This window comes from Budorcas taxicolor, chromosome 22 (genome assembly GCF_023091745.1).
Source record: "Budorcas taxicolor isolate Tak-1 chromosome 22, Takin1.1, whole genome shotgun sequence".
Taxonomy (NCBI): domain Eukaryota; kingdom Metazoa; phylum Chordata; class Mammalia; order Artiodactyla; family Bovidae; genus Budorcas; species Budorcas taxicolor.
Window position 1 is genome coordinate 36,168,072 of NC_068931.1, and position 144,179 is coordinate 36,312,250.

The 144,179-nt window shown below is 42.2% G+C and overlaps 4 protein-coding genes across 4 annotated transcripts in view; 2 read left to right on the forward strand and 2 right to left on the reverse strand.

The window, feature by feature from the left end:
* The window catches only part of CLUL1 (clusterin like 1), a 23,622-nt gene extending 6,867 nt beyond the window's left edge, over window positions 1-16,755 (forward strand). The window contains exons 3-7 of the mRNA XM_052660611.1: window positions 420-587; window positions 2,772-3,204; window positions 7,868-8,005; window positions 11,995-12,209; window positions 16,567-16,755. Of these exons, the coding sequence (XP_052516571.1) occupies window positions 420-587; window positions 2,772-3,204; window positions 7,868-8,005; window positions 11,995-12,209; window positions 16,567-16,755 (1,143 nt within the window). The remainder of the gene's footprint in view (window positions 1-419; window positions 588-2,771; window positions 3,205-7,867; window positions 8,006-11,994; window positions 12,210-16,566) is intronic.
* Window positions 16,756-26,217: 9,462 nt separating this feature from the next.
* On the forward strand, window positions 26,218-39,649 carry TYMS (thymidylate synthetase). The gene is made up of 7 exons (XM_052660484.1): window positions 26,218-26,469; window positions 32,096-32,169; window positions 34,203-34,377; window positions 35,746-35,847; window positions 36,563-36,738; window positions 37,061-37,132; window positions 39,082-39,649. The coding sequence occupies exons 1-7, from the start codon at window positions 26,259-26,261 to the stop codon at window positions 39,217-39,219; spliced, it is 948 nt and encodes a 315-aa protein (XP_052516444.1). The 5' UTR covers window positions 26,218-26,258; the 3' UTR covers window positions 39,220-39,649.
* Window positions 39,650-40,388: 739 nt separating this feature from the next.
* Window positions 40,389-62,806, reverse strand: ENOSF1 (enolase superfamily member 1). Its single transcript, XM_052660511.1, has 16 exons — window positions 62,689-62,806; window positions 59,703-59,811; window positions 54,147-54,262; window positions 51,616-51,702; window positions 51,245-51,271; window positions 49,829-49,901; window positions 49,682-49,720; window positions 49,193-49,275; window positions 48,434-48,468; window positions 45,895-45,982; window positions 43,980-44,114; window positions 43,269-43,310; window positions 42,322-42,451; window positions 41,976-42,075; window positions 41,047-41,128; window positions 40,389-40,490 (listed from the first exon to the last, which is right to left on the reverse strand). Exons 1-16 carry the CDS (start codon window positions 62,770-62,772, stop codon window positions 40,389-40,391), a joined length of 1,332 nt encoding a protein of 443 aa, XP_052516471.1. The 5' UTR covers window positions 62,773-62,806.
* Window positions 62,807-71,583: 8,777 nt separating this feature from the next.
* Window positions 71,584-92,401, reverse strand: YES1 (YES proto-oncogene 1, Src family tyrosine kinase). The gene is made up of 11 exons (XM_052660287.1): window positions 92,137-92,401; window positions 88,478-88,577; window positions 85,478-85,576; window positions 82,328-82,431; window positions 82,092-82,241; window positions 80,653-80,808; window positions 80,306-80,485; window positions 75,591-75,667; window positions 73,956-74,109; window positions 72,587-72,718; window positions 71,584-71,792 (listed from the first exon to the last, which is right to left on the reverse strand). The coding sequence occupies exons 1-11, from the start codon at window positions 92,399-92,401 to the stop codon at window positions 71,584-71,586; spliced, it is 1,626 nt and encodes a 541-aa protein (XP_052516247.1).
* Between the last annotated feature and the right edge of the window lie 51,778 nt (window positions 92,402-144,179).

Below are 144,179 nucleotides of genomic sequence, written 5' to 3' on the forward strand. Positions count from 1 at the left end.
AGATAAATATGTTAACTTTGTCAGCCTTAAAATCCCATCTTCACATCCTCCAGGGACTAGAAGTGAAGACAGACAAGTAAGCAGATCAATTGGGCATTCTGCAGAGCAAAGGCTATGTCTTTGTGGCTGGTTCACTCATGAGCAGCAAATGCCCATCCCATAGCAAGCTCTCAATAAACAGCTGTTGAATGTATAAATAAACAGGTGGATAAGAAGTGTTCAGTTTTCAGTACGGATCAAGAGGTGCCCTTCTCTTTACTGAACTGAAAGATTCCGGATAAATCTATGAGCTTCTCATTTGTAGCAGAAATGAGGTTTAGTTCAGAATACACACATTTTGTAAAATGAGAAATCAATTAAGGTATAGCACGCAAAGTCATGAAATGGAAATAGGGTGTGTGTTTCTACTTTTTAATTAGGAGGCCCTGAAGCTTATGAATGAAGTTCAAGAACATCTAGAAGAGGAAGAAAGGCTATGCCAGGTGTCTTTGATGGATTCCTGGGACGAATGCAAATCTTGCCTGGATAGTGACTGCATGAGATTTTATCCAACCTGCCAAAGCAGTTGGTCCTCTATGAAAACCACGGTAAGGGAAAAGCAGAACTCAAGATTGCTAAGTTCTTAAGGTACCTGCTTCAGCTTACTTTTTAAAAGTAATTTATGTTAATATTTAGAATAGAGATGGCTGATCTGATATTGACCTTTTGCAACCTGAAATCTAGCATTCATATTTCTGCATGAATCACTGGTGGGTATGTAATTTATGAGTTAGAACAGCCACCCAGGGTCTGTCCCCCCTCTCATGACACTGTTTGTATCTCTAGAAATACCCTCTTTCTGCCTTTTATTTGTTATTTGTGAACCTATTTATGCTAGATTGTAAGCTCTATGAGGAAAGGAACTGTATCTTCTCTGCCTTCATTTAAGCATTGTAGGTGTTCAATAAATGTTTGCTGAATTACATTCTGAGTAATAGTATTATAGTTTCTGATTTCAACCTGCTTTGATTTTTTTTTCCTCTGGAGGCCAAACCTTTGAAGGCATTCTTTGCCTCCTGAATCTTTTCTTCAATGGGCTTGCCTTCTTGTGGCAGCACACACATGCATGTGCACACACACACATACACGTGCCCACATTCATGACCCCTTTATCTCAATCTGTGTCCTGTAGGACCGGCATGTTTTCTTTTTTTTTGTTCCCTTGGGCCCTCTTCTGGGCAGAGAGAATCACAGAGGGTGGTGACCTGAATAGGATGAGCTCTGACCCATAAAAGGCTCCTCTGCTTTTGGCCCTCCCCCTTGATGAAGTGGGCTGAGTATGAAACACAGTGAAATTCTCCTCCCTGTCAGAGCATGCACTAATTAGAGTCTGTTCTTGGCTTGGCAGTGCCATCCCCAATTACAGAGGGAGAAACCCCTAGGATAATTCATATGCCAAGTTCATTTGCCTCCACTGTTAATTGCATCTGCTCTATTTTTATAGCCAGTCTCAGATACAGCAGTGTATGTTGGATGAGCACTGGGTGGAAGTGAGGAGCTTTGAGGACCATTCCTATCTGTGATAGTTGTGTAACCTTAGGACAGTTACTTGGACATTTAAATTTTTGTTTCTGTGTCTGGATTCAGGTAAGCAGAAGCTGACAAAGAGAGAGGCAGACGATCCACCCAGTTTACTTTCTGAGAAAGGCACAAATCCTCTAAGGATTCCTGGAGAACACTGTGAACAGAACTAGGGTAGGGGGATGGATGGTGGTGTTCCAGCAGTGATGGTCGATGGTTGTTATGTTCTAAAACACACAACATGGTCACATCACTTTCATACAAGGGCAACTCTGGCATGGACTTATGTGTCACAAAGTTGAAGGAGAACATGGTGTGATTCCTGGAAGATCTCCCTCTGAGTTAGAAATTCTGTAATTAGAGCTTCATTCCTTTGACTGCAGCCAAGGAGGGCTTTGATCACTGGTAATATGTAACATCCCTAAGTAACCTATTTAGATGTATTAAGCGTCTATCGCAAAGAGTCAGACACAGCTTAGCAACTGAACAACCACCACCACAAAAAGCATCCATAGTTCAGTGCAAATGTATTGATCTTCTCTTTTCCATGGACTAATTTAAAAACATGAGCCCAAGGAGAGTAGGAGGACACTAATAACATCCCACTTAAGTGGGGAAGAAACCTAAGACACTAAGGCAGAAATGAAAGATGGGAGTCTTCACAGTTTTCAGGCAATCATCATGGTCTAAAACCATGCATGCCAACCACCACCAGTACATAAGGGCTGTGGCTTGCCAACAGTATTGAAAACTTGGCCTTCTTAGGTCTTTCAGTAGGCAAAGAGAAACCAGGAGGAATTTCAGACCCTATTTCCATAATCAAAGTCAAAGCCAGGTGCATGCATGCATGCTAATTTTGCGACCCCATGGACTGTAGCCCCGCAGGCCCTCCTGTCCACAGGATTCTTCAGGCAAGAATACTGGAGTGGGTTGTCATGCCCTCCTCCAGGAGATCTTCCTGACCCGGGGATCAAACCCGCATCTCCTGCGGCTCCTGGATTGAGACGGATTCTTTACCACTGAGCCACTGGGGCAGCCCCAAAGCCAGGTACACGAGCAGTGATCATAAAGTGGATCACCTCTTCCTAGTTTGCCCAGGATTGTTCTTAATTTGGAATGACTTCTGTAAGTTGACTTAAAAGTTTACGATAAAAAATAGTCCTGGAAGAAAATACATTTATTTCATTTCTGTCCCCCACCTCACCCCATAGATTGAATGGGTTTTCCGGAAGATATATCAGTTTCTGTTTCCTTTCCATGAAGATGAAGAAAAAGAGCTCCCTGTTGGTGAGAAGTTCACTGAGGAAGATGTACAGCTGATGCAGATAGAGAATGTGTTCAGCCAGCTGACCGTGGATGTGGGATCTCTCTATAATATGAGCTTTCACGTCTTCAAACAGATGCAACAAGAATTTGACCTGGCTTTTCAGTCATACTTTATGTCAGACACAGACTCCGTAGAGCCTTACTTTTTTCCAGCTTTTTCCAAAGAGCCAGCAAAAAAAGCACATCCTATGCAGAGTTGGGACATTCCCAGCTTCTTCCAGCTGTTTTGTAATTTCAGCCTCTCTGTTTATCAAAGTGTCAGCGCAACAGTTACAGAGATGCTGAAGGCCATTGAGGACTTACCCAAACAAGACAAAGGCAAGTATTAAAAGATCATTTTTACTTAGATATCTACACTAAAGTAAAGTTTTATTTGGCTTTGGAAATGGTAACTGTTTCTAAGTCGTCATACAATGTTTCCAAGAGTGGTGGTTAATGGATAATCAAAGTCTCATAACCTCTTAGAAGAGACTCTGAGGTCTCCCAAACACCAGCCCTCTCCCATCTTTGTCAAGAGCTTTGTAGGGCTGTATTCTCTTTCTAAAGCAAATGTTCAAAGCTGACAAAGAAAATGCTGGTAAAACTTGGGCAGGCACTCAGCTGTATTCTGCTTGAACATCATGAGGTTTCTTTAAAATCAGTCCAGGCTCCTCAGCTCCCAGATAAGGAAGACGCTTTAGTGCCATGTAAAACCAGATCACAGTTAGGACCCTCCACGGCCTCCTCCGCATTGCTACTCCAATTCCTTAAATCACATTTGTGCACAAAACCAGATTCAGTGCTCACAGACAAACCCCAAACTACAGAAATAGAAACTTCTGTAACTTATAAGAATCACCTTCTACCAGTACCACTCATGCCCCCTGATACTCTATATTGGAGAAACAATCCTGCTTTATGTTTTTTAATTTGGCAGCACTGGGTCTTAGTTGCAGCATGTGGGATCTAACTTTGACCAGGGATTGAACCCAGGCCCCCTGCATTAGGAGTGCAGAGTCTTCGCCTCTGGACCACCAAGGAAGTCCTTGCTTTATATTGTAACAGAAGGAGATTCCTTCTCTGGGTTTCTGTGGAGTAGGTGGGACCCAGCATCTCAGAAATGAGAGATGGCGTGTGGGCCACAAGTAGAATCTGTGTTTTCTTGAACTTATCTCTGTGGACCATTAGGCCAAGGACAGGTATATTCTTTGATGAAAAATAAAACAAGCTCCTTCCAGAAGTCCTGCTGTTTGTCCATAGGATTTCCCAGGCAAGAATACTGGAATGGGTTGCCATTTCCTTCTCCAGGGGATCTTTCCAACCCAGGGATGGAACTTCGGTCTCCTGCATTGCAGCCAGGTTCTTTACCATCTGAGCCACCAAGGAAGTCCCTTTCACATCCTAATCCCCAGCTGCTGCTGCTGCTAAGTCGCTTCAGTTGTGTCTGACTCTGTGCAGCCCCATAGACAGCAGCCCACCAGGCTCCCCCGTGCCTGGGATTTCCCAGGCAAGAACACTGGAGTGGGTTGCCATTTCCTTCTCCAATGCATGAAAGTGAAAAGTGAAAGTGAAGTCGCTCAGTCGTGTCCAACTCTTTGAGACCCCATGGACTGCAGCCTACCAGGCTCCTCTGTCCATGGGATTTTCCAGGCAAGAGTACTGGAGTGGGTTGCCATTGCCTTCTCTGCTAATCCCCAGAACCTGTGAAAATATTAAGTTACATGGCCGAGGGAAAGTAAGGCTGCTGATGGAATTGTGGCTGCCAATCAGCCGACCTTAAAATAGGGAGAGTGCAACTTCCCTGGTGCTCCAGTGGCTAAAACTCGTCACTCCCAGTGTAGAGGACCTGAGTCTGGTCCTTGATCAGGGAACTGGATCCTTCATGCCAGCACGAAGATCCTGCACTCAGCAACAAAGATCCTGTGTACCGCAGCTAAGACCTGGTGAAGCTAAATAAATTAAAAAAAATTTAAAAAAAAAAAAAACAAAACCAAAGAGAGTATTTGGGGTTGTCCAGGAGAAGGCAATGGCACCCCACTCCAGTACTCCAGTACTCTTTGCTGGATATGAAACTGGAAGAAGGGAACTAGGAGCCAAGGAAGGTGGTGACTTCCAGAAACTAGACAGACATGGAGACGGATTCTCCCCCAGAGCCTCCAGAAAAATCAGCCCCGCCAACACTCTCATTTAGCCCACTGAGTCCCATTTCAGACTTCTGACCTACAGAACTGTAAAATAATCTATGTTGTTTCAAGCCACTAAATGTGTGGAATTGGTTACAACAGCAATAGCAAACTATTACATGTCTCTCATCAATAATATACTCTCTGAGTGAGCTTCCTTAGTGGCTCAGTGGTAAAGAATCTGCCGGACAAGCAGGAGATGAGGGTTTGATCCCTGAGTCCAGAAGATCCCCTGGAGGAGGAAATAGCAACCCACTCCAGTATCCTTGCCTGGAGAATCCCATGGACAGAGGAGCCTTGCGGGCTGCAGTTCATGGGGTTACAGAAGAGTCAGACACGACTAAGAGACTACACAACAAGATTCGATAAAATAGTGTAGTATAGTAGGTTCACACAGTGCTGGGTGCCAGGTAATCTGGGTTATAATCCTGCCCTGGAGAATGTTGCTGTCTTTAATTTTCCCCTGGAGGAAACAGGCAAGCTGGGAGAACGGATGATTTACTAGAAGTGCTCGAAGGGAAGTAAATGAATCCACGATGCTTGTAAAAGTGAGATTTTGACCTCTGATCAGAAGGCAATCGAAATCCTGAGAAAATAATAATCACTTACCTGCCCATAGGTAATCCTGACATTTTTGGCATTTTGCATGAAATTGGAAACATTCTGACGAGTTCTGGCCAGGTTCTCCACACAGCCAGAGAGTTCCAGAGATATTAGAAATGGCTGTTTCTTAAACTAGATGTACGTATTTACTTTATGACTGTTCTTTTCCTGCATTTCACATATATAATGTTATGAACAGTAGTTCTGTTGAACTATAATGTTCATCAACAGTTCATCACTGTTGAACTATAATGTTATTAACAGTAGTTCAACTACTGTTTTAGATTTAGGAAAACATCTAAAGCAGATCTAAATATCTAAAGAGAACCTTTTTCTGTTCTAGGAGAATTAATCGCCCATATAAATATGATGAAGGGGTTGCCTAGAAGGGGTCCAGAGGCTCTGTGTTGGCATGGCTGAAGGGAGGTGATGGGTCACTGCGATGGGGATAGAATGGGGAATGGCTGTCATACAGACCTAGAATTCGCCACCCCTGAATATAGCAGGTATTAATCTAGATGCTGGAAAAAAGACAAGGGTAGCTTATGATGCAGATGACACAGCTCCCAACTTTTAGGAGTTCAGTTTAGAGAAAGGAGGGCTTCCCTGGTGACTCAGATGGTAAAGACTCCACCTACAATGTGGGAGACCTGGGTTCAATCCCTGGGTTGGGAAGATCCCCTGGAGGAGGGCCTGGCAACCCACTCCAGTATTCTTACCTGGAGAATCCCCATGTACGCAGGAGCCTAGTGGGCTTACAGTCCATGGGGTCACAAAAGAATTGGACACGACTGAGCACTAAGCATCAGAGAAAAGAAAACAGATCAGTGGACAATTACACAACCATATTGTAACTGAAATGACAGAAGAAGGTATAGAAGAATGACAAGATTAGGACGATAAGATCGAATCCCTCCTCTCGAGGGACTCAGAGACTAACAGAGAAGACGAAAATGAACAAGCACATCGTGCAGAGATGTTCTACCACAGAACTCATGGGGGTTCTGTGGGGCCAGAGGAAATGCCACTAAATCTACAGGGAGTGGGGAAAAATGACTAGTATTCTTCAAAGGGAGTGCTGCTTTACCCACCAGAAGATGTAGCAAATGCCTGGTAGGTTTTCAAACTTCACAACTTATCTCAAAATGGAATGTTTCATTGTTTAACATCAAGGATTTAATGTAACAGAATATCATCAGGTTACCAATTAATAATAAATTTGTCCTAGTGTGAAACACTTGGGAACTATCAATTTTCTGTTACATGCACTCTTTTTTTATCATCATTTTTATATGGACGATTAATTCTTCTAGAACAAAAAAAGGTTCTCTTCAGATGTTAGATCTGCTTTAGATGTTTTCCTAAATCTTTGAACTACTGTTCATAACATTATATATGTGAAATGCAAAAAAAGAACAGTCATAAAGTAAATACCTACATCTAGTTTAAGAAACAGATATTTCTAATATCTCTGGAACTCCAATACACATTTGAATTATGGCTCGAAAAAATTAAAACTTGTTGTTGTTCAGTTGCTAAGTCATGTCTGACTCTGCACCCCATGGACTGCAGCACAACAGGCTTCCCTGTCCTCCACTATCTTCCAGAGTTTGCTCAAGTTCATATCCATTGAGTCGGTGATGCCATACAACCATCTTATCCTCTGCCAAGGATAATCACTAGAAAAAATTTTAACAGAAGCCCCAAAAGAAAAGTGGCTTATAATTCCCTAATTAGTTAACACCAGTGACATCAGAAATAATAACAATAAAACTGAGACACACTGAATGTAAGAGAATTCAAATATTCAAAGGAACAAAATAAATGAAAGCTCCCTTCTCCCACCCCTTTAAGTCTCTCTTCCAAAAGATAGTGACTATTAATAATTCCTCAAGATTCCTTCCTGAAAATAAAATGATTTGTATGAACCTCTGTGTGGGAGGTTGGAATTGGGGCAAGTAGTAATAATAGTAATGATGAGTAATAATATTAACATTATATTTTAATAGTAATGAGATTACTGGATTAAAGGATATGTGCACTTTTAATAGATGTCAAATTGTCTTAGCAACTGGTTGCACCAGTATGCCCTCCTGCAATTGAATACAGAACAAAGATTTTGAAAGTGCTGGTTAGACAGAGAAATGCCATTGCACCCACGCCTTTCATGTTCAGACTCTAATGACAGTGATGTGAAACTGCTGTGTTCCTTGCAGATTCTGCCCACGGTGGACCAAGTTCCACGACGTGGCCTGTGCGGGGCAGAGGGCTGTGTGGAGAACCTGGCCAGAACTCATCGGAATGTTTCCAATTTCATGCAAGATGCCAGAAATGTCAGGATTACCTATGGGCAGGTAAGTGATTATTATTTTCTCAAGATTTCGATTGCTTTCTGATCAGAGGTCAAAATCTCACTTTTACAAGCATCGTGGATTCATTTACTTCCCTTCGAGCACTTTTTCGCAAGCTCAGTGACATCTGGGGGTGCTCAGGGCAGGTTTATAGACTCTTATTATTCAAAAGTAGGTCAACTCACTTTTTCTCTTTTTCAAACTTCCTTGTTGTTCCTGTGAAAAACATGTATGGTTAAGGACCAAACAAACATTCAAGTGAGCAAAAGAGATCTCTGGGTAAATTAAGGCAATTATTTTCTTTTTAATGCAAAAAGAAAAAAAAAAAAAACACCCAGGAAGAAGTCTTCACATTATGTAAGCAAATTTTTGGCCAAGTGAGTTTTTTGTTTGTTTAAGTGGCATTACCTTCTTCCACTTGGTGGGTTAATTACTAACTGTATTTAGTGATTTAGTATTGGATTGGCCAAAAATTTCATACATAAGTAGTATCTTATGGAAAGACCCAAATTAAATTTTTGGCCAACTTAATTTTTAAATATAGGTAGCTGGCTTAAAACTCAACATCCAAAAAACTAAGATCATGGCATCTGGTCCCATTGCTTCATGGCAAATAGATGGGGAAACAATGGAAACAGTGACAGACTTTATTTTCTTGGGCTGCAAAACCACTGCAGATGGTGACTGCAGCCATGAAATTAAAAGATGCTTGTTACTTGGAAGAGAAGCTAAGGCAAACCTAGACAACGTATTAAAAAGCAGAGACATTACTTTGCCAACAAAGGTCCATCTAGTCAAAGCTACGGTTTTTCCAGTAGTCATGTATGGATGTGAGAGTTGGACCATAAAGAAATCTGAGCACCAAAGAGTTGATGCCTTTGAACCGTGGTATTGGAGAAGACTCTTGAGAGTCCCTTGGACTGCAAGGAGATCAATCCTAAAGGAAATCAGTCCCGAATATTCATTGCAAGGACTGATGCTGAAGCTGAAGCTCCAGTACTTGGCCCCCTGATGCAAAGAACTGATTCATTAGAAAAGATCCTGATGCTGGGAAAGATTGAAGGTGGGAGAGGGGATGACAGAGGATGAGATGGTTGGATGGCATCACTGACTTGATGGTCATGAATTTGAGCAAGCTCTGGGAGTTGGTGATGGACAGGGAAGCCTGGTGTGCTACAGTCCATGGGATCACCGCAGAGTCCAGCACAACTGAGTGACTGAACTGAACTGAGTGGCTTCTCATAAGCCCCAAGCAGCCTCTCACATCCTAGATCTGACCAATAGCCACCTTTCATTCTTTCCCCAGGAGAACAATTATCTCCACTGGCCCTTCTCACTTTCCTCTGACCCTCAAGTCCCCTCCCCAACTAAAGTCACTTCCCATCTACTAGGGCCTCAACACAAATTTTTTTACTAAAGCCAAGAGGAACTTTTGATTCCTCTGCTTCTGCTTCTTTACCTCAGCAAAACCCTCAAGGGAAGGAAATTCTAAAAAAGTGTGGCTAAGAATTGGAGCAAGAGATCAAATATAACTGGAGCTTTTTATTAGAGCAGATGGGGGTCTTATTTCTTCAAAACTGCTCACTGGGTGACTCTCCACACCTCTGTTTCATCATTGGGAAAATGAAATTAATATAGCTACTACACACAGGTGTTTCAAGAATTAAGTAAGATGTCTCAAGTATTCATGATTCTCATTATTCAAATGTTTGTGCTTCAAGTCAGAGTTACAAGGTTGCCTACAGACACAGAAATTTTTATAACAGAAAAGTATACACTAATGTGAAAATGTTAGTTGGTCAGTCGTGTCCGATTCTTTCCAACCCCAGGGACTGTAGCCCACCAGGCTCCTCCGTCCATGGGATTCTTCAGGCAAGAATGCTGGAGCAGGGTGCCATTCCTTTCTACTGACCTCTTATAAGAATAGTCCAATTCAAACATCCAACCGATGTATCACTAACTTCCTTATATCCAGTGAAACACTTCAAGAATAATCTCTCCCTGACTGTCACAAGATAATAGAGAAGATGTGTGTTGGGGGGGGATGGGATGTTGGGGAGGTGATTAGAGCAAGGTGGTTAAAAGGTACAAAGTTCCAATTACAAGATAAGTAAGTACTGGGATGTAATGTGGAACATGATGACTGTAGCTAACACTGCTGTGTAATATACAGGAAAATTAAGAGAGTCAATCCTAAGAATTCGCATCACAGGAGAATTTTATTTTCTTTTTATTTTATCTATTAACATATGAGATGATGGATTTGAACTAAACCTACAGCAGTCATCAGTTGACAGTATGTGTAAGTACAACCTTCCTGATTTATTACTTTTAATAGTTCCTGAATATTCATTGGAAGGGCTGAAGCTGAAGCTCCAATACTTTGGCAACCTGATGTGAAGAGCTGACTCATTGGAAAAGACCCTGATGCTGGGAAAGATTGAGGGCAAAAGGAGAAGAGGGCAGTAGAGGATGAGATGTTTAGATAGCATCACTGACTTAATGAATAGGAATTAGAGCAAACTCCAGGAGATAGTAGACAGGGAAGCCTGGTGTGCTGCAGTTCTTGGAGTCACAAGGAGTTGGGCACGACTTAGCAACTGAACAACAACAAAATACATTCCTTAAGATTTTTCTGTAGACAAGACTATGTCATCTGTGAATAGAGATAGTTCTACTTTTTTCTTTCTCACATGATTGTGTTTTACACCAAGTTTCACCTTTATTTTAGGGAAATCTTTTCCCACTCTGAAAGAGTAAATGAGAATCCCTTGTAGAATTCTCCTTGCCTAAAATCATGAGGGAAGTCACCACCTTCTTCCTGCATAATTTAAAGAAAATTTACATCACTATTTTAAAAGTTAACAACTCTAAACTTGCAAAAGAAGACATTTTAAAAGAATATCTGGATCTCTTTTCAAATGTATACTATATCCTGTTAACGTTGACTCCCTTTGTTTTCAAAATATTTTCTTGAATTACTTTTCAAACGTATGTGTATGCGTGCGTGCTAAGTTGTTTCAGTCGAGTCTGATACTTTGCGACCCCATGGCCTGCAGCATGCCAGGCTCCTTATCCTCCACTATCTCCTGGGGTTTGCTCAGATTCAAATTCATGCCTATTGAATTGGTGATACCATTTATGATTGTATCTACAGCTTGTGTGAGAGCTCTGTGTCAGGATGGAGCCTCCACCATACGGAGCAAAACTAGTTCCACTGTCAGGGGAGAGAGCATGATGAACCCTAAACCGTTCTTAAAGGCTTTCTCGAACAGTGAGACACATTACTTTGAAGATGGCACGCTCAACGTCCAGGTGGCAGGGAAGTGCAGTCACTCCCATGTGTCCTGACCTGAGTGTCAGGGAGCAGCCCTAATGACCTTCAGAGACGCTAAGGAAAGGAAGACAAGGAAAAGGCACATTTGCTAAATCTTCAGTGTGTGTTGGCCCTGTGATCAGGCACTTTGCCGTGTTATTTCATTCATGCCCTTTGAACCTGGTTGAAAACTCACCAGGTACGAAACGAGTGAAAACTCACTCATGGTCCAAAAGGCTGAAAACAGAAAGCTTAAGGGCTGGGACTTAAAGCCACAATCTTTTTTTTCCTTTTTGCTGCTGAGCATGCATGCATGTAGGTCAGTCGTGTAGGTCTCTTTGGGATCCCATGGACTGTAGCCCACTCGGCTCCTCTGTCCATGGGACTGTCCAGGCAAGAATACTGGAGTGGGTTACCATGCCCTCCTCCAGAGGATCTTCCCAAGACAGGGATCAACCCTGTGTCTCCTGCATTGCAGGCGGGTTCTTTATCACTGAGCCACCAGTTTAGTTCAGTTCAGTAGCTCAGTTGTGTCCAACTCTTTGCGATCCCACGAATCGCAGCACACCAGGTCTCCCTGTCCATCACCAACTCCTGGGAAGCCCCTAAATTTACGCTACCCAACTCCAAAGCCCATGGACCTTTTCCTTTACCCTGTTACTTCCTTCTTTGCTAGACTGTCCTGCTGTTCCCGAACTACACACAAAGGCGGATGAGGCCCTTGAGTTGGTCAACATATCCAATCAGCAGTATGCCCAGGTACTCCAGATGACCCAGCATCACTTGGAGGACACCACGTATCTGATGGAAAAAATGAGAGAGCAGTTTGGTTGGGTAACAGAGCTGGCCAGCCAGACCCCAGGAAGTGAGAACATCTTCAGTTTCATAAAGGTAATGAAGAGCCGAGAACAGATATGGAGATTACATGTGCATACATTGATTTTTCTGTTTCTTATTAATTCCATTTGAATTTGAAAACAAACTTCAGGAGGATATTCAAACATAGTGATTGTACTCAGGCTGACTTGTGCATGGCCTTTAGAAAACAAGACACTCTATAGAGAAAACCAACTTAAAACACAAAATACTTTCTAATCCAGAGATGGCTAATTCTTTGTTTTAATCATACTGCAGTTTATTTATTTATTTTTTTACTGTATTATTTACTTGTTTGGGGCTATGCTGGGGCTTTTACTGTGTGGCCTTTTCTCTAGTTGCAGTGTACAGGCTTTTCATGGCGGTGGCTTCTGTTCTTCAGGAGCACAGGCTCTAGGGCACGTGGCCTCAGTCGTCCTTGTGCACATGCTGAGTTGCCCTGCGGCACGTGGGATCTTCCCAAATCAGGGATCAAAACTGTGTCTCCTGCATTGGCAGGCTGATTCTTTACCACGGAGCCACCAGGGAAGCCCCCAGTGATGGCTAATTCTAACGAGAGCTATCGTGTGATAACTGAAACAGGTAACCTTGAAGAAACCTGGCCAATATTGTTTCTAAGAGAGAAGATTTTCAGGGAAAGAAACTTGAGTTCAAAAGCTGGCTCTGGAACTTACCAGCTGAGTGAGTTTGGGGAAATTCCACGTGGAAAATGGGAACAAAAATAACTACTTAAAAATGGGTGCCTGTAAAGTGATGAGTATAGATTCCTTATCCGAAACAAGAGCTCTGTAAGTTATAGCTCTCACTAGCTTTTGACACAATAAACTGCTGACTTACTTTGAAAATTAAACACACTTTTATATTAATATTCACAAATAATCAGATTGCCATCTTAAGGTGCACTTAAGATATCTCCCACTTCTCATCAATAACTCCTGTTGCATAACATAAAACAGTGATTGAATTTCTTTCCTAATGCTCCCCCACTCCACACACACACACATATGACATTAATACACGGTGCACCAGGCTAGTGGTTCCTGATGAGGCTGGTGTTGGAGGGCTCCTAAAAAGGCCTGGCTACAGGAATCACTGGGCAGAGCTATCGGAGGTGCAGTATTTTGGGCAGCATGTAATGTTAGTGCCCTACCCAGACCGATGCTAACTGCTCACCCCTGCAACCTTCTCCAAAGGGTTGTCCTTGGAGCCACTTATCCCTCAGGATCAGGCTGAGGCTGGAGCTCACCTGAAGCCGCTTCCTGGATTAGCTTCTCCCTCTTCTCTGTCTTGCTTGCCTCATCCCCTTAAAATCTCTACCTGAAAGCACTCTTCATAAATCACTGTGTCAGACGCTGAGGCTCTGCTGCTTGGCAACCTGACCTAAGACATCTTGTATCCTAGTGAATCACTGTCTTTCAAACTATGAGGTCAATGGTTGAGAAATAAGTTTAGAGTCACAACCAGCACATTAAAACAAAACAAAACAAACAAACAGAAAACGGAATAGGACAGACTAGAAGAAAAAATGGAGGAGCCTGGAAGGCTGCAGTCCATGGGGTCGCTAAGAGTCAGACACGACTGAGTGACTTCACTTTCACTTTTCACTTTCATGCATTGGAGAAGGAAGTGGCAACCCACTCCAGTGTTCTTGCCTGGAGAATCCCAGGGACGGGGGAACCTGTGGGCTGCCGTCTATGGGGTCACACAGAGTCGGACATGACTAAAGCGACTTAGCAGCAGCAGCAGAAGAAGAAAAAAACATTAGCGTGCATTGTATATAATAAGTCAGACGTGTATGTCATGAAACTTTCATTTCCATATCTCTGTTTATATGTGTGGATATATCATATGGGGCTTCCCAGGTGGCGCTAGAGATAAAGAACCTGCCTGCCAATGCAGGAGACATAAGAGACGTGGGTTCGATCGCTGGGTCAGGAAGATCTCCTGAAAGAGGGCATGGCAACCCACTTCAGTATTCTTGCCTGGAGAATCCCAAGGACAGAGGAGCCTGGCGGACTACAGTCCATGGGGTTACAAAGAGTCGGATAGGACTGAAGCAACAATACACACACACATACACACACATTATACATAAGACATTTTTCTTTTTTCTTTTTATTGAAGTGTAGTTGATTTACAATATTACATTAGTTTCAGATGTATAGCAAAGTTATTGTCTTATAAATATATTCTTTTCAGATTGTTTTTCATTATAGGTTATTACAAGGTATTGAACATAGTTCCCTGTGCTCTATAGTACCTATTTTATATATAGTAGTTGGCATCTGTAAATTCCAAATTCCTAATTTATCCCTTCCCCTTTTCCCCTTTGGTTATCATAAGTTTGTTTTCTAAGACATGTGTTTTTGAGTCGTGGTAACAAACTTGTTTGTAACCACAGGCCATAGTCAAAAGGTTTTGAAAGCCACTATCAATTCCTGCTGACTCTCTAATCCTGTTACTTCATTAGCTAGATCATTCGTTAGGATCATAAAATAGTTTGACATATTTTGACATATGTGTTCACTCTCACAAATATAAACTTTTAGTTTAAGGATAAAAATTCTTGTAAGGAATGAGGAAAAATAAAATTTTAAGAAAAATTTTAGTAGTGTATTCAATCTTTAGAAGAGTAGAGGCAATATTTAATTCTTTTTATCATCATCAAGATTTCCATTCTAGGCTTCAATTTGCTTCCATTCTAGTGTCTCTGAGTAATGTTAACTGATTTAACTAAAATTTTTGATATTTTTAAATGTATTTATTTTTTAATTGAAGGATAATTGCTTTACAGAATTTTGTTGATATTCATAACAAATGCATTTCCTTACAAAAAACTCCATATAAAGTAAAATCACATCATTTTCGGTGACACATTTTTCTAATAATAATCACCAGTAAAAAACACTTACTATTTGTCAGGCAATGTTCTAAGAACTTTCCCCATGTATTATATAATTGAATACCCTCAGTGTTCCTATAAGGTGAGTATAACTGTTTTACAAAAATTTCAGATAAGGTACAGAGACGCTACACAACTTGTCTGAGATCACACAGCTAGTAAATGGTAGAACTGGGGTTCAAGGCCAAACAGTTTTTCTTCAGGATCCTTGGGCTGAACTGCCTGTAAAAGTTATTTTTCTTAAGACAACTCTTAGTTCATCATGTAATAGAAAGTACAAATCTATAAAACAGCACATACTGAAGAGGAATCTTCTGTAAAAAAAAATACACAAATTCCAGCAGGTGAAAAAAGCTATGTGCTTTAGGTTGCAGTTACATGGGTGTTAGCATTATAATTATTTATTGAGATAGACACAGATGCTTTATGTCTAGTTCAATGTGTTTTATTTAATTACCAAAAGAATAAAAAAAAGGAAAGCTATGGTAGCTTTGTAAACTAGAGTCAAGAAATCACCAATTTTTATTTGACTTCTTAATATTTTACTTTATCTTTTTTATAAGGAGGTATATTTGAAAATATTTTCAATATAATTCTCTTTAGATTACAAGTTGCATGTTATTACAGTTTCATTTAATTAAGTCAAAGTATATACACTTGAGAACTCATTAAGGGAGTAAATGACATGCATTTCGGATGACTGGTTCTTACAAAAGTTACACATAAAACCATAAAGTGTAAATTTGCTACAGAAACTCAGTACAAGACTTGGTGTATCACATTACCATTTGTGGCACATACAGTGTGTGTGTGCTAAGTCACTTCTGTTGTGTCCAACTCTTTGTGATCCTATGTGCTGTAGCCCACCAGCCTCCTCTGTCCATGGGATTCTCCAGGCAAGAATATTGGAGTAGGTTGCCATGCCTTCCTCCAAGGGATCTTCCTGACCCAGGGATCAGACCCAAGTCTCTTGCATCTCTTGCACTGGCAGGCAGATTCCTTACCACTAGCACCTCCTGGGAAGGAACACTCACCAAATATTCCATGCACTCACTCAGACTGTCTAGCTTTTCTCGCAGTTAAGCGATACCATGTGTTAAGATCTGGCCAATGAGATGTGAACAAAAATGAACAGTTGTTTGTAGACTGAGATAGAGAGAAGCCTGCATGTGGTTATGCATTCTCTTTCCCTCTGGAGGGTACCAAGAAAGCCATATGTTGTTACACATGCTACCGCACACTGACGTGATCTTCCTCTCTTAACCAGGGTCTTTGAGCATCTTGGTGGTTCAGAGTCCTTGTGCTGGGACCTAAGCAAGAGATAAATTATGTTGTATGAAGCCACTGGAATGCTGGGCTAATTTGCTAACTCAGGCACAACCTAGCCTATCCTGACTAACGTGGTATTAAATTAATCCTGAATGTGTGCTAAAAGTTAGTAATCTTTTATTGTATGATCCTGCTTCTTAGGTAGTTCCAGGTGATCACGAAGGAAATTTCTCCAAACAAGATGAAAAGATGATAGACATAAGCATTCTGCCTTCCTCTAATTTCACACTCACCATTCCTCTTGAAGAAAGTGCTGAGAATTCTGACTTCATTAGCTACATGCTGGCCAAAGCTGTACAGCATTTTAAGGAACATTTTAAATCTTGGTAAGCAGAATGTTTGATTAGGGACGTTTGCTGATAGGAACAGATGGTTCTTAAAAGGGAAAAATGACAAAACTAGCTTTCAAATACCTTGAAAACATATTCAACCTCATTAATAATCAAAGGCATGGAAACTAAGGCAAATTAGCAGTTTTTACCTATTGAATTTTCAAATTAAAAAAAAATCCTGATAGAATGCAATGAAATGAGAATTCTCATATGTGATTGCAAGAAACATAAACCGGTTTTGCCTTTTTGAAAAGTTATTCAATTATACATATCAAGAGTCATCAAATTTCTTTTTGATATAATAATTCCACTTCTGGAATCAATCCAAAGGAGTAAATCTAAAATTGATTTGAAGTTCCCACCCCAAGATCAATATATTCAAAATTATTTAAAATAGTAAAATATTAAAAACTGAATATCATCTTAATGTCTAAAAACCAGAAAATGGTTAAAAGTTGTGGCTAAATATGCTCCAAATATCTTATAAAACCATTAAAAATATTTATAAAATTTAAATCATGATATGACATCTACTGGAGCAAGAGTTTATTCTAAGCCTATCTATAAGGCAAATATTATTATTACCATCTTCCAGAAAAGAAACTTGAGACTCAGGGTCCAAGTGTTAGTTGCTCAGTCATGTCTGACTCTTTGAGACCCCTTGGACTGTAGCCCACCAGGCTCCTCTGTCCATGGGATTCTTCAGACAAGAACACTGGAGCAGGTTGCTATTTCCTTCTCCAGGAAATCTTCCCAACCCAGGGATGGAACCCAGGTCTCCTGCATTGCAGGTAGATGAGCAACCAGATTAATTACTCAAGTCAGTAGGGGATAGAGGCAAATTTTAACTTAATTTTCTCTGAATCATAATTGCCACATTAAACTGGCTCCTGTTGGGACATTTGGTTGAAAAAAATAAAGTGAAAAATGAGTACAAAACTCTATAAATGTAATGATCAAAACAAAAAAATCTACAATCTGCATTAAAAATAAAAAGGGTTGGCAGCAATTATGATTGGAAACGGATGATTTTTTTAACCTTTTCATCTTTTGATATTTTTACAATTTTCTATAATGAATAAATAATTTTGAGATTTCAAATTAGAAGATATGTTGCTAAAATAGCTAGGTAAATGTAGATTGAACACTGTATCAATGTGTTCTGCATCTTTAAACTTTAGCATAACTGCTTCTATTCCATAGTAATCCTACAGTGAGACAAAATGTAAATCTGTTCGGTCTACAGGAAAAACAACTGAATGCCATTTCAGGCGTACATTCGTCACCATCTCTGTTAGGATAATCTTCTGAATTAATGGCACAATTAGAACTGTACATAGTATTCTCCTTTGGTAAAACAATCAATCTTAAAGAAGCATTAAATGTTAATTCTAAGTTATTACTCATAAGGGATCTTGTTAGTAGGTCCCTATCAATGTATAATTAAGCTGGGTATTACTAGATTCGCTGCTTCTTCCTTTATTTCTGAATTTTGGAGAAGTTGTTGTTACATCAATCAACCAATATCTTTTTAGTATTTACTAAGTGAAGGCACAGGACTTCCCTAGTGGCTCTGACAGTAAAGAATCTGCCATCAATGCAAGAGACCCGGTTTTGATCCCTGGGTCGGGAAGATCCCCTGGAGAAGGGGATGGCTACCCACTCCAGTATTCTTGCCTGGAGATTTCCATGGACAGAGGAGCCTAGTGGGTCCATAGGGTCACAAAGAATTGGACACAACTGAGCAACTAACACCTTCACTTTCCCTTTAAGTGAAGGCACAAGACCCAGGTACTATGGAGAAGAAAACAATGAGTTTGGGAGAGAAAAGATGCACAGAACAGTAATTCGAGGTGGCATTTAGTGAGTGCCCAAAGGGGCCCTCTGGGAGTGGAAAGTGTCTTTTCTTTCCATGGGGGAGAAACGTCTCAGCTGATGTATTTCCTTGTTTTCTCTTCTTTTCCTGTCTGTCTTCTATCTCCCTCATCCTTTTTTTCTTCTTTCCTCTTTCTCTCTCTCCCTCCCCTCCCCCAAATATATGATATATATCATATATATGTTTGATCATATATATATGATCATGTGATCAGAATATAAAGATGAAAGACATTCTGGTGGTCCAATGGTTGAGACACCACTCTTCCAATGCAAGAGGTGCAAGTTTGATCCCTGGTTGGCTGCGGTGTGGTGCAGCCAAAAAATGAAATAAATAAACAAAAAATATACACAAAGGTGAAAATATTCCCCTAAAGATTCCTCAACTAGGGGGAAATGTGAGCAAATGGAGCCAGAAAGACTAGAGTGCCTAGATACTGGGGACGGGGACCCTGAGAAGTCCTATTAAACTGGTCTCCTCCCACGAGGGCTCTTTGCCACCTCCCTCTGTCCAGAAACCTCCCCCTTATGAGTTTGAGTTCTTTCTTCAGTTGTAAGCAACCAAGACCAGCTCAATTACAAGACAGCAAGGATACCGTGTGTCTCATGAAATGAGTGGAGAAGCTGGGCAGCCGTGCCTGGGGCTTCAACTCTGTAGGCCACAGTGAGACTCTGCAAGATTTTGAGGAATGAAACAACGTGTTTGTGCTCAAATGGGACTGACAACTTATTTCTGACTGAATAATAAAAATATTTCCAATAAAATTCTTTCCCTGATTTTGGAATGAAGAGGCTACAATCATAATTGGAAATATGTTGAAAAATCAAGATAGTGGACATATTATTTATTAATAAGGCTCACAGAGTGATCTTTTGCAAAGGCAGTATTATTTTTTAAATAGTTTTTTCATTCTAAAAGTAACAATCACAAATTCCAAACATTTAGAAGACAAAATATATCCACAATCCCCAGTCTTCACAAAACTCCTTGCCTATTTTTTATTCTCATTTTCTACTTATCTTAGACAGATTCCAGGAAACAGAATTATTTGCTTTAAGGTTCACATTTGATTGAGACATATTGCCAAATTTGATAGCAGCAATGTCTAAAGTCCTATTAATACTTTCTCATATCTTAACTAGTGTTTTGATTTAAAAACTTTACTAATAAATGAAATTTTTTACTATTACAAATTTATATTTTTGATTATTTGTGAGAACAGACATCTTAAAATTTGCTTACTAGTTGAATTTCTTTTGTGCATCCTAGTCAGGGCAGCGGGTAGGTTTTTGTCAGTGTTCTGATTAAATCAACACATCAAGGTCTCAAACCTGCCATCAGTTGAAAGAGCAACATACTAAGGAAAGTAACAGTAAAGATGGAGGAAAAGAAACACCCTTGTCATTTCCTTTCAAATCTATGAATACTTGTGAGGTCCTTAGTCTAAGAATGTAGCTCATTAAAACATGAATACCAATTTTATAGGTTAGAACATATATTAAGAACCCTCTACTGGAATTCTCATCTACTCATCTAGTATCCTTAGTGCCTAAGTATATTGATTGGTCTGCGATGTGTTTATCTCCCTATTCCAAACTTTCCCGGCTGCTGTGGCCAGGATCCATAGTTACAGGCTGTAACAGAATGTCTTGCGTGCCCCAAGTACCTAATAAGCGGCTGGGACTTGGTTCTTACCGTAATTATCAGAATGAAAGGCACTCATAGGAAACGCATTGAATAAAGTAGTGTGCCATAAGCAGTAGAAGTTTACTGAACAAATACTATGTGCATGCAGAATGCACTCCAGAAGGAGTGCTTTATCTTCACATCAGAGACAAGGGCCTTTGTAGAGGTTTCATGAGTCAGGGCAACTGAGAAGATCCCTTTGAGTATATTATTAAAAACATCCATACAGATGAGTTTTCTGTTATTTTGCTATGTGTTATTTTTTTCAAAAGCCAAAAGCATTTATTCTGTTACTCATCCTAGACTTTATTTCAAAGGAAAAAATGCCCTCTGTCTGTAAGTAATTTATTAATATTTTGATCACTGATGCTTTTTGTAAAGGTAAAAACTGATACATCCTATACACAGCAAACAGAATTACCTCTTCAGCTGAGACCTGAAAATCTCAAAATACATAAGATAATGAAGTAAATGTAGTTGCAGGAAAATATGTCACTTATGCAGATTCTTTACCATCTGAGCCACCAGGAAAGCCCGTACATATTGTACAGTGCTGTTAATTTTCTTATGTTGAATGGCAGCTTAACAGCTATTCAAACTGAATTAAAAGTGAACATTCCTTTTTCAGAAAATCAGATGTAAATATTACTATTTTATGATATATTCACAGTTTGTATATTAAATATTAAATCACCAGGATGTCTGTGTTCTATCTCTTCTACTACAAATGTGTCACTTTCTAATTAACAGAGAATTTTTCTTTCAATTTGCTTTTGAGTTTATACTATATAATATTTGACTTATTGAAAAAAAATCTGTAATTTATTCCCTTGTTTAGTAAAGATCTATAGCTTCTCTATAGTTTTTTATGGTAAAATATACATAACAAAATTTACTATTTGAATCATTTTTAAGTACACAGTTCAGTGGCATTAAGGAAATTCATATTGCTGTGCAGCCATCACCATCATCCATTTCCTGGACTTTTTTCATCTTCTCAAACTGAAACTCTGTCCCCATTAAACACTAACTCCCATTCCCCAGACCCTGACAACCACCATTCTGTCTCTATGAATCTGACTACTTTAAGTATGATTCCATGAAGTAGAATATTTGTCCCTTTGCAACTAGCTGATTTCACTTAGCGTTAATGTCTCCAAGGTTCAACCTATGTGGTAGCATGTGCTGGAATTTCTTTCCTCTTTAAGGCTGAATACTACTCTGTTGTACATGTGTATCACATTTTGTTTATCCATTTATCTGGAGATGGACTTTTGGGTGGCTTCCATCTCTTGGCCATTGTGAAGAGTGCTGCCATGCATATGGGTGTACTGTTTAGATTCTTTTAAAAATTAACAGAACAGTGCTGACTTTTAACAAGGCCATACATACTGTATGTAAAACACAAGATGTTTTTGGCTGACACTTACTTAACCTCAGAATCTGGACCTTGGTGCAATATGAGAAGAGATTCATTTGTCAGTACGTGTCACCAAGGATTACACTGGGGATATATAAAGTCAGTCACTCTATATATAGACTATGCATAGCCAGTCTTTCAAATTGTAGAGAGCAATGTAAAGAGAGGACTCAAAACCTTTAAAACATTTTTTTTTTTCACCCGGTCTTGAGCTATTTGGTAGGAAGGCTAGTCAGGTAGACTTAAAGTTCAAAGGCAGCCCATTGAACGTAGTCAATTTCAAATGAAGGTAAAGCTCTTATATCTGAAGGCTATAGAAAAAAGTATACTATTGATAGAATTCTGGATAACTTACTGTATAGTAAATCTCAAATAAATAGTCTATTCTGCCATATATTTGACATATTTGTCAAAAAAGGTGCCAAAAAAGCAAGTTACAAAAGGAATCTATTTGATAGCCAATGTTTATCAACAATTTGTAGAGTGAAGAAAGGAAAGGGAAATACTGATTCACTGCAGTAGTCAGAGAAAGCCTTTGCATGCAGGCTCACCTGGATTTTAATCCTGACTGCCAGATTTTCTAGGGGTTTGATTAGGCAAGACCCTTAATCTCTCTAAACCTCAGTGGTTTTATCTATAAAATAAAATAAAATAACCATAAAGCTTTTGCTTTATTGGGTAGTCTGGAGAACTATAGTGAGTCATGATGATAAGCATCAATCGGTGGCAGTGGTGGTAAGTCACTAAACTTTATTGGACTCTTTGCAACCCCATAGACTGTGGACTGTCAGGCTCCTCTCTCCATGGAATTCTCCAGGGAAGAATACTGGAGTGAGTTGCTGTGCCCTTCTCCAGGAGGCCTTCCTGACCTAGGGATCAAACCTGGGTCTCCCGCATTGCAGGCAGATTCTTTACCATCTGAGCCACCAGTAATACTATTATTACTTAATACTTGACTCATAGTTGGCTCTTAAAAATTTTAGTTTCATACTTTCCTTTGTCTAGTTGTGCCAACATTTTTAAGAGTTTACGCTACAAAGAAGAACCAGTATCCAGGTCAATAATATTCAAATGTTCTTGCTCTCATATACCCTAAAAGGAACCTGAAAAATATATATATGGTGTGTCACATAATTTTTCAGTAAAAGTTGAAAGAATAGGAAATTTTATTTTTCCCATGTATTATAAATATTAGCATCTTAAAAATAAAACTCATCCTTCTTTTAAATATGCCCAATGGAATCTATGAATCATGACAATTTAATACTCAGAGTCATCCATTTAAACAAATATACACATTTTTCTTTAACAGTAAGAAATTTTATCTCATTCCATTTTCTCCTTAAACTCTCATTTTCACTGTTTTCTTCCGAGAATTTTATTCTAAAGTAATATGTTTATGCTTAAACAACTTTATTGATCAATATAAATATTTTTAAAATTTGAAAATATTTAAAAATTTCCTGAGACACAAAAATCTAGGTATCAAATATTCATTCTGGATTGAGTTATTGTACATATAATTTATAATGTACATAATTGATCAAAATAAACATTACATATTTCTACGACTATTAAACACAGTGAAATTTTTAACAGAAATAGATCTCTTAATGAGAAGAAAGAGCTTTTTTCTCCCAGTAAGTTAATGGATCTATTAACAATGATTATTTCTTCCAATTCATGGGGTTGCAAAGAGTCGGACACGACTAAGCGACTGAACTGATACTGATTCTTCCAAGAATGAGATAGGATTCAGCATCCCTATCATCCTTGTTTTGTGCTTTTATAGATGCAAGTGCTGAGTAAAGCTGAGGGTATAATGCATTCAAAGTTGGACGGTTCTCTCCCCAGATCTTCCCTTGCTGGTTTTGTTTCTCTTTTCAGGTTTCAGCTCAAATGTGACCCTCCTCAAGGAGACTTCTCCTAATGGTGGGATCAAAAGTAGTCCTTCTGAACCTGGTTATACAATCATCATTGCACCCGTCATTCTTTGCAGGTGTCTTGTTCAGGGATTTCCCATTGCTCCTCTGGGCTAGAGTGTCAGTTCTTGTGCCAGGAACCTTGTCTGTCTTGGTGATGCCTGGGAGGCACTGTGCTATAAATGCTGTTGGATGAATGAATGATGTGCTTATATGAAAGGATCACTCATTTACGGAGCAGTCACCAGTAAAGAAACCAGGCTCTCTCAATTATCATCAAACCAAGATCCTCCAAGCAAACACAATGGAAGAGGAACCTCCTTGCGGGCCGGGGAGTCTAAGCTTGTATCCTGAGATTCACCCTGTGGTATAAGTGATATTCTAGTCTAGCAACTAAAGTGTTAGTTCCTCAGTTGTATCTAACTCTTTGCGACCCCATACCATGCTCCTCTGTCCATGGGATTCTTCAGGCAAGAATACTGGAGTGGGTTGTCATTCCCTTCTCCAGGGAGCAACTAAATAGCTCAAAATAACAAAAAGGGAAGTAAACACATAAGAGTAACTGCAACCAGACAATCTGGGAGATTTCCTGTCTGGGATCCTACACATGGTTGGAAATGTGTGGAGACATTTTGGGTCAGTGTGGGGTGGAAAGAATGCCTACATTTAGTTGGCCCCCCGCCGGTATCAACAGTCCTGCAGTAATTGACATGAAGCACCATCCCTTGCTGGAAAACTACGCCTTTGCACCTCATCTTAGCTTCTAACACCCAGGGGCGCTTTCAAGCTAAGGCAGACAACATGAGTCCCCATCCCTGTCTGAAGCCTGTTTTCTGAGATCAAGTTTTCAACAGAGCCTTCTCTTCCCAAATGACCATCAGAAAGAAGGCCCACTGCATCTGGAGACAGCACAACCACATCCACCCCATCCAAACAGCACAACCCAGACCATCAGCCCCAAAGCACTTACAGGTGACTTGAACACTATGGTTACACTGGTATGGGCGTGGCAGGGTGGGATGGGGAAGGTGCTGGGGAGAGGGGAAGAATGAATCTGGTTGATGGAGGGAAAGTCAACCTAGCAGGTGATGGATTAAATAGATTTAATAGATTAAATTATTTAAAACAGCTGCTCCCTGTGCATTACAGTTTACCCTTTGTGAGCAAAGTGAAAGTGCAGTCTCTTAGTCGTGTCCGACTCTTTGCGACCCCATGGACTGTAGCATACCAGGCTTCTCCGTCCATGGGTTTTTCCAGGCAAGAGCACTGGAGTGGGTTGCCATTTCCCTCTCCATTTGTGAGCAAACATACAACCAAACAAGCAAGAACATTCCAACTCTGAGGCTCCCAAAATGCTCCCTGAAACACTCCCTTAGTCTAGTCTAAGTGCTTGTTTTTCCTTCTGATTAACCCAAATGGCCAGCTATTTTGTAAACTGTCTTCAGGATTGGATTTATTTTATATAGGTTTTGTGCCCTGTAAAGACACAAATGCTGGGAGTCCCCTAGGGGCCTAGTGGGTTAGGATTCCAGGCTTTTACTGCTGTGGCAGCTTCCTACCCTGGTTGAGGAACTGAGATCTCAAGCCAGAGGCACAGATCAAAGGAAAAAAAAAGTGCAACATTGTTTTCGCTGAGCAGATTAAGCAGACCTGAGGGTATTAGTCTTCCCAGAATGTTTTCCTGTTAAAAAAATTTAACCTTGAGTTTGAGAAGTGCCCTATAGCAGAAAGATTCAAGAATCTTGCTTGTCTATCTTTAATGTCTATCAATAAAATTGAGATGAGAGGAGGAAGAAGAAAGAAAAACCATCGACTTTACTGAACGGAAATAAATCGTATGTTTCATACAGAGCCCACATCTCATTCTTCCTAACCCCAGATGCAGCAACGAGAAATTTATTGAGCATTTACTATACCCTCAAGACATAGTTGACTCAAGACTGCTGTTGCATGTACATGTATTAGTACCTTTTAAACGCATTATCAAATATTTCACACCCATCAGTTTATATCATAAACATTTCACTAATATTGAAAAATTTGGTATGCAAAACTGAAAAGGGCTGGCTGTCATTAACTTAAAAAGCTGCCTTAATCCATTTGCTCCAGCTGCTAGCCTTGAGTGAGGATGCGGGAAAATAGAAATGCAAATCACTTGCAGGAGTCCCCCTCAGTTGCAGGAAACATCTCAAAGAAAGGGTTTTGTTTTTCGATTTCATGAACACGTGGAAATTATTTCAGGCTTCCTTTGATCACGGAAAGGCGCGGTCGACCCCGAGTCTTTCCAACGAGAGTGGCTTTTCTCAGGCAACACACCAAGACACAGCTTTAGAATTTCTCTCTAGGCCAAGGGTTCTTCAGTTTTAAAATGGAATATAAGGCATTGGGGAAGGTGACACCGTTCTTAGCCCAAGGCCCCGCGAGCTCTCCGGACGCAACGAGCCGTTTCTCGCGGGATCGGTTGGGGCCTGCGTCACTGAAGCGCCACCGGAAGGGGCGGAGTCTCGCGCTGTGGCGGGAAAGGTGATTTCTGGGAAGCGCTGGGAGGCCGTTCCCGCCGCCGTCCGGCCCTCGCCGCCGCGCCCGCAACCAGCACTATGCCTGCCGCCGGCTCCGAGCCGTCACGCCCACTGTCGCCGCCTGCCGTGCAGGAGCAGAGCGCCGAGCCGCGGCCGCCGCCGCCGCACGGGGAGCTGCAGTACCTGGGGCAGATAGAACACATCCTCCGCTGCGGCTTCCGGAAGGATGACCGCACCGGCACTGGCACCCTGTCGGTGTTCGGGATGCAGGCGCGGTACAACCTGAGAGGTGAGGCAGCCGCGTCACGGGGGCGGGCGGGCCCGGTGCGCGCGGGGCTGCGGTGGGGAGAGCGCTGCGGACAGGCCGGGCCAAGCGACGGGCGTTTAGCCCTAACCTCTGCAGCGTGAGTAAGGGGAATGGCTTTGGCCCCACTTTACAGACGCCGAAACTGGCTCGGACTCTAGACGTGAACTTGGATAAGGTCACACGGACTGGACGGACAGAGCTGGGAGGTAAAAGCAGGCCCTCTGGCTCTTAATCACCCCGGTATGCTGTCTCCCCTAAGCGGGCTTGGCTCTGCAGCGCTATCCCCAGACTAGAGTGCGCGAGAGGATCTGCCCGGGCTTGACCGAGGCCTTGACTGCAGGGCCCCCTTTTCGCCACTCCTCTTCCCTCCGCGTTGACTGTTTCCGCTTTGTTTTTAAAAATTGGAGCCCAGATGACGTGGGCGGGGCCTCGGTGGGAGGAGACCGCTGGGAAGCAGGGGCGGAAACTTGGGGCTCCTGACAGTTCTCCCATCTGGTCCAGCGAGCCAGCTTTTCTCCCTAATCTTGAAACAGAAACGCGATAATCCGAGAAGTTCTTATTAATTTTTCTTTTTTTTTGGGTGGGGGCGACCGTGCCACAAGGCTTGCGAGTTCTTAGAACCTGGGCCACAGCAGCCAAAGTGGGGAGTCCTAACCACTGGATCTCCAGGGAATTCCCTTATTTGCTTCGCTGGTGGCTCAGCTGGTGAAGAATCCGCCTGCAATGCGGGAGCCCTGGGTTGGAAAGATCCCCTGGAGAAAGGAACGGTTACCCAGTCCGGTATTCTGACCTGCAGAATTCCATGGACCGTATATATTAGTCCATGGGGTCGCAAAGAGTCGGACACGACTGAAGGACTTTCACTTTCCTGGGGAGAAATGTGTCTTGGAAGTTGTTAGTGCCAGACTGTCAGGGGACAAAGAGGTGGGATGGGGGTCGGCCTCAGACAAACGTCCGTGAAATAGGTGTGGAGGGTGGTTGTGAGTGGGGAGACCAGCTGTTGAAGGAGGTGCACCCAGGTCAGGGCAGAAACCCTCTGCCACACACCCATTGCCGAGACTGGAAAATCCGGAGCTGCTGTGACCAGATTGGCTTGGACAGCTTGGGGAGTTTTGTCTCGAGTCGAGGGATTCGCCTTCCTGTAGCTCCTGCATGGTAGCCTCCCATGAGCCGCAGATATCATTTTCACTCCAGCCATTATGCTTAGACTTGGGTGCTATCGTTCATCTTCGCCTATCTTCAGCTTCCTCATGTGCTCAAAATGGAGGAAATGATCCCCCAAATGGAGGGAATGTAGGTGCTTGAAGACTGCCCTTGTTACATGAGTATCACCTGTACAGTCGGCTGAATAGTTACTGAATTTAGAGATAAGCTTTTACTTTTTCTCAGCTGTTTGATGCAGACTTACCACCTCCTGGTGCCTGTAAAATGGAGATCATAATGGAGAGATAACTCCAGAAAGAATGAAGGGATGGAGCCAAAGCAAAAACAATACCCAGTTGTGGATGTGACTGGTGATAGAAGCAAGGTATGGTGCTGTAAAGAGCAATATTACATAGGAACCTGGAATGTCAGGTCCATGAATCAAGGCAAATTGGAAGTGGTCAAACAGGAGATGGTAAGAGTGAACCTTGACATTCTAGGAATCAGTGAACTAAAATGGACTGGAATGGGTGAATTTAACTCAGATGACCATTATATCTACTACTGCAGGCAGGAATCCCTCAGAAGAAATGAAGTAGCCATCATGGTCAACAAAAGAGTCCAAGATGCAGTACTTAGATGCAGTCTCAAAAACGACAGAATGATCTCTGTTCATCTCCAAGGCAAACCATTCAATATGACAGTTATCCAAGTCTATGCCCCAACCAGTAACACTGAAGAAGCTGAAGTTGAATGGTTCTATGAAGACCTACAAGACCTTTTAGAACTAACACCCAAAATAGATGTCCTTTTCATTATAGGGGACTGGAATGCAAAAGTAGGAAGTCAAGAAACACCTGGAGTAACAGGCAAATTTGGCCTTGGAATATGGAATGAAGCAGGGCAAAGACTAATAGAGTTTTGTGAAGAAAATGCATTGGTCATAGCAAACACCCTCTTCCAACAACACAAGAGAAGACTCTACACATGGACATCACCAGATGGTCAACACCAAAATCAGATTGATTATATTCTTTGCAGCCAAAGATGGAGAAGCTCTATACAGTCAACAAAAACAAGACCAGGAGCTGACTGTGGCTCAGATCATGACCTCCTTATTGCCAAATTCAGACATAAATTGAGGAAAGTAAGGAAAACCGCTAGACCATTCAGGTATGACCTAAATCAAATCCCTTATGATTATACAGTGGAAGTGAGAAATAGATTTAAGGGACTAGATCTGATAGAGTGCCTGAGGAACTATGGAATGAGGTTTGTGACATTGTACAGGAGACAGGGATCAAGACCATCCCCATGGAAAAGAAATGCAAACAAGCAAAATGGCTGTCTGGGGAGGCCTTACAAATAGCTGTGAAAAGAAGAGAAACGAAAAGCACAGGAGAAAAGGAAAGCTATAAGCATCTGAATGCAGAGTTCCAAAGAATAGCAAGAAGAGATAAGAAAGCCTTCTTCAGCGATCAATGCAGAGAAACAGAGGAAAACAACAGAATGGGAAAGACTAGAGATCTCTTCAAGAAAATTAGAGATACCAAGGGAACATTTCATGCAAAGATGGGCTCAATAAAGGACAGAAATGGTATGGACCTAACAGAAGCAGAAGATATTAAGAAGAGGTGGCAAGAATACACGGAAGAGCTGTACAAAACAGATCTTCACAACCCAGATAATCACGATGGTGTGATCAGTCACCTAGAGCCAGACATCCTGGAATGTGAAGTCAAGTGGGCCTTAGAAAGCATCACTATGAACAAAGCTAGTGGAGGTGATGGCATTCCAGTTGAGCTGTTTCAAATCCTGGAAGATGATGCTGTGAAAGTGCTGCACTCAATATGCCAGCAAATTTGGAAAACTCAGCAGTGGCCACAGGACTGGAAAAGGTCAGTTTTCATTCCAATCCCAAAGAAAGGCAATGCCAAAGAATGCTCAAACTACCGCACAATTGCGCTCATCTCACACGCTAGTAAAGTAATGCTCAAAATTCTCCAAGCCAGGCTTCAGTAATACATGAACCGTGAACTTCCAGATGTTCAAGCTGGTTTTAGAAAAGGCAGAGGAACCAGAGATCAAATTGCCAACATCTGCTGGATCATGGAAAAAGCAAGAGAGTTCCAGAAAAACATCTATTTCTGCTTTATTGACTATGCCAAAGCCTTTGACTGTGTGGATCACAAGAAACTGTGGAAAATTCTGAAAGAGATGGGAATACCAGACCACCTAACCTGCCTCTTGAGAAATCTGTATGCAGGTCAGGAAGCAACAGTTAGAACTGGACATGGAACAACAGACTGGTTCCAAATAGGAAAAGGAGTACGTCACGGCTGTATATTGTCACCCTGCTTATTTAACTTCTATGCATAGTACATCATGAGAAACGCTGGGCTGGAAGAAGCACAAGCTGGAATCAAGATTGCCGGGAGAAATATCAATAACCTCAGATATGCAGATGACACCACCCTTATGGCAGAAAGTGAAGTGGAACTAAAAAGCCTCTTGATGAAAGTAAAAGTGGAGAGTGAAAAAGTTGGCTTAAAGCTCAACATTCAGAAAACGAAGACCATGGCATCTGGTCCCATCACTTCATGGGAAATAGGTGGGGAAACAGTGGAAACAGTGTCAGACTTTATTTTTTTGGGCTCCAAAATCACTGCAGATGGTGACTGCAGCCATGAAATTAAACGATGCTTACTCCTTGGAAGAAAAGTTATGACCAACCTAGATAGCATATTCAAAAGCAGAGACATTACTTTGCCAACAAAGTTCCGTCTAGGCAAGGCTATGGTTTTTCCAGTGATCACGTCTGGATGTGAGAGTTGAACTGTGACGAAAGCTGAGCACTGAGGAATTGATGCTTTTGAACTGTGGTGTTGGAGAAGACTCTTGAGAGTCTCTTGGACTGCAAGGAGATCCAACCAGTCCATTCTGAAGGAGATCAGCCCTGGGATTTCTTTGGAAGGAATGATGCTAAAGCTGAAACTCCAGTACTTTGGCCACCTCATGCGAAGAGTTAACTTATTAGAAAGGACTCTGATGCTGGGAGGGATTAGGGGCAGGAGGAGAAGGGGACGACAGAGGATAAGATGGCTGGATGGCATCACTGACTCGATGGATGTGAGTCTGAGTGAACTCCAAGAGTTGGTAATGGACAGGGAGGCCTGGCGTGCTGCGATTCATTTGGTCGCTAAGAGTCGGACATGTCTGAGTGACTGGACTGACTGACTGACTAATGGAGCCTCAAGCAGGATTGTATTGAGGATCAGATAGGATTGTGCATATCAGGTATTTAAACAGATAACTATTTTTAGTTCAGTTAAAAGATAAAGGTTGGGGGCTTCCCTGGGCCTCCCTGTTTAAGACACCGTACACTACAGGGGGCATGGCGTTCATGCTGTTATAGGGGGAACTAGGATTCCCACATACAAAATGGATAACCAACAAGGATCTGTTATGTAACACATGGAACTATGCTCAGTGTTAGGGAGCAGCCTGGATGGGAGCAGAGGTTGAGGAGAATGGATACATTTATGCCTGAATCTCTTTGCTGTTCATCTGAAACTATCATAACATTGTTCATTGGCTATACCCCAATACAAAATAAGTTCAAAAAGAAAAAAGGAAACAAAAGTTTTAAAAATATTTAAATAAAGGTGAAGTTTCTTTGCAAATATTTAAGAACTAAGAGTCCCTTGGACTGCAAGGAGATCAGTCCTGGGTGTTTATTGGAAGGACTGATGTTAAAGCTGAAACTCCCAATACTTTGGCCACCTCATGTGAAGAGCTGACTCATTGGAAAAGACCCAGATGCTGGGAAAGATTGAGGGCAGGAGAAGGGGATGACAGGATGACTTGGTTGGATGGCATCACTGACTCGATGGACATGGGTTTGGGTGGACTCTGGGAGTTGGTAATGGACCGGGAGGCTTGGCATGCTGCGGTTCATGGGGTTGCAAAGAGTCGGTCACAACTGAGCGACTGAACGGATTCACTTTTAGCCAGGGCGGTATCTGCTATTCCTGGTTGTGAGCCCGTTCTCCCTGGCAGGATAATCATGCAGTAGGGGCCTTCAGGCTGTGTCCTAGGGCACATTCTGTGTGTTGTCTTCAAATCTCTGGGAAGGGTTCGCACTGACTGGGTAGTGGCTGCTGGCTCCTTCCCTGTCCACATGGGCCTCCCCGCCCCATCTCTCTGTGTGAAATTCCTGTGCCTGGTGGTCAAGGGGTGTAGGTGGGTGATCTCACCTGAAGTGTGTCACTGACTTGGGGCTGCAGCCTTGGGAACCCCACTCTGATCCGGGAGTGCCTGCGTGGCAGAAGTCACAGGTTTCCAACTCCTCTGCAGTCAGTTCCCAGGCCTTCTGTCCTGGGGCATGTCCTCTCTTTTTACAGAAAAAGTTGGATGGCATGTTTTGTCTTCTCATCTTGAAATTACATGGCAAACTGTTTTCCAGATGAATTTCCTCTGCTGACAACCAAACGTGTTTTCTGGAAAGGTGTTTTGGAGGAGTTGCTGTGGTTTATCAAGGTAAAGAAGTTGCTGCTACTGGAAGTCAATAATCTGTTGTCAGCACAGCACCAGCGAAATCCTTTTAAGCGCGCATCATGTCACTCCTTGGCCTAAAGTCCTTAGTGGCTCCTGTTTTATTCAAGGTCCTTACAGTCCTGTCTGCTCTGGCCTTAGCCAGAGTCACGCTCGCTCTGCTCCTCTCACCCTGGCCTCCTTGCTGATCTTTGAGCACACCAGGACGTCCCCATTTGGGGCTGGTACTCACCACTCCTGCTCCGTGGAATCCCCACCCCCATGTAGCACCCTCACCTTCAACTCTCTACTCAGTGAGTTTTCCCTGCCTCCGATCTAAAACCGTGATTACCCCCACCCCTCCTTTGTTTTTCTTGAGAGAAGCCCCATCTTATATATAAGATCTTCCCCATTTACCCCCTTCAAGGGAGAAGGCAGACAAATGAATAAAATACTATCATTAAAAAATTTTTTATTTAAAATAAGATTTTTTGACCTTTAGAAAAGCACTATAAGCTCCATGAGGGCAGAGAATTTCTCTTGTCTGCTGTTGTGTCCCCTGGAACACGGCGTGCCACACAGATTGCTGACTGAATATAGATCCCCGCTGTGCTCTCCTGGGGGGTAAGTTAGAAGGCTCTTGAGTAATAAGCTGAGCATGGTGATGGTGCCACACCTGTGTCTCCCTTTCATCTCATCTTCATCTCCCCTTTATCTCACTGTTCTGAGACTCTGGCCAAAACTGCTCACAGGGTGCCTAAAGAGATGGGCTCTCTTTTGGGCTGGGCTCGAGGTTGGGCTTCCTTCTGTGGCTTGTATCGTCTTGGGCCAAAGCAGGCCTGAGACCGCAACGCATTTTAGAAAAGGTTTAGGTTTGGATACAGATCTCAGAAAGAGGATGTTTGCAGACAAGCTAGAGCCTAGGCTGAATGGATGGGGAGGGAGACTTTTGAGGCAACATGAGCGAACAAGAAATGAGTCACTGGAAGTGAAAATAATTAGTACAAACTCAACGACAGAAAGGGAGGAACTGAGATGCTCAGAAATAGAGGTCATGCGCTTGTTTGATCATAAAGCTGGAGTGCAGGATTCTAGTGAGTCCTCACCAGGAAGACAGCAGACCCGCCTCATAGTCACTCCATGGGTGACTCAAGATAGAGGAGTTGGCATACCTACACTTCAGCTGGGGTCTTTGGGCGAGATGGGGAGATGCAGTCTGTGCCTTGGTTCATATCTGTTGAGTGCCAAGCGTTTGCTGGTATTATCTGCTCCTCGCAGTAATGTGGGTGGTGATTGCTACTACTGTGCTCTTTCTTGCGTGCAGATGCTGAGGCTGGAGGGATCAGGGAGCTGGTCAGAGGAGAAGTGAGGAGACGGCAGGCCTAGCGCCCGTGTGTGTGGCCTCACTGCCTGCTTGTAACCATTACAGCACATCCTACCCAGAGGCCAAATGGGGTCTTGACCTGGATGCACCATCAGGATACATGGGCCAACTCTAATGAGATGAAATACATAAGAGGAACATAAAGCTTATACTTGCCACCAAAAAAAAAACCCAAAACCCGCTAAGAACCCACACCTTAACTTTGCAAGTACATGTTGTTGATAAACATAACTTGACAGTGGTACTTGTAAAGATACGTGACTGACATATTTGACAGAAAAGCTAATACTGATCAGGCCTCTCAGTGGAAACATCCTATATAACAGGTCTAAGATACACCAGACACGTTGCGAGTGTGGAGTAAATTCATTCTGGGGAGTTACACTTAGTCACAAGACACATTTAGTTAAGAAGCAGAACTGTTAGATGGGAGCAATGAAAGGACTTGGAGATGTTTAGAAGTCTTGGTTGAGTAGAATAGGAAAAAAGATTTGAGGGAGTAATTGCAAAGAAGGATCAGACTGTCCCGGGGGTCTTTGGGAAGTCTGGGCTGGGACCAGCCTGCCTAGTGATGGAGCGTGTCAGGTGTTGCCCCCATCTGTCAGCACAGGCCCACTTGTGGCTTGGAATTCACGGGATGCCGTGTCTCTTACAGGGATCCACCAACGCTAAGGAACTGTCTTCCAAGGGAGTGAAAATTTGGGATGCCAATGGGTCCCGAGACTTCTTGGATGGCTTGGGCTTCTCCAACAGAGCTGAAGGGGATTTGGGCCCGGTTTATGGCTTCCAGTGGAGGCATTTTGGGGCTGAATACAAAGATATGGATTCAGGTGAGGAGCTGGAGGGGGCCCTTGGATTTCCTGAGTGTCTCTCACAGCCTGGGTTTGTTCTGTGGCTGCAAGTGAAGCCTGGGGGATAGGAAGCTGATGATGGGGAAATGGATATATAACTTGGACCTTGTGAGGGGCTGCTTCGGATTCTGGGGGAGGGTCGGGTCGGGTCACACACCAGGTGGTCAGCACCTGTGGGTCTGGGCATCTTCTCTACCTTGTTCATCAGCAGACAGTGACCTGGTGGGTGGTCGGTTGCTGTGTTGGAGGCAGGTTGGAAGTTTTAATCTGGGGATGAGTCCCAGGGACTGACTGTCCTGTGGTCACCTTGATCTTCCTTTTCAAGACTGAACCACCCAGCACGCTGCCGGTGGTGCTGATGTGACAGCACCCGTCTTGATTGCTCTCTCCTCCCCACCCTGCTGGGGTGGAGATGAAACATCTCCCTCCTGGACGCCTACCCCGCTCTGTCACTTGGCACCACCTCTCACACAAATTAGCGTTGGTAAAACCCACAGCACTTAACAGATTTCTTCAGCTTTGCAAATTTGTGTGCAGTTTCAGCCCATGGAGATTTATGTAGCCATCAGCACAATCAAGATACAAAACTGTTCCATTACAGGTCATCTTTTTAAAATCTTCTCTGGAACTGTGATAGTGACAGGGCTTTCTTTCCTCAAATTAAGAACTCCTGGACTCGAGCATAGTCAGCCTCCAGCAAACAGACATTCAACCATAGAGATGGGAGGCTTCGCATATCTCAGCTTCCAGTTCACTCCAGGAGGCGGCAAGTTCAGAGAACAGACATGGGAGAAAAGTACAGGGTGGTATATAATAGAGAGGTTTCCTGATGTTTACAGGTCAGCAGCTGTTTAGCTGTTTAATTTTTGGTGGGAGTGTTGGAAGGCTAGTATCTAGATGACAAAAAAGAATCCTCATCACCGGTTGTTGGACCATGTAGGGTAGGAAACATTCTATCTACTGCAGATCCAGCCCTGCCTGGCAGTGAAGTGGGACAAGAATTGTTGATGGTACAGACACAGTGTCCCATGGGGACCGCTGGAAGAAACTGATTGTTGAGGATGAAGGAGGTTTAGCGATAGGAGAAGGGGGAAGAGGGACACCCTGGCCAAGTATTTTAAAAGTCTCCTAAGTAGTGGGAAAATAGACTTATGGCTCCAGAGGACAGACCTAGGAGCCCAGACTCAACCCAGCAAAGAAGGAGACATCAGTACTGTTAACTGGATATTGTGTGACTGGGCCGGCGGGGCCTTGCGGGGAGGACCGTGTGCTCAGTGACCTGGGGCCCTCTCCCGGGGTACCAAGGTTCACATGTGTGGTGGTCTCTTGTTTTTGCCAATTCTGCAGATTATTCAGGTCAAGGAGTAGATCAACTGCAAAAAGTGATCGACACAATCAAAACCAACCCTAACGACAGAAGAATCATCCTGTGTGCTTGGAATCCAAAAGGTTGATGGCGCCCCAGTCATCCTCCCATGTCCTAACTGAGCCTTGAGCAGAGGCACCGGGTCGGAGGTGGTCCTGGGAACTGTCCCTGGCTGCCCAGCTGCTCGTGTGACCCTGGCTATGTCCCAAGTGGCCGTGTTTTTACCTTCAGAGAGCGAGCTTGGGCCCAGATGAAATTAATTTGTGTTTATGGGCTTTAATTATAAAAAGACCCATGAAAACTTAACATTTTAAATTGGGACAGTTGGAATTTCAGATTGCCTCCACCTCACTATTATGAACCTTTTAAACAATTGTAAAGTTAAGCTCTCCCGAGGTGCAGTAAATAGCCTGAGTGGAATTTTTGCATTAATGATAGCAATTTGAGTACAGGAGGGTGTGCCTGAGTCACCAGTCTCACGGTCCCTGCAAATGAATTCATTCCCCCTGTACTTGTGGCTTGGTGCCACGGAGGTGGCCCAAGTGATTCATTTCAGCTCGGATGAGAGCGGGTGGCCTCAGCAGTCCTTGTACTCCTACAGAGGTCTCACGGTGATGGGCAGGTCTCCATCAGCCTTATGCCATCCCTGGGGTGGGAATGGTTCGTGGGGGTCACTGGCCCAGTGGCTCTTCTCACCATCTCTGCTGTAAGAGCTGGCTTCTGCTGCTTTTTGCTTTGCTTACAGTTGTGTTCCTTAAAAACCACCTCCTCTCCTGACTCTGCTTGTTGGCCCCTCAGATCTCCCTCTCATGGCCCTCCCCCCATGCCACGCCCTCTGCCAGTTCTACGTGGTGAATGGGGAGCTGTCCTGCCAGTTGTACCAACGGTCGGGAGACATGGGCCTGGGTGTGCCCTTCAATATTGCCAGCTACGCCCTGCTCACCTACATGATCGCACACATCACGGACCTGAAGGTGGGCTGCTCTCGGTGGGGTGGAGGTGGGGACCAGCCTAGAACATGGGGCTGTGAGGTCCTGTCACGTGGGAGAACGGATGGCCGAGAATTCCAGCTCTTTGTAGTCTTTAGATGCGATCTGTGTAAATGAAGGAACTGCTCACTGACTTGCCTGGAGCATTTAATATGACTTTGGATCAACTTTTCTCAAAAGCAATACTGGTTAAATTTCTTTGTGAAGAGCTTTGGGATGTCTGCATGCTCACGTTTTTTTACATGAGGTGTTATAAAGGAACTCGAACTAACGCCTTGACAGTTTCGCTTTCTTCTGTGGGGTTTAGCCAGGTGACTTCGTACACACTCTGGGAGATGCACACATTTACCTGAATCACATCGAGCCGCTGAAGACTCAGGTAAGAAATGTACCCGTCACTCTTTGGGGTCTGGTACCTTCTCTTGAGACCTTGTCCACATGGGCGGGGTCCCTCCTGTAATAGATGTTCTCCTCCAGGCTCTGATGGAACTAAGAGGACAGGCTTCCAGGTTTGTGGATGGTGGTGGACAGGCAGGGACCAGGCGGATGGGCCTCTGTGGCCACAGACACCAAACGTGACGGGTGTTGTGAGGTGCTGCACATGTATGTATTCTTTCCCATTATGGTTTGCCCTAGGATATTGAATGTAGCTCCTGTGTTGTACAGTAGGTTCTTGTTTACCCATTTTGTGTGTACCAGTTTGTACCTGCCAGTCCCAGCCCTCCACTCCCTTCCCCTTTGGAAACCACCAGCCTCTTCTCTGTCCATGATACTGTTTCTGTTTCAGGGATGGGTTCATTTGTATCGTGTTAGATCCCACACTGAAGTGACGTCACGTGGTATTTGTCCTTCTGACTTTGCGTAGTATGATTTCTGGGTCCATCCATGTAGCTGCTAATGGCATTTCACTCTTTTTTATGGCTGAGTAGTATTCCATTCTGTGTGTACGTGTGTGTGTGTATATATGTGTGCAGATATATACACATACACACACCTGATCTTTATCCACTTGTCGATGGATATTTAGGTTGTGTTCTTGTCTTGGCTGTTGTGAATAATGCTGCTGTGAACACAGGGGTGCATGTATCCTTGAATTATAGTTTTGTCTAGATACATGCCCAGGAGTGGAATTGCTGGGTCATATGGTAATTCTGTTTTTGGTTTCCTGAGGAACTTTTCATACTGTTTTCACCAGTGGCTGCATCTGTTTACATTCCCACCACTAGTATAGAAAGATTCCCTTTTCTCCACACCCTCTCCAGCATTTGTTATACTTTTTAATGATGGCCATTTTGACTGGTGTGAGGTGGTACCTAATTGTGGCTTTGATTTGCATTTCTCTAATTAGTGATGTTGAATATTGTTTCATGTGCCTTTGGGCCATTTGTGTATCTTCTTTGGAGAACTGTCTCTTTAGGTCACCTGCCCATTTTGAAACTGGGTTTTTCTTGTTGTTGAGTGTATTACAGAGCTGTTTGTATATTTTGGAAATTAAGCCGTTGTCAGTTCCATTGTTTACAAATATTTTCTGTAGATTCTTTTAGTTCTATGGTTTCCTTTTGCACATCTTACAAGCTGTGCAAAAGCTTGTAAGTTAGATTTTATTTCTATTGCTTTGGGAGACTGACCTAAGAAAACGTTGGTATGATTTATATCAGAATATTTTACCTGTGTTCTCTTCTTAAGCCTTTAAGCCAGTTTATTTTCAACAAAGGATGATTGAAGTGGCAATTTTAAAAAAGGAGTGTTTGTGCTTAATGAACTCCGAAGGAAAAAGCTTGAACCAGAAACGTTTAGCCCCTTCTGGTTAGATCTGGGAGAGGGTGACCCCAGGGTTCATCCAGATACTCCAGTCGTGCTGACAGAGGAGGAGGGCATGCCCTGTGTCCTCGTCCTCCTTGCTGCTGTCTGTCCAGCCCAGGAGTCCTGGCTTTATGCCTGTTAGTTGTCAACATGTGTCCTCTTTCCCTGTCCTTTCTGCCAGGGACAGTTGGGCTAGGCATCATGGGACTCAAGTAGACATCCTGTAACTACTTCTTTAAGTAAAAAACCGTGCCCTGTTTTTAACAAATTTAAGAACTTAAAGCCAGCGAACCACCAAGGCTACTGACACCATGTGATCCACTAATCACCCTTCACTCTCCACGGGGTGAGAGAATGGGTCAGCAGCATTGAGTAACGAGGGACGAGGTATTTTCGGTATTCCACCCCTGCAAAATAATACTTTCCTGGTAAAATACTGTGATTTGTTTCATGAGGGACATAGGGAGCAAAAATTAAAGCAGGGCGTACGGATCTGGGAAAATAATGGTCTTATGTTGTTTTTAGCTTCAGCGAGAACCAAGGCCTTTCCCCAAGCTCAAAATCCTTCGAAAAGTTGAGACAATCGATGACTTCAAGGCTGAAGACTTTCACATTGAAGGCTACAATCCTCACCCGACTATTAAAATGGAAATGGCTGTCTAGAGTGCTTTTAAAGGCGTTGTTTGAAGGATATTTACACCCAGGTAAAAGTTCACTTGGCTGTAAAGGCGAAGGATCTAGGTCAAAACCTGTTAGTGATCTGTTGGTTATTATCCATTAACTTTTAAGAATGTTGCCACTGGCAAATAAGAGCTGTGTTGTTCTCTTAGTAGTAAAAGGCCTTAGGTTTGGGTGACTTGCTGAGGGTGTCTGTACATGTAGTGATTTTGAATAAAGACAGGAAAGAGAATTTATATTAATTCAAATTTCATAGTGTTTTTAGGAAAATGGTCAGTGCATTTCAAGAATTATATAGAACGATTTCCCCATATCTGAGCAAGCTGGGTAACACCCATCAGTCATGTTAATGCCTAGTGTGGTTATGAATGTTTAAAGTTTTATATCTTGCCACAATAAATGTTCTGCATTCATGTTTTTTAAAACTGTGTAGTTCCTGCCTAAAGTAGATTAACTGAACCCTCCTAAATAAACACACATGTGCTGTGTTCTGGTTTGGATGTGGCTTAGACAGGGTACATTTTAGAAATGCTGAGTAAGCTAGTTCGCCCTATTTTTTCTGTTTCATTTAATTCTGGCTTTATCATTAAAAACAATGATTATCTAGAATAAAGGCTTTAAGGGTTATAAAAATAGTCTGATACCATTTTACCGTCATTAGCTTCAGCACAGTGTGAATTCTCTAATAGGCTCACACTGAGCAAGAGAAAGATGCTAAACCACCTCAGGGCTATCTGATTTTTTTTAACTTTTGTTGCAGAGCAGATACTGCACAGTGCTGCAGCACTGTTTGTATTACACTAATTTATGACAAGTGTGTTTTTTAAAAAGATTAAGGAAGTATTTCAGCATGCTGCTTGTTTTCAAAGTACAGTTCAATGTCTAGGTATCAGTGTGTGATGGAAAATTTAAGAACATCTTCCTGTACTTTGAATTAATTGGAACTATTTTTGTTTAAATACTACACAGAATTTTTTCTGCTAAAAGAATCAAGTAATAATGATGACTAAGCTGATCCCTGAGGTTACTATGACTTTTAGCTGAACTTGTCTTGATTGGTAGGATGATTTTTTTTTTCCTTCTATTTTTGTAAAACCAGACCCAAGAAATCTTAAACCTTTTCACTTAAAGCAAAAGGTGTCAGAGCTGAGCACTTAATTCTGTTGAGCAGTTAGGAGCTTCTTCCAGACTTCACCATCTGGATAGCGGTGTCTCTTTACCGAGTCCTCCTTCATTTCTGTTGAATAACCAGCATCCTATCAAAGACAAAAAATGGAATTGTTAATAACCTCCCAGAACAAAAGTCATTTATTTTACTTATTTCTGCTGCTCCAAGAAATGCTTTTAAGTCTCAGCCAGAGGCAACTGAATTAACATTTTTAAAAGTTAAGTTTGCAGGTTGTTTGAAATGGGGGAGAGGTACCCTGCTACTTCTCAGGGTTAGTTAACTAATCATACTTTGTTAGTTCCACCTCTGCTGGTGAAAATTAGCCCCGATCTTTTAAACAGGAGGGTCAATGAAGCAGATTTTTTTTTTTAAAGGTACAGTCAAAACCTTTTGCTAACTTGCTAGATGGTTCCTGGTTTTTAGTTCTGTTGCACGGGGTGGGGGGCAAGGAGTGCATGTTTTCAGGTCCAGCTAGTGGGGAAAGGCTGCCGGGAGAGAAGCCTTGTCAGGGGCCATTTCACCCCAAACCCTGACCTTTGCGCCTGGGGACTTAAGACTAAAGAACCGTTTGTTTCTAGATAATGAAAACAGATTAGAGGAGACCAAGCTTTGTGCCTGGGGGTGGGGGGGCACAGCAGGCTCACCTTTGGAGGCATGTAGGAAGCCTCCCTGATTAGCACAGGATACTTGAAATGCTCATGCAGGTGGTCGACGTATTCACACATCCTGGGAGGAAGGAATCAGGTTGGAGTAACAATGCTTTCAGTTAGATGGGCTGCTGGGCAGAGGGCTGAACACCGCTGAGAGAGATGGACTCAGTTGAGGGGTGGCTGATGCCCCATGGTTCTAGGCAAATCCTTCACCCGTTTTCTCATCCCTCAAAGCCTGCAGGACCTTTCAAGGTTGGTAGAAACCCACCCCTCTCCTTGTTCCTGGTTTGTGGAACTGAAATGGGAGAGGCAGAAAACCCTAGGAGTGGTGGTTTTTAGAGTTTAAAATCTCTCAGGTGTATTAGAATTCAGCTGAAGAACCAAACATTGCTTTATAGAAGAAGTCCCTGTAGACCCTCCCAGGTCCCATTTCTCAGTCTTGAACTTGATGTTCACCTTTGCCAGGCATGTCTTCATGCTCTCACTACATACTCCTAGTGATCTGTCTGAAGTACAATATTTAATTCCAGGAAGAAACAAAAGCATAGTACAACCGTATGTGTGCAGGTGACTGGAAGGAGACTGTCCTAATTTAAAGCTCATCTGGAGCATGTTGAGAAATGAGATGGAACTAAAAGATGCAGCCAGATGATGATGAGCCTAGACAGAGGCAGAGAGTATGTGATGAAAGCGAGGCTTTAGAAAGTCAGAAACAGGAACTGGGTTTCGGGTTTGCATTTGGTTGCAACTCCCCTCCTCTCCCCCCAACTTATGTACCTAGAAAACAGCTACCAGGAAACCACCCTCTAAAAGAAACAAGACTATTTAGTGGTGGATCTCTAAACTGAGTTCTAGATGTGCCAAGTGGCCAGGGTTCTCTCTGGACTGAGAGGCAGTACTGATGGTAACGCCACATCACTGACCTGTCTTGGAGGCTTGCAGAGACAGATATGAAGTCAAATATGATCAGATGCTGCACCAGTTCACAGAGGCCGACTCCCCCGGCATGCGGGCACACAGGAACTAGAAGTGTAGACAGGTTGCTGCTGAGTGCCAAGGAGGGTAGAGGGGGAGGTGTGAAGGGGGAATCTGTGGCTTTTCTTAGTGTCTGCAGGTGATTATGTCATTAATATTTAGGACCGAAAATCATCAAAGATTCTCTGATTAAGCTTGAGTTAGAAAAAAGTCAGCATGGCAACTCCAGAGGGAAGCAGGGTATGTGATGTGTGGGGAGATGATGCCTGGTCCGCAGCCCCATGGCACCCTTACTTTCAAACTTCTTGGCCATCAGCAACACCGAGAGGTTCTCGTTGACACTTCCCAGCCTGCAGCTGTCGATCTGCAGAAACTTCAGGGCTTTCGCCTGTAGGAGTTGCTTAAATATCACTCTATTGTGGCACTGGAAAGAGAATTAAAACACACCAACAGGAGAGTCAGCCCTCGCCTTCAGGGTCTATGATCCTGGCACCGCACCCACTCCAAGTCACTCAACAGTGGCCTCCTGGGAGCCTGGACTGTATGCATTCTTCATCCTCAGTGGGTGTGAGGCGAGCCCTGACAGGCAGGAGGGGACCTCCTGCTTGCTTCATTACAAGTCTGCTGGCAGAAAGAAGTAAGTATGTGTGTGTGTCTCATGTAAAAGACCGTAAGACTGTGTGTCTGTCTCGTGTGTGTTGCATAAAAGACCATCTATCAGGGCGTGACCACCGAAGGCAGTGGGGAGTGGGAGAAGCCGCATCGGGATGAGATACGGGGACCGCGGTGAGCAGGTTACCCGGGCGACGAACAGACACAGGGCGGAAGGGCGCTGCTCCCTTGGCGAGGAGAGGAGAGCCGAGAACCCGCTCCTCACACAGCGCCGCTCGTGGGCAGTCTGCCGCGGGTTTTGGCAGGCGCTTGTGTTTGTTGACTAGCACAGAGGTAACGCGGTGTGTTTAAGTAGTTTCGAGGCTGATTTTCTTAAATGGTGCCTATTACACCCCTTGCAGCTTTAAATTGCTGCCTTGTAAATTCCAATGAGATGCTTTGAAAAAGATCAGTGACTTGAGTCACAGGAATTGTAGAAGAATCTACAAACTCTTGACCATGTCTTGCTGTAAAGTAACCCCATTTCTTAGATGAAAAAACCTCCCATCACAGAACACAGGTGGTGTAGCCTCGTGGGCAGTGTCCACAGGCAGTGCCAGTGTGTGCCACCCCAAGGAGATGTCTCCTACCTGTTCTCCTGTGGCCACGCCGATGCCCAAGGGGGCCAGTGCCTGTGAATACAAGGCAACCTGATGTCACTTTACTGCTTTTGAACTGACTCCTAATGTTTGAAAATATTTTTTGGCAGTTCAGCTATTTAGAGTTGTAAAAAGGAAAGAGCCCTGCTTTGGAGCTGTGTGAAGTTTCAGGTGCCGCAAAAGGGGGGCACTGGACCTCCTGGGTCTGATGGCATCACAAGTTCACATCCCACAGCTTGTTCTTCCCCCCGACTCCTTTATAAGTGACCCCCTCTGGCTTCATAGTCAGTGCTGTGAACCTAGCTAATGGGAGACTCCCTGAGACACAGGATGTTTCTCACATTCTCATGCACTGAGTTCTGACACCTGAAGGGGAGAGAAGCCAAGAGGGCCCCCAGTTTTGGTGGATCTGCCCTGGTTCAAGGACTCTAGGGGAAACTGAGAGGCAGCCTTCTAGGGGTCCACCTGACCTTGACCTTAGCAAACCTGCACTTTGTTTCAGTCTGGGTGAGTCAAAGATCTGAACATCAGTCATTTCTGTGTTTACAAAGTACAGGAATCAGGTCTGGTGACCTCTGGGTTGCTGGTAGCCTTTCAACTTTTAGTGATTGCTCTCTCTAGGATAAACAGCAGTGCGAGAGGGAACAAGCCCAGGAATCCTAGGGTCTGAGACCACCGCTCTGGCAGCAGCAGTTTCTCTACCTTGGAAATGGCAGCGTGTCCCAGAATGTCATCCGGGGAGGTGGGCTCCTCGATCCACAGTGGCTTGAACTCGGCCAGCTTTGTCATCCACTCCACGGCCTCAGGCACATCCCAGCGCTGGTTGGCGTCCATCATCTGAAAGGGGAGAGAGACCCTTCAAGGGGAGGCTTGCCCACTACTGACCCTGCTGCAGGGCTGTGCCTCCAGGGAGGAAGTGCTATCTGTTGCTCACGGTCACTCAGCGCCACGACTGTGGGGCTCAGCATGTAACCGAACAAAGGGGGCCGCTGAGATGAGCCTGACAGGGAGCTGCTGTGAGATCCAGAAGTGCCCTGGGCTGGGCCCAGAAGTGCTGGCTGGCTCTGAAGCTCCAGCCTGATCTGCATTTGTGCATGTATGCTCAGTCGTGTCTGACTCTGTGACCCCATGTAGCCGACCAGGCTCCTCTGTCCATGGGATTTCCCAGGCAAGAATACAGGAGTGCGTTGCCATTTCCTCCAGGGGATCTTCCTGAGCCAAGGACTGAACCCGTGTGTCCTGCATTGGCAGGCATTTTCTTTACCACTTTGCCACCTGGGAAGCCCAGCCTACATTTAGAACCCACCAAAATACATTTGTCTTGCAAGGTTCATAGTTTGTAGGAACTGTTTCATCACATTCTGAATCACTCACAGTTAATGCTGTTTGTTCTCAATGGTCTCTTATTGGCTATTGTCTACTCTGGTTGGCACGATAATAAATAACCCCAACTGTATCATTAATTAAGCACCTACTGTACCAGGCGTTTTACGGATCCTGTCCCATTTAACGTCATAACTCTTATGGAGCAGTTCATATTAACCCATCCTACAGACAGGAAAGCTGACATGCAAAGGAGTAACTTGCAATAAGTCAAGTAAATGATGATTTCAAGTCTGGGCCTCTGGAAGGCAGGTGCTGAGTGTGCAGAGGTAAGAAAGGGCCTCTCCGTCCCTGACGACATCACGCTTGGCCAAGTCAGACCCAGAGACGGATTTCTCTGGTAGAACATGCTGAGTGGTACACCCAGAATCGTAAATTATTTAGATGAGGATGACCTCAGAAGACAAAAGTGGTGTTAATTCATATACAAATAATGGGGCTTTTGATCCTAGGTCAAGGACTCAAACTTTTATTTTAATATATGAAACATGCTTCCAAAACAATTTAAAACTATTGTATTGTGACATTTTTTAAGGAAAATATTTTAGATGTAATAAGAAACATAAAAATACACAGGAGTGGCTGATCCTTACATTTATCGCACCAAAAGTTCCAGATTCTTGAGCAGTGGCTCCTAGAAACCCACCTACCCAAAGGCAGCTGGGCGGATTTGTTAAGAAGGGGGATTAAATGATTGACACACTGGGGCACCAATGGGAGAGGTGTTTGTTCAGGCACAGCCACACTAGCACAAAGGAACAATCTCTAAATTTATCTTATTGAATGGTTCTGCAGAATAAAACAGTTTAAAACTATCCACCCTCTCACTTGTGTTTGTTCGTTTTCAGCTTTTTTTAAGATTTGTCTACTCTGAGACCGTAAAGCTGTACCTCTGACATACAGTGTTAAAAATTCCCAATGTTCTTTAATCCTTGCTTGAAGCAGCTTGTGTTTTGGCCCTAGCCAGAGGCTTCCCAGGTGGCGCTAGTGGTAAAGAAACCACCTGCCAATGCAGGAAACCTAAGAGATATGGGTTCGACCCCTGGGTTGGGAAGGTCCCCTGGAGAAGGAAATGGCAACCCACTCCCGTAATCTTGCCTAGAGAATCCCATGGACGGAGGAGCCTGGTGGGCTACAATCCATGGGGTTGCAAAGAGCTGGACATGACAGAAGCGACACAGCAGAGGCCTCATAAGAGGCTGCTTACTTCTCAGCGGCCGGGAAGGGTACTTACCAGTGTCTTCTCAGGCCCAATCATGTTCCTGATGAGTCGGCATCTACGGATGTCATCCTGGAGATCGGCACCAACTTTTACCTTAAACCTGTAACATAAATTTCATCTCATAATTTAGATCTGTTCACTGACTCAGTGAAGACATTTGGATTTTTTGCAGAAGTGACTGTTTCAGTAATTTACAGGTCCTGTCTTCCAGTAAACTCTTGCCCTTTCCCAGTCAGTGTTCAGACAAGCCACTCAAAAACAACCCTGTAAGCATCTCTCTTTACTCAGTATCAGGACAGTAACTCTAAATGACCTGCTGACCTCAAGTCCAGGAGTGGACAGAGCACTAGAACTTGAATAACATGCTGGGTTTTGCTGTGCCACGGAAGGGAATTAAGAACAAAAGAGGTGTGGTCAGACCTGGCAGGTGAGCCATATTCCTCGCCCCTCGCTCACTAGTTTCTGTCCTGCAGGCAGGCATCAGCCTGCTGCTCTGGAGCCTGGATGGCCTGAGGTTCCCTACATTCCATTACACCCACCCTGTGTGCTGACAAAAAGCCCCTCTTACATCCTCTGCACTCAGCCCCAAACACTGAAGACGATGTTTCCATCCTGGGTGGAAGCCTCAGGAGGACTCTGAGCTCAGAGGCCTAGGAGATCTCTCCTGGGCCTTCTCTGACCCCCAGTGGTCACTGTGTCAGCCTCTCCCAGCTACTCAGAGGGAGGAAAGGTGCCAGCACTTACGAGCACCTGCTGCCAACCCCAGCCATGCTGGTCCTTTTCAGAAACAGCAACTTTGAGGAGAACCATGACATCTACTATTCCCGGTTTAGAGTGAAAACAAGGTTCAGAGAGGATGAGCAATTTCCCCATGATCACACAGCAGGTACTCACAGGGAATGGGGAAAAGGCACAATGTTGATTCCAAATCCACCACATCCCAAGTGTCTTTCCAGTGCTCCATGTTGCCTCCATCAAGTTCTCACTTCCCTAGCCCTTTACTTAGCTGAGGAGTCAACAGGAATTCAGTGCCTCTCAATGTTTCCTGAGCATGCAAATCACCCAGGGATCTTGTCAAAATGCAGATTTTTGGTACATGCATACAATGGAGTATTACCCAGCCACTAAAAAGAATGAAAAATTACCATTTGAAGCCACAGGGATGCACCTAGAGATTGTTATACTGAGTGAAGTCAGACAAAAAATATATCACTTATAAAGTGAAAGTGAAGTTGCTCAGTCGTGTCCGACTCTTTGCGACCCCATGGACTGTAGCCTATCGGGCTCCTCCGTCCATGGGATTTTCCAGGCAAGAGTGCTAAGTGGAATCTAAAAAAGTTACAAATGAACTTATTTATACAACAGAAGTCGAGTCATGGATGTAGGAAAAACACGGTTACCAGGGGGTGGGGGAAGGATAAACGGAGATAGGGACTGACAGATACACACTACTATTTATAAAACAGATAACTAATAAGGGCCTCCTGTATAGCACAGGGAACTCTACTCAATATTCTGTAATGGTCTATATAGGAAAAGAACCCCCCCAAAAAGTGGATGCATGTGTAACTGATTCATTTTGCTGTACACCTGAAACTAACAATTTTGTAAACCAGCTATACTCCAATGAAAACTTTTTTTTTTTAAGTCACAAAAAATACAGATTTTGATGTAGCAGGTTTGGGTAAGGCTCAAGATTCTGCATTTTAAGTTAATTGGAGACTTTTTTTAGTCCTTATCATTCATCAAGCAACCTACACAAATAATTTTCTTAATCTACCACAGCTGCAGCAGGGCTGGCTGGCACTCCTGCTCCACAGACCACTCTTGGAGGAGCAGGAGGCAGGTGGCCAGGCTCATGCAGAAATCCAAGTGACAGGCACACCGTGCACCATGAGCCGGATGTATGGACTCGCAGTAGCCATGGACAGCCACAGCTAACCCAGAGGAAACCCCAGGATGCCCAGGGGTCCGTAACCACACAGCAGGACAGACGAGAAGTGCAGAGGGGTAGGCTGGAGAGGAGGTGGCCTGGGGAAGAGGAGGAGCTTGGCTCTTGGGAGAATTCCCAGGAGAATCATTGGGACGAGTGGCTGGAAGGTATAGGGGAGTCCAGGGTTCATTACATCAAAGCTCTTCTAACACTCAGAGCCCTTCAATTATACACAGACTCCCTACAAGCTCCGTGCGTCTGGATGTTTTCACACAGAAGCTGAATCAACGCTTGGTACTGCAGTAAAGAGTGGCTTTCTATTCTGGATGGATGCTTGAAATCAATGATCTCATTTCACTCTGATACGCCAGGATTCTAACTAGACTTGTCTTTGGATAAAGCTGGAAATCAATGATCTTTTTTGACTGATGTTCCAGGATTCTAACTAGGCTCATATCTTATCTTTGGACAAAGGGCCTCAGATGAAACTTCTGGGTCCCAACATGCCAGGCTGCTTCTGGCGAATCCTGACCTCCCTGGTTCCCTTGGCTCCTGGCTCCTCTCCTGGCCTCACTTGCCAACTGCAGAGTCAAGTTCACAATCACTCAAATGAGTTACCTGGTCCAGCCGTCCTTGAGTGCCTTGCTGCAGAGCTGTGGGAAAAGGAGCAGAGCCATCACCACACACCCTCCCTGGTCTCAGCAGCACCTCAGTCATCTCTGACTCGGCTTCACAAACGCTACGGCCGCACCGTGAACCAGAACAACCGTGTGTTGTTGAAATTCAGAGCACAAACAGCTTAGCCAACAGAGCAAGGCTGTTTGGTGACTTTCCTGCCTCATCTCTATGGGAACCACTTCATTCATTGTCACAACATCCCTGGTGGCGGGAGTGGAGCGTCTCTGTCCCTCTTTTTAAAGCTGCGATAGTCTGCAGCAGCATCCACAGACCGAGCTGGTGAAAGAGTAACAGCCAGAAGCTAGTCGCCCTTCTCTGTCAGCTGCCGGTGAGCACAGGGCGATGAGAAAGGGGAGTGATGCAGCCACAGGCCACCTCTGGTCTGTGAGCATCACACAGGGCAGCGTTCATCAGAATCCTCAAAACTACCCCTGGGACAGCTATCATTTCCCACCTCGTAGTGAGGAAACCAAGGCAGAGCATGGTCAGGGGTCATGTTATACAAGGTCACACCATTGCCTCCAGAGCCGAGGCGGGCTTGCCGGGCTACAGAGCCCTGCATCCACAAAGGAAACAGCTCCCCTTTTATGTGGAGTGTGTCCACGTATCCAGGATGAAGCCTGGAACCCACAATGCTTCAGGAAGGCCAAGAGGAAAATGTCACATCTGCTGTCTACAGAAGCTGGTTCCACAGCCCACCTGCTTCAGCGTGGCATCAGGGTAGCCCAGCCAGGCGCACGACGTGGTGTAGGCGGGGTAGCCGTGTGCCAGCATTTGCTCCTCTGCAGAAACAAAACCATCTTCAACAGTTTGCACCCGTGGGACCTCCAGCTTTAGAATCATCTGTGGCTGAAGTGCTCCCGTGGAGAATCCAGCTATTCTGCCTGCCCTGCTCATCCTCATCCCCCAGCCCCAAGGATGACACATTGGGGCCCGGTTACCCTCTGGGAGGCCCCGCTGGCCAAGCCTTCCCCTGCCGTGTGGTGTGACTCTAAAGCCAGCCCTGCTCCTGGCAGTGGCCGAGGTGAACCCTGGCCTAAGAGGTCACCCCTGGAGGCTGCTGCATCCGTACCCAACCACCTGTGTGCAGGGGATGGAGGGGGGCACGTGATGTGAGCCCCCAAGGACAGGGACCTGCAGAGGTGCACAACCAGAGAAACATAACGAGGGAATTTCCTCACAACCCACCTCGCTCTTTTTTCCCGACCTGACTTTGCCGCAGAATTTCTGGAAAAAATAAAAAGTGTCATTCTCTTTTAGACAACAAGGCTCTGGGCCTGGCGGCTGCCAGGTCAGAATGAACCAGGAAGCTCCCGGTGTGTGGGGACGACTCACCGCAGGCCTCCTCCTCTGTCAGGACGTCAGTGATGTACCTGAAATCGATGCAGGACACCAGCGTCTGGGGGTCCTGGTGGCGAGATGGCAGGATGGAAAGGCCCACATCAGTCCACAAGTGGATCTCGGTTCTAAGAATCTGCTTACGCTGGGCCTGGGCTCATTCTGTCCAGGAAAGGACCTTTGGGCCCCCTCCTCCTACCCTGCCCTTGGGGCTCTGCCCTCTCTGGAGAGGCCCACACTCTCAACTGGGCCTCTGGCTGAGACCTCCCCCGACCAATCTAAGTCAGTCTGTTGGGAAGCAGCTTGTACCATGACCAACAGTACCTACGCCACTGTGACCCTTCAGTGTCATCAAAGCCCTTTGAACGTGGAGATTCTGCTTCTTTTAAGACCACTGGCTTTGAAATAGGGAACAGGATCCAAAAGAATGAAAACTCCACAGCGGGGCAATCTCAGTTACCTCCTAGGGGTCGTCAGATCATTCAATTCTGGGGGCCACCTCTGGCACCTCCCTGGAGAGGCCAGCCTAGAGCCTGCAGGTGGCCCACGAGGTCCATGCCCTTTCCTTCCGGTGATGCCCCCATGCCACCTGCAACCATGTCAGAAATGATGTGACAGCCTTTCGTTTCCACTTCCCTCAACAATCTTCAAGGCCACGGTTCTTTGCTTCTCCTTAATTATCAGGCCAAATAATAACCAGGGCCTTTGTTAACCACCAGATTTTCAGTGACCATCCAAGACATTGCCCCCAGGTGGCTGAAGCTCAGAGAGGTTAAGTGGCATGCTGAAGGTCACACAGCCAGCAAGTGGTGGAGCCCGGATTGAAAGCCAGGTCTGCCTGGGTCTGATGTTCACTCCCTTTAACCTGCCCAGTTTCCTCCTCCTGGGCAGTGAGATGCTTGTCCCTGGTATCAACATGTCAGGGAGAAAGGAAAGGGCAGAGGCCTATCCTTAGAATTCACCCTGGGCTCCTTCCTCAAGGGTCTGATCTGCCATTTGCTTTTGATGTCAAAGCGACCAGGTAATATCTTAGTAATAACACTTTGGTCTTCAGAGTTTAAAGCACTTTTCTCAACTAGTCTTTGAACCAATTCTGTGGAGTTTCTGGAGAAGTTAGGATTATTCCCTTTGCATAGTCATGAAACAGAAGCCTGAGAATTTGTATCACACATGGAAGGAAGCACCAGAGTGGGGGAGGTGGGACCCAGCAGACACCCCTGCCCGTGTGAGCACAGCTCTCTGCCACCTCAAACACCAGAGAAGCAATACTGGACCCGACTGCATACTGCCTGATCAGCAGCACAGTGACTAATCCAGAGACGATGCTGAATGTATCCACTGATAATCGAAAGGCGTGGAATCCATGAGATCCATTTCATTTACGGAAAACAGAGTATTAAAGAATTTACTTACCATGTCAACAAGTAACTTCCACAGAGGCTTGAAGAAAAGAAAAGATTTGTAAAACGTGTGAGGCACCCACGTGCTTTCTGACAATAAATGCGCTAGTGGCAAATTCCCCCATCAGACCAATGCCTGCCGGCGCCCCAACCCGCTGGCTCCAGCTGGCCCTCACCTCTGCGGCCTGCTTTCTCAACCCTTTCTAACCTACTCCGATGATGTCCCAACCGCTGCCAATATCCCTCTGGGCAGACAAACAACTGAACAGTTCTCCTTACATCCCCTGGAAGCCTGCTGTACATGCCTTTGCTCGCAGAGGGAGTTGTGTTCCTCTGTCGTGTGCTCTATGTTCCATGGGGTCAGAGATGCTGCTGGAGGATTACCTTCCCCTCCTGCTTGGCCCACAGGTCCCACACAGCGTTGAGCACGGCCGCCGTGGCCAGATGCACCACACCCTTCTCAGGACCGATCTGGTCAGGAAACAAAAAACACCAGCACTTCTTAGGAGAGAAAAGGATCTTTAGGTCTCCTAGCCAGGGACACGCTTCATGAATTAAAAGGCAGCAATGGAAGCTCTGCCCTAATGCTGGGAAAGATTGAAGGAGGGAGAAGAAGGGGACGACAGAGGATGAGATGGCTGGATGGCATCACCAACTCAATGGACATGAGTTTGAGTGAACTCTGGGAGTTGGTGATGGACAGGGAGGCCTGGCGTGCTGCGTTCATGGGGTCGCAAAGAGTTGGACACGGCTGAGCGACTGAACTGAGCTGAACGGAAACTCACTTGGAGGTTAAGTTCTTCTCCAGTAGTTTCTTACCTATAGAAGATCTGCAAGAATAGTACAAAAAACTCCTGTATATTTCCTCTCTCTTTGTATTTACATATATATACATGCACAAACACACATATATATACACAGGTAAATAAAATATAATACATAAGGAAAATTTATTTTACTGAGTCACTTGAGAGTAAGTTATAGATCCCATGCCCCCTTAATCCTAAATACTTCAGAGTATAGTTCCTAAAAGCAAGGACATTCTCTCACATAGCCACAGTGCAATGATCAAATTCAGGGAATATAATATTGATAGAACACTATTATCTATGAAGACAGTCCATAATCAAATTGCACCAACGGTCTCAATAGTGTACTTTCTGTTATTCACAAATGGCATTTAGCTGACATGTCACTTTAGTCTCTTTTTATCTGGAGCAAATTTTCTTTTCTAAAAAAATAATGATCAGTATTTTCAAGGAGGAACAGTGTTCCTCCAGCTGGGCTGTCTGCAGCCCCATCATGATTGGACTGCGATGCTGCCACTGCACTCTGGTTGCTGTTATCAGGGCTGTTATTGTTTAGGCCTTCACTAGTGGCCCAGATGATACAGAAACTACCTGTCAATGCAGGAGATACAGGTTCCACCCCTGGGTCAGGAAGACCCCCTGGAGGAGGAAATGGCAACCCACTCCAGTATCCTTGACTGGGAAATCCCGTGGACAGGGGAGCCTGGTGGGCTACAGTCCACGGGGACTCAGTCGGCTAGGACTGAGCACGCACATATTATCTTTTAGTGCTAGGGCAACTTAGTATCCTTTAGGCTTCTCCACTGTGTGGTCACCATTTCCCTTTCGAAGTAAGGAGATTAACGCTGCCCCTAAGTTTTAGCATCCACTGACTGTTCCTGCCTCAAGCAGTTACCGCCATGGTGCTTGCAACATGGTGGTTTTTTCACGTTGCCATTCCTGTTATATCAGTTTGTATTCTGTGGTAACGACAAGCTTTCCTTTGCTGTGTTTGCTATCTGAATGGACTCAGGGACTCTTAGGTTATTCAATGATTTATCAGCCATGACTACCGCATTGTTTTTTTCTTAAAGCAAAGGATATAGTAAGAGTCTCTATTCCAAGCACCAAAATTCAGAAATAAGGAAAACAAGTAAAATGCCAACAGTTAAATATTTATGACACAGTTAAATACCACCTTTATTGAATTGCCTCAGATTCAGCCAACGGGAACTCCTTCCAGGGGATGCTTTTAAAGCAAGTTTCACTCGGTTTGCAGAAGTTAAGAATGAAATCTGAGGCAATGTGGACAAGGTGCCTTTCTCTGTGCTCAGGAGACTGAACAGTTAGAAGAAGACAGAGCTGATGTCAGGAGACACAGGCAAGGTGTCAGCTACTGGACTGACCTTGAAAAAGTGAAAGTGTTAGTTGCTCAGTCATATCTGATTCTTAGTGACCCCATGGACTGTAGCCTGCCAGGCTCCTCTGTCCATGGGATTCTCCAGGCAAGAATATAGGAGTGGGCTGTCATTCCTTTCTCCAAGGGATATTCCTGAGCTGGGATTGAACCCAGGTCTCTTGCATTGCAGGCAGATTCTTTACTACTGAGCCAGCAGGAAAGCCCTGATCTAACTGTGATAAAATTCTCTCTCTAGAATCTCACTTTTTTCATGCTTTGAACTTAAGGTTCAAATACAGTCCTACACACATAAAGGCGCTCTGGTGTCTCTCTCCTTAACTTTTGCTCTTCTCTTAACGTTTCTGTCCTTAATAACTGCCTCCCACAACTTCACTTCTCATGTTATTTCTCTCTAAAAGGTTCCCATTTGGCACTTTCTCTTCTAGGGAGTCTAGACCACTTCTTTCCATTCAGGGAGCAGAGATGAGGTCTGGAAGGGCAGTGATAGCTCTTGGGATCCAAGTATATCCAGAGTCTAAGTCTCACAGAAAGGACTAGATTACCTTAAAATACTGACCGTCCACCTGGTTCAAGCCCTAATTCGTCTGGCTAAGATGTTTACCTTAATATCTTAAACCTGTCTCTATTTTCACAGTTGTTACAATCCAAGGACTTGAGACTTCAGGAATGTTATTTACAGAATAGTTTCGCAAAGCAAGACACCTTACCCATCTGAGCTGCCCATCACTCGTGAGCTGCCTGTAGAAACCTCTGAAATCCCCAACAATGTCACCAAGGTCCTTGTTCAGCACGTGGGGGGCCAGAGCATTCACAGCACAGACAACTGTGAAAAAGGATACAATTCTTCTTTAGCGTTGGTGTGAATAAATTAAGACACGCAAGTACTGCAAACTAAAGTGGGCATTTTATGAAGATGATTTTAAATATAAAAGATACATGCCTTTAAAAATTGCCTCAAATATGTCATCTGTGGTTGTTATAACTAATAAACAGAATAGTTGTTCACCTATATTCAGAGCTTAATTTCTGAATAGAGCAAATCCATTTTGATTGGTTGCCACATGAAAAGAACCATAGACCTGAAAGTTTAAAGCATGTTCCCAAATCATTTTCCTGTTCACTTTGTCTATATGTTAGCTGCAAAACAAAATCTTGCTATTAAATTGTTCCCAAGGAATAAGAAGACTGACTTATAGAATTTTTAGAAATGTCTTTTCATCATTGTCAAGTATGGAAGATATCTTGAATTCACAATGTAACTATATTAAAGATGAAGTGAATTTGCAATTAGTTTAATGTTTACATGTAAAATGTTAAAGTACATGAAAAAACTTCATGAACATTAAACTTATTTGAAGGTTAACCTTCATTTGGGTCAGCATTACCATCAATTACTTATTTTTGGTATTCTACTTAAATAAGAATTTGTAGTGTTATTTCAGATGAAGAATCAGTAAAAAAAAAAACAAAAACCTCTGCAAAGACCCTTCTATCATTTGCTCAATCTATAAAACACTCTCAGTCTATGTTTAAATGGCCAGAATAATCAACTTAGCCTCAAAGCAATGAATTTATTATAAAAAATGTTGACTGACTTGTTGTTTAGCATAGCCATTGCTTCAATATTAAAATTCTCACATCACTTCACAGGGTAGTCTCAGAGACACAGTTTTACTTTAGACAGACCTTAGGAGAAAGACATTTTGTGCCGGGAGCCAGCGTGAGGAACTCCGCCCATGGCAAAGGTCATGAGGAAGGAGGCTTGGCATACGCAAAGGCGTGATCAAGCCTCAGGAAACCCCCTGTTCCCGAGCATCTAACCCCCAAACCAGAGTCTGTTTTATGCTCTCACCTACACCTCTGACTTTACGGGGGGCTCTCCCCCATAACCATTTCTCTCAGAGAAGAAGTAAACGTGCAGCTCCAAGGCAATAAAAATTCTTGGGCGTGACAAGAGTGTTTCAGCTTACGGACTCCTCTGAAGGTTATCTAGCCCGCCTGTATAGGTTCGTCTGGCCACATGTGATTGTTTACAGCTTCCCAATCTGAGAGGCACGAGATGTTTTAGACTTACTAAAGGCAAATTCCTTTGGGGAGTTAGAAATTATTAGTATAGTGTGTTGGTTAGGAATTATATTGGTGAAGGGTTTTTCATTTGTTGTGTCAATAATTGCTGCTAATTCCCTGCTCTGGGTGGGACAAGGATGTCTCAGGTCAAACCTCTCTGCTGACAGACTAGCTTGTGTGACAGGATTATCCATACTCCTGCCACTACCACATGATTGTTTACTACCTCTTAACCATAAACAGCACAGAGAGTTTTGGAGTATTTTGAGAGTCTTAATTAGCATAGGGCTTTTTCTTCTTGTTGAGTCAATGATTGCCGCCAGGCCTCCATATCCTTAGGCACCTGGGAATATATTAATCAATGTATTTGGAATATAGCAAAGGAAATATAGTAGTTTTTGATGTTAGCAATACTAGACTTTTTGAGTTAATGGATTTTCTCTTTTGTAATAGATCACTGTACTTTGTTATAAATCACTGTGTCCTTGCTATGTAAAAATGTAACTTTATCATATCTTAAGACTAAATAGATCTTAAGGGGAGCATTGATGAAAGGATTTTTATTTGTTGGGCTGATGTTTGCTGCTAAATCTCCATGTTCCCTACCCTTATAATGAATATAACTAACATATAGGAGAAATAAGTATTAACCTTTAAGACTAATCATGTTAACCTTGGGTTAAATAAATTCCTTTCTTGATTGTAACTCACTACACCCTCACCCTATAGGAATGTAACTTTATTTGGAGGGTGGTGCCTGGTTTAAGAAAAAACACCCTTGGAAGAAATAAGTTTTTTGGTTATCAGAAAGAAAGGATCATAAAATGTCAGCAGGTCTCACTCATGGCCAGAAGATGATGTACCTTTTTTATACATTTATGTGAAGCACCTGATTTTGATAAAGGTCAGGACTGCTGACTCCCGCGTGACTCTATATTCACCCCTATGTGTAACAAAAAGTATATAAGCAAACCCAAAAATAAAGAAATCGGATCAGTTTCAGGAAAGACTGATTCCCCCATGTCGCTTCTTTCTTGCTCCCGTTTTTCTGGCTGAATTCCCATCTGGAGCATGGATGCTATTTCACGTAATCCAAGTTATTCAGCCTTTTTCTCCACTAATCTTCCTACTACACTATCCATTTCTAATCTCTCTATATCTGTGATTAAATATGTATTTTTCCAAAGACGCCAACTCCATCCCCACCTTCGAATCACCCTGGATCCACCAGTGCTGGACCCCAGCAATTTTGAAAGTATCTAAACATGTTCACGGGATACGTTTGGCTCCTGTGTGACACAGCCCTCAGGTGGTGCTCATACTGAGTATTTAGGGCTGATCCCCACACCTTCCATGTTCTCTAGGCCTCTTGTTACTAGGATGCGGAATGATTCCAGTTCAGACATTTACCCGCTGGAGCTCTGGGAAGACAGAGCGCCCCTCACCCCTTGGTGATTGGTGCTCTTGGATTAGAGATGTGAAGAGTAAGCTGGCGGCTCAGAGAGACCTGTATCAATACCTACATCAAACCTCCGTCTCACTAAGGAGAGGGTTACACAACAGACTGGTTTGTGTCACAGAGCAAATGCATTTAATGAACCTTGAGGATGAGCCCATCTTTTTTGGCTCCAACAGAAGCACAAACAACACTAATACATTCATCGAGAGGATGTGGATTCTCTTCCCTCAGACTGAGTCCACTGAAAGAAGTTTACTAAAATTTGGTGGCTTCCATAGAAACTGGGTTGTGGTGATCTGACTCCAGGCTTCCCTGGTGGCTCAGATGGTAAAGAAACCACCTGCAATGCAGAAGACACAGGTTCAACTGCTGGGTCCAGAAGATCCCCTGGAGGAGGAAATGGCAACCCAATCCAGTATTCTTGCCTGGAAAACCCCACAGACAGAGGAGCCTGGCGGGCTACAGTCCATGGGGTAGCAGAGTCAGCCTGATTCCGGTGTACGAAAAGATGAGTGGGAAATCCGCCTGGAGAAACTTGGGCCTTGAAGGCAGGGCTCTCTCCTGTGACTACATCTGCCTAAAACTCTCTGTGATCCTCCTGCCCAGGAGGGACAAGTCAGAAAGGCTACAGAGAACGTGGGTCTGAGCTCTCATGCTGCCAGGAACCCTTATGGCTATTTAGTCTCTTTAAAAATTCTGCTTTTTTCATCTCTTTTTCTTTTCCTATATAAAAACTATATTGGTCTCATCTATACTTAAAAAAAAAAAAATCAAGCATAACCTCTCCCTCTCTCACACATTAAGGCCCTCTCCTCATGGTAATGCAAGCACTGTTCTCTTAAATTATAAAAGAATGATTAGTTAAGTAAGCTGATAAAGGCTGCAGAAGAACCATGATGAGCTAATGGAATTTTTTTCAACTTTAATTCAAACACCATGTAATGGTTCAGTGAGATGGCAGTGAGTCACCTGAAAAAGGCAGCAAGGTCACAGTTAAAATGGTTCTGTCATGCTGTGGTCTGAAACAGGCGGAAGCCAACTCCGTCACCACAAAAGAGCCATTTGTTCCAGGCAGAGAGATGGGAATTGATTTCTCCTGCCGGAGGTGTCCATAGGGACAGTGGGGGTGGGGAGGAGTACGGGAGGCCCCCACCCCATGAACTCAGCAGCACACCTGTACCAGGAAACACAGGCCCTTCACGGCGGGCCCGAGTGAGCACCGTTCGAAGTCCTGGCTGTTAACAGTGGTTCCGAAGGCTTGTTCCAGAACGCATCTTGTAAGCTTGCTGAGTTTGGCACAAACTTTGGGGGCCGCCCTGCATGGTTAGAGCTTCATAAAGGTCTCAACCTGTACCAGAGAATTCAAATTGCAGGAGAAGCTGAAACGTAGCTCTCCAGCCTGCGGGGGTCAGTGGTCACTGCCCGGAGAAACATCGACAGTAAATGGCTGACTTAGGGGGTGGGAGTCTGGGAATCCGTGCCCAGGTGCCTCCATCTGCCCGGCCAATTCCTGGTTACCCTTCAAGGCTCATCACAACACCTCACCGTTGCTCTGAAGCTGTCCTGACCCTCCCGGACAGTTTCCGTGTAGTTCATACTCACTTTAAAACAAATGGTCCTTCTCATACTGCACTATCGTTTCTTGTACGCCTGTCTCCCTGACAAGTTCATGCATTCCTGTTCCTTGTACATGGGACTCTGTCCCCTTTCTCTCTCTCCTTGTAAAGTCATTCCTGCGGTGCCTGGCAGAACATGTAACACACGGGGGCACACAGGAGGAATCCATGCAAGGCCTGGTTGATGGATGACTGGACAGCAACCCTGGGAGGGGTGGGGACGGCCTAATGACATCCACAGAATGTTCAAGAAAGGTTCCCTTGTCCCACACACACACACCTCTTTTATCTGCTTGATGATATTAAAATCATTCAATGGGTCAAGACTGTTCTACAACTAGGAGAGGGCTGACAGTGCAAATATCCACGAGAGAGGGTCAAGTCACCAAAGTCAGAGAATCTATTTCCTTGTTTCAGCCCCTAAGGACTCAGTGAAATTGATCTGGCAGAGAGGTCTTCTTTTGGTACGTATTGAATTTTGTTCTTTGTGCGTGCATAAAGCAAATTATGCTTAAAAAAAAAAAAAGCAAATAATTTGTACTTAAATGTTCTGCAGGACTAGCTGAACAGCTGTCTGGGTCTGTTTCCTTGTCTCCAAAAATGTGGAGGCTCAAGACCATGGCTGAGCCCTCATCCAGCTGTGAGAAAAGACAGACCGACTTGTGGCTCAACAAGCAGCCTTCATTGTCTGCTTTTCCCGAATGAGAGCTCTGAAACCGGGCAGGACCTACGGCCTTTGCTGCAAAGAAGGGCAGTAAACTTGAAACCAACTCCGTGTGGAAGATTCACAAAAGCAAGTAGACTCTCTGTGTGCACAACAATAAGCCTTGTTCATGAACACATGTCTCCCCTCTCAAGCCCCTCAGCTGCTCACCCAGTTCAGGTTCTCCTAGCTCGGCAGAGAGAGAGATGGGCTGCGCTTCAAAGATGTGCCTGCAGTTCTATGGATAACCACAAGGAGAGAAGCCAAATTCTGCTATTTAAAAAATTTATCCCAGTGAAATAAGCAAACCATCAAACCTTGTTTTTACTCACGGCAAACATATGGAGGCAAATGAGGTCAGAACTGGAATGTTAGTGAAATGAAGGCATCCTAGGGCCTCAAGAGAGGCCCAACTCACCAACTTCAGTGCCTCTTCCCAGAGTGAAGGTAATTCCATAGCCCTTGAGTCCATCTTCCGCATCCGTCTCCAAGACAACATAGGCTGCTGAGTAGTCAGGGTCTGTGTGCTGCAGAGGAAATGACCCCCCAAACCCGCAAACGTGAGAAATCCCCAAATAAACCCAGTAATGATGTCACATAAGAGCAGATGCAGTAAGAGCTCCCATTGGAGGAAACCGTTCTTGTTCCCCAAAGCAAACACAGGAGCTCTGAATGGACAAAAGGAATGTCTTCCTGGAGGATGGCAGAGGGACCTGCATTGAGAGGGAAGACTCAGGAATGAGATCTCTGTATAGCAGAGGGAATTATGTTTAGTATTATGTAATAAACTACAATGGAAAAGAAAAAAGTCATCGCTGGGAGGTGGTAGGCTCGGCTGGATCTGGGCTCTCTGAAACCTTAGTGAGTGCCTGGAACATCGAAGGCCTGAGTGGTCCACATTTCTTAAAAGGCTGGTAAGAAACAGTTCCAAGGACAGAGGAGCCTGGTGGGCTAAGTCCATGGGGTCGCAAAGAGTTGGACACAAGTGAGTGCCTAATACACACAAACACACACAAACACACACACACACAAAATCACTGGAACCCTTTGCTAGAACAAGTATGGGGAACAGTTTCAGGGCTCCTTCATGAAAATATCCTACTTGTGACCAGGAAGGCTTGCTGTGCTGCCAAGTGCTGAGGGAGCTGAATTGCTGAATCCAGCATGTGGTGAGGGCTGGGTGGTGGGGCTGGGTGGGATGGGGGCAATCCTGAAAGTCATGGCCGTACTGCTGAGAACTGCCATGCAGACTTCCTAGTAAGAAGGCACTTGGGGGGACTTCCCTGGTGGTCCAGTGGTTAAGACTCTGCACTTCCACTGCAGGGGGCATGAGTTTGAATCCTGGTCAGGGAACTAAGATCCCTATGCCATGGGGCGGCTCCCAAAATAAATAAAATGAAAATGGAGGCACCTGGGAATGAGCACACAAGACACACCACACCTCTAGGAGCTAATATACATAAGTATTTATGAGCTTGCAATGCAGGTGTCAGATATAATCTCTCCTGACCCAGATGTCCTAAACCACTCAGGCCAGAGACAAATTCCATTTCTTATTCTACAGTAAGCCAGCAACCTTAACCCTTTACAAATTCAAAGAGGAAAGTCAAGGTTTCAGTTCATTGGAAAGCAGTAATTACAGCCACACCTACTGACAGCCTTCTCTGTGTCAGACTGTCTACACACATCTCATTTACATGGATAAAGCAGATCCTGCTATACTCATTTTACAGATTAGAAAAACTAGGCCTGGAGAGATTGTGTGGTTTCCCCACAGCCGTTATCCCACAGAGAGGCAGAGGCGGTTGCCCTAAATCAGGTATTTTAATTTTACATGTCAGCATAACTTCAAACGAATGTTTGGAGATTTCACAAAGGACAGCCCAATGGGTGGTTTTGGTCATTTATCATAACATCATATGGGCTTCCCTGGTAGCTCAACTGGTAGAGAATCCACCTGCAATGCAGGAGACCCTGGTTCAATTTCTGGGTTCAAAGATCTGCTGGAGAAGGGATAGGCTACCCACTCCAGTATTCTTGGCCTTCCCTGGTGGCTTGGCTGATAAAGAATCCGCCTGCAATGTAGGAGACCTAGGTTCAATCCCTGGGTTGGGAAGATGCCCTGGAGGAGGGAAAGGGATAGGCTACCCACTCCAGTATTCTGGCCTGGAGAATTCCATGGATAGTAGTACAGCCCATGGGGTCGCAGAGTCAGACACTAGTGAGCGACTTTCACTTCATAACATTTTATGAGAAAGGACACAAGGGTTTTGAAAATCAGGAATAACCTAATCTCAGAACAAAGGACATTCTTTTAAATCACTTGAGCACTTTTAAACAAGAGGCTGTTTCAGGTGCACACAGAGGACGTGGAATGTGCCCTCCACCTTCAAGAGGCAAACGTTACAGTGTGAATCGAAGTCCTCGGGTACCAATCCCCCTCAACTCCCCACCAGTAACAGGTAACCACTGCCCTGACAGGGAGGCTTCCCACATTCATTACATACAGGGCAACTCTGTTTTTCCAGTGTGGCCAGTGGTGAGTGGGCGTGGGGTTGCGGGGAGGAGCAATGAGGATCCAAGGCGGCAGGACTCACGTTTGGGAGCCACCGCAGGAGATGTGGGCGTGGAGCGCCCTGCTGACATGCTCAGGGACACAAACATCTTTCAGGGCTCACTTGACTGCATCTCCGAAGGCTGACATCCACCTAACTCTTCACGGTGACACAGCCTCTGTACTAATGTTTTCCGGGAACTTCATGGCATCATGGACTCAATGGACATGACTTTGAGCAAACTTCAGGAGATCTTGAAGGACAGGGATGTCTGGAATGCTGCAGTCCATAGAGTCGCAAAGAGTTGGACACGACTGAACAATGAACAACATGAGAGCCCCTTTCACATGACCCAACTGCTGTGAGTTTGTTCATCTGGTTTTCCAGCCAGACTGACTCCTTCCTTTCACAGATGGGCCCAAGAGGTCCAGAGAGTCAGGGCTTTCTCCTGGCCACACAGCAAGTTGTAGGGGGAGGCAGGGATCACCACCTGAAACACCCTGTGTGGGGGTTTCCTGGGCTCCATCACGGTGGAGGAACTCCTGCTGTGTTTTAGTGCTTCTCTGGGGGCGCCCCAACAACATCGTTTTGCAAATACGATTCGCATTTCCAACAGAATGTGAATCATAAACTTAAAAACAGGAAATACTAAATGCCAGCAAAGAAAGGAACAATAAGAAAAAGAAAAAAACCTAGGAGGATGGGGAGTCTCTAGATACCTTCACTCCACTTACAAAAGCAACGGTTCCAAAGGTGGGAAACCTTCCAAAGGGCCCCCTCTGGGTGCCCCGCGCCTAAGGGGCCCTAGCGTCGGCGGGGCAGGAGGGCACCGGGACAGACTGTGCTTACCATGGCGTCTGAGCCGTGGCCCCCGAGTGACGTGGGGAAGCGCACGTCGTGGACCGAGAGCCGGGAGACCCTGCCGTGCACCATGCCCACGCGCTGGGGCGCCACCAAGTTTGCTGGATCGGACGTGGGGCACACGGACAGGGAGGGGCGCGGAGCCGGCGCGGATTGGCCGCGCAGCCAGGGGGCGTGGCCGCGCTCGAGAACTCAGGCAAATTGTCAAACTTGCTGGGACTGGAGGGGCCGGCCCGGCTAAGGGTCCCCTGACTCACGTTTTCCGCTCCAAGTTTCCGCCCCGCAACGGGGGCACTGTTCCACAAGGCGGACTCTCTCGGGGTCTCCACCCACCCCCGCCCCATCCCCTCTCCCGTCCCTCCTCCCCTCAGGACTCTGCTCCGCCCAGACTGGAAACTGTCATGTGATCTTACCCGGAGCGGCGCCCCGAGACGAAGAAACCCGGTAGGTTCAGAGTGCGATCGCCTCGCAGTAGATTTGGACCAGCTCCAAATCTGAAGTCAGTCAAGGCTGGCGCAGCAAGGATAGCCTTGGGCCAGAAAATCTTGAAATGACCTCAGTCTGTTTGCCATCTGATAAACTAAGAGGCGGGTCACCATTTATTACATCCTTGCTGATGCAGAAAACTTTAAATAGAGGACCGCTTATCTACCCAGCCCTGCAAGGTAGGCAGGTATTGTCCATTTTACTGAAGAAATGGGATTCAGAGAGACTAAGTAATTTAAGAGACTTGCCCGAGGCCACACAGCTAGATAAATGGCTAAGAGTACTAGCTGCAAGGAAATGGCAACCCACTCCAGTGTTCTTGCCTGGAGAATCCCAGGGACGGAGGAGCCTGGCGGGCTGTCTGTGGGGTCGCACAGAGTCGGACACGACTGAAGCGACTAAGCAGTAGCAACTAGCTGCAAACCCAAGGCTGTCCTCTGGGTGGCAGGAATTGTGGGGTTCAGAGCTATAGGATCCCTCTGACAACATGGTGAGGGCTATGGACAGCCCCCACCCCCCACCCCCCGCAACCAACATACACACCGCAGTGCACGCACACGTTGTTTTTATACCATTTTAGGGATGGTCCACTTAACCGCTTGTTTTGCCTACAGCACGCCACCTTTCAGTTCCTACTTCTAGGGACTGTTTTGATGACTGTTTGGGAAGCAGTGCTATACAGATATATTTTTCCATTAATAAATGTTCCTGTGGGTATGGCAGGGATGTTTTCAGGGACCTCCAGGTCACCTCTGCTGCTCAAGGATGCATACACATAGAACCCTGTCGGATGAATTCCTCTGGCTAAAGACTAAGATGGTTAACTCAAATGCTACAGAGGCTGGGTGGGCACCAGGAAGCAAAGAGGGGTGAGGTGAGCAGCAGTGACTGCAGCTAAAGGGACAGCCAGGCAGCGCCAGTTGATTGCAGCCCTGTAGGAATTAAGAGCGCAGACCCGCATCTTCCTGGTTTCCAAGAGAAGTCTGAAATTTGAATGTTAATAGGAAATAGCCCTTCTTTCCCCCTGGCCTGTCCTACCCACTCTGCAGTTTAGACAGTTAACTTTACATATGGATCAATGTTTATCAACATTTAATTGTACTATTTTGTTCAGCCCTATTTTTTGCTGTCTTGATTTTTAGGGTGGGGTTGTCTGGCTGGAATATATGCTCGTTTTCTTTCAGAATGGTTCTTTGGGCTGAGTGATATAATCCGAGTACTTTGTGTTCTGAACATGTCTTTTTCTTTCAAGATTTGAAGGATTTTACTGTTTAGAATTATTAGTTCAAATTAACACTTTTTAAAGTAATGTTAAATCTCATTCTTTAAGAATTTTTTCTTCCCCATTCTCTGGAAAATGTTTGGATTTTCTCTTTATGGTTTTAAAATAATTACTAACATACATTTAAGATTCACTTAGATACTAATTTTACTCCATAGTTGATGGACTCTTTCAAACCAGAAGCAGCATACTGCTCTGGAAATTTTCTCTACTTGGTTCTTCCTCTTAATCATTATTTTTTCATCTGGAATTTATGTTGGTTTGATATTAAACTTACTCTGAATCTATCACCCATGCTTTAATTTAAAAAAAAAATTCCTTTTTGATTGAGTTCTGGGCATATCCTTTGGTTAACTATTCCAGCTCACTGACTGGGTCAGATTATACAGGTTCAGTTCTGCCTAGACAGCTATTGCAAATGCTGACACCCCCCTCCCCACACCCCTGTAACTAACAGTCCCATTATGTTTTAGGAAAAATAAAGTAAAATGGACAGGATTTATATTCTTATCGCAGCAATGAAGACCCAGCACAGCCATAAAGAAATAAATAAAATTATATACATACTGTGTGCAAAGTAAGAAATTAGTGAATATGAAGACAGAGTAAAAGTATCCAAAATGAAGCAAAAAGGATTAAACAGAAAAAAGAACGGAATATTACTGACCTGTGAGGCAATATTAAATGCCCCAAAATATATATATAGTTAAGAGTCCCAGAGTGAACAGGGAAAAACTGAAAAATAATCTCCCAGATTTTCCAACTTTGATGAGAACTAGGTGGCTCAGATGGTAAAGCGTCTGTCTACAATGCGGGAGACCTGGGTTCGAGCCCTGGGTTGGGAAGATCCCTTGGAGAAGGAAATGGCAATCCACTCAGGTACTATTGCCTAGAAAATCCCATGGATAGAGGAGCCTGGTAGGCCCCAGTCTACAGGGTCGCAAAGAGTCGGACACGACTGAGCGACTTCACTTCACATACTCCACTGAATCAAGCCTCTCAAACTCTAAACAGAATAATCTTTAAGAAAGTCATGTGAAGAAGGCACATCATAAATAAATTGCTGAAAACCAGGAATAAAAGACTTCTTTTCAGAATGTTTTAAAAATACTTTTATGGACTTCCCTGGTGGCCAAGTAGTTGAGAGTCTGTCAATGCAGGGGACATGGGCTCGATGCCCGGTCCAGGAAGACCCCACAGATCGAGGAGCAACTAAACTTGGCGCCACAACTACCACGCCTGAGCTCTGGAGCCTGAGCTCTGCAACAAGAGCAGCCACCACAAGGAGAAGCCCAAGGGCTGCAGCGAAGAGGAAGCCCCTCACCTGTACTAGAGAGAGCCCTCAGGCAGCAGTGAAGACCCAGCACATCCATAAATGAACGCTTTTCTGTATTAATATCATCTTTCTAATTTTCTAGGAGTGATATGGATTACAGAAACACAAGCTAGAAAGCCAGATCTCTGATCCTTTCGGAGGGTTTGGGATCAGATGTAAACCAGGCAGAGTTTGCTAATTCCATGGTATATTCTCTGTGTTTTAGGAGACCAAGGCATTCCCAGAAAATAGCAATTATGTAAGTGAGTAAAAGGACTCTGATACAGCCTTTAAGGAACACACCACTTTACATAATTCAGTTTTTCTGTTAGGATCACTGTCACTCCTTCCGGCCAATTGTTAGAAGTTTTTATTTCTCTCATCTCTATTACCACTTAGACTGCAGGCAGTTTTTTACTTCAGACTCTGAGTCTTCCAGCTTACTCATGCTAATTTGACCTTAAGATGTGAGTGCAGCTGGACTGAACTGTTTCCCTGTGTATGTGGGAAACCTAGTGTCTGTGCCTCCCAGTCTCTGAAGCACTTAGGGGACTTTTTCCTCACTACATTTAAACTCCTTTGTGTGAAACCCACCCCTCCCCTCTGTTGTCAACCTTTTTGGACATTCTCCTAATCCCTTTACTACTCTCAATGCCACCCACCCAGGTCGTAAAGCAGAGTTGGAGTCTGGTAACGGGAGAACTTATCAAGCATCTTAGACATCTTGTTTCTTTAAGGTCTGCGGGCCTTTCCTGGGGTTCTCACACTATTTAACTTGGGTTTCACTAATTTTCTGGGTGCTTCCTCTTTCTTCCATTTCCTCTTTTTCTTAGTTCAGCCCTCCTACTCCCTCATTCCGATTCATCATTCATTCTACTCATGAATAAATGATGACTAACACTCCTTGGAGTGTTATACCTAACTGGTTGGTTCAGTGGCATTTTACCACATTTAGTTTGCCAATTTTTTGAAAAATAGTTAATTGAAAAGTCCTTAAGGTTCAGTTTAGAAATCAGAGTTCTGAATATGCTCAACATTTCGTATGTTCTCTCCATTTATGGTAACTAGGGCTTCCCTAGTGGCTCAGATGGTAAAGAATCTGCCTGCAATGCAGGAGATCTGGGTTTGACCCCTGGGTCAGAAGAGCTCTTCGAGAAGGGAAAGGCAACCCACTCCAGTATTCTTGCCTGAAGAATTCCACGGACAGAGGAGCCTGGCAGTCTACAGTCCATGGGGTCACAGAGTCAGACACAACTAAGCAACCAGCACTTTCACTTTTATACTTTTTCACTTTCACTTTTATGGTTACATTTAACAGAATGACATATATTGCTACTGTACCAAAAATGGTACTTTTGTATGAACTCTCACTTTGATGTAATAAAGTAAGATACAGCTAGTGGTAGAATGCTGAGTATCAGTCAGGGTCCCAAATGGGAATAGATGTCATACTCCAGATAATTCTAGGATATTTACAAAGAGGGGGGCAGGAAAAGGGGACCACAAGAATCAACATAGCAACCAGTCAGTAGAAGCAGCCCTAAGGCAGAAAAGACAGGGGACAGCAGGTGCTAACAGTCCCCCAAAGGAGAGAGGTCACACTGAAAGGAACCTGCAAGTGCAGAGGACACAGCCAGCCCAACTCCCAAGGAGGGAAGCAGGGGAATAAATACCTTGACCTCTCAGGTTTCCTCCGGTCTTCTGCCTGAGCTCCTCGCTGGCTTAGCTCAAGAGGAATCCAGAGAGAGGGAACCCACTGATGAGGACAGGCGAGCCTTCCGGCGGAGTGTGGCTGTGAAAGGACAAATGGATGATACCGGGCACACACGGCTTGTTTTACTCAGAACTATTCCTTTCTGTGTGTCAACAGCTTGTATGTGAATTAATCAGGACTCTGATTGGTGTGAAGGAAACTCAACTTGATGTCAAAAAATGAAAAGGAAGGAAGGAAGGAAATGGAAGGCAGAGGAGGATCTGATTTTACAGAAATAAATGCTGCTGGGGCCCATGCTCTCTCCCTCCCCTCTGCATGGCGGTTTGTTTGGTATCTAAGTGGGGACCTGGACTCCAGCAGCATCCGGGTAGCATCTTTAGAACAGTATAATCAGACTAGAGATGAGACTCATCTTCCAGTTCCACGGAGAAAAGTCTTAGAGACTTTACTAAAAGATGTAAATCAAGATTTTGCATAAATGGGATCAGAAGACTGACTAGAAAAGATGGTAAGATATTATTTCTTACCAAACTAATTTATATAAACATAATATAATCCTAACCAAAATCTCCCCTGAATTTTTCTGGAGTATAAAAAATAAAGTCTAAAATGTTTATCAAGAATTTGCCAGAACATCAACATTGGGGAAAAAAAAAGGCTACTTGCTTAATTATTAAACTGTATTATCAAGTGATTAGTCACTGAAAGTATTATACTCATGTCAGAATGTCAAGTGGATTGGACAAAACCAATGGGGTGGGAGATGCATTAACCAGTAATTGCTGCTGGGAAAATTAATGATATGGGGGGGGGGGGAAATCAAGCTAGACTCTTAAGTCACATTTTACACCCTCAAAACTTCCAAGTGAATTAAAGAGTGATGTAAAACACAAAAAGCATCAAATAGAACAGATGAGATGAATATTTAATCTTGGGATGCAAAAGACGTTTTAGGAATAAAAAAGATTTGACAACATACAAATGTACAACTTAAATGTCAAAAAAAATACATGTAAAATTAAAAGGCAAACAGCAAACTAGGAAAACATTGAGAACTTATTTCTCTATTGTATAAAAATATTTAATTAATGTTTATTAAATGATGTATTTGTTCATTAAATGTTACTTTTCTGGAGTCATTAGGGAAAAACAAAGCTAGTAATTTTAGATAAAATAACAGTAGAAAGCAATTCATACTATTACCTTATTGGAAATAACAAATGATTTTGATTGCCCATTCATAATTTAGCATAATCTTATTTTCTTTATACCTATAATAGAAGTGTAAAACACACATAGAAATAAGGCTTGCATATTTCTCATTTTTAGGAAATTAAATCCCTTATCATCTAAAGTGGTTATTCTATTTTATACCCTTCACATAGAATCTTCTTCTATGAATAACTTCACTTAAATCTCTTAGGTTTGTCAGTACATTAAAACTGTACTTGCTGATACTAAAAAGAAAAAACAAAAACTAAAAACCTTGTAGAAACAATGTCACTCACCTGACATGGAAAATTAATCACACAGAATAAGTTTAATAATGTTCTGAATTTAAAAAGAATTGATTTAACTCTGCTCAAGAGTCATAACTCAATACCTTTCCCCCCCCAATGGAAGAAGAAACTCAGAATATACTTTGCTTTAAATGCCATTTTTTAAAAAACTGATAAAACATATGAATAGTGGCTAAAAAGATAAATGGGTACATTCAATGAGAATTTTTATTTCAATTATCCACAAAACAATATAATAATACTTTATAAAAATATTAAGTTTTAGGCCACCATTATTCATTAAAAAAAGTGTTTGTGCTAGAAGGCTGTTTTTACCAACTTCCTTTTTCGGTAAGGAAAACAAATTAAGAGGCTGAAGAAAAGCTGTTGGAAAAAATCTTCAAATGTACAAACTTGTTTATTTTTCTCAGCAATTTAAAAATACATAAACCATTTAAACTGAATACACGTTAAGTTAGTGTTTTATTTCCTAACTATACAATTGATATTATAAGGAACTGCTCCATTCAATTAAAACCTAATGAATGCCATCAACTTTTTCTGGCTTATTTTTCAGAAGGGAATTATTAGTACATAAACATAATTTTATCCTTTTTAAAATGCTTAGAAAAATTGAAATATCATAGTTCACACAAAGCCCTTTAAAAATCTGAAGTCACAGGTTGAAGATGTAAAAGGTAAATGATGACAGCAGTCTTCTTGGGAAAATACTCATGGAAGGATTCAATACTATGCAAGTTACGTAAACATAAGAAACCACTGCAAGTTTTAGTACCAGAACTACTGCCAACCTGCATGAAGTTCATCTGTCACATTTTAAAATGATTTGGATCTCAACACAAGAAACCACAGCACAGAACTGTTTATTTAATGACCAAATCAGGTAAGTGATGATAGTCAGTAATGCTATTCCTAAAATGCTGGGACCAGATGTGTTGCTATATTTAAAATATAACTACAAAAGAGAGTGTTTTAAAACCTAACTACCAGACTTTTGTCAGACTCAGTTCCTTTGCTAGACACTTACACCCGTGACGCTGCCATTCAAATTCATATTTTGGGATTTAAATTTTCTTTTTGAGTTAGTCATCAAAATCAGTATTATTCTGTATGTTTCACTGGCGTACTTTAAATATGCAACAACTGTCCCCCTCTTTTCACCAATTATACTGAGTACGTTCTCCTCAAATCAACTAAATTCTAAAAGGGGAAAAATGATCATCATTAAGTATACTTAAAAAGGGAATGCAGATTTCAACACGGACTTGAAAACTGGAGTTCTAAAAACATTCTGCATAGACGCTGTATCACTGGAATTAGTGGGAAGCCTTAACTTAGCTATTTGAGGCTACAGCACTCATTTAGTGTTTGTGTTAAGAAAGATTAGTTTTATAGTCCTACCTATAACTCTTAAAATCTCAGAAAATAGATTAAGTGAGGAGCTTTGAGTGCCAGCAAAGCCATTTTGTCACTCCATAACATCAACGTTAAACACAACATCCCATCTCTCTATCTGTAAAACTTTCACAGTTTCTTTTCTCATATTTCTTTTAAATACATTTTCCTCTCTGTTAGTCTATAGTCAGTATGAGCAAAAGTGCATTCAAGTCCCTGATCTAGTGATATTTTCCATTTGTGGCACCCACCGTTAAGTACATATTAGCAATCTCACAGTACCAGTCTACTTTTCAAAAATGACTGTTAAAAAACGCTGAGTTTATTTTTTTCATGCTATCTAAAGATTAAAAGATTTCCCCTTGGATTGTACGATTTCAATTATATATTGCCTTTAAAAAAAAATCAATGCAACCTTACAAAAGATTAGCTCACTTTCTAATTACCTTCATTATTTTAAACTGAGCTATTAAGAAATGATTAAAATGAAAAATGTCTTCTACTTTCCAGTTTCATGAGTATATTGAGAATTAACACAGTGCATTACACTTTCAAATTCCACTGCTGTCATCTAACAGTTAATCAAGTTTTAGATGCCGTTTCCTTTCTGCTTCTAAAAACCTGGCCCACTTCCATACAAACAGAGGCATATATAAAGGTTGCATATTAACTGTTCAACTTAGAAAAAACTTCTAAGAATAAATGCAAGATATTTTTAAAAACTGGAATGGAATTGTTTGGTCCCGTGAAAATTCCATAATTCTAGATTTTATTATGGTATAACTGATTTTAATCTCCCAAGTTTTGCCTATACTGATTGATAAATTTCTCTTAATTGTGAGTTTGGGGAATAAAAGGGAGTGATTCATAAGCAGTAGCCTTGCTGCTCTTCATTGTCATGCCATCATTCACATGGTCATCCAAATCTTAACTATACTTTCTTTGGACCCTGAAATCAGCTGGAAAAATTCATCATTGGTACTTTAGAGTTTAACACTTGGAAAAAAAAAAAAGTGGTTTTGTGCAACCATGTCTGAAATTCCAGTTTACCATCAAAAACATGCAGGGTGAAGAAGATTTTCTTCTTTTGATTCCTGTACGTAAGTGAGGAAGTCTACACAAGTTCTTTACAATTTTGGCAGATCGGTGCGTATAAAATAGGCTTCTTGGATTATAAATTTTCTCCTGGCTGGTACTGTGGCTCTGTAGCAGTGAAATAGTCTTCCAGGAAGGACTGGATATACTCAAATGTTGGTCTCTCATCAGGGTCCTTCTTCCAACACAGATTCATCAATTCATGGAGGGACTCTGGACAGCCCTGCGGGCATGGCATCCTGTACCCTCGCTCCACCTGCTCCAGCACCTCGCGGTTCACCATACCTGACACACGAGCGTCAAACAGCGAGAAACAGTGAGAAACGGTGCCCCTACACACGACGAGCCAAACAGAACCAACCCCCCAACCACTAATTCGAGATATATTCAAGTGAGTTTCATTACTGAAACGATCCTGACAGAAAAATGAATGTTAAATGTCAAAGGACATCAACAAAAGCTTAGAAAAATGCTAATCTGTTTCAACATATCTAACTTTCTTCATTCCACCAAAAATCTGGTTTTTATTACTCATGCTTTTCAAAGCCAACCCCAAACTTGGGCTAATGAGGAACAGAGGCAAGACAGTGTCTGAAAGGAATTCAGAAGAATGAGTTCTAGTTCTGGTTTTGCCAAATATACTGATTATGTTACTTTATATCAAGTCACTTCCTTGAAACAATTTCCTTATCTAATGTCACCTGTTTGACTTTGCTCAAATTTATTACACAGGTCCTTTCTTGTATTCCTACGTAATCCCCAACTATTTCATCAGCAGCTCACCCTGTGTTATCACAGGCTAAGCATACCCTCAGTTACTTGTGGAAGGAAGGGAAGGAGATGACTGAGATATATTTATGCTCATCATCTGAGAGAACAGTAGAGCAAAAAGACCCTTTTAGAAAAGGGAGAAAGCTATGCACACAGAGCCCCATCTCAAGGACTGCGGCTCTCACAGACTGCTCACCAAATGCCAAAAAGAGAGAGGGAGGGAGGGAGGGAAGAAAGAAGACAGACAGATAAAGAGGAAAAAAAGGCCTCTCCCCCATAAACTCCAGTTACATGAAATGCAAGCTCACCTGGATATGGCACTCTGCCCTTTGTTACCAATTCTGTCTGTAGAATTCCAAATGACCACACATCAGACTTGATTGTAAATCGACCATACAATGCAGCCTCAGGAGCTGTCCACTTGATTGGAAATTTTGCACCTAAAACAGTATTGACAAGCTTGCTTCAGTAACTGGTTTCTTTCTGTGCACTTATGGCAAAAGCAGGGCTCATTTTCTGTCAGTATCCCTACTGCACCTGTCATCAGTGTCAAATTCTTCAAAAGTACAAGATCTTCTTTAATACTATTTAAAATTCCCGTTAGTAGAAAACACATTTCTTCCCGATAAGATACTCAATGACATAAGAAAGAGCATGGCTGGTGGGGACAGACAACCAACCATTCAAGAAGGAACAGAGGTAAAAACGCTAGTAAGAAGCAACCAAAAACATGGATTATAGGATCTATAACTTTTTAAGTCAGTCCAGCTGCCTGCGTGCTGCAGTCCATGGGGTCACAAAGAGTCAGACACGACTGAGCAACTGAACTGAACTGAGCTCCTAGTAGTTACAACTGCTGGCTGCCAAGAGTATATTCTGTTGGTTCTAATGTCTACTGGTTTTCGACCATAATCTCCTTTCTATATTATGATCTCTCTCTAGAAAATTTTACTGTACTATCATTTTGAAAAGCCTGTCTTAGCACTTTTTATGCATATTATGCTAATTGTTAGCAGAGACACAAAAACACAGCCTTTGTGATGTTTATATACTTATAGTGAAAACAAGATTATAGGTGTCTTAAATACTTAAAGTTACTTATGTAGATATATAATGTTGTAAAATATAGTTCTTTAGATGTTCTGACAAACAGAAGATCAATTTTCATTAGCACAATCATAAAAGGTTTCATTTAAACAGTGGTAGCGAAGTTTAGCCTTCAAGAGTGGTTAGAATTTTCATAAATGAAGACTGAAGAAGAACAGGAAGATATTCTAGCTGGAGGGGACAGCACACAGGTATGGAGATGGAAAACAAAGCACTGAGCTTCTAGTGCTTAATGTAGTAAAACCTGGATGGTTCTGAGGTTTGTTAGAAACGTTATTTTAAAATGTTTCTTATTTGTTGGCATGGCAAGGGAAGTGTGAAGAGGAGAATATTCATAATGCAAACACCACCCACAGTCAGGTTCTTCTCTGGGGGAAAGAGCCATCAGAAAGCCATAGTATTATGCACTATGTATAATTTTATGATCAAAAATCAATGTTTCTATGACTCTTTTGAGCAGGCCTAGAGCTGTTTGCTTAATTCTATACAACCCTGTGTGTTCAAAAGAACGGTAAGAAAACCCATTCATTGAAAATGAGGTTACCAGCATTTATTAAACAGTCATTTTACCTTGTCTTGCCGTATATTCATTGTCTTCAATTAACCTTGCTAAGCCAAAATCTGCTATTTTGCACACAAGGTTTTCTCCTACAAGAATATTAGCAGCCCGAAGATCTCGATGAATATAGTTCATTCTTTCAATATAGGCCATACCATCAGCAATCTTGGGAAGAAAAACAAACATATATGGTATGAAGGAAAGGATGGAGAGGGCAATTCTGGTTAATGTTAAACCAGATCACTGAAGACACGCCTCTGGAAAAGAGATGATGGTAATGCGGCAGTCTAGTAGATGATAGGAAAAACAGAAAACCTTTTAATGGAGCAGGGAGAGAAGGATGAGGAGAAGTGAGGGGTCGAGAGAAGGAGAGGGGAGAAGTGGGGGAAGGGGAGAAAAGAGATGGCATGTGGCCCACAAAGCCTGAAGCATTCAGCTGGCCCTTCACAGATGAACAGTCTGCCCATAAAGGGGCTCAGAGCCTGGAGCTCAGGCGTATGGACGAGGCTTGACATATGCTAAGGTCGCACAGGCACGGTTTTCTTGGTATAAAGTTTCTCTGAATTGCCAGATGCTGTGGACATCTGGACACTCATTGTGAGAGGAGCCTTAGATTCAGTGTGTCAACCAAAGCAATAATAGGCCCCTTGAATACCTACCACACATCTGAATAATACTCTTAATAGTTCTCAATTATATTTAAAAACAAAAACTCAGAAGAGTAAAACTACCGCATCTTAAACTGTACACCCGCCATCTAAATTCTTGTTTGGGGCTATATTAAAAAAGAAATTCAGCATATACTTTATTTTTCTTTATTTAAAGACCAATATGATTAATTACTTAAGGTATACTGGGCCTTCCCTGGTGGCTCAGAAGGTAATGAATCTGCCTGCAATGTAGAAGACCTGAGTTTGATCCCTGGGTTGGAAAGATCCCTTGGAGAAGGGAATGGCTACCCACTTTAGTGTCTTGCCTGGAAAATTCCACGGACAGAGGAGCCTGGAGGGCTACATTCTATGGGGTCCCAAAGAGTTGGACATGACTGAGAGACTAACCCTTTCACTCAGGTAATATTACCTTTCCACCTTCTATCCTGGTAGGATCAGTGTGACTCTGTGTTGCTTAGTATCTGCTGATCTACCACACCCCACTCCCAGCTTTGTTCAGGTCTTCTGCAGCATATACTTCAGATTTCTAATATTTTCTTTGGAACAGCAATCATTCACTGTCTTAACATGTATCTGCTGAAGTATATATACATACAGATTTTGTATTTGTGGATGCATATGTTTCTGAAAGGCCACATGATACAGGGCAGCATAGTACTGGGATCACTGACTCTAATACTTATAAGTTGTACAAATCTTAAGACACCTGGCTCCTCAGATACTACAGTATCTGTAATATACAGAGATTAGACTGGATTATCCGTAATGTTCCTCCCAGCTCTAAAACTCCATGATCTCACCATATAAACAATAGTATTCTGAGGAGCCTGATGGGCTGTGGTCCACAGGGTCACAAAGAGTTGGATAAGACTGAAGAGACTTAGCATATGCGCGCACACACACACACAAAGATTAGTTTACATTTTTAATGTGCACTCGCAGTTCAAATGGACACACGGATGAACACACAAGTACCTGAGCAGCCATGTCAACCAGCTGTGGGAGCTTCAGATACTTTCCATCTCCCTCCTTCAGGAAATCTAATAAGCTCCCTGTAACAGACAGCAGGACATTCATGAACAATAAACACATTTAACAAGAGTAAAATGAACTAATTAGGATTTAAAGATGTAATACTGTCTGTTCTTTAAAAAAAAAAATCTTGACTGTGAAGGAAAGCAAGAGCCAGAAAGAAGTTGGCGAAAAGTGGATGCTGGGACCACAGGAGGGTTTTCTGTTTAAATGAAAGGATGAAGAACATAGTTTAAGAACTGTCCTTAAATAGAGGAAGTGACACTTCTTTTTAGCCTGCAGGACAGACTGATGTTACATAAATACTCTGCATGACAATGTGGAAATACTGAAAGAAGCAAAAGCTACAGTTCTTTGTTTCTGGGCTCAGAATCTAGATAAAGTGCCACAATCAATCCACTAAGCAGAACATCATTCGGTGTAATGATAATTGCTAAAACAGTACAAAAGCTGCCCAGAAAGCAGAGCCCAGAAACAGCAAGAATAGGGGATTGGAATGTGTCATTTAGACAACTGTTTTTCTTTGCTCTTTAACCAATTACAACAAATCCTCCCTCCCTTAAGTGTTCCTTGTATCCATCCATTGGAGCATTCTAGATGTACCAGTGGGCCTTTAACTTTTTTTTGGTCATGTGTTATTTTGAGAATCTGATGAAAACTACTGACTCTTTGTCTAGAAAAATACACTTGAGTATGAAAAAACTGATGGAAAATTTCAGAGAAGTTTTCTGGACCCTCTGAAGCTCATTCATGGCAGAGAGCAGGTACTTGATAAGTTAACTGTAAGACCAATTCAGAGCAGTCCTTCAGTCTGCCCCATACACGTCTCTAGCCTTATTTCCAACCAGCTACCTTCTGCACTTTCCACTAACCATGATTTCGCTCCCCATTTCTTTACAGCTCTGCAGAAATACAAGTAACCCTTCTGTTACCCATCCACATCCCTCATCATCTTAAAGGATGGTACAAGACTTGTCTTTTCTACTGATTTTTCTCATTTTTATTCCAACCTAGGTAATCTCTTCCTTCATTTCTATGAATGTGTCAAACACCTAGAAATTCATTATGCTTTCACTTGAACTTATTTGTTCATAGCAAGCTGTTATTTAGTTTTATAATGAAAATTAACTCATTAGGTTAGGTCTTCTTTCCAAATTCAATGTAAGTTAATCAGATGGCTTTATTTCTTTGATGCCTTATAATACTAGCAGGCTGTCTACATATTAGAAGCATTCAATACATTTCAGTTATTAATAATTTCTAGAGTATCCTGCTTCCCTGGTGGCTCAGATGGTAAAGCATCTGCCTGCAATGCAGGAGACCCGGGTTCAATCCCTGGATTTGGAAGATCCCCTGGAGAAGGAAATGGCAACCACTCCAGTACTCTTGTCTGGGAAATCCCATGGTTGGAGGAGCCTGGTAGGCTACAGTCCATGGGGTCGCAAGGAGTCAGATACGACTAAGCGACTTCAGTTCCAGTTTCCGAGTATCCTGATGATCAAGAGAACACAAGAAGTAATGAGTTCAGTTGGGTTACAGAGGGCCCAATTCTAAGTGCGTGAAGGACAAAATGGGGAACCACCAAGTTTAAAAATGGAGGGGGCATTTTGTGATCCTGCATTCTAAATATCCCATCTAGACATAATCCTAATCTGGCAATCTGACAACACAGACCTCTACCACATTCCCCAACTGAATACTTCTTGAAATCAATACACAAGCTAAATGGCCCATTAGCTTTATCTCCACAACACTCTCATACTCTCGATATCCTGATTTAAACTTCCTCCTGGTCCCTTTCCTCACTTTTAGTTCACCCTAATATACTCTGATGTAGGATACCTGGCAGTTTTTCTGGGCAGAGATTCCTTGTTAAAAATGCCATGTGCTCTGATTCATGCTGAGGTTTAACAGAAAAAACAAAATTCTGTAAAGCAATTATCCTTCAATTAAAAAATAAACAAAACACTTAAAAATGCAAAAAAAAAAAAAAAAGTCATGTGCTTTGGGAGCTTTAGGTAATGTTTTAGCCACCAATTAGTTCTGTTGCTCAGTCATGTCTGACTCTTTGCAACACCATGGACTGCAGCATGCCAGGCTTCCCTGTCCATCACCAACTCCCAGCGTTTATTCAAACTTATGTCCATCGAGTCGGTGATGCCTTCCAACCATCTCATTCTCTGTCGCCCCCTTCTCCTTTTGCCTTTTCAATCTTTCCCAGCATCAGGGTCTTTTGAAATGAGCCAGTTCTTCACATCAGGGGGCCAAAGTATTGGAATTTCAGCTTTAGCATCAGTCATTCCAATGAATATTCAGGACTGATTTCCTTTAGGATGGACTGATTGGATCTCCTTGCTGTCCAAGGGACTCTCAATAGTCTTCTCCAACACCACAGTTCAAAAGCATCAGTTCTTCAGCGTTCAGCTTTCTTTATAGTCCAACTCTCACATCTGTACATGACTACTGGAAAAACCAAAGCTTTGACTAGATGGACCTTTGTTGGCAAAGTAATGTCTCTGCTTTTTAATATGCTATCTAGGTTGGTCATAATTTTTTTTCCAAGGAGCAAGCGTCTTTTAATTTCACGGCTGCAGTCACCATCTGCAGTGATTTTGGAGCCCACGAAAATAAAGTCTTCTCACTGTTTCCATTGTTTCCCCATCTATTTGCCATGAAGTGATGGGACCGGATGCCATGATCTTAGTTTTCTGAATGCTGAGCTTTAAGCCAACTTTTTCATTCTCCTCTTTCACTTTCATCAACAGGCTCTTTAGTTCTTCTTCACTTTCTGCCATAGGGTGATTTCATTTGCATATCTGAGGTTATTGATATTTCTTCCAGCAATCTTGATTCCAGCTTGTGCTTCATCCAACCTGGCATTTCACATGATGTACTCTGCATATAAGTTAAATAAGCAGGGTGACAATATACAGCCTTGACATACTCCTTTCCCTATTTGGAACCAGTCTGTTGTTCCATGTCCAGTTCTAACTGCTGCTTCTTGACCTGCATACAGATTTCTCAGAAGGCAGGTCAGGTGGTCTGGTATCCCCATTTCTTGAAGAATTTCCCATTTTGTTACGATCCACATGGTCAAAGGCTTTGGCATAGTCAATAAAGCAGACGTAGATGTTTTTCTGGAACTCTCATTTTTTTTGATGATCCAACAGATGTTAGCAATTTGATCTCTGGTTTCTGTGCCTTTTCTAAAACTAGCTTGAACATCTGGAAGTTCACAGTTCACATACTGCTGAAGCCTCGCTTGGAGAATTTTGAGTATTACTTTGCTAGCATGTGAGATGAGTACAATTGTATGGTAGTCTGAACATTCTCTGGCATTGCCTTTCTTTGGGACTGGAATGAAAACTGACCTTTTCCAGTCCTGAGGCCATTGTTGAATTTTCCAAATTTGCTGGCATATTGAGTGCAGCACTTTTACAGCATCATCTTTTAGGATTTGAAATAGCTCAACTGGAATTCCATCACCTCCACTAGCTTTGTTCGTAGTGATGCTTCCTAAAGTCCACTTGACTTTGCATTCCAGGATGTCTGGCTCTAGGTGATTACACCACTGTGGTTATCTGGGTCATGAAGATCTTTTTCGTATAGTTGTTCTGTGTATTCTTGCCACCTCTTCTTAATATCTTCTGCTTCTGTTATGTCCGTACCATTTCTGTCCTTTATTGTGCCCATCTTTGCATGAAATATTCCCTTGGTATCTCTAATTTTCTCGAAGAGATCTCTAAAGTCTTTCCCATTCTATTATTTTCCTCTATTTCTTTGCAGTGATCACTGAGGAAGGCTTTCTTCTCTCTCCTGCTGCTCTTTGGAACTCTCCTAAGAATGTCAGTTCTTAACCTCTAGCGTCTGTTTCTTTTGTGGGAAATATTTCCCCGTCAATGTGCCGCTTGTAGTTGGTGCTGTCACCACTAGGTGGAGGTGCCTCACTGACCAAGATGGACATCTGGAGCGCAATGACGCCATCAGAGGCTTTCACTATGGATTAGTGACTCATTAATACTGAAAAGAGGAGATAAAATTCAAGAGGGTAAAAAGCACGCCTGTCAGCAAGCATACTTGGTGACTTACTGGTCCCTCTTCCAATGCATCATCAGCAAAGGAGAAAGAGGGAAGAGTGACAACCTTTCTTTCTCCTCTCCCTGCCCTAATCCTGTTACTGAAGATCCCACACCATGGGGTCTTGAGTTTGGAGAAAGACACCCTTCAGTTGGCAGTAGTGTAAAAAAGAAGTTTCTAGGAGTACTCAGAGCATACTAAAACTCGATAAAACTAATTTCCTTAACTTTACCTGATTTTTTCATTTAGCACTGAAGACACAAATATTGTTCTGATTGCATTGTTTTAAATCAACTAGTGCAAATACTTTTTTTCCTATTCTACTGCCTCTGGTCAAACGGAATCAAGGACTTTGCTTTCAAAATAAATTCAGTGCCTTATTTTCCTTTTCAACTCTGTACTATCCTTCAGAATAACTGGGACTAATTACTAAGTATTCTGTTAACATATCAGATTTTCTCTTTTCATATGTCTACATAAAAATCTCCAATTAGAAAACACAATAAAAATCTGTATGCATAAAGAGAGAAATGACAAAATTTATTAACACGCATATCCCAGAGATACTGATGTACACATACCTTTTGACATAAATTCAGTAACAATGTAAATCGGCTCTTCAGAAACAACAGCATATAGTGGAACAAGTTTATCATGTCTTAGTTTTTTCATTATTTGAGCCTCTTGAAGAAAAGCTTCTGGCATCATTGTACCTGGCTTCAGTGTTTTGATTGCTACTTTTGTGGTTCCATTCCACGTTCCTAGAGAAACAACCCACATTTCACTATTTTAACCTATATATATTTTAAGAGATTTACAACAAACTTCAATGAGCAGCAGTAAGCTTACATATTTCAACATATCATAAATGATGGCCTTTTAATCTATGGCCAGACAATGAAAGAAAACAAAAGTTCAGGCTCCTTACCCATCCATACTTCACCAAAACATCCTTGTCCTAGTTTAACCTCTAGTCGCAAAGATTCTCGTGGGATTTCCCAAGCATCTTTTGCTAGACCTTGAGTCTGGGGTTTCACAGTTGGACACACAGTTGTTAACTTATGGCATAAACCATCAGCATGTTCTAGATAAATGAATAAACTATACTGTAAATGAATCATTTACAAAAACTGAGGTGTATATATACTTGTACCAGTGTTTTAAAAGTTTATATCATAGGAAATAAAAACATGATGTTCTATCAGTTTTATTACAAAAGCACAAACACAAAAATGAAACTGCATAAAAGAAAACATACAAGGGAAACATTTTATTAAATACATTTTAAAGTTATTATTATTGAATACTTATGTCCCAGCTATCGTGCCAATTCAGCACTTCACAAATTCATATAAATAAAGGAATCTTAGAAAACTTAAGGAACTTTCTCAAGGCCACCCAATAAACATGTGATGGAGATGGGTTTTAAACCCTAGACCAGACTGCCTCCAAAGTTCTGTTTTTGATCACTGTACTTTATTTCTTCCCCAAAGAGAATGCTACCATTAACAGCTATTTCTAGAATCCACAAGTGTTAAGAAGCACAATAAAATCAAGTAAAAACTTCTTTAAAGGACTGATTTTCAAATAAAGGGAGACATAAAAACAGGAAACTCCAAATTGACAATGGTTTGACTTGTGAATCCTGTTTACACACATTCCGTTCCACTCTCAACAAGTAACCGCACACATCCACATTCTAACAAGTGCAATTACAACTGATGCTACTGCTGGTAATGTGCTGAGTCAATGTCAAAACCGATGATTGACTTGATAGACTCAATCTGCAGCTAGCTGTCACTGAAGAAGAAACTGTCATGGAAACTTCCCCTCCCCTAGTATTAATCATTTAAAGACTTGTAGATGCATTTATGTATCAATTTGGAGATTAAGCATTTTGAGACAGAAGACTCTAATACTGACTACTGTTCAAAGATCAGTGAAGGAATGATAAATATCTATACTTGCTACAGCTTAATTTTCTATGAAAACAAAATGCACCTTCAGATCACATTTCATTAGAATCACACTTCACCAAGTCTTACGTAGTCCCGCCTATGCTGAGGAAGGCAACCCAACAGGACACATGATAACAGCTTTTTACTAACGTGTTTAGTTTTGCCTACTTAGTAAACATCCCAAAATAAAATTCTGCTTTTTCGTTTATTGTCACATCTATTTGGCATGTTACACAGGAGCCCAACTCGGGTGGTAAGTATTTCTGCTCTTCATTTTAAAACTAAAATACACTGGGCACATTCTGCGTGAGAAGTAGCACACTAAACCGTAAGAGGCATGAAGACATGGATCTGTCCTCATAAAATTAAACACAAGGAAGCAACTTTCACCTGTGAAGTATGCACATACCTGTGTAGTGTTTTACCAGTTTCTGCAGAGTATCAAACTGTGCTCTGGTTGTGATGTAGTATCCACCGTTGTCAAGTTTCCTAATTTTGTAGTGCTTCACATTGTCACCCCTCACCTCATCCCAGTCCCGAATAGAGAGGGAATAAGCACCTAGAGGGGAAATGGACACTCTTACTGTATCTTCCTTAAAATACTGCCTGAGGAAAATTTGATACTTGTATTAACAATATTCATACCTTTAGTAGTTTCACTCTCTCTTACTAAGAAAATACCTCGCTGATTCCCAGGATTCAGAAGTAATCTTTCAGCATCTTTTCTCCCCATTTTGCCAAAATACCATCTGGGGGAAAGAAAGAGTAGTGTTCTGCGTTAGAAGAGTGTAAGCATCAGAAAAATGAAACACAGATATTAGTAAGAATGGAATGGCGTAGGGAGGGCGACAAAGAATAAAACCCAGCTTTAAAATATAGCAGAACAAAATGGAACACCTTTCTTTAATAAGAATATTACAAGTATTACTGTCAGAATATATTGTCATAGCTTTTCCATGTACTAACTACTCAACAGGTTTCTTGAACTCCATGTGGTAGTCAGAAGAACAGTAAATACAGAAGGAAAGGCAAGAGTGACAGGCTGCCTTTCAGACAATGACAGATGGAAATATTAACACTACAATAGGGAGTGAAAGGGCTTCCCTGGTGTCTCAGATGGTAGAGACTCTGACTGCCAATGCAGGAGACCCAGATATGATCCCTGGAGATTTGATACGATCCCCCAGATTCGATTCCTGGGTTGGGAAAACCCCGTGAAGGGAATGGCAACCCACTCCAGTATTCTTTCCTACAGAATCCCATGAACAGAAAAGACTGGCGGGCTAGGTGTTGCAAAAAGTCAGACACGATTGAGCAATTAACACACATACAGAAAGAGTAAAAGTGGTTCTCTGGCAGCAGCGATCATTTGTATTCAGTTTTGTTGTTCAATCGCTCAGTCGTGTCCAACTCTTTGCAACCCCATGGACTGCAGCACGCCAGGCTTCCCTGTCCTTCACTACCTCCCAGAGCTTGCTCAAATTCATGTCCATTCAGTCTGTGATGCCATCCAGCCACCTCATCCTCTGTCGTCTCCTTCTCCTCCTGAATTCAATCTTTCCCAGTATCAGGGCATTTTCTAATGAGTCGGCTCTTCACATCAGGTGGCCAAAGTATTGGAGCTTCAGCATTAGTCCTTCCAATGAATATCCAGGATTGATATACTCTAGGATTGACTGGTTTGATCTTGCTGTCCAAGGGACTCTCAAGAGTCTTTTCCAACACCACAGTTCAAAAGCATCAATCCTTCGGCACTCAGCCTTCTTTATGCTCCTACTCTCACATCCGTACATGACCACTGAAAAAACTGTAGCTTTGACTAAATGAACCTTTGTTGGCAAAGTAATGTCTCTGCTTTTTAATATGCTGTCTAGGTTGGTCATAGCTTTTCTTAAAAGGAGAAAGTGTCTTTTAATTTCATGGCTGTAGTCACCATCTGCAGTGATTTCGCTCCCAAGAAAATAAAGTCTGTCAAGGTTTCCATTGTTTCCCCATCTATTTGCCATGAAGTGATGGGAGTGGACGCCATGATCTTAGTTTTTTGAATGTTGAGTTTTAAGCCAACCTTTTCACTCTCTTCTTTCACTTTCATCAAGAGGCTCTTTAGTTCTTCTTCACTTTCTGCCATAAGGGTGGTGTCATCTGCATATCTGAGGTTATTGATATTTCTCCTGGCAATCTTGATTCCAGCTTGTACTCAGTAAGATGCAAGTGAATCATACCCAAATTATTAGAGATCCTAGTGTGGGTTTGATTTTGTGAATAAAAATGCAATTTTTGCTGTGGAGGAGCCATAGAATAGTGGGGAAGACAAAAGGAAAAAATCGAAAGTAACAAGTGCCAAAGCATAACAGAGAGTTATGGACACACTACACATCACAAATATAAGCAGACACTGACTGAGCACCTACTATGTGCAGGGGGCTGTGTTAACTGCTGTGATACCAAGTATTACTTATGGATCCCAGGCAAACCTGCTTTGACATAAAGGTACAGGCATGTCTCATCTTAACTGCGTTTTGCAGACGCTGTCTTTTTAAAAACTGAAAGTCTGTAGCAACCCTGCTTTGAGCAACTCTATCAAAGTCATTTTTCCAAAAGCATCTGCTAACTTTGTGTCACTGTGTCACACATTTTGCTGACTTGCAATATTCCAAACATTTTTTTTCACTTAAGACAGTGAATTTAATTGACAAATGTTGTGGGTGATCTGACCGCTCTATTAACTATCTCCTCTCTGCATGCCCCCGACTCTCTGAGACACACAATACTGAAATCAGGCTTACAATGGTCTCGAAGTGTTCCTTTCTCTGAGTGAAAGAACAGTTGATCAATGCAGCAAATTTCATTGTTCTTTTAAGAAACTGCCACAGCCACCCCAACCTTCAGCAACTATCACCCAGACCCGTCAGCAGCCATCAACATGGAGGCAGGACCCTCCATAAGCAAAGCTACTATGGTTTGCTGAAAGCTTAGATGATGGTGAGCATATTTCAGCAATAAAGTATTTTTAAAGAAGGTATGTACTGTTTTCTTTAGACACAAGCTATTGCACACTTAATAGACCACAGAACAGTGTAACTATAACTTTTATATGCAGTGGGAAACCAACTCACTTTACTGTAATATTTACTTTATTGTAGTTGTCTAGAACCAAATCCACAATATTTCCAAATATGCTTGTAATGTCACTGAAGGTGAACTTCAACGTTTTAAAAGTTGTAAGAATGGTACGTAGAACTCCCATTTACCCTCCACCCAGGTTTCCTGTTAACACTGCTTTGTCATATTCTCTCTTTCCCTGTGTACGTGTGTGTGTGTGGCTGTGTGTGTTTTCTTCTGAACTGAATGACAGTCGCAAACATGCTGAACCACTGCCCCTGAACACCCCAGCGTGCACCTCCTAAGAGACAAAGACTCTCCCACACCGCTGTGGAGGAAGCACCTGAGTCCAGGAGTGAACACAGTAACACCAGCTGAGGATAAGTTTCTGAAGTAAAAGAGTCTGTGGAATATTAAAAGGGGCTAATGCGATGTTTTTAAAGTGAAAAAAAAAAAGAATAGGGACTAGGCATAATGCAGTATTATAAATGCAACTTCATTTATGTTCCTGCTGTAAGCAAACACTATGACATTAATTATTAATTCTCAAGCATCATCTCCTATTAATACGATACATTAGCTGTATTAAGACTGGCATGTAATTGTGTGTGTGTAAAATTGTGGCTAAGCAAAATGTGCATTAAGACATTTTAAAAATCAACATAATTAATAAAATATGAAGTGGAGCCGTACTCTTCAGCCTGAATGGAATCCGCCGGGGCTACGTAATTGCTTGGGATGTAGCCATTCTTTCCTGTAGCGATTGATCTCGCCTCCCACCAGTCTCCTTCCCTGCAACACACAGAACAACAGTCACCACAAGGCAGACCGCAGCCCAGGACACAGTCTGCCGCAGTGCCATCTTGTATCTGTAATGGACAAGAGAGGTTACTTCCAGTTTTAATTTATGCATTCGTTTGATCAAGAATTAAACTCAAAGAAAATAGTATTTAAAAAAAGGTTACATGAATTAAGGAAATAAGGCTAGCAAAACCACAAATGCGTATTTCTGCTCTGAATCAAAAAACAAAACAAAAACCCTGAAAAACAAAACCCCTTGCCCTAAAAAACCAAAACCCACTTTAATTTTACTTACAAGATCTCTTTTTTACATAACTCTTTCAACCTAACACAATAAACTATACTGAATAAAACAATTTGGGAAGTATATCTTTCACATTACTCAGTTTCGAGTAAATGTTTTCTCCTTTAAAAGCTTTACTGAGATATAATTTGTATACCATAAGATTCCCCTAAGATTTTTTGAGTTTTGCAACCATCACCACTATCAATTTCAGAACATTTTCATTGCCCACCAAAAGAAACTGTGTACGCATTAAGAGCCACACCCCATCCGGACCCTTCCCCATCATTTCTAACCACTAATGAGCTTTCTGTATCTATGGACATGCCCATTGTGGGGGCATTTCATGTAAATGGAACCATACAATATGTGGTCTTTTAGACTGGCTTCGTTTACTAAGCATAATTTTTTCAGCATTTATGAGGGTTTTTTTTTAATTGCTGAATGATCTTCTTTTTAATAGTGCAAAACAGTAGTGTTCCTTTTTAGTCATATTGGAGGGGGGGGAGTTCAGATGCCCTAGAACTCTTGTAGCCAAAATATTTAGCAATGAGCGATAATAAAAAATTTAATTCCTGGAACAGTACACATTTATAAGAATGTTATCCATGAATATCCAAATAAGACTAAAATTAATTCAGAACATGAGATGTACATGTAATTTTTAACATGTAAGCCCTGAACTTTCCCTGAATTAATGCAAAGGAGTGTATATTATCAATATTATCAATGAGGAAGATACATGGATTCTGTTGCTAAAGATTAAATGCATGTTTGGCTTCACCAGAGGAAAAGTACTGAAAACACTGTCTACACTGAAATTTTATAAATGCCTGAGGTGAATTTGCTCTCCAAAAAATGAAATGGAAAATCCTTTGGATTTTCAAATGTTTACAAACTCAAGCACTTGCCTTGTAGCTTCCTGGTATATATTAAGTACATTCAGACACACAAACTGAAAACTCTGACCCTGATAACCGTTCAATGATTCATTCAGACTTTCACTGACTATCTTTTTAAGTGACAGACCTTAGAATAGGGTGTACCAGGAACCGGGGAAAAGTCCTTAACTTCAGGTAACTCTGTGGAGGGCAGCATCTGTCAACCTCAGCATTACTGATGCTTTGGCTGGCTAACTCTCTGTTGTGTGGGACTGTCCTGTGCACTGTCAGATGTTGAGTAACAGCCCCAGCCTCTATCTACCAGACGACAGTTGCAGCACCCTGGCTGTAACAACCAAAAATGCCTCCAGACATTACCAATTGGCCCCTGGGTGATTCAGCCTCTGGCTGAGAACCACTGGTGTAAAAGAATGACAGTGAAGTGAAGTCACTCAGTCGTGTCCGACTCTTTGCAGCTCCATTGACTGTAGCCTATCAGGCTCCTCCGTCCATGGGATTTTCCAGGCAAGAGTGCTGGAGTGGGTTGCCATTTCCTTCTCCAAGGGATCTTACCGACCCAGGGATTAAACCCAGGTCTCCCGCATTGTAGGCAGAAGCTTTTACTGTCTGAGCCACCAGGGAAGAGCCAAAAGAATGACAGGCAAGTGATAAACTACAATTCAAACTGTGGTGGCAGCTGTAACTGAGCTTAGCACAGGCTACTATGTGAACATTTAAGAGAGACACCCAATCCAGCAGGAGGTGGGGACTGGGCCAAGCAGGGAAGGTAGAAAGAAAATCAAGGAAGGTTTCCTTGAGAAAGGACACAGGAAAATACACTTTGAACGATAGATAGGGTTGGCTAGATAAAGGAAGAAAAATGGAGAGACAAGAAGTCACATTTCAGAAAGAAGAAATCACATGTGTAAAGGCACAGAGAAGGGGAGAACCCTGGTATATCCAGAGCCACAAGTAACTGAGTCTGGGAGGGCAGTGGAGTGGGGAAGGGGAAGAAGCTTGATGAACGATGCCTGCTCTTATTGCTGTTTCATCTTCACAGCAGTGAGCAGTTACTGAAGGACTTTAAAGAAGAAAGACAGGATTGTATTTCATGTTCTCGAACAATAACTGGTAGCAAGTGGGAATAAGGATGGAAGGAAACATGCCTGGATGCAAAGAGACCATAAATATCTATTTTGAGAAGTTACAAAGTGGCTGCTGTGCCTGCTAATGAAATTATGGGATCTGTTTTTCATAACAAGCATTGAACTTTCTAAGGTGGATCACTAAATGACAGAAAGTCTGAGAGTCACATAGGCAAGAGACAGTTTGGGACTGCAGGGGCTCCTCAGCCTTTTTCTTGTTTTTTTGAGAAAGAGATAACATCTTTAAACCACTTGGTACTTAGAGAAAAGGGATCATAGAAATCTCTTTATAAAGGTTTTTTTTTCAAGTAATGTACCTACTTTCATATATTCCCTCAGTTCTCATTCTTAAAACTGTTTATTGCAGAACCACAGCAACACAGTTTGTAGAAGTTGTAACTTTTGGCCTGAACAGTAGTCTTCTGCCATGTGTCTAAAAGAACCAACGTATCATCCAACCCAGTGGGCAGAGACCCATGCCCCACCATTCTTGTCTCTGAATCATCAACTAAGTCAGTGGTTTCAGTGTAAAGTAGGCTGCCACTGGTATTTCTCCCTTGTAAAAAAAACTTGTAACACTTACGTGTTGTTAATTATTTGAAATCGTTCACCTTTCTTAAATGAAAGGTCTTCTGTAGTTCTAGCTTCATAATCATATAAGGCCACAAATATAGTAACACCACCTATTGGGGGAAAGAAAGACCAAGGTAAATTATACAGACAAATAAACAACACAGAAATTTGTTAGTAAAAACACTGCCAATGACGATAAAGAAAGCTTAAGCATAGTTCTCTGCCTAGTCTCCAGAATCAATTTTTAAAAGTTGGAGATTTGGGCCACTGAAGTTTTCAAGTTAATAAGATGATGTCTTAAGGTCTTCCATGAGACTACTATACTGTACGAATTCTAAAATTCTATAGAGCCAGAGAAACCTTTTCAATCTTGATTCATACTTGCAACATCTCTAGCTTGAGAAGTGATGTGGTGATTGATGATTTAGTCACTAAGTCGACTCTTGCAACCCCATAGACTGTAGCTGCCCACCAGGCTCCTCTGTCCAGGGGTTTCCCAGGGAAGAATACTGGAGTGGGTTGCCATTTCCTTCTCAAGGGGATCTTCCCTACCCAGGGACTGAACTCGAGGTTCCTGCATTGCAGGCAGAAATTTACTGCTGAGCCACCAGGGAAGCCCAAATTCAAATCAATTTTTGGGGGCAGAAAAAGCATTAACAAGTATTATAAACTACTGGCATGGATCATCTCAAATTCTTAAAAACAACAGGTGAACATTTCCATCCTTAATACTTACTGTGTAGCACATCATTTACTGTATAGCACAAGGAACTCTACTAACTATGTGGGAATAGAAAGTAAAAAGAGCATATATAACTGATTCACCTTGCTGTACAGCAGAAACTAACACAACCTTGTAAATCAACTATACTCCAATAAAAATTAATTTAAAAAGACTAATGATTAACAGTAATAACTAGGTTTTTAATTAATATTATTTATTATATTTAATGCAGAGATAAAAAACAGTATGTTTTTCTTAGAAAGTAAATGGTATGCCTGGTAAGGATTATAAATTAAAAAAATAATCATGTCATATAAATCACTGTATGTGGATGCTTAAGAGATTAGCAATTTAAATAATAAAATTATTATCTGCAAGGGGAAGAACAGAATCTCATTTATCTGGCTTTGCTCCTGAGGCCCAGCCATGTATTAACTACCTATCTGACATCTCAATGTCTATCAAGCATTTACAACTTATGAGGTACAAAATGAAGGTGTTGATTTTTCTCCTCTAACCTGTATTGCTGAAGTCTTCACTATTTCAGCAAACACTACCAGCCAATCAGGTACTAAAGCCAATCCCATTAACAGTATTGCCAGTTCTACCCCTTAAGTACCTCATCCACTTCCTTGTCTATTTCAGTGCTTCCATCCTAATCCAAGGATGTTATTTCTGTTATTTCTCACTGGGAGTGTAGTAGCCCAACTCACTCTCTGCTTCCCTATATCCTTTCTCCACACAGCTAGCCAGAGGGAGTGTGGGGAATTCAGAGTTACAGGGAATTCAATCGTGCAAATCCTGTACTGATCTCTTCAATAGCTTCCTTCTGACTTTGAATAGAACCCAAACTTCATACTATGGTCTCTGTGTGTGTGTGTCACTCAGTCATGTCCAACTCCTTGGGCTCCCATGGACTGTAGGCCATCTGGCTTCTCTGTCCATGGAATCTCCAGGCAAGAATACTGGAGTGGGGAGCCATTCTCTTCTCCAGGGGATCTTCCTGACCCAGGGATCAAACCCGAGTTTCCTGCCTTGCAGGCAGATCTATGAGGTCCTGAGAAATCCTGACTCTCCAATCCCTCATCATGTCATTCCACCCTCTGCCTGTACTAGTCCTCATGACTGCCAAGGCCACCTCCTGAACTGCATTTGCTGCTCTCTCTCCCCAGAAAGCTTGTTTCCTAGTTCTGCACACATTTAGGTCATTTTCATCAGCTAGACCTCAGCTCAAACAATTTCATCTCAAGATGGTTTTTCCTTGATCTTTTGAAGAGCCTTCACCAATCTTTCTGGTTAGCTCCTTCACAGTATTTATGAACTGTTACATCATCCTGTTTAGTTGTATTTATAATTATTATCCAACCCTCCTTATAATGTAAACTCCATTAGAGCAGAAACCTTGCTTCTCTTGCTTACAACTCTCTATACTGGACTCAACACACAGATACTCATTAGTAAATGAATATCCATGAATGGACTATTTCACATAAACACACTGCTTTAGGTAACATTTAATCATTTTGGATTACTATCGCTCCAGAACATGTAATACTGAAAATAAACTTATTCTGGTGATGGAGAAATAACCATCATAACCATCTATTACTATGTTATTATACTGTTAAGTATTTAGAGTCAAGGGGCCGAAGTTGGGACTCTAACTGGCTCTCTGATGTCCACAACTCCTCAAGTGAACAGTCTATAGATGAGTGTCTGATATTCTCTGGTCACTATTTTTGTCTTGGAGGTGAGCAGAGGTAAGGGACACATTTACAGACCAAGCTTGTAGAAGAGATTCTTCTTTCCTCCCCAAAAGTTGCTCAGTTTGATGCTGGCAGCTGTTTCCCCAAGTCTAAGGATAAAGAGCATACTCCAAGGGCCGCAAGAGGGAGAGACCAAAGAAACTCGAGTCCTGATGACATGAAAAAACTACTGGTTCAAGGAATCCTAGAACCTCCCCTACCTTTACCAGTCAGTTGCACTTTTATTTGTTACTCAAGGGAAAAGCAACCTGGTAGGGGACCCTTCACAGAAGGACTACTTCTCTTTTTAAAGTTTCTGACTACCTTTTTTCAGAGCATTTCTGGCTCCATGAAAGGCTGTCAGCCATCACTTCTGACTGTTCTCTGAAGACACTGCAGTGTAATAAACAAAGTTTTAGAATAGGGCATTAAATATGTGTCCTCCTGCTTATCATCTGTGACTGGGAAAAAAAAAAAATCACTTAAGCTGTGAGCCTCAGGATTTTTCTTTTTTCAATCAGCAGTACCTAACAGAACTGTACTATGATCACGAAATTGCCTTTACCTAACACATTAAATAACTACTATAATACTTTAATAATGGCCAGCACTTTATAATCCTCAGAAGTTGGTAGCATTCTAGAGGGAGGGGGATACATTTTTAATCTTTATATTCCCAATGCCTGCCACACAGTCAGCACCCAGTAATTATTTGAAAAATGAATTAGTGAAGTGATTAATGGTAACAGTGTGTGTGCCAGTCACTCAGTCATATCCGAATCTGCGATCTCATGGACTGTCGCCTGCCAGGCTCCTCTGTCCATGGAATTCTCCAGGCAAGAATACTGGAGTGGGTTGCCATGACCTTCTCCAAGGGATCTTCCTGACCAAGGGATCGAACCTGGGTCTCCCACATTGTAGGTAGATTCATTACCATCTGAGCCACCAGGGAAGCCCAATTAATGGTATAAACCAGTACATAATCACCATCAGATTACTGCCAAATTTCTGAGAATAATATCCATGTAGAGTTTACTTTGTATGTTGGAGATTTTTAATTTTCACATGAACTTATTTTAAACACCCCACCCCTACCCCCCCACCCCCTCGTAACTTACTTCTCTTACAGAACACCAACTTGATGTCTCTATTGCCCAAGGTCACATTCTCAAACAAACAGACTGTCCATCTAAAGCTCACCTGTTAAACCAGCAGGATATGAACCTGGTGCCACTGAAAATGAGGAAGATGCTCCCCCAAATGGTGTCACCGCCGAGGGCCCTCCGAATGGTGTCAGGGAGAGGCTGCTGAAGCTGGCAGACGTGCTCTTTGCGGAGGATGTTGGTGCCACCACAGCGTGCTCTGCTCCGTGGTGGCCGACTCCTGTACCGACGGGCTCTGGTGTGCTTTCTGGTCTATATTTAATGGATGGACTTTTGTTCTCTTTACTTTTAATGCAGCCCATTATCAAGCCTACCAACGTGATAAGGCAAAGTGTGAGAAGCAGGTATCATAAAGGATGCTTCAGAAGAGGTATACTTTAGCAGCTGCCTTTAAACCAGGCATTTCTCTCCTGCAAAAAAGAAACAACAACAAGTAAACCAAAAAACCCTAGGCAGCTAAAAATAAAGTCTCTCCTCATTTATTTTTATTACAGTTCTGCTAACATTATCATTCTAATCATGTCATTCTCCAGCTCAATCACCTTTAATGGCTCAATGACAACATGCCACAGGGTACTGGGAAAACCGTGGGCTCTGAAGTCAGAAGCCAAAGTCTGAATCCTGGCTTCCTACTTTCTAGTGGAGTGATTTTAGGTATGTTGTTTAACTTCGCTGCAGCCTCAGTTCCTTGAAAAAAGAAAACAATATCACCTACTTCATAAGGTTTTCCATGAGAAGTAAGTTTATTTATCACAACTTCTAGACTCTCTCTGGTACACAGCAGGCACTAGCAAATTCTGGCATTTTTCCTTCTACCTATACCAGCTCTGTGTAACAGAAACAGAATCTGAGCCATAATTTTATTTATTTTTTCATATCTATAATTTTAGATTTTCCAGTAAACACATTTAAAAAATAAAAACAGGTCAAATTAATTCTAGTAATATATATTTCAACATGTCATCAGTATGAACAATGTTAATGAGATTTTTATACTCTTCTTTTGTACTAAATTGTAGAAATCTGATGCGTATTTTAAACTCACAGTACACCTCAATTTGGACCAAGCATATCTCAAGTGCTCAACAGCTGTATGTGGCTAGTGGCTACTCCACTGGACAAGGCAGTGCTGTATCTTTTCCCTAGTGATGGACACTCCCTCAGTGCTTGCCAAATCTGATTCCAGTCTATCTTTCCCACTTTACCTCCTATCATTTCCTCACTTATCTTATGCATAAAACAGAAACAGTCTCAGATCTCAGAGCTGGAATGTCTTTAGATCACTATCTTAAAACCGGTATATTCAGAAGACGTGACAATAAAGCGCAGTATAGGAACGTGACTGGGACTGGAAGCTTAAGTATCTGCTGAAAACGCCATGAGACAATGACAAGCTAAATATATGAAAGGCAGTTGCGTCTGAAAGCGTCAGAAGGAATGTAAGGTAGGTTGGTTCATAATGCGGTAGTTGGAAAAGAAAAGCCTTTATAGCATAATGTGAAAGTTTCTAGAAACCCTGAAGGAAAAGACGAAGAGATATATGATTAACTTGGGGGTGGGGGGCAGGTATGGGCATAGAAACTTTTAAGCGAAACTAAAGACATGAGAAGTAGGGAAAATGTCTCTGTACTTGCTCATGCTCTTACTTCTCAACACATGAATGTACCAAATAAGAATTAGTTGAGGTTCTTAATGTAGACAAGGGCTTCCCTTGTGGCTCAACTGGAAAAGAATCCGCCTGCAATGCGGGAGACCTGGGTTTGATCCCTGGGTTGGGAAAATCTCCTGGAGAAGGGAACGGCTACCCACTCCAATATTCTGGCCTGGAGAATTCCATGGACTATATATATAGTCAGTCCAGGGGTTGCAAAGAATCGGACACGACTGAGCAACTTTCACACATTCACACAATACAGACAACTCTTACACATGAGAAAATACACATAGCCCCTTAGAAAAATCTGAATGCCTATCAAGAGGCAATTCACAAATGAAACATGAAAGGCCAATTAGCATATGAAGACATGTCCAATCACCCCAATCTTCAAATAAATGCAAATCTCTAAAGGTATCCTTTTTGCTTATCAGACTGGCAAATTTTGACTCAATACTCAAGGCTGAGGCATGAATTTTAATCATCAATATATACCCACAAAATACATTAAGTTACAAAAAATATTTTAACATCTGTACAGAGGATTTTCACTATTACCAATATCTGAAGTCTAAATATTAAGAAAATATTTTAATAATGACATAGACTTTGAAAAAACAGCAGTTGTATGATGGAGAAAAAATTATGAAAGCCACAATGGGTGCTAACTTACTTTAAATTGGATAACAAACCAATTGAAATATATCACTTCATAACCAAAGTTACTGTACCCCTGACCCACCCTCATTTCCATTTCCAGCTTTCTTAGTTTCTCATTTTCACCTTCTTCACTCAGGATTCCTGTTACGGTCTTTTCTCCCCATAAGACATCACTCCTAACTTAACTCTTCCTCTGTAAGTTCTATCTCCCCCTCCGCCCCCACCCTTCCAGTTTTCCATTACTTCGCTTAACCTGTCCTCCAGTTTCTTTTTCTTAATCCAGAATCTTTGGTCCAACTAGTCACAAATATACAGGAGCCATCACTGCTGGCTCCTGTAGAAAAATAATTATAAATGTGGAATGTGACTTCTATTTTTAAGTAATCTTCAGGTGTAAAATGTATTTAAAAGATTTTAATGGATTCTCTTAGAAACATAACATGATTTAAAATACTTATAAGTGAAAGCCTCTTTCAGGTTCCAAGCTGCTAGCTTACAGATATATTATTTATTAATAACATATTTATTAGACACTCTAAAGGGAGCCAAAGATGCCAAAAAATGGTTCTTTTTCCTTAAAAAGGTCACAAGTAAGTATAAGAAAAATCATAGTATTGTACAACGTGAAAACCCTGGAGGAGGGCATGGTAATCCATTCCAGGATTCTTGCCTGGAAAAGCCCATGGACAGAGGAGCCTGGCAGGCTCTAGTCCACAGGGTTCCAAAGAGCTGGACACGCCTGAAGTGAATTAGCATGCATGTATGCACGCACAATGGGAAAACTTCCAGAGTGAAAACAAAAAATGCCAGAGCAGAGGTATATACGAACATGCTGGGAATACCACCGAAGTTATCAGCTCTGTTGGGAGCTTGGGAAAGAAAATTCTGCAGACAGTGGCACTGAGCTGGGTTTTGAAGGGCTGGAGATTTAGGAAATAATATTCTAGAAGGAAAGAAGTGTGAAGAATGGCTCCAACGTTTGGAAAAGCAACGTGTATCAGGGAACAGAAAACTCTGTGGCAGAAATATAAGGGCGTGTTTTTGAGAATGGTGGGACAGGCAGCTAGTTAGAGGAGAATTTACACACAGAGGGTTATTTGCTAAGAAGTAACTTTTAGATTTATCCAGGGAGCACTGGAAAGTTGAGATCCTTAAAAAACTGAAGAGCAGAAAATATGTGTTTGAGAATTACTATGGTGGAAGCACGAGTTATAGACTGGAAAGAAATAATGATGACAGTCAAGTCATAAAACTATTGCAAAGATCCATGTGAGGAAGTACAAAAGCAGGAATACTGTGGGGCCAAAGGTGAGGGGGAGATGAGAGGTAAACACTAAACACAATAATCAAGTTTAGATGAGTGGCTCGTTATGGGTGGATGTGAAGAAAAAGGAGTCATTTAATGGCAACCCACTCCAGTACTCTTGCCTGGAAAAATCCCATGGGTGGAGGAGCCTGGTGGGCTGCAGTCCATGGGGTCGTGAAGAGTCGGACACGACTGAGCGACTTCACTTTCATTTTTCACTTTCATGCATTGGAGAAGGCCATGGCAACCCACTCCAGTGTTCTTGCCTGGAGAATCCCAGGGACAGGGGAGCCTAGTGGGCTGCCGTATGGGGTCGCACAGAGTCAGACACGACTGAAGCGACTTAGCAGCAGCAGCAGCATGCACTCCCTACAATTTATTGGACACTTTGAAAGTATTGACTAATTGTGTGCTAAAGGGCTGGATGACTCCAAAGTTTCTAGTTTGAACTGAACGGAAAGCAACACCATAACAGAGGTTGAGAAAAGAGAAACAGGTTTTTCTGGACCAACATGTTCAGTTTCAGAAGTTAGTTTTAGGGGCCTGCCGGGAATGATGTTGCAAAATCGAGTGGGGAACTGATAATAAAATCTAAAACTCACAATGAGGCAGAAACCAGAGAAAAAGTAAATGAAAATATTTTCACAGTGTTATTACACCTTTTGGAGATAATAAAACTCACCCAAGGTACAGATTTGGAGGGGTGTGAAAAATTAATACAGTGCTCCAGGACACCTACAGATAAGGGATAGTCAGGCAAGGAAATTAGGAAGCAGCAATTAAGAGTCAGGAGTGCTTTCATATGTATCAAAACACAACCGGAAAGGATTATCATTGATTTCAAGATGGGGCAGAGGGAAATGGCAACCCACTCCAGTGTTCTTGCCTAAAGAATCCCAGGGATTCTGGTGAATCACCAGGGGAGCCTGGTGGGCTGCCATCTCTGGGGTCGCACAGAGTCAGACACAACTGAAGCGACTTAGCAGCAGCAGCAGTTTCAACTGTCTCTGTAGCACTTTTCTTTTTTCCTTAAAAGAAACATGGTAATGAGCTAAGTGTGGGTAACATGTAATTCTTTTTATTAGTTTGAAGTATTTAATACATTTTTAACAAGTAGAATAGTAAAGTGAGAACAGCGAGATAAGACTTTCAAGAAGAAAATGGCTAATAATGGTAAAGACCAACATGAAATCAAGTGGCATTTAAACTGATTTTAAAAGGCCAGCTGATTAATAATCAGGAGCTTACTGATGACTTTCACAAGAGCATTTCTTAGCATCATGAAGAGAACAGACTGCAGTAAAGTGAATAATAACTAGCCCATGGAAATATGGTAAATTCTGGAATGCAACATCTTAGTAAGTTGAGAATGTACACTTTTTAAAAATTTTGATTGATGATTGCTTTACAATATTTATTTATGTCATACATCAACATAAATTAACTATAGGTATGCATATGTCCCCTCCCTCTTGAATTTCTCTCCTAACTCCCACCCCGCTCCAGATTACTACAGAGCCCCAGTCTGAGTTCCTTGAGTCATACAGCGAATTTCCACTGGCTGTCTATTTACATGTTACGCATGTGCTTCCCTGCTGCTCTCTCCATCCATCTCACCCTCTCCTGCCTCTCCCCACCCGTGTCCACAGTCTGTTCTGTCTGCATCTCGACTGCTGCTCTGTGAATAGCTTCATCAGTACCATCTTTCTAGATTCCACAGATGTGCGTTAATATCCGGTATTTTTCTTTCTGACTTCACTCTGTGTAAGAGGCTCTAGGTTCATCCACTTCATTAGAACTGACTCAAATGAGAGAACGTACACTTTTTATCAAAATGTTTCCTATGATTCCTTTGTCTAGTTCACAGATCCTTTCCTTCACAGTCTCAGCATAATCTACTTCAACAGACACTGAGTTACCCAACAGCCATTCTCCTCCTGCTTTGATGAAAGAACCCTGATTTTGTTCACTTTCCTCCCACTAGACAAGTCCTTCATTTGTCCAGCCTCAGGAAGTAAATAATGACTGATTTAAGCCACTCATATAGTCGTATCCCTTTGCCAATTAACCATGCCACGAACATGGGCTTCCAGGAAGTTTTTCTCACCTGTAAAAAGGAATACAAGACAGAAATATTCCATTTCCATTCCCTAGATGTTTTTACTGTTCTTGCCTAAATCTGAGACTACAACACACCCATGTGAGAGGAGGACATAAACATACTGAGAAAGGGAGGTCAGGATGAGAAAAGGAACGTGAGTCCTTGACACTGCTGCTCAGGTACTGAACTGTGTAACCCTGTAATTCAATGAAATAACCCAAAGAAATGCTCCAAAAATCTTTTTATGTGAGATAAAGCATCTATTGTAAAAGTCAGTTTTCTTGTTTGGTTTTCAGTTGCAGTGGAAAGGATCTTAAATAATAAACTACTCAAATCATATGACAATGGTTAATGCATTAAATCCCTTTTCAACATATCCAGGTACAACAGCTTCGAAAAAACTGATCTCCTCTCAAAGTATTTACAGAAAGTCTGAGCTATCCTCAAAGTATTTACATAAATCTGTAAAATTTATAGTCTATAAAGGTAAACTTATATTTTGGGGGGACTTCTCTGGTGGCCAGTAGCTAAGATCTCATGTTCCCAAGGGAAGGGACTTGGGTTTGATCCCTGGTCAGAGAGCTGGATCCCACATGTTGCAACTAAGAGTTTGAATGCCACAACTAAAAATCCAGCAAGTGCAACTAAGATCTGGTGCAGCAGCCAAATAAATGAAATACAATTAAAAAAACTCTTTTAAGCAAACAATTTCATACAGATATTTGCTTGAGCATAAGGTGCACAAATATTTGCTGAAAAAGGCGCCTTTACCTCAATTTGAATGTTACTTTAAGATTTTCTGATAAATATGAATTTAAAATTTAGATTATGGAAATTTCTTCCCTTAGATCCTATCAGATAGTCTTTCTTGAAAAAAAATTTTTTTAAATCAACTTTGAGGTATAATTTACATACAATAAAATGTACCCATTGAAAGTGTATACTTTAGTTGAGTTTTGGCAAATGTCTATTATAACTGTGTGGTCAATACTATAATTACAATATAGAATATTCCAATCACCCCCAAAAGATTCTGTTGTACCCTTTTCCCAATTAACCTAATTGGGAACCCCAGCCCTAAGCAACCACTGATTTGTTTTCTCTAACTATAGATTATCTTCTCTAGAGTTCCATATAAATAGAATAATTCTATATATAGTCGTCTTTGTGTCTGGCATGTTAACTAGCCATTGTGGAGGCAGCTATGCTCACCACTATATCACCAACGCTTTACTAGGCACTGTGTAGCTGAGATACTTCCACATTGTTGCCTATATAGGTAGTTCATTAATTTTTACTGCTAAGTAGAATCCCACCATATACCGTAACTATTTATCCATTCACTTGCTGATGGCTATTTGGGTTGTTCCAGTTTGGGGCTGTTATAAATGAAGTGGCTGTAAACAGTCCCGCACAAGTCTTTGGGAGGGTAGATATGTGTCCTCTCCCTCATCTCCTCCCTCGTCGTCTCCATCAATTCCTAGGAATGGAATTGTCTGATCATATAAAGTTAAGTATGACGATAAGAAGCTACTAAACCGGTTTCCATGGTGACTGTACCATTTTGCATCCCCATCAGCAATGAAGGTGAATTATCTACAACATGGAATTCCTGCAACTGCCGAGATGGTTGCCCTGTTCCTGCCGTCGCATCCCCTCACAGGCTCTTCTCAAATTATCAGACCTAGCCTTTTCTTTCTAAGTATTTTATTAACTTATTTTTGGCTGCACTGGGTCTTTGCTGCTGTGCATGGGTTTTCTCGAGTTGTGACTAATGGGCTCAGTAGTTGTGGTACACGGGCTTAGTTGCCCTGAGGCATGTGGAATCTTCCTGGACCACGGATCAAACCTGGGTCCCCTGAACTGGCAGGCAGACTCTCACTCACTGGACTACCAAGGAAGCCCAAGCTAGCCTTTTCGATTATAAATCATTTCACATCACTCTATGCCACAATCAGTCCAAGACCTTGCGTTGCACTCAGAATAAAAGCCAACGTTCTCACGATGGCTTTCAAGCTCCCACTATGGAGCTCCCAACACTTCTCCTACCTCATCTCCCACAGCTCTGCCCTTACTTGCCCCACGGCCTTGCTGTCTTCAGATGGGCCAAGCAACCACCATCTTGAGCCACTGCACCTTCTCTCTGCCTGGAAAGCTCTTCAGGGGCATAACTGCCTGGCTTGCCCCTCAGCCTCATCAGGTCTCCGCACTGCGATCACCTTTCTCAAGAACGTCTCTGACCATCCTACATAAAGCAGCAATGCAACACTCCCCAGAGCACTGCCTACTCCCCTTTCAACCTGCTTTATTTTTTGATAGCACTGACACTATACAAAACATAAGGGCTGAGAGCACAGACTGTTCCATTATTTGTTTACTGGATGTACAGCACAGTGCTTAGGAACAGACTTTAGAAACAGAATGTTTGAGTTCAAAGTTTGAGTACACTGCTCAGCAGCTGTGGGAGTTTTGGCAAGATACTCAACATTTCTATGCCTCAGTTTCCTCATCTGTAAAATGTGAATAATAAAAGCAAGGCTCAAGGGTTACTGTGAGGATTAAATGAGTTAATATATGTAATGTGCCTACAACAGTGCTGGCGTATAATAACCACTAATGTTTGCTATGATGGTAATGACTAAGGATAATGCTGGCTTTCCCCTCCAGTATATAAGATTGGGCTTTTTTTTTTTTTTTTTTTTTACTGAGGTATAACACATATGCAGAAAAGTAAATATAACCAACGTACAGCTCAATGAATGAGCACAAACTAAACACCAATATACTTATCACCCAGACCACCAACCATCCTACTGGAAATATACCTGAGAGAAGACTGCTGGGTCACAGTGTTCCCAGAGTGCTGTAGCAATTTATAATCCCATCAGCAGATTGGGAGAGTTGTCAGCGCTTCCTGTTTTCACCAAAACTTGGGTATTTTCAATCTTTTAAGATGTATCTGTTCTGGTGTGTAACAAGTGGTCTCTCACTGTGTTTTAAAATTTCATGTTCATAATTATTAATGAAGTGAGCACCTTTTCGTATACTGGCTACTTCTCTTTTGTGAAATGTCTATTCAAAACACTTATTCACTTCTGTACAGGAGTGTCTCTTTTTCTTATTGATCTATAAGGCATTTTCTGTAGTATTCCCAGAACCTAGAAAATAGTGAAAGTGTTAGTCACTCAGTGCTGTCGGACTCTTTGTGACCCCATGGGCTGTAGCCCACCAAGCTCTTCTGTCCATGGAATTTCAAAGGCAAGAATACTGGAATGCATTGCCATTCTCTTCTCCAGGGATCTTCTTCACCCAGGGATTGAACCCGAGTCTCCTGCATTGCAGGCAGACTACCGTCTGAGCCATCAAGGAAGCCCATTAATAGCTGCAATGCAAGAGACTGGGGTTCAACCCCTGGGTCGGGAAGATCCCCTGGAGAAGTGAATGGCTACCTACTGCAGTATTCTTGCCTGGGAAACCCCATGGACAGAGGAGCCTGGCAGACTACAGCCCATGGGGCCACAAAGGGTCCAATATCCAACCCAAGGAGGTTCTAATGTGAATAATTTTTATAAAGGAAACCTCTGTCTAGAACCTTGTCGAGGACAAGTCTTTCAATGGCCTCCTACTACCTAGAGAATAAGAATCAACTCCTTAACTTCCCCAATTTACTTTCCCAACCACCTGCTAATCTTCCAAAATATAGATCTGGGGTTGGGGGACACAAAAAAGCCAATCAGAGTTTACTATTCGAATCAGAGAGCAGAGACTGTCCTTTAGGCAGAGTAACAGGATATGCAAAAGCTCACAGATGGGGGAGAACAAAGTGGGCTTTTGAAATCCTAGTTTGGTGCTGAAGAACAACCTGGAAAAGTACGAAGGGAAAGACAGGCCAGAAGAGTCAGCAACAGGGAGGAGAGGCTATACTACAAGGATCTTCTACTTCCTTCTACTTAACACAAGCTGCTTTAGACGCATGAGTATTCATTTAACTTTTGTTTGAAGAATAAATCACTGAATCGTAACTTGATTCTGACATACTCTTTTCAACAACGTGCCTAACATTTGTTTCTCTCCAAAGGGCCAAGCATAGCAAGCATTCTAGAAATACTTGTAGGTTTTTCCATTTCCTTATCAATTCCATAAGTCACAAGTTTTTCAAATTTGTATCAGGCACTTATATATCAGAGTTACCTACAGGGTATCAGAACATGCTTTGTAACAGTATCGTAAAGCTGGAGCAAATTTGAGACGGTCTGTGAAACACATCCAGCTCAGTCATTAGCAAGCAGTGCTTCACTTTGTACTCTATGCTAGGGTATTTTGTTTAGATGATATTTTACACTTTGACAGTGTTTAGTGTTTCAAGAATATTTTTTATTATTCAATTTGATCCCATAATAATCCTAATGTTATGAGGGGGAAAAGTAGGTATAATCTCCACATCTTTTATTTGAAGAACCTGAAGTCTGGGTGAGTGAAGTCACCTGCCCAAGGAGATGAAGCTAGAAGTTAGCACAGCTAGGGAACTGGGTCTAAATGTTAGGCTGTCCTCTTTCCCCCACTCATACAGCCTCTAGGGGTGCTTGAGCATAACATTTTCTCTTCTTTGACAAGTTATTAAATATCTAGCTGTCAGAAAATGCTACAAACATGATAACATTATTGGCAGTCAGCTTCACTGCTCCACCCACAACACAAATCTACTAACTCTGAAACTGCAACCCACCCCTCTCCACCATAGCAATGTTGTTTTATTACTAGTGATAGTGACTCAACATTCTCAATGACTTCTATTTTTGAACTAAAAAAATTTTTTTAATGTATATTATTCCCATAAACTAACTCTTGCAAGTTAACCAATTGTGATATTATATGCTGTATTTAGCAAGGGGGTAAAAAGGTCTCATTTGTCCCTGTGCTCTACAGATTAAAAACACATTCAGTGATCTTTTCTCTAAGTTTCATTTTTAAATCCCCTCCCTTTAGCAGAAGTACAGAAGATAAGCAGGACACAAAAGAATAGAAAACAGACGGAGAAGAGGAAACATCACCCCGCTGAAGGGCGTGTACTCTGTCTAGTAAAGCAAACAAAGAACTTAATTTTCCAAGAGTCAAAGGAGAATAGAAAGTGTGAGCAATGGAAAACCGAGCTTGCAGTCACACTGACAGCAATCTTCTACCATCTTTTTTTTTTTTTTTCCCTTTTTTTGTACTTTAGATACCCAAACAAGTGACCTTAAAGAAAAAGCCAACTCATTCTAAATTCTGGGTTACTCCCCATGGTTTCTTTAATGAAGTCTGGCATAGGATCAACCATAAGGACCTGATGTGAAGAACACTTAAAATGTACTGTGTTAGGAAATATAGTAACAAATTACAAATTAATTTATTATTTGTATTTAGAAGCATCCTTCTCTAAACAAATTCAGTCAACTCTTAAAAAAAAATTTTTTTTTTAATCTTCTCAGGTTTTCATCCTTTACCTATTGTTCTTTGTCAAGATTTTTGACCTAGAAACTACAGCAAACAATAAAATACCACTTTCAGGTCCTTATGGAATTTAAATACTCCTCAGACATTGTATGAATTCTCTTTGCATTGTAGTTTTAAACCTTAAAAATATATCATGCGACTGTTCCTACAATAATGTATATACCCCTTCTGTTTATCTTTTTAAGACTCAAGAAAAGAAATTATATACACTCACATTTTTAGAAACATCATCTTATAAAATGGACTTAGAACTCTTTTGCTTTCTCCAAATTCCTGTAATCATTTTTTTCCACTATGCTTCTGCTGTGACAATATTTTGAATTTCAATGCCTGTTTTAGTCAATAGATTTAAAACTGCAAAGTTTAATTGGTAAATAAAATACACAACTGTAAAGATGAAATGAACACAGATCTGAAGAGAGGGAGCTTTTGGCAACAGAAGTAACAGCAAGGAATAGTCAGGTGTGTTTTCAAAAATTAATATAAGTCACAAGGGGAGGAACGTGGGAAGAGTTCAAGGAAGCAAGGCGGGAAGTGAGTCAGTTTAACCTGTTTCCACCCTTAAGAGACCTGGAACCTTTCTGATCTTTGACACCCTTTGGTGCACGTCTTGTGCCCTGTAAAATCATAGTCTTTTATCAGCAATAAGCAGAAGCTGTGTCCTTGCCTCTCAAACTCAGGCTAGCATTTCTAGTAGAAAGAGAGACGTTTTAAAAAATACATTCTATTGGTATCCAAGAATTTAGCTGTAGCATGGGAGGGATTGGGGGCAGGAGGAGAAGGGGACGACCGAGGATGAGATGGCTGGATGGCATCATGAACTCGATGGACGTGAGTCTGAGTGAACTCTGGGAGATGGTGATGAACAGGGAGGCCTGGTGTGCTGCAATTCATGGGGTCGCAAAGAGTCGGACATGACTGAGCAACTGAACTGAACTGTGCATATTACACAGGTTTAAAACCACTGTTTATTTAAAACAACTGCTTATTCTGAAACAATATGAGAGGTATGGAATAATTATAACCTTCTTTTAAAACCCTGTCCTTTTTAGCTTATTTTGCTACCTAACATCCCTTCTCAAACAAGATGTTATATTACTCCTTGAAACAAAGTTTACTTTGCTTTAAAATGCTTGTTTCAAATGCTGAATTGTCAAATGTTAAAAAGATATTAAAAAAAATTTTAACTTCCACGAAGAAAATTCTGTCTTGTCAGCAATAATTTTTTTTTTAACTACCCTTTTGTCATATAATATGTACTTAACAAATGTTTATTTTTCTCTTTCTTGGCATTGATTTTGAAGCAAGCAAAAGCTAATACAAATCTCTAGATATCTACTAGGTAAAAGGATATGTTACGTACCAATTGTGCCTTTAAATAGGTCTGTTTTTTCTTCTAAAAATAGAAGTCTACAGAATAGTGGTAATCACACAGTAGAATGGCAAAGACAAGCAATGACTTTCTAGTGATTTGCTGAAAGTGAACATGACATTATTATTATGTTTTAATATTAATGGAAAAGTCTTTCAGATTTTCTAAAGTATCAAAGTTCACTAGATTCCTACAGGCATTCCCCTCCAGAAACATGAAGGGTGAAGATGAAAGACTAGTTTTATAGTCTTTATATCCACTAGTCAAAATATCCACTGTCTGCGGGAGGCTTTGTTAACTGGGACAGCTGTCTTCCAGGGATCTCAAATTCATCACGTTCAAAATGGAACTTGCCATCTTTCCCACCAAAATCCACTCTTCCCTTCTGTCACCAGGTCAGTGAATGGTGAGTACACTGTTCTAGTACCCTGCTGCCTCAGTCAGACATCCGAGAGTCATTCTTAACTCACACCCCTCCCAGGCCCCACATATCCATTCAGTCACTACTAACTGACCATATACCCTGTAATCGCCAACATTCTTCCACCTTCCCCTCAACTAATTACTACTTCCCTTGGCTATTAATCATTTACTGTCTGGATTATTGCAAAAGCTTCCTTCGCTGACCTTCACTGCCTCCAGTGTAAAGAGTTTCTCCAGTCTTTTCTGGGTGTAATGCAAAGGATGTTTGTGTTTTCTGAAGAGAAAATCTATTAGGAGCCTTCAATGTCCCTCTCCAATACTCTGTCCCTCTCCAATACTCTTTCCAATATAAAGTCTAAATTCCTTCATGTGAAAGAGAAGCCCTTGCAGGATTTGCTTTATTCACCTCTCCTGGCTCACCTCTTTCCAACCATGTCCTTGCTCTCCACATATGAATTTTTTCTTAAGATCTTGAAATGTACCATTTTCTTTTCATAAATGCTTACTACAACCTACCTCTCTCCTTATGGTCAGCTCAGTGACTACTCAGCCTTTGGCTCTTAAAGGTTTAAGGCATCTTCCCTGACCTCTCATGTGCTCTTATAATACATTTCATTCCTTCCCCAAAGCATGTACTAAATTGCCACTGCCTGCGGGTCTCTGCTGTAGCTTGGCCTAGTGTCTAGCCCACAAATGATGGCCAATAAATATCTTCAGTGAGTGAGTAAGAATTGACTTTGGGATTAGACATACATTTCAAATCTGGTTCTATTTCTTTGTAGCTACTGGGATCCTTGATCAAATTATTTCATCTCTCCTAAAGCCCAGTTTGCTCATTTTTCTAGAGGAATGATACCTATCTTGCAAGGCTGTAAGAATTAGCTGATATTATATGTAGAGCAGCTACCAGTACCCTAACAAAAGCAAACATTCACTTTTGTTAAGACTATTCTGGCTACAAGGACAGAAATTCTGGCTACAAGGACAGCACTAACTAGAGATTAAGCAAATTGGGGGTTTTAAATAAAGGTTACAGCAGTGTCTCATGAAATCCAACCCAAGGTCATAAGAAAAAAAGCTAGAATCAGGAGCCCAAGTCATAAACAATTACTTTGTTCCTTTTCTCTCTTCCTCTTGGGTCCTCCTCTCTCCACTCACTTCCTCCCAATATCCCTCTTCTTTCCTCACCTCCTCCTCTCCTCCCTGCCTATTTATTCCCTCTCTGTTCCATCCCCTTCCTGTATTTGTCCTAGTTTCTCTCTTTCACCTATCTGTCTCATCCTTTTCTCCTGTGGCACAATGGCTTTTGGGCTCTTCACATGCTGGAACATGGATGTCAACAGTTCCACTGTTACAATCTTCATTTTAGAGCCAGAGGGTTCTCAGTATCAATTTCAAAATTTTAAAGGGCTCCGGCCCCTACTGGGTCAGCTACCTGCCTCTGGGTTCGTCTCTATAGCCAAGAGGTGGGATCACCACCTGAACTAGCAGTTCCCTCTTAACCATGAAATGGTGGAGAAGGTCCTAGAAAATGAGAGTCTTGGCAATCAAAATGCTTGGGGCTTATTCCATCATGTGAAAGCTATTAACATTTAGAGAGCATTATTTTACTCAAATGAATTATCTCCAATAAGAGTATATTAGTAATTAGTCAAATTTTAAGTTACACTTCTTTGATTTTAAATTTTATATGAATAAAAATTGTGACATCAACATATATAAAAAGAATTAACTCTTTATTTCTAACTTCCTGAACTTCTGATCTCAATAACTAATGATGCAGAACAGACTACAAAGGTTTATTTTTTATTTCTTATTGCCACACTGGCAATAAAACATTTACTATAAAAATGTCATCATTAATAAATCCTCATTATCATGGATTCCACATGTGCAAAATAACCTGCCTGTTAAGATTTATTGCCAACTCCCAAACTAAGGATAACTTCTGGTGCTTTGGTAGATTTTTGCAGATATGAGCAGAGCTGTGAAAAATGAGTTGCCAGATCCATATCTCCCCAACTCAGGGCAAACAAGGCTCTCATACTGTAAACAAGTATGCTTTCCACAGCTTATCTAGTGCCACTTTTCTTTTCTTTGCATTTTTGTGTTTTTTGTTGGTGATGTCACGCTCTATTTCTGAGGCCATCCTGTCCAGCATGGGGTATCGTAGTTCCCTAGCCAGGGACTGAACCTGCCCCCCTGCACTGGGAGCCTGGAGTTTCAACCACTGGACCACCGGGCAAGTCCCATCACTGTTTGGAACAGGATCCCAGGTGCTACTGCTGGAGTGCTGTCTACTGTTTCTAAGCACAAGCAGGGTGTGCCTTTGGAGAAAATGTGCTGGATAAGCTTCATTTAGAACCAAGTTATAGTGTTATTTGTAAGTTCAAGGTTACTGAATCAATAATATACATTAAATAAGGTGTGTCTTTAAACAGAAGCACACATAAAACAGATTATACATGGAGCAGCTGACAAAACGTCATAACCAGGGGCTTACAGGAACCTAACCTTCTATTTATTTCCTCTAGGAGCAATGGCTCAGTATTCACTAAACAAGTGTTCAAGGTGACTTTCTAGAATATAACTACTGCAAATAATGAGAAATGACTGTACATAATTATTTTTGATAGAAAAGATTTTCATAAGTGAGTCAAAAGTTAAACTTTTTGAAAACTGCTTACATACTGCTAAATTTCCCTCTAAGAATATACTTTTAAATAATGTAATCTAAAATGTTTTAAAGTATTAAAGCATTTTAGATTGTATTAAATACATTAAAAATGTATAGCTTATTTTTCTATTTTAAAATTATATCTTTAAATGTATTAAAACCCTCCAATAATTTCTATACCACTTTTGCATTTTTGAATGAACTAAAACTCATTTGAGATGTTACATTGTATTGTTTTGCCCCAAATAGAAAAGTATTGAATTTGCTAGCTATGTGTTTAATTATCAATTACTAAAACAAAAATCAGTAACGTAGCAAATCAAGAATAGGTAGTTGAGACATTCAAATCTTTTGCATATCTAATACTACACACATTTACTACATTTCATATTTTTTAATAAATGAGTAAAATAAGTAATATACATAAGGTAATACACTGAAACAGCTGCCTGATTAAGCATATAGGTAAAATAATGAATTTAATCATAATCAAGTAAAAATATGTTTCTCCTGATTAGATGACAATGATAATTTCAAAAAGAGCTAACATTCACTGAACAGTATGTTATAGCTACTGTGCTTATACTTAAAATGGATTATCTCATCTAATTTTCAAAACACTCTTAAAAAAACAATTACTGTTACTTTCCTTTACAGATGCAAAACCTGATACACAGAGGGTTAAGTGACTTGTCCAAGATCACACAGCAAGTAAGGCAGTAAGACTCTAGAGCTCCATGGTTTACCACGAACATCTTTAAAGTTTCAAGTTGTATAAATGTGTCTCTATTTTCTATATGCCTAATCAGGCAGCTGTTTCAGTGTTTCATTATTATAATGGAAAAACTGTATAATACAACATGTATATTACATTATTACATGGAATTATTATTTCATTATTATAATGGAAAAACTTACAATGCGAGTTACAAATAAAAATCAATGAAATAGATAAACCACTAAATTTCATCTTAATCCAGACATGAAAAGGGAGAGTACAGGTTTAGGTGTGAGAATACTAGAGCAAGAGAGGATCTGAAAAACTATAAGCAGGAACTTTGTACAACTCTCTTCTAATAAAGCTTGAACAACTAGATGAAAGAGGTGACTAGGCAAATGGAAATCAATAAAAGTAATTCAGCTAAAAAGACAAAAAAAAAGAAACAAAAAAAGTTAGTAACTCGGTTAAAAGACAGGAGACCTAAATAAATCAATAAACATGAAAACTCCCTCAAAAATTCTATGAAAAAAATTGTTAAATATGTCATGGGTAAATCACTTGACACTTGTCAAGAAGAAATTAGTTCTATGCTCTTTTGGGCTTCCCTGGTGGCTTAGATGGTAAAGAATCCACCTGTAATGAGGGAGACCTGGCTTCAACCCCTGGGTTTGGGAAGATCCACTGCAGGAGGAAGTGGCAACCCACTCCAGTATTCTTGCCTGGAGAATCCCATGGACAGAGGAGCCTGGCAGGCTACAGTCCATGGGGTCACAAAGAGTCAGACACGACTGACTGGCTATGCTCTTTAATCTCTGGATGCTTTGAGAAATTCCCTTCTTACTTTTTACTGACATTCAGTACCTGACACTGGTTTGGGGTTGCTATGGAACAAGCTGGGGAAACAGGGAAATATCTAGTGAAGAGTTTCTGACTTAGGCCAATCTTCCCACTCTCAAGAATCTTCTCTTGGGAGTGAAGTGAGTGAAGCCGCTCAGTCGTGTCCAACTCTTTGCGACCCCGTGGACTGTAGCCTACCAGGTTCCTCTGTCCATGGGATCTTCCAGGCAATAGTACTGGAGTGGATTGCCATTTCCTTCTCCAGGAGATCTTCCCAACCCAGGGATTGAACCCAGGTGTCCCGCATTGTAGACAGATGCTTTACCGTCTGAGCCACCAGGGAACAAATATCAGTCGCTAGCAAATTAAGGGTTTTTCTCAGGACACCTGCACTGAAAAGCCCTTAAAATACCAGCCATTAACAACCAGTAGCAGCATTCTCTCCTTGCCCATCACCAGATGTGACCACTGACTGCAGTTTGGTTTTTTTTCAGACTTAGAATTTTTATTGAGAGTCTAGACCAGCCCAGCAAATGCAGTGCAAATAATAAAAACGTATATTTTCTACTTTTTAATCTCAAAATATATCTAATTTATCTTTTGATTTTTCTGATATTTCTGGTATAGAGATTTTCTAAGAGAGTGAGGCCATTTGTCTTTTTAGGGATGCAATTTTCTTAGTTCTAAATGTCTTTTCAACAAACACTGGGTAATCAAAAGAGACCTCCTTCCAGATCATCACCTAGGTTACTCAGAAATTCTCCATATTCATTCTTGAATTCAAAAAACACTACGGAGAGCCTAAAAGTGGAGTCACAGCAGTGAACAAAACCAAGCCCCAGTGCTCAGGCAGCTTGCACTCTTACTGGGAACAGTGGCAGACAGCACTGGGCATTAACTGTATGCCAGCACTAAGTACTCTGGCACACGATAACCCACTTCATCTTTAAAACAACCCCGTGAGGTAAACCCTACTTTTTCTTTTCCTTTAAGGATGAGAAAACTGAGGCATAGAGATTATGTAACTTGCCCCAAATCAAAGATAGCCCCAGGCAGCTGGCTCCAGAGCAATGATGTGAGTCACATACATAACTTTAAATCTTCTAGCAGCCACATTTAAAAAGGCGAAAAAATAGGGGAATTCCCTGGTGGTCTAGTGGTCAGGACTCTGAGCTTTCATGGCCGAAGGCCTGGGGTTCTATCCCTCATTAGGGAAAGGGCAGCGAAAAACAAGCAGATGAGATTAACTGTAATAACTTCAGTTCAGTTCCCTAGTGACTCAGAGGGTAAAGCGTCTGCCTGCAATGCAGGAAACCTGGGTTCGATCTCTGGGTCAGGAAGATCCCCTGGAGAAGGAAATAGCAACCCACTCCAGTACTCTTGCCTGGAAAATCCCACGGACAGAGAAGCCTGGTAGACTACAGTCCATGGGATCGCAGAGTCGGACACGACTGAGCGACTTCACTTTCAGTTCAGTCGCTCAGTCTTGCCCCACTCTGTAGCACGCCAGGCCTCCCTGTCTATCACCAACTCCCGGAGTTTACTCAAACTCACGTCCATGATCTTAGTTTTTTGAATGTTGAGCTTTAAGCCAACTTTTTCACTCTCCTCTTTCACTTTCATCAAGAGGCTTTTCAGTTCCTCTTCACTTTCTGCCATAAGGGTGGTGTCACCTGCATATCTGAGGTTACTGATATTTCTCCGGGCAATCTTGATTCCAGCTTGTGCTTCTTCCAGCCCAGCGTTTCTCATGATGTACTCTGCATATAAGTTAAATAAGCAGGGTGACAGTATACAGCCTTGACGTACTCCTTTCCCTATTGGGAACCAGTCTGTTGTTTCATGTCCAGGTCTAACTGTTGCTTCCTGACCTGCATATAGGTTTCTCAAGAGGCAGGTCAGGTGGTCTGATATTCCCATCTCTTTCAGAATTTTCTACAGTTTATTGTGATCCACACAGTCAAAGGCTTTGGCATAGTCAATAAAGCAGAAATAGATGTTTTTCTGGAACTCTTTTTTGCTTTTTCGATGATCCAGTGGATGTTGCTTAACATACCCCAAATATTACCATTTCAACATGTATCAACAAAAACAGCTAAATTATTTACATTCTTTCTATCATATCAAGTCTTTACAGTCTGGGTGTATTTCACATCTCAATGTGGACCAGCCACATTTCAGCCGTTGAACTTCCCATGTGGCCAGGAGCTACCTGACACATGGTAATTAACACTAAGGAACATGTATTTGCTTTTCCTCCCTATTCCTGGGCGCTTCCCTTATAGCTCAGCTGGTAAAGAATCTGCCTGCAATGCAGGAGACCTGGGTTCGATTCCTGGGTTGGGAAGATTCCCTGGAGAAGGGAAAGGCTACCCACTCCAGTATTCTGGCCTGGAGAATTCCATGGATAGTAATATAGCCCATGGGGTCACAAAGAGTCGGACAAAACAGAGCCACTTTCACTTCACTTCCCTATTCCTAGCCCAGAGCTCCTAAAACCCTAGGAATCTCCTGATAAGAGCAATAAAAAGTGAAGGAACACCTTCTGTTACTTACAACAATTCCCTGAGTTTCTCTCAGTGGTAACCCCTCAGTTCAGTTCAGTTCAGTCGCTCAGTCATGTCCGGCTCTTTGCGACCCCATGAATCGCAGCACACCAGGCCTCCCTGTCCATCACCAACTCCCGGAGTTCACTCAAACTCACATCCATCTAGTTGGTGATGCCAGCCAGCCATCTCATCCTCTGTCATCCCCTTCTTCTCCTGCCCCCAATCCCTCCCAGCAGCAGAGTCTTTTCCAATGAGTCAACTCTTCTCATGAGGTGGCCAAAGTACTGGAGTTTCAGCTTCACCATCATTCCCTCCAAAGAAATCCCAGGGCTGATCTTCAGAATGGACTGGTTGGATCTCCTTGCAGTCCAAGGGACTCTCAAGAGTCTTCTCCAACACCACAGTTCAAAAGCATCAATTCTTCGGCACTCAGCTTTCTTCACAGTCCAACTCTCACATCCATACATGACCACCAGAAAAACCATAGCCTTGACTAGACGGTAACCCCTAGAAAGCCCTTAATGGTGGGGGGAGGCTGGATGCCAGAGGAATCAACCAGGTCAGTGAAGTGGTGGAACTCTCAGACCCACCAAACACTCCCACCTTGCGGGAGGGAACAGAAGCTGGAGGTTGAACTAGCCACCAAAGGTCAATGATTTCATCAGTGAGTGAGTCCTTCAGTCATGTCCAACTCTTTGCAACCCCATGGACTGTAGTCGGCCAGGCTCCTCTGTCCATGGGATTCTCCAGGCAAGAATACGGGAGTGGGTTGCCATTCCCTTCTCCAGGGGATCTTCTCAATTCAGGGATTGAACATGGAGCTCCTGCATTGCAAGAAGTGAGGCTCTGTAAAGAAGCCTCCAGAAAAATCCTAACTGAAGGGGTTCAGAGATCTTCCAGGCACTGAAGCGACCTGGGGGTTCTGGGAAGGTGGCTCACCTGGAAGCCCCAAACCCTTCCCCACGCCCCTTGCCCCTCTTCCATCACCCGTTTCCAAGCTATATCCTTTTATAATAAACCAGGAGCCACGTAAATGAACTTTTCCTGGGTTGTTAGCCATCCCAGCAAATAACCAAACCCAAAGAGGTGGACTTGATAATATGAATGGAAGGTAATGAAATAGAGATAAATGAGGTGAGAATTTTCAGGTGAACTCTTCAGGTATAATTATGCTTTGCTACCATGTAGTTCCCAGGTAGGTAGGAAAGAATCTGCCTGCAATGCAGGAGACCCCGGTTCAATCCCTGGGTCAGGAAGTTCCCTTGGAGAAGGGCTTGGCAGCCCACTCCAGTATTCTTGCCTGGAGAATCCCCATGAACAGAGAGCCCGGGGGGTCTCAGAGTCGGACACGACTGACTGACTAAGCACAGTGCATGTCTATTTAAAAACAGTTTCTCCAGATTTTTGGTACTTGAAAGTTTATAGAGTTCCGCTAAATTAGGTTAGGGGCTTCCCAAGAAGCTCAGTGGTAAAGAATCCACCTGCCAATGCAGGAGATGTGGGTTTGATCCCTGGGTCCGGAAGATCCACTGAAGAAGGAAATGGCAACCCACTCCAGTATTCTTGCCTGGAGAAACATATGGACGGAGGAACCTGGCAGGCTACAGTCCATGGGGTCGCAAAGGGTTGGATACCACTGAGTGAGCGCACGCAGATGCACGCGCACACACACACAAATTAGGTTAAATGATAGGAATTCACTGAATACCCAGATCCTTTCAAATAAGATAAAATATTGAAACATTACCTGCAAAACTAGTGTAAGTTTCCCTACTTCTGCCTTCTTATGAGAGAAAAACTAAAGATACTCAGGTTCATTAGAAATATCCAACTAACATAATATTGTAAATCAACACTTCAATTAAAAAAAAAAGGACTTCCCTAATGGTCCAGTAGTTAAGACTGTGCTCTCAATGCAGCAGGGCTAGGTTCAATCCCTGTCTAGGGAACTAAGATTCCGCATGCCAGGCAGTGCATCACGTGGCCAAAAAGAAAAGCAAATTATGTTATAAGGAAATGAATGTTTCTGGAGGTTATAGAATACATTCGTCAGTTTGCCCATGAGAAAATGGTGGTACCATAGAGTCCATAATTGATTACTTCTTAGTTTTCATCAGAAATTCAGGTTTTTAAGAGTTGAGAATTTTAATTAATATATGAAATTAAAACTAAAAATTAATAAGGAAAACATCTTTGTATGCAAGTAAAAAAAGTATAAGGAATGGAAATGCATTTTGTTAAGGGAAAGAAAGTAGGGGACAAATTAATATGGATACAGAAAGTTGTAGATTTGCAAGAGAAAACTAAAGAATCTTTAGAAAGGACTTCTATGTGTGGTCAGGACTAAGACTAGAATGAATTTCACTTCAGTTAATGAATTTTAATATTAAAGGCAATATGGTACAAAACTTGAATGTTTTCTTTGTTAAGAGAACAACATTTTTTGGGGAGGAAATACTGAGCTGCTAAGTTTCCTTTTAAGTAATTTGTTAGAATCTTCTTTATTTCCTGTTGAAATCTTTTATTGTCATTTTATTAAATGAAAAGTGCAAGTATTATTTCTCAGCGACCTGTGATCCTATTTGAAGCTTGGCATGCAACATTTCCATCCCCCAAACTGGGGTAGAACTACACCCTGTTTCAGCAAGAAGTAGCCAGAGCAGCTGTCACTCCAACCCCTCAAAGATTTGGGGAAAGTTAAAACAGTAGCGGGGATTGAAACTAAGTCCTCCCAAAACCAAGTTCCATTACCACGTTTAGAATTAATCTCTTTATCCAAAACTTTATCCTTTTTTCGTCCCCTCTGACCGCAATCCTGTGCTAACTGAACACTAACCAACCGGAATCAGATACCTACAATTGCTATTGTAGATATTATCAGTAACATACAAGATTGGGTCATTTCTTTAGGGCAAGACAGCTAACTGACTCCTGAGCCATGGACCACCTGGGCAGAGAATCATAAACCAGAAACATCCTGACTCCCAAAACTATGATCCAGAAATGTCACAAGACCATGGTTAATCCCAACCTCTCTGTTCTTCCCCTTCAAGAATATCCCCAACTCCGAGGCCCACTCCGGTGTTCTTGCCTGGGAATCCCATGGACAGAGAAGCCTGGCGGGCTACAGACCACTGGTGTCACAAAGAGTGGGACACGACCCAGCAACTGAACAGCAAACTCAAGACCAAGTTGCAGTGGCCCTGAGGCCTGTCTCCCACTGCCTTGCGCAGTGCCCCTCATCAAATCCTGTTTTTGCTAACAACTCCCGCTGTCAGAGTTTGCCTTTCTGCACTGCAGACACACCAGCTCTCTGCTTGGTTTCAGAGCCTGGGACATCCTATACGAAAAAATAAATAAGTAGTAATCAAAACAAGATGTGGATATATCATAGTATACAGGAAGCATCCTGAAGAGGCTCTTGCTTGCCAAACGTAGGATGAAATTGAGCTACAAAAGGAATAGCGACACTAATGGATTATAACCTGATGGCTAAAAAGAAAATCCAAAAATCACTCCGATAACACAGGAGAGTGAAAGGAAGATTTTCTTAGAGAACCCCAACTAATAAATGTAGAAGGAATTACAGGGTTAAGAAAAGCATTATTCTGCAGTCATCATTTCAATAACCAATTCAGGAAAGACTCACATTCATGGAAACTAAAACTATTATTCCATGTATCAACTATTGATGGAGAAGGAAAAAAAGCTAACTTTACAGTGGAGAAGCCCGACAGATATCACATTACCAAAGCAGACTTAATACTGCCAATAACAGGACAGACTAACAAGGGGTGCCTTGTTCCTGACGGGCTCTACATGGCAGGGCACAGCACCTCGATGCAGCATTCCTGCCCGTAATCTGCATCTGATCATGAGGAAGCACAGAGAAATCTCAATGAGGTACACTGTGCAAAGCAAGCATTCTGACTTTTCAAAAATATCAACATTACGAAAGATAAAGGCTGGAGAGCTATCCAGATTGAAGGAGACTAAAGAGACATACCTAAATGCAATGCGCTGGATTCTGGATTTTTGCTATAAAGGACATTATTGGGATAATCAGAAAAATGTGGATTATGGACTGCTGCATTAGCGTTTTAGGGCTGCTAGAAAAGGAAGGAAGGAATAAAAGAAAAGAAAAAGGCTTAAAACAACAGAAAGTATTCTCTCACAGTAAGGGAGACTAGCAGTTCAAAATCAAGGTGTTGGCAGGACCATGCTCCCTCCAAAACTCTGGAGAGAACCTCTCCTGCCTCTCCTAACTTCTGGTTGTGGGGGGTAGCCCGTGGGGCTCCTTGGTTTGCAGCCACATCACTCCACCTCTGTCCCTCTGGTCACATGACACTTTCCTCTTAACAGGACACCAGTCATAATGCACTGGGGCCACTCTAATTCAGTATGACTACATCTCACCTAGATTACATCTGCAGACACCCTGCTTCCCAATCAGGCTGCATTCACAGGTGCTGGGGCCTAGAACTTCCAGCAGAACGAAATGCAACCTACGATAATGGTCTATTAGATGACTGCATTATGGGGATGTTAAAAGCCCCGAATTCGATTTGACGGTACTGTGGGTGTATAAGAAAATGTCTCTGCTTTAAGGAATACACACTATAGTACTTAAGGGTAACGAGAATGACATTTGCAAGTAACTGGGGAGGATACCCACCTCCAGGGGAATATTCCTGACCCAGGGATTGAACCCCGGTCTCCTGCATTGCAGGCAGATTCTTTACTGACTGAGGCAAAATGTTAGCAACATATCTGGGTGAGGGAGCTCGAGGAATTCTTTGCACTATTTTTGCAACTCTTCCGTAACTTTGAAATTATTTCCAAATAACAAGTTTTTCTAAAACCACACAAGAAATAATACCTATGAATAAGCTTAACAAAAAAATGTTCAGAGTCTATATTAAAAAAATAAAACTGTGGGATATAAAGAACCTTAATAAATGGAACCATGCCACTTATTTTTAGGTAGTAAGATCCATTATTATGATGTCCATTCTTCCCTAAATAAATCTAAATAATTAACAGTATCCACATCAAAATCACGATGTTCACATGAAGAAGGAGATGCATAGAACAGCTGAGAAATTTCTGAAAAGAGAAAAAAATGAGGAAATGTGTCCCACTAGTAACCACAACCTCGTGGTTCAGAGAATAAACTCCGCAGTTGGAAAGCTGGTGGCAGTCCTATATTGTAACTTGAATAAACATAACTTCTCAAAGCCTATTTCTTCACCTGCAAAAATAAAGACATTGAGAATACTTAACTCAGTTGCTTGCTCTGGCAGCACATCCGCTAAGATGTGAACCAGACAGAGAAGACGGACATAGCCCCCATGCAAGGAAAAGCACGTTTGTGAGGGGCTTAGGGCTTCAGAGATTTAAAGGGAAGAAAAAATAGGGAAAATCCTTTCATTAAACAAAACGGCGACATGTCAGAACATTTAAGCCAGATTTTCAAAAGAAAAAAAGAATGCCTAACTCAGGGTGTTGTAAGAAACAATCAGGTAAAATAAGTTAAAAGTATTTGCTGTTGTGATGGACACACATGTAAATAATAATTAGCTGCTGCTCCTGCTGCTGTTATCAAGGTCACAATTACCCTCATCTAGCTATGTGGTACTGGCCAAGGACTAAACACTAAATATCAGAAAATAAAGAGTGCCCTCAAAACAAGCCTGAGAGTAGGAATCTGTAAATGCTAGAGGTGGCATTCTACATCAGTGCGAAAAAGGAAGAGATTTAATAAACACCTGGTGTGCTCCATCACAATTTGATAAATTTCAGAATAAAAAGCTAGACTATTTGCAATATAAACCAAAACAAAAACCCATAAATAGAATTTTTAAAATGACTGTCAGTTGTGGCAAGTATTCTTAGAATACAAAATCCAGAAGTTACAAAAGGAAAATAATTTCAATAACTTTTTAAGATTAAAGAAAAATATTAGACAAAATAAAGACAAGCAGAGATATGAGGGAAATGCTTGCCACATGAAAGATTAGTATCCATTGTATATGGACAGTCTGTAAAACTCTATCAGAAAAAGATATCCCAAGAATAAAATTGGCAAAGGTTACAAGCAAGCAGTTTACCACCTGGAAAAATGCACAGTAGCCTTCAACTGAAAAAGCAAATAAAAATTGTTCACATATATGACTAACAAAAACAAAACAATGTTCACAGACATTATGGGACAAACACCCATGCTCATATACTCCAATTTATTTTTTCTTTAAAAAACAAAACCCAGAAATACATAAAAAGAGCTCTAAGCATGTTAATATCCCTGACTCTGAATATCATCAAAAAGATAAAGCAAAGTTTATAGGGACATTAGATTTAATTGCAGAAAGGGGAAAATAAAACAGACAGAGAAAGAAAAAAAACGTGGAAAAGGAATCAATGGCCCTTGCCTTTAGAAGGAAATGAAGCTTTATCAGGCCGGACCACTCACCAACACAGGAAAAGTACCATTGACAGATGACCCAGACTGAGTATTCCTGCAAACTCCAAAAGGTGGGTAAAGGATTCCATAAAGCGCTGCTGGACAACTAACTGTTAAAGGTTACTTCTCTGTATTAATAACATTCCAATTGTTTATAAATGGAAACTGTTTAATAAACTGATAGAATTCTGTCCAGATTCAAAGGCAACTTTCAGTGTCTGCATTTATTAAAATTCACCTTTTAAGACGTCATTTAATTCGTTCTTTTTTTGAGATGTCTGTCTCCATGATTTCTATTACTGGTGGGGTCCTGGGAGTATCAGAAATGTCTTTCAGAACCTTCCAATGAATTCTTTGAGACCTAAAAGCCTGACATCAGTTAAAGCTAGATACCCTCTTACTATCTCCTAACTAGTTTCTTACACTTTTTTTACTAGCTTTTCCACGAAAGAATATCCTCTTGTTACAGAACTTACGAGATTAAAAACAAGACATGTCAGCTCTTTTTTACTACCTATTATTTCGACTTTCTGAACTGTAGATCTGTGGTTTCTTTCTTCTGGCTGTGGATTTATCTCTAAGAGTTGTCTATGCTGTCAGATTTTCCATCTTGTAAGCATCAATCATCCTAAAAGTCCTACTCATCCTCTGATAATATCCTAAGAGGTTCTTGACCCTCTCTTCCACTTGACCTTTATTACAAGCTCCTCCTTCTGACTTAAGTTCTATTCATTAAAAAAAAAAAAAAATTCAAAATCAAAAATTAAGCCCCAGGAGAAGTGGCTTAAGGGAGCAGGGTGGGGGTGGGGGGTGGGAGGGAAAGTGCACCTTGAGATTGGGGAAAAGGGAGGTTTTAGCTCCAATGTAATTTCTACCTACCACTACCCCAATCAAATTCTTTGATACAGCTAATTACTTTTCTCAATTACTAAAAATGCTATAGAAATGTAGATAGAAGTCCCATTCTATTCTGACTCCCTCCCCTCCCAGAGTGTTTCCTAAACTTTTCATATAAAAAAGTCTAGGGCATTTTTAGAGTTTTCATTACTTTAGGTGGTAAGTTGCCCATTAGAGTCTTAAACCATCATTATTAGTTTGCTTCTGGACTCAAATAAAGTGCTGCACTAAATATGCCAGCAAATATGGAAAACTCAGCAGTGGCCACAGGACTGGAAAAGGTCAGTTTTCATTCCAACCCCAAAGAAAGGCAATGCCAAAGAATGCTTAAACTACCGCACCATTGCACTCATCTCACATTCTAGTAAAGTAATGCTCAAAATTCTCCAAGCCAGGCTTCAGCAATACGTGAATCGTGAACTTCCAGATGTTCAAGCTGGTTTTAGAAAAGGCAGAGGAACCAGAGATCAAATTGCCAACATCCGCTGGATCATGGAAAAAGCGAGAGAGTTCCAGAAAAATATCTATTTCTGCTTCATTGACTATGCCAAAGCCCTTGACTCTGTGGATCACAATACACTGTGGAAAATTCTGAAAGACATGGGAATACCAGACCACCTGACCTGCCTCTTGAGAAACCTGTATGCAGGTCAGGAAGCAACAGTTAGAACTGGACATGGAACAACAGACTGGTTTCAAATAGCAAAAGGAGTACGTCAAGGCTGTATATTGTCACCCTGCTTATTTAACTTCTATGCAGAGTACATCATGAGAAACGCTGGCCTGGAAGAAGCACAAGCTGGAATCAAGATTGCCGGGAGAAATCTCAATAACCTCAGATATGCAGATAATGCCACCCTTATGGCAGAAAGTGAAGAGGAACTATTGACAAAAGTAAAAGAGGAGAGTGAAAAAGTTGGCTTAAAGCTCAACATTCAGAAAACAAAGATCATGGTGTCCAGTCCCATCACTTCATGGGAAATAGATGGGGAAACGGTGGATACAGCGGCTGACTTTATTTTTCTGGGCTCCAAAATCACTGCAGATGGTGATTGCAGCCATGAAACTAAAAGACGTTTACTCCTTGGAAGGAAAGTTATGACCAACCTAGACAGCATATTGAAAACCAGAGACATCAGTTTGTCAACAAAGGTCTGTCTAGTGAAGGCTATGGTTTTTCCTGTGGTCGTGTATGGATGTGAGAGTTGGACTGTGAAGAAAGCTGAGCGCTGAAGAATTGATGCTTTTGAACTGTGGTGTTGGAGAAGACTCTTGAGAGTCCCTTGGACTGCAAGGAGATCCAACCAGTCCATCCTAAAGGAGATCAGTCCTGGGTGTTCATTGGAAGGACTGATGCTGAAGCTCAAACTCCAATACTCTGGCCACCTGATGCGAAGAGCTGACTCACTGGAAAAGACCTTGATGCTGGAAAAGATTGAAGGTGGGAGGAGAAGGGGACAACAGAGGATGAGATGGCTGAATGGCATCACCGACTTGATGGACATGGGTTTGGGTGGACTCTGGGAGTTGGTGATGGACAGGGAGGCCTGGTGTGCTGCGGTTCATGGCGTCGCAAAGAGTCGGACACGACTGAGCAACTGAACTGAACTCAAATATTGTTGCCTGAATTAAGAAGATACCATCTATGTCCATATCTTTCAAATAAATATTCTAACCATGTTTACACAACTAAATTGTACAGTTTCAGGCAACTACTAGGTTACTTCCTGTCCCCTACCAAGGCAGGGCCTGCAACTTTTCCACTAAAAAGCCCATCTCCCCTTCTATGGTGCGACACTGTCACTGGAAGGTAACTGCCCTGCCAAGGACTATTCGTCTCAGTTCTACTTTCAACCAAACATCCGCATATGATACCATCAATGTAAACTGACAAGTGCCAGACTTCTTAAGAGCATGGCTGCCAGAGACACAGCTAGGGACTTCCCTGGGGGCTCAGACAGTAAAGCATCTGCCTGCAATGCAGGAGACCCAGGTTCAATCCCTGGGTTGGGAAGATCCCCGGGAGAAGGGAATGGCTACCCACTCCAGTATTCTTGGCTGGAGAATCCCACGGACAGAGGAGCCTGGCGGGCTACAGACCATGGACTCGCAAAGAGTCAGATACAACTGAAAAATTAAAAAAAAAAAAAGAAAGAAAAAGAAAAGCTAGGGACTATGATATAAAGAAAAACCCACTTACTGAAAGTACTTTTCTCACCTCTCCTTACATGTCTCACCTGTGCTTACATTTACACGTCACTGCTAAATCAAATCTCAGTTTCTCCATCAGACTCGAGTAGAATGTTTATTTGAATTCATCCTGAGCATCAACGCCGTTGTTTAGCACTGGGCCTGCCACTGCAAGGAGTCCTGAGGTTACCACATGAGTTTTCAGCAAGGAGCTAGCTGCTAACATTTCTTTCTCCCATGCCCACGCTAGACAAACACTGTCAGCAAACTGTTGCACTCTCCCACGTTAAAAAATATATATATTTTAAACATGTGTCTACTATGTGTTATTGATCTAGATACATGGGATAACTTTAGTAAACAAAAGCAAGATCCCTGCCCTCGTGGAGCTTACATTCTAGTGGCAGCCATTCCAAGCATTTAGAGTTGGCACAGCTTTTTGCTGTTTGGCTGCGCTGCCTGGCATGCAGGGAGGCCAGCTCCCAACCAGGGACAGAACCTGTGCCCCCTGCAGTGGGAGCACAGACATGTAACCACTGCATCATCAAGAATGTCCCTGGCACAACACGGTAAAACCTATCTGCCAACCCTCATGGAGACTCAATACGCACAGGCAGTAATGGAAAACTGCTGGTGGTGATATACTGTAGGTATTCTATGTGGGATAATAATGCTACAACATCAACCCGTATTCCCAAAGAAAACAGTGCTCCAGCTTATTAATGAAGATAAAGGGTACATTCTTAGATGAGAAAATGAAAGAAATAAAAGGAAGCCAAGGTGGTGAAGGAAATCACTGCCAATGTAACTGGACACAGTGGCCGAAGAGTAGCAAACAAAATTTCCATTCAGAGCTTGAGATCAGATTCTTCATCCAGAGAGCAAGAATTCATGGAACAATAAGATTTAAAGGAACAAGCCAGTATGGAAGAATCCTACTGGATTTCCTTTAGAAGGAAGTGCAGCTTTGAAGGCTGGTGGGTCTGCACCAAGGTTCAGGAAATCACTGTCCTCCCCACGGAGCAAACCAGAAAGTTTATCTCCTTCTGCAGCATGAGCCCGAAACGTGATGAGGACAATGTAGATAAGACAGAGCTTTCAGCCATTTCTCCCAACTCATCTAGGAATAAATCATGTTCTCAGCAGAAAAGAAGGCACTACTGTACAGCTTGGTCCAGCTTTGGAGTTGGAAAACTGATACAAGCATAAACTACAGACATGTATATGGGGGAGGGGTGCTGACTTTATAGATACAGACTATATACACACTTTACAAACCCAAACTTACAAAAGAACAGCATTTCCTACAGTTGAGTTAGAGTAGTAACCCATTTCTGCATGCTTTTTTCTTTTGATTAATAAATTTGAAAAAAAATTATTTAATTGAAAAAAATTTTAATGTAATTATTTTCTTTAGCCACACTGTATGGCTTGTGAGAAGCTTATGAGATCTTAGTTCCCTAACCAGGAATTGATTCCGGGCCCTTGGTTCTAACCACTGGACCGCCAGGGAATCCTTGATGAATTAAATTTAGATAGGGAAGAAAAACTTGATTGGAAAAACATGTGAACACTGTCTCTTTGCAATTGGGCTGTACATCTTGTTTCATAAAAAAGATAAAGAATGCTTTGGAATTAGTACATTAATTTTCCATTACAAACCCAAACTTGTAAAAGGGAAGCATTTGCTACAGTCTACTGTAATAAGCCATCTTTTTCAACACATATAATATCTGACCTTGACACCTATTATGAAATATGCACCACAAAGCTACTTCCATTAAAAAGAAAGTCTAGGTGTTGAAAATTCTCAGCCCCAATACAAACGCACACTTTAAAGAAGGAGAAAGATAAGAAATCCGCCTTTCCATCGCTGCTCCTTAACCCTAAGGAAGGCGTCTCATAAGAAACACGCTCGCTGTCAGTCATTCAGGCACATCAACTAGTCACGTGACCTCAGCAAATTTCATATCCTTGTTGATCCTCAATTTTCCTTTGTGTGTAATGAAAGCCTATTTTACACATGATTCTTCTGTGTTTTTGAAAAAGCATTTCAAAGATTTAAGTTAAACATGATAATGTATAGCAAAGCATATGTCATAAAACAGGTTTTATTCCTTCCTTACCCAATGCCTAAGAGGAGGAGTGAATGGGTGAGACACATAAAAGGATGTGAAAAAGAAAATCATAGACTCCGCTTTATGTCCACTGCCCAGTTTTCCCTTCTGCCTTCCTCATTTTCGTTTCTCATTCCCAATCTTTTGACCTGCTTCCATTTTTCACACTGTCCTACAGGGTCAGAGCAGGAGGCAAGCTTCAGTACAAGCAGGTGGGAGAAACTAGGGAAGCTCCTGTCCTTAGATCAAGCTTAGAGTCCTCACATCCTAATATGGAGCTCATAGCAGTGATTTTTAAATAGTGAAAAGCAAGGAAGGTGGGGAGAGAGGGTGGCTGGCAGAAATACAGGTTCACCTACTGTATAATCAGAGCATTTGGTAGGCCAGGTATTTCCTGTGTTCACGGAGCCTGGTGAATTAAAAAAACCAAACCAAACCTGAAATCAATCAGAACATATTTACCACTGAAACACTGTTATATCTGTATATTAGGCTTTTACAGGTAAACTCTAACGGGCTTCCAAAAATCTAACCAAAAAGACAAACCCTACAGAAAATAACTTTTTCCAGAAAAAGTATTTTTACTTTCAACCTTACAACTGTAGCTTCCTTTCTTTTCCTCCTTCTCTTTCTTTCCCTTCCTTCTCTTTCTATTCAATACTCTGCAAACCTTAAAAAGCTAACCATTTTCAAATGCCCATGGCTTGTTCTAAATATTAATTACACATATTAAAGAAAAATATTCAGAACAATTAGTCTGCCCTTTTGTCAATTAAAAAGGTAAATTTGTTTTAACACTAATGGCTCTTTTCCTGACACAATGGGACAAAGCTGTCAAGTCATGACTGTTAACTGACATCACAACTATGAGCTTCAATGAATCAGTAAGTCCTCACTTTCCTAATTTTACCGCAAAATAAATCTGAAAAAAAATTTAAAAGCCTTGCTTTCAAATGTGTTTTTTACTAGTAAAACTTCTAGACAGGTGTTGGGGAGCCTGTGTATGTGAGTCACTAATACCTGTAAAGAACTAACATCTAGAAAAACATCAACTCAAGCCTTCCTGCCTAGAGAATTCAGTTTACTAGAATCTAAATCTATGCAGTGCAAAGAAAAGTTTCAGATGTATCACACCCTAATACCATCAAAAATCAGAGAAGTACTCTAACGGATTATCACACTAAGATCAATCCAAAAAATTCATAACAGCCTCCTAATTATAGCCAGCTCCACCCAGCTGTGAATTCCTAGAAGGCAGTAGTCATGCTGCCACCATCTTCATAACTTCAAAACTGGCACTGTATTTGCTGCATCATAGGTTTCATAAGGGCCCACTTATTGCATGGAATACACTGCATTTGCTTGAGGAAGTCCAGTGTTAAGTCCATGGGTCAATTTTCAACCCTAACTTTTACTTATATGATATCTAATTGGATCTCAAATTTTAGACTCCAAAGCATTTCCTTAACATTTCTATCAACATAAAACCCTTCAACTGTAGTAGAGTCACATAAGGCGTTAGAAAACATGTGGCCAAACTATACCCCCATTTCAAATGGTGAGACTGAGGCCTATGGAGTCCACTGAATTGACCAAGACTACATAGCTTAGCGGCTAAGAATCCACTTGCCAAAGCAGGAGACGCGGGTTCGATCCCTAGGTTGGAAAGATCCCCTGGACCAGAAAATAACAACACACTCCAGTGTTCTTGCCTGGAGAATCCCATGAACAGAGGAGCCTGGCAGGCTGCAGCCCATGGGGTTGCAAGAGAGTCAGACATGACCAAGTGACTAAACACCGACACAGCTCTTTCCTGTCAGAAGTGGAGTTAAAATCCAGGTGGCCTTCCACCTTTTAGTCCTGTCCTTGTCACATTATGTTACCTTCTCTGCTTTTTTCCAAATGCTTGACTGCTGTTATTTTAAAAGTATCCGTAAGGTGGAAAATATCAATACTAATTGCATTAGAGTAAATGTTAAGAAATCCATTGGAGAAGGGAATGGCAACCCACTCCAGTATTCTTGCCTGGAGAATTCCATGGACAGAGAAACCTGGCAGACTACAGTCTGCGGGGTCCCAAAGAGAAGGACACGACTGAGCAACTAACACACACAAGAAATCAATAAACTTGCCATGGAACAGTTTTAAGTATTCACTCATGCAGCAAAAGCCACTGATTTTCTCCACTTCATCCAAATTTCTACTTAATGCTAAGAAACTGAAACATACATTAAAAAAATTGAAGAAGTGACTATCTCCTGTAATCAATTTAGATCAACGCATTGTTAGGAACAGAGGCTGAAACCAGACAATCTTTAAATTTCAGTGGTCAGTCTTTTCCTCCCAGTACTTCCTGTGTCCACCCCACCAATAATTCAGCAGACATACGCTATGACCTATGCATTCTTTCATATGTTATATCAAGAAGATGAAGATTTCTTCATCGTTTTGTCCTTGAATATATGAATATTATTAAGTCATAATTATAATACTGTCACTGATACCAAATGTATTTTCTTAGAATCTAAGATCTTGGGTTTTCAACATTCATTAAAATAGTAAAAAAAAAAAAATTAACATAAACTTTACTAGAAACTAGTATAACTTCAACAACAAAGTTTCCAGTTTATGTCAGAAATATAAAAATGATCTTTAAGTTCACATTTAAAGTTGAAACTTTTTAAACAGTTTTATAAAAGTGATTTTCTAGGCCAAATTGTTTTAACATTAGCTTCTGAAAAAGCATTAAGCTACTTTTGCAAAATTTTAGTACCGGTATGTTCTTGCCTGGAGAATCCCAGGGACGGGGGAGCATGGTGGGCTGCCGTCTATGGGATCGCACAGAGTCGGACACGACTGAAGCGCCTTAGCAGCAGCATACCTTAAAAACATGTGTGGACAGTCTGTGTATATAAACTCATATAAATATACACTGAACCACATCCCTGTATACAATTCAAGATTTATTAAGGATTTATTCTCCTAGGGACTGATCTCAAAGATTCATGTCAAACAACTGCTTACCACAGGTCAAGTATATCACGGTCATGAGAAGAAATAATTAGGAAGGAAGAACTATGCTTCGATAACCAGGGTTCTGTGGGAGCACAGAGAGTGGGGGTCAACACACCAGTGTCTTGTAGAGTATGTGCCACAATAACAATGTCAAGTGTGTAGTCTTCGGCACGTCTTTCCTCCTTTTGGCTATGTAAGTTTGAGAGCTACTTCTCCCAACACTCTCTATCCCCTACCCCAAACTGACCAAATCTTGAACCACTAAAATTCGAAAACCTGAACTAGCAAGGGGAACTACCTAGATCTTCCAATGGTATGGTAAAAAGAGGGGCTTCCTTGGAGGCCGGAGACAAGGGTTTGATCCTTGGGTGGAGCAGATCCTCTGGAAAAGGAAATGGCAACCCACTCCAGTATTTCTGCCTGGGAAATCCCATGGACAGAAGAGCCTGGCGGGCTACAGTCCATGAGGTCGCAAAGAGTCGGACATGACTGAAGAACAACAACGGTAAAAGAGAGGACAAGATGTCGCTGCTCTCTGCTTGGCGTAATCATAAACTGAGAAATATTTCAGAACCTGCAACAATTTGCCCGCAGCATCTTCCAGGCTGGGGCTTGCCATATACAGCTGATGCTGTGTATGTGTTTGCTGATGTCCATGTTCTCATACCCCAGGAACAAAGGAAGAACAGGAAAAATAATCTGGGGTTCCCACTTGAAAACTCAAGCAGTCACAGGGGAGATGCTCTGTACAGCTAGCTCTAGAAATAATCCCTCTTGAAGGTCTTCCACTTCCTGGAAGAAAAGCTGAGAGTCCAAAGAACCTGTGTATCAGCTCTGCCACCCACCAAACAACAGAAACAGCAGCAGCACTTCCAAGAGACTTACAGCTTACAGCAGCAGAGTATATGGCTCACATAAGCTTCAGAGAATCTGAAATCCCATCTATACTCAAATAAGGGGCACTGCAGGGCACTGCTATGGTGGGAGGGGAAGCACGGCTCAGTCCATCAGTAACCTCATTATACGTTACCCTGTACTCTCAACTTATAGCATTCCCTCTCTGCCCTGGAGGGAAGTTCAAGATCTTAAAGAATAACACCAGGTAAACCCAAGCCAGAGCAGGAGGTGTTGCTATCAAGTCTGCTAGTTCCAAGACAACAGTGGTGCTGCTGCAGCCAACGATTCCTTGGCACACAGACGTGTTAAAATGATACTGGCAGCGGCACCGGCTCTTCTCTTTCACCCTCTGCTGTTACTATAGCTCCTTTTGCTAAATCTGCCTCTGAGTTTAGACAGGAGCTGGATGGTTCATAATCACCCAGCAGCTGCAGCTGAGCAATAGGCAGCCTAATTGTGGCGCTGGAGCAGCTGAGAGGAAGAAAAGAGAGACGACATACCCCACCGCAGCCACACACAAGACGGACACACACACCACCAACCAGATACCAAGATACTTTAAGAGGAACAGATGACTTCCTTTAAAGAAAAGCAGCTGTACCGCGCTAGAGGAACTTGTATTTGTGTTATAGACCTGTTTAAACGTGAACTCAAGGTGACCTAAGCCATGCAGCATTCTGAACAATGGAAGATCTTAACTAAAACTTCCTGTAAATATTTCACACAACAAAGCCAGCGCCACAAACATCACCATTATAACATAACTGAAAGTTCCTGTGATGTAAGAACGTGGCACAGACATGATCTCTTCAACTCTGCTTTTTACAGCAAGGCAAAGAAAGATCACGGCAACTATAGCAACCCATTCCATACAGCAAGTAAAGCACAAGGCAACGATTCACAGCATTTCAGAAACTCCAGTATCATGGTGTCACCTGAAACAAAACACTATCTCTTCAGGTGCTGTTCGGCACATCTTCATGAAGTCTGAGTAAACTAAAACTTATTTTAAGCTGATAATTTTAAGATATCCTTAAGAATATCAGAACGCAGGCTGAAATGACTGATCTGAAGGATTACTGTTACAGAAAACTGAAAATGGATGAAAAGACCTACTGCTTTTATGCCACAGTTAAAATTTTGAGTCTTAATTACCACAACTTGCTGAAAAATAGGGTATATTTTATATCCGATGACAGAACAGTGTCCACTAGTTTAAAAACATACTCTGATTACCTACTATTTGCCATGTACAACATGCAAAAGTGAAGAGGATTTAAAGCTAAATCTGGTGTCTTGTCTCAAAATATTAATGTAATTAATGTTATTTACATGCAGAAGTAGTTACATACACCTGCTGGTTATCTGCCAGTTACCATTTAATAGGTCTAACCTGTTTGCAAATGGTCAACCCAAGCAGTGTTCTAAAGTCATCAAATATTAAGCTCTTCCATGAAGTCCTTTATAAAGCACATTACACATAGGCTTCTTTAAAAAGGAAAAAAAAAAAGTTTCACATGGACTAAAACACAGATTCAGAAAAGCAATCATGGCTTAATGAACTACACACTTGCGTCGCCCTTGTAGTCACCACCAGGTGAAAGAACATCACTCCAGGAGCCAGGTCCCAATCACAGTTTCCTCCCTCTCTAATCTTGGTACTTCTCTAGAAATCACTTCCTTGCAGGTTTTTAAAAAAATACATCATTTTATCACCTAAGTTTGCATTCCAAGTCAACCAGACCTTGTACTGCTCTTTAAACATTTTTGATATTAGGCTGCCTTTTTTTTTTTTTTTAGCTATAGTGCTAATAGGAACTAATAAGCCCTGTCTATGTTAAAGAGATTAATTAGATTAAGAGCTAAATGCATATATAGAGAAAATGACATTAATTATTTACTGCCTAAAGAGATGCAAAACTGACCTCTATTATATAAACAAGACTTAGAGTATGTGTCAGTAATGTTTCATTTACGCCGGTTCACTGCTATTCTTTTAAAATATTTATTATTTTAACACAACATATAAAGTTTTATTTGCACATTGATTTTTCAGCTTGAGAACCTACTGATTTATAAAAACAACAACTTGAGCCATGTATTAATATTACACTTCAGCCATAAGACAAATTCCACCTATCCCATAAGATAGGTCAAAGCTGTAATTTCACTTTCGGTTAAACAGAAAGGAGTCAACTTTGTGGTTTATGAAGTCAGCAAAAACATACTGCAAAATTAAAGCTATTATAACATTATGGTGGTTGCAGCAGAGTATGTATTTTAAGAGCCCTTTTATATTTTATCCTGGAAACGTGGATATGAACTGTCTTGTATTTAGATTCAGAGCAGTCATTTTTTTTTTTTTTCAAATTTAGGACCCAATGAATTGTCATCTAACATTCAAAATCTCCACTGAAGTTTAGCTAATATCCAAAAATTAAAATATAATTAAATGTCTTTTTCTTAAAGGGTCAACTATGGCAGGGGTCTAATATATTAGTAAAACAGAATAAAATATAAATATTGAAATACAACTTTCTCACAGAATAGATGAAAACCCATACTTAATGCATACAAGATCCTCGGCTTGTAATACAGGACACTTCATTACCTGTCCATTCAAAGTGTTTCCTGTCCATTGTGTGCTAACCATTGTGCTAGTTAAGAATTAAATTTACCACTCTGCCTTAAATGCCTATAGTCACATGTATGTATTAGTAGTATTTTCCTTAGCGTGTAGTTTTAACAACAGATAATTTAACAGGATGGCTTAAACACACTTAGAACTGTCAAGAAAACTTTGTCACTGCATTCCTGCAGCTGCAATGCACGAACATACCACAATCACATGTGTGTACGTGAGATCACCTACGTGCACGCACGTACCTGTGGGAACACACACACACATAATAAATGGCATATACATAAAGTGTGATCCCAGTGGAGACTGAACTTTTCATTTCTCTAACAACTTACAAATCGTTAGACCATGTGTCAGGCTGTGCCTGTTTTAATTAATTAAGCAGAAAGTAATTCTACCCAATCCGAACAGCCTCGGGTCCCACCCACCACAAAACAAAATCAGTCCCTACGTCGGACTTGATTTTCGAAGAGCTTCTTAAAACAGCGCTGCCCCATGCCCAATAGGGCGAAAGCTGGAAGCAATTACCAAGAAGAAAAACACACATTAAAACAAGATTTTCTATAACACATGCGGACAGAGAACCGAACCAAGGGGGGAGGCAGAGCGGCAGAACGGCTGTAAAAGTGCACGTTGAAAACGGCATATTTCCCAACCCCCAACCCAAAACAAAGGAAAACTTTAACATGTTGCGGTTTTCAATCAAACCAAGTGCAGCCGGAGGCTCCCCCGCTCCCCCGCCCCACCCCCGCCCGGACTCCCGGCACAGATGCCGTGGGCACAGCCGACCCGCGGACCCGCGACCCCGGGCCGGGAAGGGCCGCTGCCCCCGCCTCCCATTTCGGCCCGAAGGGGCCCCGCCGCCCCCTCGCCGGGCGGCCCGCCAACCTTACAGACGCGGATGCGGGACTCCCGCCGCTCCGGGGACCTTAGGTCGGACCTGGGCGGGACCGGGAAGGACTGGACGGGGCGGAGACCGAGCAGGGGGCGAGCAGGTAGCGCGGGGAAGGAGACACGCCCGCCGGGCTGGCCGGGCCGGGGGAGGGGAGAAGTTTCCCCCGAACTTCCCGACTCCGAGCGGCGGGGGCGGGAGCGGCGGCGCCTCCGGGCGCGCGCGGGCGCTGGGCCTAGCGCTGCGGGGCCAGGGTCGGCCGCCTCCGCCCGCGGGGTCCCCGCCGGCTCCTTACCTGCGCTCCGGCCGCGCTCGCATGAGTCGCCGCAGCAGCGGGGATGGGTGGCGGGGAGGCGGCGGCGGGCGGAGACCAGGCCCGCGGCGCCCGCTCCCGTCCTCCACCTCCTCGTCCCGGGCGCCGGGCGGCAGCGACGACGGCACAGCCGGCCTCCGACTCTCCACTTGAGGAGGAGGGAATTCCCGGGCTCCCCACCCCGCGGCCTCACGCTCCACCTTCTCCCCGCGCGGGGCCGGCCCTCACTCCCGGCCCCGCCCCCCATGCCGGCCCGGGGGGCGGGGGCTACCTGCGCGCGCGGTCGCGCGGTCGCCCGCCCACCGGAACTCGCGCCGCGCCCGGCCCGGCTCCAGCGACCCCGCCTTCCGGCGCCGGCGCGCGCGCCCCTTCGGGGGGCGGGTCGCCCCTCCCGCGGTCGCCGTCTGCGGCGAGACCGAGTCGCTAATCCCGACCCAACATGGCGGCGGGGCCCGGGGCGGCTTCCCGAGGCGGCTCAGGCTGAGGGGGCGTGAGGAGGCGGCTTTTCTCCACGCGGAGAGCAGGCCCACAGCGCCCCCTCCTCGCTCGCGGACCCCGCGGCTGCCGCGCGAGATGGAGTGGGCTGCCCGCCCCCTCGCTTTCTCGCGTCCCTTCGCCCCGCTCTGTGTAGTGCCGAGGGCTTTGTTTTCGTGGGGAAGGACCGGAGAGTTTGGGGGGCTGGCTCTTGGCTCCTCGGTACTAGGCTTCCGCACCCTTTGTCGTGGGTAGTAAAATCTCAGTCGCGCCGCGTGAGCCAGGGGGGCGTTCCTAACACCCTCATCACCCGCCTGATTGCCGTCCAAAAACGCTCGCGTCTGGCCGCCTTCCGACCCGGGGATCCTGTCCAGCCCCGGGAGCTTCCTGTTGACTGTAGGTCGAACCAGCCTTGCCGGGAGAGGGGACCGAAGCCGAGTTCTGTTGGCGATTCTCCCGGTAATGGTGGTTTGGGCTTAAGCTTGGGACCGCGTAGTCTTAGGCGATGCTCGCGATGTCCCAGCGGAGGAACGGCGGGGCCGGGGGCGCCGGAGCGGGCGGCAGGTATTACTGTCCCATTTGACAGCTGTGGAGACTGAGGTTGCCACTCCGACGAAGGCAGAGCACCCACCAAATAAGACTCCTATATTTTGCAGCCGGTCGCTAGACGGATAGGGGAGAGTGTCCAGAAGGACCTGGAATTCTAAAATGTGGGCCAGTCAGTGTCAGAAAGGGCTGAATACGGAGTCTCTTCTGCTGAAATCACTGCCCTGTCAAACTCAGATTAACTTCCTCTTCGTATTTCCTCTTTGGTGAGGTTATCAAAACTACTAATGTTGGGACTGTTGGTTTCCTTTGTGGTTTTTAGCGAAATTCAGAATCATCCTTGATAAACACAAAATGATACAATCATATGTGTCAGTATTCTGGTATTCTAGGAATTTAGGAAACTATATAAGGGTATGAAAAAAATTTTTTCAGCTCACTAGATGAACCAAAGATAGGCTTAGACATTTACATTAACTAAAAGGTGCTTTAATATTAGATGTAGCTACCAAAACCTCATTTGCTCTTGAGTGTCATGGGCATTAAAAATTTCATGTTGGTTCACCAACCATGGTGGTCCACTGGTTAAGACTGCATTTCCACTGCAGAAAGCAGGAGGTTCCATCCCTAATCCAGGATCTAAGAGCCTCCCTGCCTCTTGGTTTGGCCAAAGTAAATAAATGAATAAATAAACATGTCATGAAACTTAACATGTAACTTTTTCCTAACTAGAAAATAAATTCCTTGAACTGTTAACTTTTCTAAACTTCTATATAAAATAGAGATTATATCTTTGTCCTAAACTCATCTTCAAAACAAAAACAAAAACACCTCTCAGCTTCATAAAATCAACTCTAAAATGCTAGTTAAAATATGCTAAAATCACTTCTAAAATACTAAAGTCAACTCCATAAGGGGTGAGGCGGCTTTGAAAATCTTCTGTATGGAGTTTTAAAGGTGGGCGAGGGTGTCAAAATCTCTCCATGTTTCGTTACATTCACTTATCCTTGTTTTCTTCTCGTAACCATCATTTTTATTTTATTTTTTTTTAACCTCATTCCCTGTTTTTTCTTTTGGAATTTTCATCTTAACATCAAGCTTCAGTCTGAATATTCTTGCAGACTTTTCAACGTTAAACTCAGTGGCTCATTTATTTCTAGGCATATTTAAAACAAATGGGACAGGACTTTTTGGGTGGTCCAGGGGTTAAGAATCCAACTGCCAATGCAGGGGACCCGGGTTCAGTCCCTGCTCCAGGAAGACCCCCACATGCTGTGGAGCAACTAAGCGTGAGCACCACAACTACTGAGCCCTAGGGCCCACGGGCTGCCCTAAAAGAAGCCACTGCAGAGAGAAGACCGCACCTGTTTAGCACCTGCCACCTGAAAGTGAAAGCTGCTCAGTCCTGTGGACTTTGCAACCCCATGGACTACACAGGCAATGGGATTCTCCAGGCCAGAATACTCCCCTTCTCCAGGGGCTCTTCCTGACTGAGGAAGATCAGACCTAAGGATTGAACTTAGGTCTCCTGCATTGCAGGCGGATTCTTTAACAGCTGAGCCACAAGGGAAGCTCCTACAACTAGAGAAATCTAGTTTCTGCTCCCTACAACTAGAGAAATCCTACACATAGCAATGAAGACCCAGCGCAGCTAAAAATAAATACACACACAAACAAACAGGACAAAGAACCTCAAGTCTCACTAAGTTTGGTTTAATAGAAGTTGCTTTCAAGTGATTTCTGTTCATTTGTGAAAAGGACAAATGAAGAAGCACAGCCTCCCACAGGGCAGGGAGATGTGCTATGCATTAACCTTATGGGTTAAGGGTTCAGGAGTCATAAGGAGCCCAAATCATGGGGTCCCTGGGTGAGTCTGTCGGACAAAGGGGAAAGCTTGAAATAAATGAGTGAAATATGTTAAGTCCTTGCAAAAGTGAAACGCAAAATTTAAGTTTTTTAATACTTACAATTACTTGACTGATGTGCAGTTTACAGGACATTTGGAGTTTAGCTGGGCCACACCCTCTCACCCCGGAACATCTGATTCTGCCAGGAAATGGTTGTGTTTGGTATAAACCTCTCCTGCCTGCCGTCAGTCATCTGCTGCTGCTGCCTCCATCACTCAGGCTGTGATGATAATCTTCTCTTCCTGGTAACTAAAGAGCCTTGTATTCCTACAGGGGGTGCATGCACTGGTCTCTGCTCTTTATCCTCACTACCACCCCCTACCAAAAAATGCCTTCCACGAGGCTTGAAGTACCTGCCCAAAGCTTGGCACTCCTTGGGTCTACTCCGTGCCTCAGGTTATCTTCACCACCCCAGGCTTGCCTCCTCCACCTGGCCAATTAGGGCAAACGTGAGGAGCCCTCTAAGCAAAGATTTGGAAAATCAGGCAAAAGGAAATTATTCATCCTTGAATATTAGGCTCATTGTGCCAAGCTCCGTGGAGAGGTGCCATAACCCATCCATTTCTGATACCTTTGTTGTTTCACAGACTGGTGCTCAACTGGGCAATTCACTGGATGTGTAAGGACATCTCTGACAATGAATAGACATAAGAAATGGCAGTCTTACACGAGCTTCAGCAAATCCAACCCATCTTTTTGCCCTATTTTGTTGCTCTCTCCAGTGTCTAATTTCTTGACCACCTGGTCTATGATCTTAGATTTCCTCCAAGCTCCAGTGCTATTTTTTGGAAATCTAGTCTTTGCTGTTGGAATCTATTCTAGGGTCATCCTGGTTTATTTCTGTGACTTCAGTTCTTCCTAGGTCTCCTGCATTTTGGTCCCAGGCCTGTTACATGTAGACAAGCCCCTACCTGCGTCAGCAGTCTTACCCCCACCCCCCACCCCGCACCACTTTGCCTATTCCTAAGTATTTTATTTGGTTGCACGAAATGGCCTGTGAGATTTTACTTCCCCAACCAGGGATTGAACCAGGGCCCCCTGCCGGGGAAGTGCGGAGTCATAATCACTGGACCACCAGGGAAGTCCCTGCCTGTTTCTAGATATTGTTGTTTTTCTTTCACTAAGTTGTGTCTGGCTCTTTGCAACCCCATGAACTACAGATTGCTGGGCCCCTCTGTCCTCCATTATCTCCCAGAGTTTGTTCAAATTCACATCCATTGAGTCAGTGATGCTATCTAACCATCTGATCCTCAGTCACCCTCTTCTCCTTTTGCCTTCCATCCTTCCCAGCTTCAGGGTCTTTTCCAAGGAGCCGAAGAGGCAGCTCTTCGCATCAGGTGGCCAAAATATTGGAGCTTCAGCTTCAGCATCAGTCCTTTCAATGAATATTCAGGGTTTATTTTCTTTAGGATTGCCTCTTTTGATCTCCTTGCAGTCCAAGGAACTCTCAAGAGTCTTCTCCATCACTACAATTCGAAAGCATCAATTCTTCGGGGCTCAGCCTTTTTTATGGTCCAACTCTCACATCCATACATGACTACTGGAAAAACCATAGCTTTGACTATACAGGCCTTTGTTGGCAAAGTGATGTCTCTGCTTTTTAATATGCTGTCTGGGATTGTCATAGCTTCTCTTCCAAGAAGCAAGCATCTTTTGGTTTCAGGGCTGCAGTCACTGTCTGCAGTGATTTTGGAGCCCGGGAAAATAAAATCTGCCACTGTTTGCACTTCTTCGCTTCTATTTCCCAGGAAGTGATGGTATCAGATGCCATGATCTTACTTTTTCTAATGTTAAGTTTGAGTTTCAAGGCAACCAGCTTCAAAACTGCTATCATAGGACAGAGTAAGGAACCAGGTTGGGAGCTGGGAAGTCTGAGGTTATGGCTGAGGTTCCTAGGTAATCTAGCCTTAGCCATGCCTTCAGACTTTCCTGTCCTCAACCTGGCTCCTTACTCTGTCCTGTGACAGCAATTTCGAAGCTGGATGGCACTTGGCATCTTCTCACATGCCCTCCACCTCACAGAGTACAGCGGACACACAGACTGCAGTGGACACCTTTTGAAGGTGTCTGTGGAACCCAAGGTCCTCTCCTCTGAGAACCCCGCCTCTGCCAATAGCCGGTGTGTAGCCCTTTGGTCTGAGTACCCCAACTGTCAGGCTCTAGCTTGAAATTTGGAATTTGGAGGAAGTGACACAAAGGTGACTCAGATTATTCCTGGTGGGGAGGTGGAGTCAAGGGTCCAGTGGCAGTAGGTGAGTCTCCAGGGGTGGGGGCAGGGGAGCCAGGAGCAGCAGACAGTGGTTTTCAGAGAGAGAACAAAGCAGACTTACAGTGAGAAGCCTGTGTGCAGGTAAGAGCTTGTAGGACCCCAGTGGTAACTCTACTTGCCTTGAGCCACATGTAAGACCCCAAGAGGGGAACACAGGCTGGCCAATCAGCCCCACCCCTGGCTGCCCGGGGGAGTCACTGCTTTTAGATCGCAGCACAGAAGCACATACATACCTTTTCTCCTAGAGCAGCGGTTCCCAGCCCTTTGGGCACCAGACCAGTTTTGTGGAAGACAATTTTTCCACGGACCCAGGTGGAAGGGGATGGTTTTGGGATGATTCAAGTGCGTTACATTTATTGTGCACTTTATTTCTATTATTATTACTCTGGCTCCATCTCAGATCATCAGGCATCAGATCCTGGGAGTAGGTGACCCCTATTCTAGAACACCATCTCCATCCTCAAAAGACTTCTCAACACAGCAATTCAGGCAGCAGACACCTGAGATTGACATTAGATGTTGAAGCCCATTTGCTAGCTCTACCCTATAGGCTTGTAATTTCCTCCCAGGATCTATATTTGCAATTCCTGTAGCCATTACCCAGTGGTTGGCCTGATACATTAAGCCTATGTGTGGTCAGAACAAGTCAGTGACTCTGACAGTGAGTTTAAACCCCGACTAAAATTGCTACCAGATTGCTACTTCCTGGAAATCTTTTACAAATGGGTTATAGAAAGTAGAACATAACTTTGCTTGAAGGCAAGAAGTTAGAATGTTTACCTACATCAAAGATTTAGAAAAGAAACTGCAAGTCAGTCAGGCTCTTATCTCTTGAATTAACTGACATCAGATCATAAAACATAAAGGACTGGAATCAGGGAACTTTTTATTTTTAAATATTTTGCAAGCTAACTTTGTGATCTGGTTAAAAATAAATAAATTTAGAATAAATTTAAATAAATTTAGAATAAATCTGTGTTTTTGAAAACCTCTTTAAGTTAGGCCTTCTTTTCGTATTTTCAGTGGTATAGATCGTTATTTTTTACATCTGTGAGCAATTAAAAATCAGACAAGATCTTATTATGTGATGTAAACCATAATGCATTTTTAATCCTTTAGCAAAGTGCATTTATGCTTATTTTACTTGTATATGAAAAGGGCTTTTCAGTACTTGAAATAGCTCTTCCTTCTAAGGGAATAAGTGTTGGTTGTTCAGTCGTGTCTGACACCTTGTGACCCCATGGACTGTAGCCTGACCAGCTCCTCTGCGCATGGAATTCTCCAGGCAAGAATACTGGAGTGTGTTTCCATTCCCTTCTCCGGGGGATCTTCCCCACCCGGAGATTGAACCAGGGTCTCCTGCATTGCAGGCAGATTCTTTGCCATCTGAACCACCAGGGAAGCCCCTTAAGGGAATAAGGTACACAACAAATACTTAACGTAACCCACTCCAGGGTTCTTGCCTGGAGAATCCCAGGGACAGGGGAGCCTGGTGGGCTGCCGTCTATGGGGTCGCAGAGCCGGACACGACTGAAGCGACTTAGCAGCAGTAGCAGCATGTTTTGATGAAATGTCCTGTGAATGAATTACCGTGACCAACAATACAGATACTAGTATTACCTGCATCTTTCCCTGAATGCTCATAAACACCCTGAAGGTTGGCAGTAATATTCCCATTTGAAGATTGGATCCCTCCAGCTTGGAGAGGTTAAACAACACACAGCTAATAAGAGGAAATGCTCCAAAACCTGTTCTACAGAAAGTCACTGTGATTGCATAAAAGAATTTTTCTTTTTTAGTGTTATTTCAATGACTATGTAAAACTGCATTTATTTCTCCAAATTCTAAAATAATTAAAATTGGTAAACTGCCTTTATAATTAGGAAATGCAAATAAAAAATGTGGGATTCTGGGACTTCCCTGGTGGTGCAGTGGTTAGGACCCAGCACTTCCACTGACGTGGGCCTGGGTTCAATACCTGGTTAGGGAACTACAATCCCACAAGCTGCTCAGCATGACCAAAAAAATAAATAAACAAAAAATTTTTTAAAACAATGTGGGATTCTGTGCTTCCCTGGTGGCTCAGACAATAAAGAATCTGCCTGCAATGCAGGCGACCCAGGTTCAATCCCTGGGATGGGAAGATACCCTGGAGAAGGCAATGGCAACTCACTCCAGTATTCTTACCTGGAGAATCCCATGGACAGAGGAGCGTGGTGGGCTACAGTCCATGGAGTCTCAAAGAGTTAGACACAACTGAGCAACTAACCTTTTCACTGCATTTTATAACTTCATATTCTATTTCTAATCCTGCCTTTGCTGTCATATGAAAGCCACTTATTAAAAAAATGTGGGATTCTACAAATTCATAGGAAATTCTTTATTGGGTAATCTTACATCCCTAAGAAAGAGTTGGGGGCAAACTTAAAAAGATGTATGAGATTAGCCTTAAAAGAATGAATTAAATTCAGAAAGAACATATGAATTAAGCATAACTTTCTGGAGATTAGTATTTGGCATCTATCAAGGCAGTCTTCCAATGACATCTCCCTCAAACCGTGGTCTTCAACTGAAGAACCGAATATCTGAAAAATGACTGTATGTACAGCATATATAATTTACCTTGCCAAATTCAAAGGATGTATGTTAAATCAACATTAAGGTTTCCATTTTAATCTGCTAAGGTTAAGTAACTGTAGTTAAACCTTCAAAGTCAACTTAACTCAGTGCTCACAGTCAGTAAATAGGTCATAATCTGCCCATCCCACACAAAAAAGAGACAAGCAAAACAGAACAAAAACAAAAAAACAGGTTCAAGAAGGAAGGGACATATGTATACCTGTGGCTGATTCATGTTGATATATGGCAGAAACCAACACAATATTGTAAAGCACTTATCCTCCAATTAAAAATAAATAAATTTTAAAAAAACTGTGGCTAAAAACCCAAACTAGGTAAGGTTGTTGAATCTTTTAAAAATCAGCTTACTCATTCATTCATAAAACATTTATAGAATATCTCCTAACAAATTCTGTATATTTCAGTTTATGCTGTATTAAAAGGGATCTTATGATCTTATTAACTTGAAGAACTGGAAAAATCAATAGCAGGATACTGTTTTTGTATTGGAATTCAACAAACCTAAATATAAAGATTTTCAAAGATGTTATGTGGATTTTTTTTTCAGAGAAAAAGGAATTACTATACTACCAAATTTAATGTTAAAATACATAGTTTTGGACATTTTCATTAGAGACTAATAAAATTATTGTTTATAGCTAATTTAATTTTTTAAAGAGATTTTGCTTTGTTCAAAAGAGCTAGCCACTATTTTTAAAATTTTTCTTTTAGCTTTACTGTCATCGTCACTTTTGTTTCTTTATAGTGGACTAGGGCTTCTCAGGGGGCACTACTGGTAAAGAATCTACCTGCCAACACAGGAGATGCAAGAGATGCGGGTTCGATCCATGAATCAGGAAGATCCCTTGCGGCAGGAAATGTCACCCCACTCCAGTATTCTTGCCTGGAAAATTCCACGGACAGAGGAGCCTGGTGGCTATGGTCCATTGGGCTTCAAAGAGTCAGACACAGCTGAACACACACACACACACAGTGGGCTAATCTACAGCTATTTCAAATTTTGGAGCACTGAGTTCTGGTCATTAATTTCTGTGGGCCCCTGTGCTTCTGAATACTTGAAACCATGTTTACTAAAGAATTAACAACCGCGGACTGAAGAATCAGTGTACAATGATTCATACTTTAGAGGATGCTATTTAAAAACTCCAAATGTGACTAACTTCAAAGTAGAGATTTTTTTTTTTTTTTCGGACACCTGGTAATTTTGGCATAAAATCGAAAATTGGCATTTGTGCTCATTTTATATAAAATGAATTCCAACAAGTTTAAGCAGAAGCAGAGTTGGAGACTAAGCAAAGAATGTTTTGAAAACCAGACTGGAAATTTTGTTTATATTAGAGTGAAGCCCTTTAAAAATTTATTTGAACTTCTGTTCAGGAAAATATTTAGATTCTCCTTCGCCCTTTTAAGGACCTATTGTCTAGTTGTGGATTTTATTTGAAAACCTTGAAACAGAAAAAAAAAATAATTCCTCCTTTTGTAAAAGTCTCCAAGTCTCACATATTCTCTTTAAAAATCACCAGTCTCATTTCCTTTGAGATGATGAGCTATACATCCAAAGAACAAAGCATTTCCTGAGTCTGTTTAGTGTACATGTACATAAGATTAGTTCCTGAGTGTTTGTTACGTACTCTCAAGAATCTGGTAGAAATTTATAAACCAAACAAAAAAGTCAGAGAATACAGAAATTTATATAAAACTCTGGAATGATAAATAGCACAAAATTATGTAAAGTCCTAGCAAGGATTTGATAAATTTGGTCATTTAGAAGTACATATAAACACTTAATAAGCTTTACTTACCTTAAGGTAATCAGTTTGAAAATCCATAGAAAGCTATGACAGTGGAGAGATGTTTGGACTGGGAATAAATATCAATTCTTGTCAAATTGCTAGTGGGTATGCAATTTCTTTAAGGGTGAAGAAAATATTCTGGAATGTGATAGTAGTAATGTTTGCACAACCTTGTGAATATACTAAAAACCATTGAATTGTACACTTTAAAGGGTGAATTTTATGGTATGTAAATTATGTCTTGATTAAAAGAAAATCCTGGTTCCAGAATTTTATGCCCTTTTGGAGCTCTAATCCTTTCCCCCCAGGTTTACTGAGGTATATCACATAACATTGTGCAATAGGGGAGACCTGGGTTTGATCCGTGGGTCAGAAAGATCCCCTAAAGAAGGGAATGGCTACCCACTCCAGTATTCTTGCCTGGAGAATTCCATGGACAGAGGAGCCTGGCGGGTTACAATCCATGGGGTGGCAAAGAATCAGACACAACTGAGCAGCTAATATCCAACAGTAAAAGTTGTGTAAGTTCAAGATGTACAATGTGATGATTTTGATGCCTGTATACACTGTAAAACATTATGTCAATAAAGTTAGTCAGCACATCTAGCACCATTTATGCTACATAGACTAGATCAAAGCAATAAGTATAAAATGCATGCTAGGATTTCATTTTCACTTTTCACTTTCATGCATTGGAGAAGGAAACAGCAACTGACTCCAGTGTTCTTGCCTGGAGAATCCCAGGGATGGGGGAGCCTGGTGGGCTGCCATCTATGGGGTTGCACAGTCAGACGCAACTGAAGCAACTTAGCAGAAGCAGTGGCAGCAAGGAAATAAAAGCTATTATGTAATTTCCAATGAAAAGAGTAGGATACTGGGACAACTGACTATCCATTTGGAGAAAGAAAATTTTCTTCAAGATTTTCTGCAAATTTATTGGCCATTCATATTTCTAATTTTGTGATCTGTCCTTTAGCAACTTCGCGTTTAGGTGTGACTGTCTTTATGAATTTTTAAGTGTTCTATTTTGAGATTTTGAATTCTTTACTTTTCATAAATGATGGGAACATTTCCCCCAAGTTTTCACATGTGGCTTAACTTTATTTGTGGGTTTTCTTTTAGTACAGAGAAACTGAGAACTATTTTAGTCAATTTATCAATCTCTTCCTTCTTGGTGTCTTCATTTTGTTTTTTTAATTAAAAAATTATGTTTTTACTTTGGCTGCACTGGGTCCTAGTGGCTGCATGGTCTTTCCTTGCTCTAGCTGCGGTGAGCGAGGGTTACTCTTGCTGGTGGTGCTCCGGCTTCTCACTACGGTGGCTTCGCTCCTGGGGCATGGGCTCCAGACTGCAGGCGTCACTGGTTGCAGCACATGTGCTCAGCAGTTGCGGAGCACAGGCTTCAGCTGCTCCGAGGCACGTGCAATCTTCCCGGACCTGGGATCCAATCCATATCCCCTGTATTGGCCGGCAGGTTCTTATCCACTCTACCACCAGGGCAATCCCTTCTTTTAAATCACTGGTCTTAAAAATCTCCTTTCTGACCCTAAAATTATTTATATACTTTTTCCTAGTATTTTTGTGATTTTCTTTTGCATTAAAAAAGTTCATCCATTTGCCCGCTGTACAGCATGGGGAATTCTGCTCAGTGTTATGTGGCAGCCTGGATGGAGGGGAGTTTGGGGGAGAATGGCTGAGCCCCTTCGCTGTTCACTTGAAATTATCAGAACATTGTTAACGGGATAACCTCAATACAAAACAGAAAGTCCAAAAAATTTAGACCATTTGAATATGTTTGATGTTGTAGGACAGGAAGTAGCAATTTTCTTTTTCTTTTTCCCCCGCAGTGGATAGTGAGTTGCGCCATTATTCTCTACTTTCCACTGGGATTCCATTTATCTCTTTTTCTTGCCTGGTTGTTCTGATTAGAACTTTTGTACTATGCTGAATAGGAGTTGTGAGAGTGGGCACTTTTGTCTCATTCCTGATTTTATAGGAAAAGCTTTCCCACTTTCACCAGTGAGTGTGATGTTAGCAATGAGTTTTTTAGATATGGTCTATGTTATGTGAGCTATGTCTCTTCTACATTCGGTTTCTTAGGAGCTTTGATCATGAAAGGGTGTTGAGTTTTGTCAAATGCTTTGTCTGCATCTATGAAGAGGATCATATAATTTGTATGCTTCATTCTATTAATGAGATGTATCATGTTTCGTAGCTACTTAAGTAAGTTTCCCAAGTTCTTAACACTTCAGTTTTTCCACTGTAAATTGAAGAGAGTTTATTAGAGCAAAGCTTTTCATACTGTGGTCTGCAATTCCTTGGTAAGTGGGAAAATCAGTTTAGTGGATGGCAAGCAGCATCCTTTAAAAAATGAAACAAATATATGAGCCTATTTGTTGCTGTTGCTTAGTCACCAAGTTGTGTCCGACTCTGCAATCCCAAGGACTGTAGCCTGCCGGGCTCCTCTGTCCATGGAATTTTTCCATGCAAATGGAGACATAGCAAATAGATTTTTTTTCTTTTAGGATTTTTTTTAAAAAATGTGGATCATTTTTAAAGTCTTTATTGAATTTGTTACTTGTTACAATGTTATTTGTTACAATGTTGCTTCTGTTTTATGTTTTGGTTTTTTGGCCATGAGGCATGTGGGATCTTAGTTCCCTGACCCATGCCCTCTGAATTGGAAGCAGGGAGTCTTAACCACAAGATAGGTGGGAAAATTTTTTTCAATTCTTTTTTTTTTTTTTTTTGTAAGGAGCATGGTATGCAATGGAGATAACAGTTTTTGTAATTTGGTATAAGGATCATATCCTTAACACCAACTTAAGACTCAAGTCATTTTTTGTTGAAATGATAATTTTGACAAGATGATAAAATAATTAGAATGACGCCACGTCTGCAGCTCTGGTGGTGTAGTTATCTGGTATCACCGCGTACTTTTCTCCTGCTACTTCATCCCTCAAGTTGGTTTCCCAAAGCCCCAGCACAAATGGCTACCTGGTCATTTCCAGAGCGAGGACCGTGTCTTTCACTTTTGTATGTCCTCTTAAAGTATCCAGAACCATGCCATGCATGCAGACGGTGCTAAACATGTGCTTGAGCAACGAATATATACATGAAGCTGGTTTGGAAGAGACCTAGGAATACTTTCTTTGTTAGAAGTGAAAAAGGATGCCTCAGCACTGGGACATCAAGAACGACAGTCCCGTGCGGCAGTGCTGAGAAGCAGCAGA

Bases quoted from the DNA above. Each gene is read 5' to 3' on its own strand.
- TYMS (XM_052660484.1), top strand. From the start codon at position 26,259: ATGCCTGCCGCCGGCTCCGAGCCGTCACGCCCACTGTCGCCGCCTGCC. The intron at 35,848-36,562 runs GTTGATGGCGCC...TTGGCCCCTCAG, and splicing joins GTGTGCTTGGAATCCAAAAG to ATCTCCCTCTCATGGCCCTC. The intron at 37,133-39,081 runs GTAAGAAATGTA...TGTTGTTTTTAG, and splicing joins TCGAGCCGCTGAAGACTCAG to CTTCAGCGAGAACCAAGGCC.
- ENOSF1 (XM_052660511.1), bottom strand. From the start codon at position 62,772: ATGGTGCACGGCAGGGTCTCCCGGCTCTCGGTCCACGACGTGCGCTTC. The intron at 51,272-51,615 runs GTAATCCTCCAG...CTTTTCTTCAAG, and splicing joins GGGCCAAGCAGGAGGGGAAG to CCTCTGTGGAAGTTACTTGT. The intron at 49,902-51,244 runs GTAAGTAAATTC...TCTCGCCACCAG, and splicing joins GGAAGTTACTTGTTGACATG to GACCCCCAGACGCTGGTGTC.
- YES1 (XM_052660287.1), bottom strand. From the start codon at position 92,401: ATGGGCTGCATTAAAAGTAAAGAGAACAAAAGTCCATCCATTAAATAT. The intron at 82,242-82,327 runs GTATGAATATTG...TTTCCCCTCTAG, and splicing joins AGAGAGTGAAACTACTAAAG to GTGCTTATTCCCTCTCTATT. The intron at 71,793-72,586 runs GTGAGCTTGCAT...CTCGTGTGTCAG, and splicing joins GGGCAGAGTGCCATATCCAG to GTATGGTGAACCGCGAGGTG.